The 144,179-nt window shown below is 45.9% G+C and overlaps 1 protein-coding gene across 1 annotated transcript; it reads left to right on the top strand.

Moving 5' to 3' along the window:
• The first annotated feature begins 48,070 nt into the window (after positions 1–48,070).
• PDX1 (pancreatic and duodenal homeobox 1) lies at positions 48,071–109,579 on the top strand. Its single transcript, XM_073613383.1, has 2 exons — positions 48,071–48,561; positions 107,545–109,579. The coding sequence occupies exons 1-2, from the start codon at positions 48,168–48,170 to the stop codon at positions 107,955–107,957; spliced, it is 807 nt and encodes a 268-aa protein (XP_073469484.1). The 5' UTR covers positions 48,071–48,167; the 3' UTR covers positions 107,958–109,579.
• Positions 109,580–144,179: the final 34,600 nt, after the last annotated feature.

The raw sequence follows: 144,179 nt of genomic DNA, 5'->3' as shown, positions 1-144,179 counted from the left end.
AGAAAGAACAGGTTTTAAGAGCAGGAGTTGAGGAAGGAGGGTCACTGAGCATAATCAGTAATTCTCACTAATAAAATACTTTTTTTCTGTATCCAGCCAGTAATTAGTTTACAGCCCCTTTCTGTTTATTTATCCCTAAGAGCTGCTGTTAAATGGCTTGGGAGGGCAATTGCTTAATGGAACAACACTAGATATCCATTTCCCAGTGGAAACAAGTTTTACAGCTAATGGAGTTAGAGATTTTATGACATCCCTTGTATACACATACTGCACATATTAGACGGGATGTCAATCTGAACAGTTTATAGGATGGTTTAAAAAGTAGCTTCATTCTCCAGTCTATATTTTATTTGTTTATTACAGGAATATATATAGTGCCAACAATTTACAGTGTTTTACATATATTGTACATGTATAAAAAATGTATGCTTGCTCCTAGCAACCAACTAAAGACAGTTCAGCTTTTTCCAGTGCATGTTTTAAAGTAAAATGTAAAATCTTGTTGGTTGTTATATGCAACACAGAAGCACAGATAGTTCTTATTTCACATACGTTGATTATAGAGATTGTGCATCATTACAGGTAATTTCCCACTTTGATCTAGTACTTTGACTTTTAACATTTAAAGGATAGCAGTACATTAGTATGGTTATCCTTTAATATATGCACACACATACAGGGGTAGATTTACTAAAACTGGTGCACTCAGAATCTGGTGCAGCTGTGCATGGCAGCCAATCAGCTACTAACTTCAGCTTGTTCAATTAAGCTTTGGCAATAAAACCTGGAAGCTGATTGGTTTCTCTGCAGAGCTGCACCAGATTTTGCATTATCCAGTTTCAGAAAATAAACTCCACAGTCTTGCTCATGTGTCCACGTTCCTAACAGATCCCAAGACCAGTGGAGCCTATTGGCCACCACTGTAACCCTTCTGGTTGTTCGTGTGTGTGTGAAAATCTCACGTTTTCTTTTGGAGAGGTCATCTATCATTGGGCCTCTCCTGAAGAATGAATGGAAATTTTCTGTGCATGCAAATATTCTGTGTATGTGAGGGACTGGCCAGGAGAGTTTGCAACTGCTACTTTATGGCTCCCCAGGGGCAACACAGTGTGGGCAGGTGAGGATATGAATTTGCGGATTTATGGTGGAGGGATTGAGATAAAGGAGAACTGTTAAAAGTATAGTCTTTCTTTTATTGATTTGATAAAAATGAGCCACTTAGTTTCTCACTACCCCAATTTAGCCTACAAGGCTTTAAAACAATCAGGCTACGAATGTGCCATACAAAAACAGGCCAGAGCCATTAACCCCTGAAATCGTACAGCTATCTGGTAAAAAAAAAAAATGAAAATTTAAATTGAAAGCTGAACTCCAGGCAAGCAACTACATACACAAAATGTACGCAGGAACTATAAAAGGTTTGTAAATTCTGTTCAGTTGTGTGATATAAGCAACCCTGGTAGATAAATATCTTAAGGCCAGAATCCGCGAACCTGGAAGGAAGTCCGGGTGAAGATGGACGCCGTCTCCAGTGATGACACATGGGTGTCCGTTTATGAAGCAGTGAACAGTGGTGATCCCGAAAACCGACACTGATCACAGTCCATAAACAGTTTATGAAACAGAGATAATTGGGGGAGAACGTGTTTGAACAGGTTCTCCCGCCGATGATCTCCGCATACAGAGACTCCTCATTGACTGACACAGAAACGGACAGGTTATGAAGCTGCGATCTCAGCGCTTCACTGGTGATCTGTCAGAATTCACCTCCCCAATTCACCAGCTCAGAGGTGTAGAATCGGGGAGTGAAGAGGAAATCCCGGGGGATCTGAGGGGGAAAGAGGAAGATTATTAACTTCCTTCTACCTCGTTCAAACCGCCAAAGACAGTAACCATGTCCCCCTGTCATATTTATGTGTATACAAATATATACACACAACATATATATATACATATATATATATATATATATATATATATATATATATATATATATACAAATAATGTGTGTGTATATATATGTTTATATAACATTTGTATGTGTGTGTGTATATATATATATATATATATATATATTATGTAGGGAGACTCTTTATTTTATTAGCATTAACCACGCTGTCTGTCCATGTATTGAGCGGTGATAATTTATCACTGCTTAATAAAATGACATCTCTGTGTTTCTGTGAATTTCTGGTACTGTAATCTCGTAAAGTCTCATGAGATTCCAGTATCAGGGGTCATTCTCCACTGTTTGAAGCGTTCTCAGAAGGAGAAGCGATCTACAAAGTTTCATAAACTGGCACACAGAGGAGAACGATCTCCTCTGTGAGGTGTCCGTTTATGAAGCAGTGATCAGCAGTGATCCCAAGGATCGCCGCTGATCACAGTCCATAAACAGTTTATGAAACAGAGATAATCAGGGGGAGAAGTGTTTGAACTTGTTCTCCCGCCGATGATCTCTGCACATGGAGAATTCTCATTGAATTACACAGAAACGGCCAGTTTATGAAGCTGCGATCTCAGCACTTCACTGGCGATCTGAGTCAGAATTCACCCTTCCCAATTCACCAGCTCAGAGGTGGTGAATCGGGGAGTGAAGAGGAAATCCCGGGGGATCTGAGGGGGAAAGAAGAATATTTTTAACTTCCTACCTCGTTCAGACCCCCCAACACTGTAACCGTGTCCCTCTGTCATATTTATGTGTATACATATATATAAATATATATATATAATGTGTATATGTATATATATATAATGTGTGTGCATATACATGTATATATAATGTGTGTGTGTGTGTACATATATATATATATATATATATATATATATATATATATATATATATATATATAAAATGTAGGGGGACTCCTTATTTTTTTAACATTAACCACACCGTCTGTCCGTGTATTGAGTGGTGATAATTTATCACTGCTTAATAAACTGACATCTCTGTGTTTCTGTGAATTTCTGGTACTGTAATCTCATAAAGTCTCACAAGATTCCAGCATCAGGGGCCGTTCTCCACTGTTTGAAGCGTTTGTAGATCTCTTCACTCCTCCAAAGGTGAGGCGATCTACACCGCTTCATAAACAGGCACACAGAGGAGAACGATCTTTACTGTGAATGCCGGAGAACGAAGCAGTGAATAGATTTCACTGCTTCATAAAAGGACACCTGAATGCCAGATAATGAAGCAGTGAATTTTTTTCACTGCTTCATAAATGGACACCATAATGTACTAATATGCGATGCAGTTTGCAATGCCCTGGAAATCACCGCTACTTCAGTGACCTTCACTTGCTTCCACATGCCTGCACTGAGCAGCTGACCTCTTGTGTTATTTTCATTTAGAAATTCAAAATTTTAACATTTTGGTACCAAAGCAAAATGTTACAATCTAAGATGGTAAACAAAGATGTAGGTTGGTATATACTTGTAATGATGAATAGGTTGAATAGCCAACAACACATTACATACAACAACTAAGAATAGACCAAAAACATAATTAAGGCATTGAGGCACATAAGAGGGAGGGAGAGGGGGAAAGGAGAAAAACTGTCAAAAAGGGTATGAAAGTGAACAATCCGAGAAATGTTTGAAGAACTACCAAGAGCTAAAAACCAGAACAATTTATTGGGAGATTAGGGCTTAGAAGGTGGCTGAATCGCTGCATGTTGGCATATTTGTGGTATATTTGAGGCCAGTCTTTCCAAGAGAGAAATGTTACAGTGTGAGGGGTTGTCAAAAATAGATGTCATAGGGCCTGGTCACAGGGATAACGTATTGGATCATTTAGATCTAAAGGGTAAGAAATTGTTGAACTGAAAAATGGAGGGAGGATAGTGGTGGACGCAGGAAAGGAGCTATACAGGGCAAAGCCCACAGGTCTTCAGGGGAGAGGGCTTCCCACCACTCTCTTGTCCGATAAAACCAATATGATAGTCTAGTCAGTATGGCTGCTCTCTGATAGAGGTCAAAGTCAGGTAAGCCCAGGCCTCCAGCTGACTTGGGTTTAGTGAGAAATGCAAATTTCTATTGAGGGCGATTAGGTCCCCAAATAAATTTGATAAGTTGTGACCTTAAGTGAAAAAATAAACTTTTCAGGCAGATGAGAAAGTGGGGAGAATGTCTATTTTTAATATGCTAAGGTGACCAAACCATGAAATACAAGCGGATCCCCACCGCATCAAATCTTTGGAGACCTCCGATAGTTTAATCTCTGATAGTTTAGATTGTGGTTTAGAGGGATTGTTTGTAATGTGTGTTCTCAGGTAGGTAATAAAATCATTCTGGACCTTGAAGGAGAACTCTAAGGAAGAGGTGAGGGTGATATTTTGTACTTCGGATTTGGATGCATTGATTTTAAAATTGCTTAAGGTACCAAAGCGTTGAAATTCAGATAGGACATTAGGGAGGTTAATGGTTGTTTGGGTTATCAGTATCCACCTGAACCTCAGTTGCAATGACAGCACAGCTTCTAACCTACTGGTTGGAAAAATGGATATAAAACAGCAGTACCAACTGATGAGTCAACACCCTACTAGCATGTGCAATGCAGCCTCAGCTAGGTCAGACTGGATTCTAATGCTGGTGCTCTCCCAGTCCGAGTGCTGCTGTACAGCTGATTACAGAAGACTGATACCAAGACAATGCCAAGAGTAATTACCAAGAGTTGCATTTAAAATACATTTCATGAATTATTTTATGAATACATAACTGCATTATTTTCATGATTTTCTGTATTAGGACATTTTATTAAAGTAATACTAATGGCTATATTTTGTTTTTTGTTTAAAATAAAAAAGAAGTAATACGTACCTGCTCTGTGCAACTATATTGCACAGAAAGGTCACCTACCTCTTCTTCTTAATTCCTCCACTGGTGTTGTCAGCTTCTCCCTTCTCCAGGTGCCTCCTTAGCAAGCTGGGTTCTAAGAAGGCACCCGTGCATGCATGATCCCGAGCCGGGCTGTGTGCATCTATAGACACATGCAATGCTGGCAAGCCACACCCCCACTCCCTCCTCAGAGCAGTTTGACCAGCAGCAGATGCCTATGGCCCTGATGCCCTCAGTGTGTGAAAGCTGGAAGTGAGAGGAGCGGTGCTGGAGCAGAGGGAGTGCTGAAGCGGTGAAAGGAGCCGCATGTGTTAAGGGGGGGGGGGGATAAGACAGGTAGTGGGACTTTTTTTACCTTAATGGAGAATATGCATTAAGGTAAAAAACTGTTAGGCTTTAGTACCACTTTAATATTTATATAGCTTTACAAAATACAGTAGAACAGAAATCAACATAACACAAATAGAGAAGGGAGATACAATGTAAACAGGTTAGGTATTTACATATAATTGCTGATTTTCATATGTACATGGAATTAAGTTTTAATGCAGACCTAGACTTGGGAATATTTATGCTAATTGCTTACGTAATTAAAAAGTAATGTGTAAAAGGTAAAGTTGTGCTCATGTCAATCACCCAATCAAGTGCAGGCAAAATTCTTTTTTTTTCTTTTCCTTTGCACATAATTGGGTATTCGCCGTATTTATCAAGCTAAGTAAACATTTACTTTGCAAAGTGAATTTCATAAATTCATATTCAAATTAATTTTATCAACCCTTCTAAGTCAATCTCACTGAGTGAGCCAGCTCACTTAAAACAAAGCACTCCCTCTGCGCTGGCTGATATTTCTTCGCAGTTCTTAAAAGAGAGTAATGGCAATGAGCCGCTGAGGGCTCCCTCTAATGGCTAATCTACAATTATCTATGCATAAACAAAAATATGAGTATGTGCATGTAAAAGGTACTGAATATAATAAAATAAAATTACTTTAGGGTGAACATTGCAATATTAATATTTGCTCACTGAAAATACACTATATTCTCCTTTAAAAGAACTGTTAAAGACATCCATTAGACTTCTTATAAGAAAATGAGGGAACCAGTGAGGATTAGACTTGGGTAGCACATGATGTTCTAATGTAGACAAGTTCCTTATTGACTTAGTTAGCACTTCTACCTTGCAACAACAGGGTCCTCTATTCAAGTCCCAGTCAGGACAACAACTGTGAGCAGTTTGCATGTTCCCCCTGTGCTTGTGTGGGTTTCCGCTGGATACTGCGGGTTCCTTCCACACTCCAAAGACATGCTGGTAGGTTAAGTGGTTCCTGTCTATAAAAATGGGCCTAGTGCGATATTCTAATGAGTGTGCCCAAGATGGCTGCCTTATCATATGCCCCAACAGCAGATAAAGTGCTTTGAGCCCCCAGAGAGAGAAGCACTATAGATGTGTAAATTACTAAGAAATACATGACATCACACATTACTGGTTGGTCTATTAAACAGGATATTCTCCTATAGCAGGATTTCTCAACCAGGGTTCCATGGAACAGTATGCATCATCCAGAGGTTGCTAGGGGTTCCTTGAGCAACAAGTAATTTTTGCCTCTCTGATAAGTTCCCACTGACAACATTGATCTTTTTAGCTGTAAAGGGGTCATTCTTCCCAATGACCACAAGTGTAAGCAGCATTCTTCCCACTGACCATCAGGCACACAGAGCCCTCTCTGTGGGCATGCAAGCTATAACCCCTCAAAATCCTATGCAAGGTGTATCTCTTCCACACCGCACTGCAGATGGCGAAGCGAGGCAGCAGTAGGAAGAGGGTGATCACAGTCACCAACAAAAAAAAGAATCTGCTGCCAGGCACACCGACACTGGACGCCATAGCTGAGTGAATGCTGAACTGACTGCAATCCCTCCTGGGGTGGGCGATCATCACCTGGGTTGCTGAGTGTCTGCATCAGGAACAGTAATGCCCTGTACACACGGGCGGACTTTTCGGCATCAAAGGTCCGACGGTCTTTCCGACTGACTTTTGACGGACTTCTGACAGACTTTCGAACGAACGGACTTGCTTACACACGATCACACCAAAGTCAGACGGATTTGTACGTGATGACATACGACCGGACTAAAATAAGGAAGTTGATAGCCAGTAGCCAATAGCTGCCCTAGCGTCGGTTTTCGTCCATCGGACTAGCATACAGACGAGCAGGTTTTTCGACTGGACTCGAGTCCATCGGAAAGATTTGAAACATGTTCCAAATCTAAAGTCCGTCTGATTTTCACCCGAAAAAGTCAGCTGCAGGTCCGATAAAGCCCACATACGGTCGGATTGTGCGACGGACTGATCCCACTGGATCAGTCCGGTCGAAAATTCCGCCCGTGTGTATACAGAACTTGATGAGAGTGTGCTGTGATGTCTGGGGGTGAACATGGGACACATCAGAAATCATTGGGCTATGTCATGATGAGGAGCAGCGATCTGATTACAGCTATGTATGTGTATAGCCACTATGCTGTGCGTGTTTGACAGTGGAACACATGTGCATACCTCCCAACATTGAGTTGAGAATAAGGGACACCTACTAACAAACGTATGTAGGCATAGGACACACCCCCTGCCACACCCCCTTAAAGGAAAATTAACCAAAAAAAGGTAATTAAATCTACAAGGATTTTTTTTTACCACTACAATTCCTTTATATTGGCTCTTAAAATGTACAAATGCAGCAGTTTAAAAATGGGGTGAAAGGTTTAGTACTGGGAAACACTTTTTGAAAGATAAAAAGTACATTTTATATACAACTATGAGGATCAGACCAAAATGAGGGACAAATGAGGAGGAATGAGGGACATTACTCCAAATCAGGGACAGTCCCTCAAAATCAGGGACAGTTGGGAGCTATGCATGTGTGTGGTGCCTGGGCCCGTAAGTGTGTTTTTTAGGGTGACAATGTTTTCTATCCTTTTTATTTGGTGTTTGGAGGATTGTCATAAGCCTTATGTCATGAGGCTTATGATAAGCCATTTCACTATCTAACATGTACAGCATAGCCAAAGATGGTTACAAAACAACATGAAATAAGCATACCTCCCAACTTTTTCTGATGGGAACGAGGGACACCTATAAGCAAATGTATAGGCGTAGGACACACACCCTGCCACGCCCCCTTTAAAGGAGAATTATACAAAAAAAAAATTAGCTAAACCCACAAGTGCTTTTTTTTTACCACTACTATTCCTTATATTGGCTTTTGATATTTACAAATGCAGCAATTTAGAAACTGGATGAAAAGTTTAGCACTGGGAAACACTATATAGATCAGACCAAAATGAGGGACAAATGAAGAGAAAAAGGGATAGAGGGACTTTGTTCCAAATCAGTCAACAGTCCCTCGAAATCAGGGACAGTTGGGAACTATGCATGCCTAAGCTTGACATAAGTGTTGGCACTTTGAAAAAAAAAAAAGTTGGTTTTGTGTTGCAGTTTGGACACTCGCGCTCAAAAGGTTCGCCATTACTGCATTAGACTGACATTCATAAGAATTGAAGTAGGCTCAGAGAAGCCATTCTATTTGTATTATCTGTACTGGTATGGTCCCACCAGACACCAACTGCTTGAAAGTACATCCTCGATTGTGAAGTGACAGCCAGGTGCACAGCTTTGACCAACTGGACTATCTCCCTGGTTTATATTCACAGTTTTTCCTGCTGATATGTGCTTCTCAAGTGACATTTGTTAGCAATGCAAATATTACCTTTGCTACAACACATTAGATATGTTTTTGACATCAGGAAACTTCAAGATACCAGCTCTGCACTTGTTGTGCTAAATAGGGCTAAATGAAGCATTAAAATGGATCCCGATTTAGAGAAATGTGCAATTAGTGGAGAAGTGCAGAGTAAATATGGAGCTTGTGTACTACTGTGAGAATGACAGACTCAAGCAGGCGCGCGGTGATCTTTGTCCTCTTTTGGAGCACTCCGCCTCCTCATATCCTTGTCACCAAGTCAACCAGCAGCACTTTATCTGCAAGGGTCAACACATTTCAGCCAAACCTGCAGAAGATACCCCTTCAATAATCAATAGGCTTGCTATCATGCCCTGTATTGATAGCATTGTCATCTCCTGCCAGCTAATATCAAACAATGCTCCAACTCAATGGTAAACAACTCACAGAAGGTCAGTTTGCTGCCTCTGGCTGGTGATTGCCAGAGAATCGCATGACAGCTGCTATTTTTCCCAAAAGCCAAAAGACAAAGTAAATCCGAACTATTTTGGAAGTCAAGAGAAAGTTAGAAATGATTGGGGGAGGAAGACGTGATCTAACCATGTTTCTGGGGTTCTGCAAGCACAAAGTTAATGAGAAACTATTTTTTTTAACATTATTACTGATCAAACACCCTGTTGGTGTATGTGTAATATTTTCTCCGTGATGTATGATATCATCACTACCTCTTGTGGAGGAGGGGGAGTGATAAGTTATATACCCAGTGGGCCAATCTTGTGTTGTCACGTAAGGGCCAGCACTAAAAAGGTGGAAATGCAGAATACATTAACCACTTCAGCCCCGGAAGGATTTACCCACTTCCTGACCAGGCCATTTTTTGCGATACGGCACTGCGTCGCTTTAACTGACAATTGCGCGGTCGTGCGATGTTGTACCCAAACAAAATTGACGTCCTTTTTTTTCGCACAAATAGAGCTTTCTTTAGGTGGTATTTGATCACCTCTGCGTTTTTTATAAACAGAGACAAAAGAGCGACAATTTTGAAAAAAAAACTATAATTTTTACTTTTTGCTATAATAAATACCAAAAAAAAAAGAATGTAAAAAAAAAAAAACGAATTTCTTCCTCAGTTTAGGCCAATATGTATTCTGCTACATATTTTTGGTAAAAAAAATCCCAATTAGCGTATATTGATTGGTTTGAGCAAAAGTTATCGCGTCTACAAAATAGGGGATAGAATTATAGGGTTTTTTTTGTTTGTTTTTTTACTAGTAATGAGTAGTGATGATCTGCAATTTTCTAGTGGAACTGCAACATTGACAGATCGGACACATTTAACACTTTTTTGGGACCAGTGACATTTATACAGCGATCAGTGCTATAAAAATGCACAGATTACTGTATAAATGACACTGGCAGGGAAGGGTTTAACACTAGTGGCGATCAAGGGGTTAAATGTGTTCCCTGGGAGGTGTTTCCAACTTTATGGGGGCTGGGCTGACTAGAGGAGGAGAGAGATCGCTGTTCCTAATCACTAGGAACAGACGATCTCACTCTACTCCCCTGACAGAATGGAGATCTGTTTGTTTATACTGACAGATCCTCGTTCTGCCTCTCTCTCTGGAGCGATTGTGGGTGGCCGGCGGACATTAAGTCTGCCAGACCCGCTGTATGACTCCTCCCCCCTAGCCAATGGGCACGCGTGGACGTACAATGATGGCGATTCACGCAGCCGAGCCAACCTGCCACAGCACAACTGCGGCGGCTGGTCGGCAAGCAGGTAAACATACTCGTTCATCAGTATCTATCAACAAAAAGAGCTTGTTTGAAGACTATCCAATTATTATTTGCTCACATCTTATTTGAAAAGATGGAAACTTACATAGATAACTTATTTTGTTCATGGAGTTCAGCAGAGGTAGCAAATAACCATCTTCCAGATTTAGATATACACATCTAAGAAATAAAGTAGAATTATAGGATAGAGCAAGGGAGGGTTATAACCCCTGTAAGATTTTTTTTTCACCATCTGTGTCCCATTGGGGAGATTTACCTTCACTTCCTGTCCCATAGCCAAACAGGAAGTGAGAAGAAATACTTGCAAATTAAGGGAATTCTTTGGGGACTAGTATCCTCATTAGAAAAGTTCCCTTCTATTACTTTTCTTACTTTGGGGTTTTCTTTTACTTCCACTTTCAATGATAATGGTAAACAGGGCAAGTAGAGAGCTTCCAGCTTCCAGGTTTCTTTGCCAATTGAACAAGCTGATGTTAGAAGGTTATTGGCTACCATTCATAGCTGCACCAGATTCTGAGTGCTCTGGTTTTAGTAAATCTACCCCTGTATGTGTGTGCATAATTTAAAGGATAACCATACTAAAGTACAGTTAGCCTTTAACCTCCCTGGCGGTATGATTATGTCAGTTTTTGATGTACATTGTTTCGCATGAAAATTTGGCGTTTTATAATGTAGGCCTGTAATTGGCTGAGAATGCTTAGGAGTCGGTGGGCTGCTGGTTTTCCAGCATGCTCGTCCGACAGAAGCCGGCCAAATGGCTGGCTTCTGTCAGACCGGCTGCCATACACACGGGCCGGATGTCGGCTAGTTTTTATTGAACCGGCCAACGTCGCCGGGCATTCGGCCAATGGGACTTTACACTGATCTTTTCTTTATGCATGTTTAGTAAAGCAAAATGTCACTGAATTACAAAACTACTTACAGTAAGGAAAGAGAATCTGAAAAAATCTGTAATCCCTGGCTTCTTGCTGACTAGATACTTTGAATAATTTAATTAGGCCACATTATCATATTATCTTTTTTTATATCTTTGTTTTTGCAAACCCATAAAGGAAATTCAACAAATATATATCCTTTACAAAAGGCCACATATCATAGCCACTTTATAATTTACGAAATGCAATAACTCTTTCTGTTAAATCATCTAATTTTTTATGTCATCTTGACTCCTCCAAAGCATGTAGTTCTGCGAGTGCACTTAGGTCTGCAAGTGCACATAGTTCTGCGAGTGCACGTAGGTCTGCGAGTGCACATAGGTCTGCGAGTGCACGTAGGTCTGCGAGTGCCTGTGTATTGTCTTGTTGAGTACCTGTGTATTGTCTTGTTGAGTACCTGTATATTGTCTTGTTGAGTATTAGTGTCAGGAAGCTAGTTGTTAGGTCATTTGGACAGGGTATAACCCTCAATCCTCATTAAATTTAATAGGTACGATGCCCGGCGGGTGTGGAGAGGCGACTCGTTCATCTTGCGGCATGTATGCGTTCCTTGATCATCCGATCAAGGGTGAATACTGCTGTGCAAAATGTAAGCGCATTGTTTCCCTGGAAACCCAGGTTCTGAATCTGGAGAAGCAACTGTCAGCACTGAGAAGTCCCTCCATATTAAAGGAGAGCCAGGAACGTACACAGCAGGTGCCGGCAGGGGCCAGCACATAGGAGGGTGGAGACAAAGGGGTGCAGTCACTAGGAAAGAGTAGATGGGTGACAGTCAAGAAGGGTAGAGGGGGAAGTGCCAGGGAGGCCAATCCAGGGCTGGAGCATCCCAATAAGTACGCTCCATTGAGTGACATTAGTGAAACCAGTCAGGAACCAGCACTGCTGGAGTTGAGGGACTCTCCTAGTTGCCGGGGGAAGAACTTCTCCTGTGAGAGTGGGGGGGGGAGCGAAGGGAAAGGAAAGACAGATTCTGGTGGTAGGGGACTCAATTCTTAGAAGGACAGAGAGGCCAATCTGTAACAAAGATCTGAAGCACCGAACTGTATGTTGTCAACCGGGCGCTCGGGTTCAGCACATCACGGATCTTTTGGACAGATTACAGGGAGGGGCTGGGGAAGACCCAGCTGTCATGGTGCACGTTGGCACCAATGACAAAGTCAGAGGCAGATGGAGTGTCCTAAAGAACGATTTTAGGGACTTGGGAGCTAAATTAAAGAAAAGAACCTCCAAGGTAGTATTCTCAGGAATACTACCGGTATATCAAGCCATACCAGAAAGGCAGAGGGAGATTAGGGAAGTAAACAAGTGGCTGAAGAGCTGGTGTAGTAAGGAGGGGTTTGGGTTCCTGGAGGACTGGGCTGACTTCTCAGTCGATAACCAGTACTATAGAAAGGATGGACTATACCTAAATGAGGAGGGTGCAGATCAGCTGGGAATGAAGATGGCCAAAAGTTAGAGGGGTTTTTTAACTATGCGATGGGGGGTCCAGAGGTGGAGATAATCAGCGCGGAACATATTCCAGAGTGTAGTATTGGGGGCATTAGTGGTAGGTTGACCAAAGCACATAAACCCAAGGTAAGTATAGTAGCAATTCCTAGCTGCAATTTCGGAACACCCAATAAGAGGATAATATGCGACCAGTCTAAACTACATGTCATGTTCACCAATGCCAGGAGCCTGGCAGACAAGATGGGTAGAGATACTGTTGTACGACGAGGATTTGGACTTTTTGGGAATTTCAGAGACCTGGTTCAACAGCTCTCATGATTGGCTGGCAAACATTCAAAGGTATACCCTTTATCGCAAGGATAGAGAGGGTAAAAAAGGGGGAGGGGTATGCCTATATATCAAGAATAATGTACAAGTGAATGTGAGAGATGACATCACTAAGGGAGCTAGGGAGGAGGTGGAATCCTTATGGGTAGAGCTCCAAAGGGATGAAGCTAAGGGGTAAATAATACTGGGAGTATGCTATAGGCCCCCTAACCTGATGGAGGAAGGGGAGACAGATCTCCTATCACAATTTGGATTAGCAGCAAGGATGGAAAGTGTTATCATAATGGGGGATTTTAATTATCCAGACATAGACTGGGCGGAGGGAACCGCGCATTCACTCAAGGATCGCCAGTTCCTAAATCTCTTGCAGGACAATTATATCGGTTAGATGGTAGATGCACCATCTAGAAATAAAGCGTTACTGGATCTACTGATTACCAACAATACAGACCTGATCACAGATGTGGAAATACGGGGCAATTTAGGTAACAGCGATAACAGGTCAATTGGCTTCAGTATAAATCACACAAATAGGGAACAAACGATCAAGCTATCTTCACCCTATGGATCCAGGACACAAGGTTCTCCTACACCTCACTGACCCAATCCACCACCCCATTCTGTGCCTCATTGTGTCCACTAGGATATTCTGTATCTCACTACGCCCAGGACAGATGTGGAAATACGGGGCAATTTAGGTAACAGCGATAACAGGTCAATTGGCTTCAGTATAAATCACACAAATAGGGAACAAACGATCAAGCTATCTTCACCCTATGGATCCAGGACACAAGGTTCTCCTACACCTCACTGACCCAATCCACCACCCCATTCTGTGCCTCATTGTGTCCACTAGGATATTCTGTATCTCACTACGCCCAGGACAACAGGTCCTTCGGTACCTTCATGACCCCAGACACCAGGCTCTTTAGAGCCTCACTAACCCAGGACACGGGGCTCATCTCCTCACTTACCCCAGATAGCAGGCTTTTCTGCCCCCTGCTGATTCAGGACACCCGAATTTCCTGTGCCTTACTGACCCTGAACATCAGGCTTCTGCCCTTCATTGTTCCAGGATACCAGACTCTTCTGCACTTTATTGGCCAAGAATACCAGACTCTTCTGCCCCTCATTGTCCCCAGAATACCAGGCTCTTCTGCCCCTCATTGTCTCCAGAATACCAGGCTCTTTTGCCCCTCATTGTCTCCAGAATACCAGGCTCTTCTGCCCCTCATTGTCCCCGGGATACCAGGCTCTTCTACCCCTTATTGTCCCCAGGGATACCAGGCTGCATGTCATTGTCCCCAGGGATACCAGGATCTTCTGCATGTCATTGTCCCCAGGGATACTAGGCTCTTCTGTGAGTCATTGGCCCCAGGATACCAGACTCTTCTACCCCTCATTGTCCCCAGGATACCAGACTCCTCTGTCCCTTCTTGTTCCCAGGGATACCAGGCTCTTCTGCATGTCATTGTCCCCAGGGATACCAGACTCTTCTACCCCTCATTGTCCCCAGGGATACCAGGCTCTTCTGCAGGCCATTGTTCCAGGATACCAGAATCTTATGCCCCTTATTGTCCCCAGGATACCAGACTCTTCTGCCCCTCATTGTCCCCAGGGATACCAGGTTCTTCTGCACATCATTGTCTCCAGGGATACAAGACTCTTCTGCCCATCAGTGTCCCCAGGTATACCAGGCTCTTCTGCAAGTCATTGTCCCCAGGATACCAGACTCTTCTACCCCTCATTGCCCCAGGATACCAGACTCTTCTGCCCCTCATTGTCCCCAGAATACCAGACTCTTCTGTCCCTCATTGTCCCCAGAATACCAGACTCTTCTGCCCCTCATTCTCCCCAGGATACCAAACTCTTCTACCCCTCATTGCCCCAGGATACCAGAATCTTCTGCCCCTTATTGTCCCCAGGATACCAGACTCTTCTGCCACTCATTGTCCCCAGGGATACCAGGTTCTTCTGCACATCATTGTCTCCAGGGATACCAGACTCTACTGCCCATCAGTGTCCCCAGGTATACCAGGCTCTTCTGCAAGTCATTGTCCCCAGGATACCAGACTCTTCTACCCCTCATTGCCCCAGGATACCAGACTCTTCTGCCTCTCATTGTCACCAGAATACCAGACTCTTCTGCCCCTCATTGACCCAGGAAACCAGGCTCTGCAATTCACTGTAAAGGAATGTTTAGCCCTGTTTTCGTTGTAAATAAATGTTTTGAATAAGTTGAATAAATCCCTTTATTCATTTATTGTGTCAAATTATTATTTCCAAGTGATCTATCACTGATTGGTCAGTTGTTATTATTATATGTATGGTCAGATTTGGAAGGGCAAAGTTAACAACATATGTTTTTATGTGGCTTACAGATGCAGAATGAATTCATTTTATAGAGATGCAATGTTGTTCTGGAGAGTGGGGTTTGGGGAGTTTTTCATGCCCTAGCTTCCATGGTTTGTGAGAGTGAAAAGAGGAAGAGATTTTCATTTTGTAAAAATATAACCTTTCAACTTTTGGCCACATGATAGCCTGGAAATCCAGTATTTTGTATCCAATAATAAATAAAAAACACTTTTAAAAGGTTCACACAGTTTAATAATGTTACAAAACACTATCCTATAATAATTGTGCATGTGGTATGAAGAGCCCCATACAGGCTGGCTGTTATCACTCGACTGAGGTGAATAATCTATTTTATTAGACTAAATTGTATGCATTATTTACCACCTTTTGCCTATAGTATAGTTGGTCAGATGGAATTTGCTGTAGAAGTGTCAGGGTTCTTACCTTGGCAGGCGGGGCGCCCGCGGTGGTGTGCGTCAGGGTGCGTCGGCGCGCGTTGGCGCGCGCGTTTCTGCGGACCTCGCCATGCGGGCTCCTCGCGGCGCCGGTGTGTGTGTCCGGGATCGTTCCACTGTGCACGCCGGTGTGCTGGGGCGCGCGCGCGGGCGTTGGCGGGCGCGCGTGCCTGTGTGTGCCGGGGCGCGCGCGTGCACGTCGTTTGGCCCTATTTAAGCCAGTGAGTTCTGGTGACCAGTGCTGCCTAATCAACAGCTAGTAGTTCCAGAGCCTGACCGTGTACCTTGTTTGTTCCTGTTATACCTACTGACCCGGCCTTGTCCCCCGACCACTCTCTGAACTCTGCCTGCACCGACCTTTGCTTGTTTGACCATCCGCTTGCCTGTTCCACTGTACCTCTGCCGTCTGCCTGTTGCCAAACCCGGCCTGTCTCCTGACCATCCATCTGCCTGCTCCCTGGGATCCTGTCAGCCTGTCTGCAGTCTTCCTGCCTGTTGTCCACACCAGCCTGCTCTGCTCAGTGAAGGTGCTCCAGTCTACTCAGTCTTTGCTACAGTTAACCCTGTGACACCCGGACAGCAATACCTGAACAGCCATACAGGCCTTCATACCACTCCGTACTGTTGTACCCCCTGTTTACTCTATCAGGGGGCCGATAGTCGGAGGGTAAGGGAGCCTACCCTCTGCCCGACAGGACTCGCCGGTCTGGTAAGTAGGAGCCTGATAGTATTAGGCAGCCATGACCGAGTCCGGGCAGGGGGCCTCCCCCATGGATGAACTTTGCCGACATTTGGCGGGTCTAACCCAGGCAGTGAAAAGCCTACAAGAGGGATATTCCAGCTTGGAAGAACGTGTGCAGGCTCTGTCCGCACCTTCCGGTCCACCAGGGTCCGCAGCAGCCACCTCAACACCTTCTGTGGTCATGTTACCTCCTGAGCCCAAAGTACCAGTACCCGAAAGATTTCTCGGAGACCGGAGTAAGTATCGTGCCTTCCGGAATGCTTGCAACCTGTACTTCGCCCTTCAGCCACGCACGTTCTCCCTGGAAGCCACTAAGGTGGGCTTTGTTATTTCCTTACTGTCTGGTGAACCACAAACATGGGCCCACCAACTCTTGGAGCAAAAATCTGTCGTCTTGGATAGTCTGGAGGCCTTCTTTGGAGCCATGTCCCAACTATACGAAGACCCCCAGCTCACTGCCACCGCAGAAGCTTCCTTACAGGCCCTTCGTCAAGGCCGCCGAGCAGCTGAAGACTATGCCGTCGAGTTCAGACGCTGGAGTTCTGACACGGCTTGGAATGACGCTGCACTGCGCCATCAGTTCAGGATGGGGTTGTCAGAACCTCTCAAAGATGAGTTGGCACGAGTAGGGGTACCACAGACCCTGGAAGACCTTATCAATCTGTCTATCCAAATAGACCGTAGACTGCGAGAACGACGTACCGAAAGAACCACCAGTACCTTTCGTCCCACCTGGATGATTCCACAAGTACCCTGTCCTCCCAGTAGATCTCCTGTTCCACCACCTGCCTCAACCTATGATGCACCTGAACCAATGCAGCTTGGTCTGTTCCGTCCTTCTTTGACCCCAGAGGAGAAGACACGTAGGCGGGCACACAACCTCTGCCTCTACTGCGGGGAATCGGGGCACTACGCCAGCGGTTGCCCCAACAAGATGCGTAAGTGTCGTTCTGATGTTCGTACCTGTGCTACTATTGTACCCTCTTTGGGCACGCACCTAACCATTTCTGTCACTTTACAGCTTCCCGGAAAGGCCATCCAAGTCCCAGCTATCATTGATTCTGGAGCCTGCAGCTGTTTTATTGACCGGACCTTTGCCTCTCAACATGCCATTCCTCTCCAAACCAAAACTCAAAGCCTTGCTGTTCATCTCGCTGACGGTTCTGCTCTCCGCTCCGGCCCAGTCACTCAGGAGACTGTCCCCTTAGAAGCCATCATGGGCCAGCAACACCATGAATATCTCTGTCTGGACGCCATCTCGTCCCCCCTCTTTCCAGTTATTCTTGGAATACCTTGGCTACAAGCGCACAACCCCCAAATCAACTGGGCTTCAGGTAATGTCGAGTTCCTCTCTGGTTACTGTCTTCAACACTGCTTGCAAGGGACAGGCCGTGAGGTTGCCCAACTCCTCTGTCTACATCCAGATGTTGATCTGCTTCAAGCTATTCCTGAGCCTTACCAAGACTTTGCGGATGTGTTTAGCAAGAAGGGGGCAGAATTACTACCGCCACACAGGCCCTACGACTGCCCAATTGAATTGCTTCCTGGAACCGAGGTACCTTTTGGCCGGATCTTCCCCTTGACTGAGCAGGAGCTGGGCACCCTGAAGCAGTACTTGGATGAAAATCTGAAAAAGAAATTTATCCGCCCGTCCACCTCTCCGGCCGGTGCGGGTTTATTTTTTGTGGAAAAGAAGGATCATTCCCTGCGGCCATGTATTGATTACCGCGAACTGAACAAGATCACGATTAAAAATCGCTACCCGCTCCCTCTGGTACCTGAGTTATTCCAAAGGCTGGGCACTGCCAGAATCTTTACTAAACTGGATCTCCGGGGTGCTTATAACTTAATCCGCATCCGAGAGGGTGACGAGTGGAAGACTGCGTTTCGCACTCGTTTCGGGCATTTTGAGTACCAGGTCATGCCCTTCGGTCTTTGTAATGCCCCGGCTACGTTCCAGCACTTTGTGAACGACATCTTTAGAGATATCCTGGACCTTTATGTCATTGTTTATCTGGACGATATACTCATCTTCTCCTCTTCTTTGGCGGATCATCGCAGGCACGTCAGGAATGTTCTCGTCCGGCTCAGGCAACATGGCTTATACGCTAAACTAGATAAATGTGAGTTCGAATGCCAGAGTATTCAGTTCTTGGGACTCATTATTTCTGTTGAAGGAATCAAGATGGACCCACAAAAAGTATCGGCCATCCTGGACTGGCCGGCTCCTACAGACAAGAAAGGAGTCCAACGTTTCGTAGGATTTTCCAACTTCTACAGGAAATTCATTAAAGACTTTTCTAAGATCATTGCACCAATAACGGAACTTACTAAACAGGGGGCACGGTTCTGTTGGTCATCCCAAGCACAGGCAGCGTTCGAGAAATTAAAGGGACTGTTTACTTCTGCCTCTATTCTCAAGCACCCGGACCCTGCGTTACCGTTTGTACTGGAAGTGGATGCTTCGGAGATCGCAGTGGGGGCAGTACTTTCTCAACGTCAGGGCCCCAAGGCCCTCTTGTTTCCTGTAGCATTCTTTTCCCGTAAACTCTCATCATCTGAGAAAAATTATGATGTCGGAGACCGGGAACTGTTGGCCATCAAAGCGGCTTTGGAAGAATGGCGCTATCTACTAGAGGGTGCGGTACATCCGGTTCTCATCTTTACCGACCACAAGAACTTGGAATACTTAAGAGCAGCCAAGCGACTCAGACCACGACAGGCTAGATGGGCACTTTTTTTTCCCGCTTCTCCTTTCATATCACGTACAGGCCCGGATCCAAGAATGGAAAACCTGATGCTCTATCACGGATGTTCCACGACTCCAAGGAAAGTACTCCTCCTGATACTATTCTGCCTGCAGGTAGTTTCTTACTTCTCCAGGGAGATTTAATTTCCAGGATTAAACAGGCCTCCTCTGAAATTCCTCTACCTACTGGAACCAGTTTAAATGATGGGTTGCTCTGGCATGAAGGCAAGATTTTCGTACCTGAAAGATGTAGGGTACTGGTACTGGAACTATGTCATGACCACAAGCTGGCGGGTCACTTCGGAGCCCGGAAAACCTCAGAATTGGTGCTACGCACCTTTTGGTGGCCATGTCTTCTGGAGGGCTGTAAGAGGTATGTGGGTTCTTGCCGCACTTGTGCCCGGAATAAATGCAACCGCTCAAAGGCCTGGGGTTTATTGAGACCCTTACCGATTCCTGACAGGCCGTGGATAATGCTGTCAATGGATTTCATTGTGGAGTTGCCCCCCTCTGAAGGTTTCTCAACCATCTTTGTGGTGATTGATAGGCTATCCAAGATGGCACACTTCATCCCTTTGAAGGGTACTCCCACAGCCGTAGAAACGGCGAAGATATTCGTCAAGGAAGTAGTAAGGTTACATGGGGTGCCCGCGAATATCGTATCCGACCGAGGTGTTCAATTTACCTCCCGGTTTTGGAGAGCACTGTGTGCCGCTTTGGAAATTGAATTGGCGTTCTCCTCGGCCTACCACCCTCAGACGAACGGCCAGACAGAAAGAACTAACCAGACGCTGGAGCAATACCTCCGTTGTTTTTCTGTATTTACTCAAGACGACTGGGTGTCCTTGTTACCAGTCGCCGAATTCTCATATAACAACTCCCTACACTCTGCCATCAACCAGACTCCTTTCTTTGCGAATTATGGATTCAATCCTTCTTTCCTTCCCAGTTCTATCCCGGAATGTTCTCTACCCGCAGTAACGGAAACAATGGAGTTCTTTTCTAGTAACTGTAAGATCTTGCAGGAAACCATGGCCCAATCCCAGGCTTCCTTCAAGAGGATGTTCGATAAGAAAAGGCGAGGAGAACTCGTCCTTGAACCTGGCAACCAAGTATGGCTCTCTACAACTAATCTAAAGTTGGCTTGTCCCTCCAAGAAGTTGGGACCTAAGTTTCTGGGCCCGTTTCGGGTGAAGAGAAAGGTGAATGATGTTGCCTTTGAACTTAGTCTGCCAGAGTCCCTTAGAATCCACCCGGTCTTCCACGTTTCATTACTGAAACCAGTTATCCACGATCCTTTTCCTGACCGTAAGGCCAAGCCACCGGAGGCTGTTTTGGTCAACAATGAGGAGGAGTTCGAAGTCGAGGCAATCTTGGACTGTAGGAAAAGGCAGAATCAGCTCCAGTACCTCATTAAATGGAAGGGGTATGGACCCGAGGATAATTCTTGGGAACCCGAAGGTAACCTGCATGCCAACGAATTGCTACAAACCTTCAAGAACTCCCATGCTCTCAGGCTGGCCCAGCTGGGCATCCGGAGGCTGCCCTTGAGGAGGGGGCACTGTCAGGGTTCTTACCTTGGCAGGCGGGGCGCCCGCGGTGGTGTGCGTCAGGGTGCGTCGGCGCGCGTTGGCGCGCGCGTTTCTGCGGAACTTGCCGTGCGGGCTCCTCGCGGCGCCAGTGTGTGTGTCCGGGATCGTTCCACTGTGCACGCCGGTGTGCGGGGGCGCGCGCGCGGGCGTTGGCGCGCGCGCGTGCCTGTGTGTGCCAGGGCGCGCGCGTGCACGTCGTTTGGCGCCAAAAGCCCTATTTAAGCCAGTGAGTTCTGGTGACCAGTGCTGCCTAATCAACAGCTAGTAGTTCCAGAGCCTGACCGTGTACCTTGTTTGTTCCTGTTATACCTACTGACCCGGCCTTGTCCCCCGACCACTCTCTGAACTCTGCCTGCACCGACCTTTGCTTGTTTGACCATCCGCTTGCCTGTTCCACTGTACCTCTGCCGTCTGCCTGTTGCCAAACCCGGCCTGTCTCCTGACCATCCATCTGCCTGCTCCCTGGGATCCTGTCAGCCTGTCTGCAGTCTTCCTGCCTGTTGTCCACACCAGCCTGCTCTGCTCAGTAAGGTGCTCCAGTCTACTCAGTCTTTGCTACAGTTAACCCTGTGACACCCGGACAGCAATACCTGAACAGCCATACAGGCCTTCATACCACTCCGTACTGTTGTACCCCCTGTTTACTCTATCAGGGGGCCGATAGTCGGAGGGTAAGGGAGCCTACCCTCTGCCCGACAGGACTCGCCGGTCTGGTAAGTAGGAGCCTGATAAGAAGCTTGTATCATTTTAGGTTCCCACCAATTCTCAGACTGCTGGCATTTCTTCTTTTTTTTTTGAAAAATTGACAATTTTTATTGAGTTTTTCCAAATAAAACAAAAATTGACAACATAAAATACAAGGTAGTACAGTTTAAGACTTAATTGGTACTTCCAAAACAAAATCCAAACAAACTACTCTTGTTAAAGGAAGCAAGGCTTTGTGTGACATTTAGTCAAGTAACCGCGAAGAAGCTGCCATAGCGTACCAGTATTCAAATAATACTGCTTGTATACCTCGTAGAACTAAACATAGTTAAGTAGGTTAAAAGAGAGTAAGAAAATAAGAGATAGAGAAGAAATGAGAATAGAGGAAAATGGAAGAGTAAGCTGAGGTGAGTAAGGATGGAAGATAAGTAGTGGAGCATGGTGGGAATGATGGTACAGCGCCCCGCCCCCAGAGTCCATGACCCCCCAGAAGCAAAAGAAACCCAAAAACACATGCCTGTATAAGGGTAATTAAGTTATGGGATTTTCGAAGAGGACCCAAAGCTCCCATATTCGATTGTGCTTCTCAAGATTGTCATTTAAGGAGGCTGTCAGGTACTCCATTCTCTTAACATCTCTGACCCTGGAGTGTAACTCCGATAGAGAGGGTGGTTCTCTCTGCTTCCATTTCAAGGCCACTAAGCATCGGGCAGCAGTTAATATATGTGACATGAGTTTCTTAGACATTTTTGAGAGAGAAATTGGTGAGAGACCCAACACAAAAATCTTCGGATCAAAAGGCACCTCAGTGTCAAAGATGGATCGAAGCAGGGAATGTACCAATTGCCAATATGAAGTGATCAGGGGGCATGTCCAATAAATATGAAATATTTATCCTTGCCGACAGCGAACATCAGCCGATGGATATATGGAGTGGAGCAGGTCAGGGGTTTGATACCAATGGAACAAAATCTTATATTGATTCTCTTTGTAGAGCGTGCATACAGAGCTCTTAGAGGCCTGGGACCATATGAGCTGCCAAGTATGTAGGGGGATATCCGTTCCCAAGGCTCGCTCCCACTTTCCCATATAGGCATGACAGGGTCCGGCTGGCGAAGAGTCAAAGGTCAAAAGCTGATAGGCTTGTGAGATCATAACAAAAATAATAATATTGCGCCAATCCCAAAAAAAATGTATGAAAAGCTGCCTACACAACAATTAGACAAATTGTAAATCAAAAATAAAAAAATACAGTGTGGCGCTAAAGTGAACTTGTTCCTCATTTGGGTTGGACCCACTAAAATATCAATCAGAGGGCCAAACTTACCCAGTGAGGTATTTAATCAAAATAGGATTTTTCCAAATCCTGTATAATTACAAAAGGAAAAAACAATAAAAAATCAACCGAGTGTTCCCTATAGTCTGCCTTATCAGGTGTGTGTTAAATTGTATCCAATAATATCCAGCCAAACAAAAGAGCTAATTGTGTTAACCTAAAGGAGATGACTGTGTGGGGGTAAGTATATATGCTATTTAATCGTGAAGAAAAAATATATTAAATAAAATAATAAACGTGGTAAAAATTCCGTGAAACAACAACCAATGTGCTAAAATGTTGCTCAGCAGACATGTGTATCTGTTGTTACATACATACACCCCAGTTGAAGTCCTAGCGGATGAAACGCGTCGGATTGGATATGCCTGCTATGCCACGACCGAATAAGCGCTTTTTTAATTGATTTCATATGTTTTGGCACTTTGGCCTCTGTTGTTGTCTATGGGCCAATATACCTTCTTTATACCTGGTCTCTGGTGTGGTCCATGAGCCAGTGTAATCTTTTTTACTGCAAAATTTTTATTAAAGTTCTTTTAAAGCAGTTTTACGCTATGTGGAGTTTCTCCTTTGATTTTTCCACCGGAGGAGCTGTACGGTGAATAGAGCGTCCCAGTGTGGGGGATAGTCCTGTGGAGACCCTCACCTTCCTGTATTTCTACTGACGGACGAAGCATCATTCCACTCATTGCCGTTTGTGTTACCACAAGCTTACTCTGACTCCGAAGCCGCTGGCCGGGGAGTCCACCACTCTTGGTAAGAGTATTTTTTACATACCTATATCTACAATTTCATGCCTACCATCTGAATATACGGGAACCATCCTGGCTGTCCAAAGGAAGCCCAAGCGGCCAAGTATTTGGGTGTACCTCCATAGGTCCAGCATTGGGACTCACATTTGATTCCATTGAGTGTGTTTATGAACATTATATTTTTACTTGTTTCACATATTATTCTAATATACTTACCTTGTATGACACCTGTTACCAACAGATGCACATGTCTGCTGAGCAACATTTTAGCACATTGGTTGTTGTTTCACGGAATTTTTACCACATTTATTATTTTATTTAATATATTTTTTCTTCACGATTAAATAGCATATATACTTACCCCCACACAGTCATCTCCTTTAGGTTAACACAATTAGCTCTTTTGTTTGGCTGGATATTATTGGATACAATTTAACACACACCTGATAAGGCAGACTATAGGGAACACTCGGTTGATTTTTTATTGTTTTTTCCTTTTGTAATTATACAGGATTTGGAAAAATCCTATTTTGATTAAATACCTCACTGGGTAAGTTTGGCCCTCTGATTGATATTTTAGTGGGTCCAACCCAAATGAGGAACAAGTTCACTTTAGCGCCACACTGTATTTTTTTATTTTTTTATTTGTGAGATCATACCCTTAGGGGACGAACTTTCTAAGCATAGTTTTTCAAAGTCAGTTAGGGGGGAGAATTGAAGATTAGGGACTAGGGATTGTGCATAATGTCTTATTTGTAGGTAGCTAAAGAAAGCTTGTTTAGGAATATCGAATTCTTTTTGCAGGTCCTGAAAGGATCTCAGTGTTCGGGTCCTAGGGTCTATCAACTGGCCATGGCGAAATAGGTTCTTTTCCCACCAGAAGTGTGACATCTGTGAAGTCAGGCTATCCGGAATGTTGGGGGTAAATAGGAAGGACGTTACCGGTGAGGAGGGGGTGGTAAGCAGGTATATCGTTTTAGCACGGCGCCACAGCTGGCGCAGGAGGGACATTGGGCCTAATAACTGTAAGCTTTCCGCCGGCACATCAGAGCTCCACAGCATGGAGTTCGGATGCATAGGGGCCAACCATAGCTTCTCAATTTGTGTCCATCGATTGAAAGCATGAAGGGTACAACAAGAGGCCACAGGGCGTAATTGGGCTGCCAGGTAATATTTGGCTATGTTAGAAAAAGCTAGACCACCTTAATTACGGGAGGAGTAGAGAACCGATTTTGCAATCCGGTGTCTTTTATAATTCCAAAAAAAATGTATCAGGTTGCCCTGTAATCTCTTAAGGTGTGGGGTCGGTATGGGTATCGGGAGCGTCTCGAATAGGTATAGGAGCTGAGGCAAAATCATCATCTTCAGGGGGGTCGCAAGACGACCAAAGAGTGACAACTTCAGGGGTTTCCATTTGGTCAATGAAGCTCTGATGGAGGCGAATAATTGGGGAAAATTAGCTTTGTAAAGGGAGTCATATGTGGCTGTAAGATAGACCCCAAGGTATTTTAAAGGGGAGGTCTTCCTGGAGTAGTGAAATGTTTGTGATAGAGCAGCTAGCATCTGAGGTGGCATATTGAGGGGAAGGGCTTCTGTTTTAGAGTTATTAATTTTATACCCCGATAAGGCACTATATCGATCCAACTCTGTATGTAGGTTTGGTAGGAAGATAAGGGGTTGCGTCAAAATAAGAAGAACATCGTCAGTGTACAAAGATATCTTAAAGTCTCTGGTGCGAACTGGGATATCATGTATATTTGGATTCTCCCTGATATGTGCCACCAAAGGTTCAATGCAGAGGGCATAAAGGAGCGGTGAAAGCGGGCAGCCTTGTCATGTTCCATTAGATATCGGAAAGGTGGTAGATGTAGCGTGTTGGGTGTGCACCATGGCGAATGGAGACAAATACAGGTGGAGAATGGCTCGCAAAAAGGGACCTTTAATACCTGCACGTTGCAGAGTCGCAAATAGAAAAGGCCAACTTAGCCTATCAAAAGCTTTCTCGGCATCAAGACTGAGCAAAAGTGCTTCTAATTTGGTTCTGTTTGCAATCTCCACGAGGTCAATGACCCTGCGGGTGTTGTCTCCTGCTTGGCGCATAGGTATGAAACCTACCTGATCCTTATGAATCAGTGACGGCATAAAATTGTTTAATCTATTAGCTAATAATTTCATTAAAATGTTTAGATCTGCATTAAGTAGCGCAATGGGTCTGTAGTTTGATGGTAGGCTGTGGTCCTTTCCAGGCTTGGGAATCAACGTAAGGAGGAAGGAGTTTTGCATGTCGCGAGGGACAGTCGTTTCAGACAAAAACGAATTAAACAGGGTTGTCATATATGGAAGTAGACATGGTGAAAAAGTTTTGTAGTACTGATACGGAAGTCCATCGGGGCCTGGAACTTTGTTATTCAGGAGATTTTTAATCGTATCAGTAATTTCTTCTTCTGTGATAGAGGAGTTTAAGGTGGTCAGGGCAGAGTGGGAAAGTCGCGGTAAGTCACAGTCTGCTAAATATCAGTGCATCATTTGGGACAAATCATGTGAGGGAGGATTATGTAGGACAGTCGAGTTGTTATATAGTGACGAGTAGTAGTCATGGAAGATCTGAGCAATCTTAGTGAGGTGGGATTTGGGAATGCTACTCTCGTCTTTAAGGTGAGATATTGAGGCAGCCGCGGCTCGTTCCTGTAGCTGTCTGGCTAAAAGTGTATGCGGTTTGTTAGCCTTATAATAGTAGGTTTGTCTTAAGCGTAGCAACGCCTTTTCAATTTTACCTAGGTCTATATCTCTTAACCCTGCCCGAACACTGGTAATTTCTTTAAGAATGCGCAAAGATGGAGAAGAAAGTAGGCTTGCTTCCAGCTGTTTAAGTTTATCTAACAAGGCCCTGCGGGCGTTATCAGCGTTTCTTTTAAATGCCGTGGAGAGTGAAATACATTGGCCTCTGAAGACCGCTTTATGACCCCCCCAGAGAGCAGAAGCCGAAACCTCAGGGGAGCTGTTTTCTGCAAAATATAGCTTCAGAGTTTTTTCCAGTTCATCCCTGGAGGGGCCATGTTTGAGCAGAAATTCATTCAAGCGCCAGTGGCATTTGCGGAAGGTCCCTGGGGACAGTTCAAGAGATAATGTAATCGGGGTGTGGTCAGACCAAAAAATTGCCTGGATATCTGAACCAGTACAAGCCCTCAGGGTCGGAGCATTCACAAAAAAATAATCTATGCGTGAATGAGATTTATGAGGATGAGAGTAGAAAGTAAATTGCTTGGCTGTCGGGTAGATAGTCCGCCAGGAGTCAAATAGAGCATATTTCCTAGTCAATTGACAGAAGAGAATTGATCTTCTCTCAAGAGCTTTGGGGGTTTGCCCTTGTCCTAGGGAGTGTCTGTCTAAACATGAAGAGAAAGTCAGGTTGAAATCCCCTCCGATAACCAAGTACTGGTGAGGTGATTCGAATAGTCATTTATACACTTTAGATAAAAAAGAAGTTTGGTTAGTATTCGGGGCATAAATGTTGCAGAGGGTGAGATTGGTGCCTTTCCATGTACCTCTCAGAATGATATAGTGCCCTAGGGGGTCTGAAATTGTGGATTGTAGCTGGAAGGGGGAATCTTTTTTAAAAAGATTTGCTACTCCAGCTCGCTTACGTGGGTTGGAGGCTAGGTATATTTGGGAATAGTGCTTGGAAGCAAATGCCATATTGTCGGTTTTAGTAAGGTGAGTTTCCTGGATGAAAACTATGTCAGCTTTAGATCTTTTGAATTCCAGTAGAGCTAGGCTTCTTTTATGCCGCGTACACACGGTCGGACTTTTCGTCTACAAAAGTCCGACAGCCTGTCCGACAGACTTCCGGCGGACTTTCGGCGGACTTGCAGCAGACTTTCTAACGAACGGACTTGCCTACACACGACCACACAAAAGTCCGACGGATTCGTACGTGATGACGTACACCGGACTAAAATAAGGAAGTTCATAGCCAGTAGCCAATAGCTGCCCTAGCATGGGTTTTTGTCCGTCGGACTAGCACACAGACGAGCGGATTTCGGGGTCCGTCGTAGTTACGACGTAAAGATTTGAAGCATGTTTCAAATCTAAAGTCCGTCGGATTTGAGGCTGAAAAAGTCTGCTGAAAGTCCGGAGAAGCTCACACACGATCGGATTACCAGCCAGCTTTAGTCCGTCGGCGTCCGTTGGACTTTTGTAGACGAAAAGTCCGACCGTGTGTACGCGGCATTAGTGTTGGAGTTGAGGCCTTTCACATTTAGTGATATTATGTCAGTCATGGTGGGTGGGTAAAAGATGGAAACATTAGCTTACCGAGTCGGCTGAAGTGGCTCTGGATGCGTAGGAGGATGAACAATTGATTCCCCATGAAGATTACGTACCAATTGAGGGGGGCGGTTCCACAGGCAGAGACCGGACTCCGGAGGCAGGGGGCGCCCACAATGTAAAAGGTTAGAGGGAAGAGAAAGAAGGAGATACCAGTAGAAGAGAGGAAGCAAGAAGAGTGGATGAAAAAGAAAACAAAGATTAATACAAAATCAAATAATAACCAGTCACAGTTTAACCCACCTAGAAAAGGTGGTAGGTCGGAAATCCTCGGAGGGCCCCCCCCCGTAGTGGAGGTAAAAAAAAATACCTTCCCAGGGGATTGAAAGGGGAGACATCGGAAATTCTCCCGAGGGAGGATAGGATAGGTCCGGGATGGATGCCACCCTAATAAAGCAAAATGATAAATAAAACCTGTATATAGCAACCTGTAACTAGAATGCCATTTGGTCTAGGCTATAACCTCAAACTGATGTATTCAGTCACTCACCAGTGAACCAAAAGTAAGTAATACAGAAAGCCCATATCGGAATAGGAGCCTAACGCCCATCCTAGTGTTCCCTAACAAACACCAGGAAGGGCGGGAGTAATTGCTAATGCGTAATAGTGTTATAATATGGGGTGAAGGGATGGGGAGGATAGGAGAGTAGGGGGGTTGGTGGAGGTGAAAGGTGGAGGAAGGTAAGGGGGGGAGGGAAAGTAGGGAAAGGGGGGTGGGGGGGTAGGGGGGGAGAGGAGGGGGGTGGGGGAGGGGGAAGGGAAAGGGGGTAGGAGGGGAAGGAGGTGAGGGAGGTGGGTGGGTAGGAAAAAAGGGGGGGGGACCCTTTCTGTAGCTTAGGAAAGCCAAAACATAACATTGAAGTGGGAACCAGAATATGCAAACTTAACCTGCAGCAAAACAAGACAAAAATGCCACAAAACTGAATGTTTGGCATTTATAATCTAACCCTTGGTAAGTAAAGGGAGAAAACGGGTTAGTTCCATAAGCTCCCATCAGGATAGACAAGGACAGAAAATCCTATAGTTGAGCTTCAGTGTAGCCAAATGACTCAAAACAACGGAGAGTTATCTCTGGTGAACAGATGCGTGAGGGCCAGTCGAATGCGGCCTTTGGCGCTTTCTCCCATTCACTGGGACCCATGGTTCCGGACGAGGTCGAGGGGATGGAAGGGGGTCCCATCCAGGAGTGGGCGGGACCGGAATGTCTAGTTCCTTGCAGAATGAGTGGAGGTCCTCCGGATATCGTAGGGTGGTGGATCTCCCATCCTTCTTTGCCGTGAGGCTGAAAGGAAAACCCCAGTGGTAGCGAAAGTCATGTTCCTTCAATGATGTGAGGAGTGGTTGTAGAGAGTGTCTTTGCTGAAGGGTGATCCAGGACAAATCAGGATAAAGCTGTATAGGGGCGCCATCAAAGTCGATGGTGTGCATATTGCGCGCTTTTCTCATTATGTCCTCTTTCAGGGCGTAGTTGTGGACCCTGCAGATTACATCTCGTGGTCTGGGACCCAGCCCCCGGGGGCGAAGTGCGCGGTGGGCCCAGTCCAGTTTTGCTTTTTGGTTTTCCGGATGACCCAATACATTATTGAAAATAGCTTGCAGTGTCACTTGTAGGTCTTCATCCTGAGTCGCTTCTGGGAGTCCACGAACTCTGATATTGTTGCACCTGCCTCTGTTATCGAGGTCTTCAAGGTGGCGTTGAAACTCTCTGAGGGCAGAAGCTTGCGTGGACAGGCGATCGTGTATGTGGGAGATTTCCATTTTAGTATCATATGTTTCTTCCTCTATGGAGGCAACTTTAGCAGAGAGATGGTGGAGGTCAGTACGGAGCATATTAATTTCAGATCTGCATGTGTATAAGCATACGAAAGTCCTGCTTTGTAGACATGCATTGGACATAGTCTCTCCAAGATGTGCACGCTTCTGGTGCAGGGTCTTGCTCCATTATAGCACGGGGGTACGGATCCTGCATGGTAGTGGAGGGATCAATCAAAGGGGGGTGTCCTCCCTTAGGTGTATGAGGGGGTGCACTGGGATTGAGCTTCATTACCCGATTAGAAGCTTGTAGGCAGTCAGATTGTGAATAAGCCCCCTGTAGCTCTACAGTCTGTGATTGTGGGGAACATGTCTCCGTTCCCAGTGGAAGCCTGTTTAGGGGAAACATGTCGGGTGGAGCTAGAGGCTGTGATGCCATCACGTTTTTTTAGTTTTTTTCCCCATGCAGTCAGTCGGTTTGCTCCCTCGCTGCATGTCTGCTAAAATTTGCAGTTGAACTTTTTAGCTGTTTTTAGCTGTTTTTTATCTGGTTCCCGTTTGCTGTGCACTTTTGAAGTTGTTGATTTGCGGTTCCTAGAGTGCTGTGTGTCATTGCTGTGATTAACTGCAGAGGAATTTGTTGAAGTGACTGTGAAAAAGTTTTTTAAAATAAATTTTTTTGAAATACACATCTGCACTATGGAGTTTCTCCCGCTTTGTTCCCACTGAGGTGTTTGGCTATACTATGGATAATTCAAAGACTTAGGCCTCTTTCACACGGACGATCCGTATGTCCATTTTTCATCCTTCCGTTTCCAGATGAAAAACGGACATACATTCATCCCTATGGAGCGTCAGATGTCAGCGGTGACATGTCCGCTGACATCCGACCCGCTCCGATCCGAAAAGTGTAACGGAGGAAAAACCTACTTTTCCATCCATTTTCGGATCGGATCGGGTGACGACGGACACTACGGTCCGTCATCATCCGATCCCGCATAGGGGAGAGCGGCGCTCTGACAGGTCCGCCGCTGCACAGCGTGCAGCGATGGACCTGTCATCTTCCTGCTCAGCGGGGATCGGTGGAGCGATCCCCGCTGAGCAAGTGGGTGTTCACGGGGCAGATCATGACTGATCTGCCCCGCGTGAAAGAGCCCTTAAAATCATTCTGGAGTTGTGAAATCCTGTATACCAAAAACAGAGGTTACCTGTTCTGTGAATTGGGTAAAGTGGATGAAGATCCTACAACTGACATCCAGGTGATAATCAGGGAAGTCGGCAGGCTAATGCAACAAGCTTGTTTGATCTCCCTAACCAGAGATCCATCTGATCCGGTAAGCGGCCTCTTCTACTATATTTTCTGAATAGGAAGATCATCGTTGTATTCCAGTAGAAGATTTATTTCATCATCAGCATAATATATATTTCTATGAGGACTGAGTTTGAATACATATTTTTTATTGTTTAAATCCTTACACAGGATATTCAGGGGGAAGAAGTTCTCACTGACAGACTATTTTTTTCTAGCACTATTTTTGAGGTGTGGAGTGAATACTACATTGTTGCTGACCAAAGAGACTTTTTGCAACATTGTGGCTGGTGTCACTATTTCACCATATGATGTTCACAATATTATTTTGAGTAATGAGTGGATGCTACATTGTTGCTGACCAAAAGTTTTTTTAGCAACATTGTGGCTAAAAAAGTGTCACTATACCAACATTTTTTACTATGTTGTTTTCACAATATTGTTTGGAGCATGGTAATTCAATATTTAGTGGAACTATAACAAACTCTTCAATAAGTTTTTTTCACATAAATTATTTTGGATATTTATTATTCAATATCACACCTATAGGGTTCAAAACACTAAGACCCCTTTCACACTGGGGCGGTTTGCAGGCGGTATTGCGCTAAAAATACCGCCTGCAAACCGCCCCTAAACAGTCTCCGCTGTTTGTTCAGTGTGAAAGCCCGAGGGCTTTCACAGTGAAGCAGTGCGCAGGCAGGACGGTGAAAAAAGTCCTGCAAACCGCTTTTTTGGAGCGGTGAAGGAGCGGTGTATTCACCGCTCCTTCACCACTCCTGCCCATTGAAATTGATGGGACAGCGCGGCTATACCGCGGCAATACCGCGGCTATAGCCGCGCTGTACGAGGGATTTTAACCCTTTTTCGGCCGCCAGCAGGGGGTTAAAACCGCACCGCTAGCGGCCGAATACCGCTGCAAGAACGACGGTACAGCAGCGCTAAAAATAGCGCTGTTGTACCGCCGACGTCCCCACCGCCCCAGTGTGAAAGGGGCCTTAGGATTACACACACTGTATAATACACACTGTGTCAGGATGCGCGCTTGTCACTATATATGTGATGGCGGGGAAGACCCTGGGGCTTTACTGGAATCCCTGTACTGTGGGGATAAGGAGGATGTCCTATCCTTGGAGGCCTGGGGCCTCTGTGGTAAGGAGCGCGGGTCCCAGTCCTGAGCCAAGCTCTCCCACAAAGGTGAGACCTGGCCGGTGCACGCTGAAGGCGGGAGCTCCACAAGGCAGGGGGGGAACGGCTGGGACAGGCTGCCCAGTGTGTTAGCCTTAGTGGAGGCCGCGGAGCCGGCCTGTGTGTAAGTTGAGGGGATCGGTGAGTGATCCGGCAGCAAGTCTCCCTCAGAGGCATACCTGTCGGCACGTAGTCCCAGGGAGAGCCGCGGAGGAGAGGAGGAGAGGGCCGCTGCGTATGTTGGAGGAGCCGGCGCCATCTTGGCCTCGTGCTGTCCCGCCGGAGCTCTGTGGCCAAAGTACTCCGTGATGAGAGGTGGAGGAGCCGAGGATGATCTAGTGGTGTGTCCTTTAGGCTCTGTGTCCTTAGCTTTTCGAGGTTTGCCCATGATTTTGGTGTTTTTGGCTGCTTTTAGCTGTGTTCAGGCGGACCAGGTCAGGAGCTACAGGGAAACACGTCCGATCCGGAAGCCATCCAAGCCACGCCCCCTGGCATTTCTTCTTTAAGAAGCAATGTTTTTGTTAATGTTCAGTTTCAGGACACTACAGAAAAACCACAGTCTAAAAAAAAAAAAAAAATTGTTTCTAATGATAGATGTGTTTTAACTCCCCAATGACGGCTACAGCATGGACCTGCTTCCCCGGGAGTACGTCTATTGACATCCTCCCCTTGGCAGCCTCGCCACGCCCCCCTGAAGGGGGCACGCGGCACGCGCTGTGATCATCCGAGTCCCCTACCACATGATCAGCTGTCAGCCAATGACAGCTGATCACGTGATGTAAACAGAGGATCGGTAATCCTTTATTTTTTCTTCTCACGCTGTCAGTGTGAGAAGAAAAAAAGCCGATCACCGGCTTCAGTTTGCAGGGACATCGGTCCCGAAGAGGAGCAGCATGTTATGTGCCCACCAGTACCGCCTGCAAGTGCCACAAAATGGTGCCAAAAATCAGTGCCCACCAATCAGTGCCCACGTTACTTAAGTGCCAGCAATCAGTGCCCACAAGTGCCACCTATCAATGCCCACCAGTGGTGCCAATCAGTGCCTCATCAGTGCCACCTAGTAGTGCTGCCTATCAGTGTCACCTACCAGTGCCGATCAGTGCCCATCACTGCCACCCATCAGTGCCCATCACTGCCACCCATCAGTGCCCATCAGTGCCACCTATCAGTGCCACCTATTAGTGCTCTTCAGCGCCACCTATCAATGCCCTTCAGTGCCACCCATTAGTGCCACCCATAAGTGCCACCCATCAGTGCCACCTCTCAGTGCCCACCAATGCCACCTATCAGTGCCCACCAGTGCCACCTATTAGTGCCCATCAGTGCCGCCTTATCAGTGCCCAACAGTGTCGCCTTATCAGTGCCCATCAGTGCAGCCTATCGGTGCCCATCAGTGCAGCCTATCAGAGCCCATCAGTGTAGCCTCATCAGTGTACATCAATGAAGGAGAAAAATACCTGTTTGCAGAATTTATTAACAAAATATAAAACGGTATTGTATTTTTTATTTTTAATCGTTCTTTTTTAATCTTTTTAACAAAAAATAAAAACCCCAGAGGTGATCACATACCACCAAAAGAAAGCTCTATTTGTGGGGAAAAAAAATTATAAAAACGTAATTTGGGTACAGTGTTGTATGACCGCGCAATTGTCATTCAAAGTGCGACAGCGCTGAAAGCTGAAAATTGGTCTGGGAAGGAGGGGGGTTTAGGTGCCCAGTAAGCAAGTGGTTAATAAATAGTTAAAATGTGTTTATTACCCCAACATTTCATATTCCTGATATGTGTCTGTTGTACCATGTAAAAATGATTCTGTTCTCTTTGCATTGCTTGCTTTGTGTGAAATTCCTGGTGATCCTGCTAGTCCCCCTGCTTTATATTTCAAACTGACCATTATAGGCATAGAACCACCTTTTTCCTAATGTGGTCAGTTTTCTGTCTGTAGTGGGAGCACAGCCTGTTCTCCAATGCTCAGACTGGTGCTGACATGTCCCCCTTCACAGCTCTTCACTGGGAAGATCAGTGTCCTGCTCATTCTTTGCCTTTTGCTGACATGCCCCCTGTAGTTTCCACCCACACTTCTTCAAGCCCCTTATGCAACTGAGAACAGAGATTATGTGATCACTTATATAAAAAGAAAAAGATATATATATATTATATATGCCGTATATACAAAAACATATTGCCTTTCATTTTTATCTTACATTGAATGGGTTTTACAAAGTAAGGGTTCACATATACTTTAAAGTGGTTGTAAACCTTTACATATTTCCAGTAAAGTGACCAGCCTCAGGTAATATATGGAGATGATAAAAATCTTCCTACACAAGTTGAACCTGTTTATGTGCAACCCATTCTCCTCTACAGCCATTCAAAGTGGAGAATTCATACATCTTGTCTGAAATTTCAGAAAGCAGGGGGTGGGGATCTGAAATTACACACTGCAGAGCTCAGTGAGGAGAGCTCTGAGAGCTGATTGGAGGTAAGGCATCCACCCCTTCACACAGCACACAGGAATAAAGCTGAGGCTGTCAATCACTGACTGTGTGCTTGAGCTCCCTCCCTTGTCACCTTTTTATTTCTTGGTGTCAGGTAAACTCATCAGATGTGACTCATGCAGATCGCAGAGGAACCAGGCAGCAGAAAGCAATGATGTGCTCTGGATTGAGACACGTATACACTATAAAGGGATATGCTTTGTTCATATTTAACTTCTGAGGTTTACAACCACTTTTATTTTTCCTGCCAAAGGTTTATTTTTTAATTCTGTTTAGTCAGTCTTGTAATCCAGACACCCCTGTTAGGTGTCCAGTGCAGCTGAGGCTGCAGAGAAAGGGACTGGAGAATTTCTGTTCTCACTACCTTTTCTCTGTCTCAAAAGTGAGACATTGGGAGACTGTTTAGACTCTTGATATTTCACCAAATCCCCCCCACACCCCTAACAGGGCTGCTAAAAAAAAATGTAAAAAAATTATAAAAAATAATATTGTAAAAGACAATAAAAATAAAAAATCTACTGACACCCTCCACTGCCCTACTGACAACAATCTCTGCTCTACTGACACCATCCACTGCTCTGCTCATATACACGCTTGTGTGTTTGTGTCCTGTGGTACACATCCTAATGCAACAGGCTGCTCACACCAATGGCGTAAACCCAATTATTAAAGCCTAAATGCCGAGTACACGCGACTGCACATTCTGACAACAAAATCCATGTTTTTTTTAGGACGGATGTTGGCTCAAACTTGTCTTGCATACACACGGTCACACAAATCTTGTTGGAAATTCCGATCGCCAAGAACGTGGTGACGTACAACACGTACGACGAGCCAAGAAAAATGAAGTTCAATAGCCAATGCGGCTCTTCTGCTTGATTTCGATCCCGATCTCAAATTTTGTTTGTCGGAAATTCCAATGGAAAATGTCCGATGGAGCCTACACATGGTCGGAATTTCCGACAACAAGCTCCCATCGAACATTTCCCGTCGAAAAATCTGACCGTGTGTACGGGGGATAGATGTAGCTAGAATTGAAAACTGAAAAATCAGCACAAGGGACATAATTTACAGCCAGGAGAATGTGTCCCTTGTGCTGATTCCTCTGCTGTTAGTAGAAATTGTCCTCTGTTCATAAGCCCCACCATTGCTGTAATCTTCTGGTGTGTTGGGGGTTATTAGAACTAAAGTAGTATTAAACCCAAACGCAAAAAGTTATTATATTGCAGCTTACAGATTCTTAGATGTGATGATTGCATTTGTTTCCTTTTTAGACTTTCTTTCTCCTATTTTCATCTGGTGGTCCAGCCAATTGTTTTTCAACAGAACAAGCTCTCTTGCAATTACAGGGATGAGACAAACCACTAAATACTGACAGGGGTGCTTAAATGATCATCTTTTATGTATTTACCTTTACCTCAAAAGTAAACAAACTGTTGCTATAACTGATTATAAAGTGTTAGCTGGAGTTCAGCTTCAATTTGTTACTCTATTTACTGTATTTACTGTATCTGCTAATACTTCTAACACCCCCCCCCCCCGACTGCTGCTGTCCAAATCTCCCCCTGTGCTCCTTCATCCAGAGTGGTGTCTATAAAATACAGGAGGTGTGTTACTGGCCAGATTACCAGGGGAAAACAGAGAGAAAAAGCCTAAAAAAAGAAAACGAATGCAGCTACTATATCTAATGATTAGTAATCTGCAATATATTACAATTCTATTTTGTGTTTAATACTGCCTAAGAGGCTGTCGTAGGCTCTCACCAAGAGAGAAATGAGCCTGACTATGCCTGACAGAGGTGGATTTCATCTAAAAGAAAATAAATCAGCACAAGGGATAATACTGAGTGTAAGTTATGTCCCCTGTGCTGATAGTTCAAGTTTTTTGTATGATTTCTTTTTTTGTTTTTTTGCAGAGTAAGAACACAGCAACTATGGGATGAAATCTGTAAGCTTGTGACACCAAATTGGTCCACCATGACTCCCAAACAGCGTGATCAGCATGGTAAGTGTTGCCCAACTGCAGCATGCTGTCTTGTCACTGTTTTTATGGTATCATGAGATTATGGAAATGTGTGAGTTACGTACTGTTCAGTCTTCGCTGCAGCTGAGTCAAACCATGTGGCACTCTGCTTTGTATGTATTGTTATTTATTGTTTGTAGTAATGCATGTGAGTTTGAGGTCAGTGCACATCCCTTCTGGCCTCTCTGAAGTGTGCGCACCTTGTCCCAGAAGGACATCATTTTTGTGTCTATTGCTGTCCTTGTCGCACGCTCAATTTGTAGTGACCTAAGCATAAAAATATTGCTATCCATCTGAATAATAGGATTTTTATAACAGCTTACCTGTAAAATCCTTTTCTTGGAGTACATCACAGGACACACAGCACTATAATAATATCTATGTGGGTTACAGGCCACCTTTAGGTGAATGGACACTGGTATAACCAGAAAGGAAAAAGGAAGTGCCCCTCCCTATATAACCCCTCCCAAACTGGGAGTATCTCAGTATTTGTAGCAAAGCAATATATACACATATCCCATTAAGAGGGGAGGGACCTCTGTGTCCTATGATGTACTCCAAGAATAGGATTTTACAGGTAAGCTGTTATAAAAAATCCTATTTTCTTTATCGTACATCACAGGACACAGAGCACCATAGTAATAACTATGTCGGATGTCCCAAAGCAATGCCACCTGAGGGAAGGGAGACACAAAGCAAATAGCCGCTGCCAGGCGTGAGGACCTATACTGTTGCCTGCAGCACACTGCGCCCGAAGGTGGTGTCCTACATCCATTTGATAAAATCTTGTGAATGTATGTACTGACGACCAAGTAGCGGCCCTGCAAATCTGAGCCACAGAGGCTTGGTGATGCACTGCCCATGAATCACTGACTGCCCGGGTAGAGTGTGCATTAATCTTAAAGGGAAGAACCCTTCTTTTCAAGCCATAAGCCTGACTAATCACCTGACGAATACACTTAGCAACAGTAGATTTCGATGCTGCCTGACCCTTTCTAGAGCCTTCCGGCAACACAAACAAAACATCAGTTTTCCGTATCTTAGCAGTAGCTTTCAGATAGGCTTTAACTGCTCTCACTACATCAAGAGAGTGTAATAATTTTTCTTCTGCAGAACAAGGTTCTGGGAAAAAAGAAGCTAAGGAAACATCTTGATTCAGATGAAACCCAGATACTACCTTTGGTAAAAAGTTTGGGTGCGGACGCAGCACCACCCTATCCTTGTGAATGATTAAGTATGGCTCTTTACAGGAGAAAGAAGCCAATTCTGATACTCTTCTTGCAGAGGTTATCGCAACCAGGAATACCAATTTCCTTATCAAAAGGATCAAAGGAATATTCCGTATAGGTTAAAGGGTTGTCTTTGCAACACCGACAAAACCAAATTCAAATCCCATGGGCACAAGGGTATTCTAATTGGCGGAGTTATCTGAGTTACCCCTTGTATGAATGCCCGGACTAAAGAGTGCAAAGCAAGCAGCCTTTGGAAAAATACTGCCAAGGATGAAACCTGACCCTTGATTGTACTCAAGGCCAGCTTCATTTCTATTCCTAATTGTAGAAAGGCCAGAATTCTTCCTATGACATACTTATGAGGATGCCAACCCTTAGTTTCACACTAAGTGACATAGGCCTTCCAGACCCTGTAATAAATGGCCCTGGATTCTGGCTTTCTGGCATTAATCAGGGTGGTTAATACTGAACCTGAAAGCCCCCGATTTTTTAGAATGTGGGCTTCAATAGCCACACCGTTAAGTTTAGCGTTTGTAAGGCAGGATGGAACACCGGTCCCTGACAGCAGGTCTGGACGAGTTGGAAGAGTCAAAGACTCCCCTACTGCCATTCTCACAATCCCTGCATACCAGGGTCTTCTGGGTCATGTCGGGGCCACTAGGATTACGGGCTTCCCTTCTTCCCTGATCAGTGAAAACTGATTCCATGGGGTCACTAACGCATCTACTTCAAGTGCAAGTGGATCCCTTGTTCTCACCACAAAGTTGTCCAACTTCTTGTTGAACCTGGACGCCAATAGATCTACGTCCGGTGTCCCCCATATTTGGCATATGGCCAAAAAGACCTCGGGCTGTAGAGACCATGCTCCCAGCAACAACTGTTGACGGCTCAGAAAATCTGCCTGCCAGTTTTCCACTCCTGGAATGTAAACTGCAGATAGGCAAGGAACATGTTTCTCTGCCCAAGAAAGAATATGGTCCACCTCCCTTTGGGCTGCGTGGCTTCTGGTGCTCCCTTGGTGATTGATATAGGCCACTGCTGTGGCATTGTCGGATCGTATCCTGACAGGAGAATTCCGCAACCTGGACGTCCATGCTTTTAGAGCCAGACGTACTGCCCGAATCTCTAGGATATTGATGGGCAAGGTCTTCTTGGACTTCCCTTGAGCAGTGGTCTCTTCTAGAACTGCTCCCCAGCCCCATAGGCTGGCATCCGTTGTTACTACTTTTCAGGAAACTGGAATGAAGGATTTCCCCTTCTGTAAATTCCTGGTTATCAACCACCAGTTGAGACTCTGGCGTACCTTTGGAGCCAGATTTATTGAATAATCCAAGGCTTGGATCCATTTGTTCCAAGCAGACAGAATACTGTGTTGCAACAGTCTTGAATGAAACTGGGCATAGGGAACCGCTTCGAAGGAAGCTACCATCTTCCCTAGTAATCTCATAAAAGGCGAATGGAAGGACCCTTCTTTGCCTTAACCGCCTGGACCAGCTCTCTTAGAGCGTTGACCTTTGCCTGAGGCAAGAACACCCTTTCTTGGGTTGTGTCTATGGCCAGGCCCAAATACTGCAGCCTTCTTACTGGCTGTAAGAATGATTTCTCTAGATTGAGAATCCAACCCAGGTGTCTCAGATAACTGACTGTTCTGGACACCCCCTAATTTAACTCTGCTTTTGACTGATCTACCAGTAGCAGGTTGTTTAGGTATGCTATTATTGCTATACCCTGGCCCCTTAGTCTTGCTAGTACTGGGACTAACACTTTTCTAAACAGTCGGGGAGCAGTGGCTAACCGGCAAGGCCACAAACTGAAAGTGGTGCTGCTCTACCGCAAACCGCAGAAACCTCTGGTGAGCGGGAAATATTGGCACATGTAAATACGCATCCTTGATATTTATGGATGCTAGAACCTCTCCTCCCTGTAGGGTGAAAACAACTGACCGAATTGACTCCATTCGAAAGGAGCGAATGTTTAGGAAGTGATTCAGATTCCTGAGATCTAGAATGGGTCTGACATCTCTATTTGGTTTTGGTACCATAAAGAGATTTTAATAAAACCCCATGTCCCTCTCTGCTGAGGGAACCTCTATTATTACTCCCTGATACAGTAATTGGTCCAGTGCCAGAAATAAGGACTTTTTCTTTACTGGGTCCTTGGGAACATTTGATCTTAGAAAACGCGATGGTGGAAACTCTTAGAACACTAGTTTGTAGCCTAGGGCTACTACAGAGAGGACCCACTTGTCTTGGATTTCCTTTTGCCAAGTTTCTTAAAATTACTGCAGTCTTCCCCCCACTCGATTGAGCAGGGGCGCCCCTTCACAAGGAAGCCTTGAGATTCTGTTTTGTGGACTTCTGGGCTTTTTGTAGCCCTGTGCCTGGTTATGAGGCTTACCCTTTGCCCCTGACGGTGGAGGCTGTCTGGACTGCCTGGAGGCTGTAGCCCCAGACAAACTGAGGAGAAGGTTTAAAAGAAGGCCGTCTATTCTTTTTCTTAACCAGCAGAAGGGTTCTTTTACCCCCAAAATCTTTTGAATAAACTTATCCAAATCTTCCCCGAACAACCTTTCTCCATGAAATGGAAACCCAGCCAAGAGCTTCTTGCATGGTAACACGGCTAGCCAAAAATAGCAAACATAACACAAGTAATTTTCATATGGCATCTTAGGATATATGTGTACAATCATTGAAATTTGCACTGAATTATTTACATATATTGATACATCTCCTGGTGGAGATAGAAAGTCGTCGGCAAATTGTTCCCGCATGACAATGTAGGATCTCCTTGCACGAACTCTGCTGTACTGTACGGAGGGCAGGAGGAACTCTTCCTCTTCCTCAACGTGGATGCCCTCCCAGACAATATTATGCAGAATGCAGCAGACCTGAATTACTAAGTCAGCATTCTCAAGACTGAGTTGCAAGGGTGTTTGAAAAACATGCCATTTACTGGACAATATGCCAAATGTACATTGCGCGGCTTGCGCGGCTCAGCCGATAGTTAAAGATCTTCTTCTTGTCGTCCAGATTACTTCTGGCATAAAGCCTAAGCAAATATTGAGAAAGTGCGAAGGCCTCATCTGCAAAAAGCACGAAAGGCAGGTCTGGTCCTTCAGCCCTTCTCGCAGCTTTCCACCCATTACAGACTCACGGAACACTCTGCAATCAGTACTGCTGCCATATGCCCCAAGGTCCATAGCGATAAATTTATAATTGCTATCACACATAGCCATGAGGACCAATGAAAAATATTTCTTCTAATTTTGAAATCTGGACCCGGAACGTGGAGACATTTGGATACAGATATGCTTTCCATCAATGGCTTTGCTACAATTTGGAAAGTTTGCTCGATTCCAAGAAAGTATTGTGCAATATTTCTGAAATAGTTGAAATGCCCAGTAAAAAATAATGGTTTAAAGAGGTATAGGACTGGCCAGTTGCAAGTGCAGAGCCACAAAAGCTTCAGAAGGCCGCTTCAGTAGCATGGGGTGGGTCCAAAATCGATGTCTGCTAGCCACAATCTTCTTTTTCTTGCTCTCCATTCTCCTCATATAGGCAAATATGACAAACAATGTCACGCTGTCCCAAAAATTGTTGGAATCCATCGCATAGCGCAGATAGCACACACAAGGACAAGGACAAAGGAAGGACACAGCCAGGAAAAGTCACGCACTGAAAACTGCAATTCAGCATGGGAGGAGCAATGCTTTCTGGGTAATGTCATGAAAGCCACAGAAACTGCTGTAAATGTATCGAAATGGATGCAAAAACGGATGCAAAAACAGATGTAAACAGGTAAATTAATGGATGTAAACGGATGTTAACAGAATGGAAGAAGGATGAAAACAGAGATTAACGGAACGGAAGATGGATGAAGCAACGGATAAGAACTGATACATTTTTAATGTGGCTAAACTGATGGCGCCTGTGTGAATGAGGCCTAATTTTAATGGTTCAAAGAATGTCAGGCAAAATGGTCAGCCCTCACGCATGTTCACTTCATCAAATCTGGCCCTTTGAAAAAAGTTTGGACACCCCTGTTTTACAGTATCTCACAAAAGTGAGTACAACCTTCACATTTTTGTAAATATTTTATTATATCTTTTCATGTGACAACACTTTGCTACAATGTAAAGTAGTGAGTGTACAGCTTGAATAAGAGTGTAAACTTGCTGTCCCCTCAAAATAGCTCAACGCACAGCTATTAACCTACCTGGCAGTATGATTATGTCAGATTTTTGCGTCTCAAAGCGGTACATTGTTTCGCATGGAAATTTGGTGTTTTATATTGTAGGCCTGTAATTCTTAGTAATAACACACTTAAATCTGTCCAAACAAGAGTCTAGTAGACATCCCAGGTATGATAATGTTGGAAACACAAAATCATGAATTATAATAAAATAAATAACTATAAATAATTATAACAAATAATAATAATAAAATGTATTCATTAATGTAATCAAATCAAAAACACTGAAATTTGCTCGATTGCAGAATTGTCGCTGTCGTTACTTTTAGACCCCTTTCAAGCTGGAGGCATTTTTCTAAAAAAAATAGCGCCTGTAAAGCACCTGAAAAATGCCTCATCTGCAATCCCAGTGTGAAAGCCCCATTGCTTTCACACTGGGGTGCTGCGCTGGCAGGACCTCAAGAAAAGTCCTGCAAGCAGCTTCTTTGAGGCGCTTTAGGAACGGTGTGTACTGCATGCAGGACAAAGCACTAGGGACAAAAGGGATGTGAAATGATTTGATACAGTAATGTAATCTGTAGGATTATAGTGTACTGTATGTGCTATGTGTTTTTCACTTTTTGAATTTGCTGCCGGGCTCCGTCCCTGTGCGTCGCAATGCTCGCAGGGAACGGAGCCCGGCACAGTGATAGATCAAGCCGAGGACACAGCCCTCACACACAGTGGGAGGATATCGCAAGATCCTGGGGACAAGGTAAGTAACTTTGCCTGCATCCTGCGATGCAATCCCGAGTGCCACACTCGGGATTACCACTAGGGAGGTTAATGTCTAAACCGCTGGCAACAAAAGTGAGTACACCCCTAAGTGAAAATGTCCAAATTGGGCCCAATTAGCCATTTTCCCTCCCCGGTGTCATGTGGCTCATTAGTGTTACAAGGTTTCAGGTGTGAATGGGGAGCAGGTGTGTTACATTTGGTGTTATCGCTCTCACTCTCTCATACTGGTCACTGGAAGTTCAACAGGGCACCTCATGGCAAAGAAATCTATGAGGATCTGAAAAAAAAATTGTTCCTCTACATAAAGATGGCGTAGGCTATAAGAAGATTGCCAAGATCCTGAAACTGAGCTGGAGCACGGTGGCCAAGAAAATACAGCGGTTTAACAGGACAGGTTCTACTCAGAACAGGCCTTGCCATGGTCGACCAAAGAAGTTAAGTGCACGTGCTCAGCTTCATATCCAAAGGTTGTCTTTGGGAAATAGAGGTATCAGTGCTGCCAGCATTGCTGCAGAGGTTAAAGGGGCGGGGGGGTCAGCCTGTCAGTGCTCAGACCATACACCGCACACTGCATCAAATTGTTCTGCATGGCTGTCTTTTCAGAAGGAAGCCTCTTCTAAAGATGATGCACAATAAAGCCCGCAAACAGTTTGCTAACGACAAGCAGACTAAGGACATGGATTACTGGAACCATGTCCTGTGGTCTGATGAGATGAAGATAAACATATTTGGTTCAGATGGTGTCAAGCGTGTGTGGTGGCAACAAGGTGAGGAGTACAAAGACAAGTGTGTCTTGCCTACAGTCAAGCATGGTGGTGGGAGTGTCATGGACTGGGGCTGCATGAGTGCTGCCAACACTGGGGAGCTACAGTTCATTGAGGGAACCATGAATGCCAACATGTACTGTGACATACTGAAGCAGAGCATGATCCCCTCCCTTCGGAGACTGGGCCGCAGGGCAGAATTCCAACATGATAACGACCCCAGACACACCTCCAAGACGATCACTGCCTTGCTAAAGAAGCTGAGGGTAAAGGTGATGGACTGGCCAAGCATGTCTCCAGACCTAAACCCTATTGAGCATCTGTGGGGCATTCTCAAACGGAAGGTAGAGGAGCGCAAGATTTCTAACTTCCACCAGCTCTGTGATGTCATCATGGAGGTGTGGAAGAGGACTCCAGTGGCAACCTGTGAAGCTCTGGTGAACTCCATGCCAAAGAGGGTTAAGGCAGTGTTGGAAAATAATGGTGGCCATACAAGATATTGGCACTTTGGGCCCAATTTGGACATTTCTTCAGTGTTGTCACATGAAAAGATATAATAAAATATTTACAAAAATGTGAGGGGTGTACTCCTTTTTGTGAGATACTGTATGTATATGTGATTTGTTTTTCATTTTTTATTTTTAATTAGATTTCAATTAAAATGTGGAAAAAGTGAAGCGCTGTGAATACTTTCCGGATGCCCTGTATATATACTGGTGTGAAAAAATGCTGTAAGTATAAAAGTGTTATTAGTTAAATTGTATCAATTAACACAATGGAGAGTAAATAAACAGAAGAGAAATCGAAATCAAAATATTTTTTGGTTTGACCACTCTATCTTCAAAACAGTACCAATTCTTCTAGGTACACTTGCATACAGTTTTTGAAGGCACTCATCAGGTAGTTTGTTCCAAACATCTAGAACTAACCACAGAACTTCTGTGGATGTAGTCTACCTCAAATCCTTCTGTCTCTTCATGTAATCCCAGACAGACTTGATGATGTTGAGATCATGGGTCTATGGGACTCCATGCCCAAGAGGCTTAAGGCAGTGCTGGAAAATTATGGTGGCCACACAAAATATTGACACTTTGGGCCCAATTTGGACATTTTCACTCACTTTTGTTGCCAGCGGTTTAGACAATAAAAGCTGTGTGTTGAGTTATTTTGAGGGGACAGAAATTCTACACTGTTATACAAGCTGTACACTCACTACTTTACATTGTAGCAAAGTGTCATTTCTTCAGTGTTGTCACATAAAAAGAATAAAGAGAATAAAATAATTACAAAAATGTGAGGGGTGTTGTCACTTTTGTGAAATACTGTATATTCTTTTATATGTTATGTGTGGCTGTGGAGTGGGGCATTCCATGGCTGTAGCGGATTGTCAGGGCAAACCCAGTGGGTTTTGGTCAAACACTTTGGTCAAACTCAGTTCATCCCATGCCTTAACTCATCCTTACTTCGGCACTGTCATCCTGTCACACTGGCTTCTGATTGAGACTACAAGTGGCTATTTAAACACACATTAAGAAGATATGGTACATTTGTGTTACCACCAGCAATCCCACTCAAAGAAACTTCATGTAGCCATCTCTAAAGTATATGTAGCCATGAAGTGGCTGCAAAGAGGTGGGAAGAGATAATCAGCAGCATTCAGATGCAACAACCACTTAACAAAAACTGAACACAAGCCTTGTTTACAAAATGGCTTATGACGGACATTGTTTTTGCAAACTACATGTCATTTAGTTTACATCTACTTCAGCAATAAAATTGTCATGGGCAAACCGTGAGACCTGTCATTCCAGACCTCCTTCTGAAAATGCTAGTTGATTGGTTGTTATGCTGACCTGCTGGTTTTAATTTATGTTACCTACCCAGGATAAGTATGCAGATCAGGAAAGTTGGAGAAAAGTCTTTATTTTAAAACAGTTTTGGAGCCAGTGGTGCAAAAAAAAACAAAAAAACGAATGATTAGAAATGATCGATATGACAGCCAAGAAACTAGTATTTCCAGGAGGGGTCAGCAGAGGTCTCTAATGGCAGGATTACTTTAATTGTAACTTGAGGAACATCATTCATCCAGCTTGTTCACTAAACAATGATTTAATTCAGAAATTCCTCCAAATACATAGAAGGACACAATCAGTGGAGTGCAGTGAGAAGGCTTTCTATGTAATCATCTATCATGATAATCTTCCATCCTAACAATCTTCCATTATGACAATTTTCCAGCCTGACAAATTTTGATCCTGAAAATCTTCCTCCCTGATAATCTACCTTCCTAATAATATTACATCCTGACAATCTTCCATCCTGGCAAACTTCCATCTTGATAATCTTCCATATGCACAGTCTTCTACCCAGATTATCTTCCAATCTGATAATCTACCAAGCTCATAACCTTCCATCCTGACAATCTCCCATCTTGATAATTTTCCATCCTGATAATCTTCCTTCCTGACAATTTTTAATTCTGATAATCTTTCAGTTCCATCCTGACGTTCTTCCATGCTGACATCCTTCCTGACAAACTTCCATATTGGTAATCTTCTATTTTGACAATCTTTCGTCTTGATAATCTTCCATCTGAACAGACTTCTAGCCAGACAATCCTCCATCCTAATAATCTTCCAACCTGATAATCTTCCATCCTAACAATCTTCCAACATGATAATCGTCCATCTTGACAAACTTCCATCTTGACAGTCTTCCATCCTCCTGATAATCTTCCATCCTTATAATCTTCCAATCAGAAAAAATTCCATCCTCATAATCTTCCATCCTGACATTCTTCCATTCTGACAACCTTCCTTCCAGACAAACATCATTAGTTCTGATAATCTTCCAGGTCCATCCTGACATTCCTTCATGTTGACATCTAATCCTTTCTTCTTGACAATCTTCCACCCTAAGAATCTTCTATTCTAATAATCTTCCAACCTTATAATCTTCCATCCTGACAATTTTCCTTCCTGATACTCTTCCATTCTCACATTCTTCCATCCTGACAACTGTCCTTCCTAACAATCTTTAGTTCTGATAATCTTCCAGTTCCATCCTGATATTCCTTCATGCTGACATCCTTCCTTCCTGACAATCTTCAATCCTGATAATCTTCCATCCTGACAATTTTCCTTCCTGATAATCTTCCTTCTTGGCATTCTTACATCCTGACAACCTTCCTTCCTATCTTTAATTCTGACAATCTTCCATTTCCATCCTGGCAACCTTCCTTCCTGGCAATAATCTTCCAGTTCAATCCTGACATTCCTTCATGCTGACATTCTTCCTTCCTGACAAACTTCCATCCTGATAATCTTCTATCCCAATCATTTTCCAACCTGATAACCTTCCACCCTGACAATTTTCCATCCTGTTAATCTTCCATCCTAATCATTTTCCAACCTGATAACCTTCCACACTGACAATTTTCCATCCTGATAATCTTCCATCCTGACATTCTTCTATCCTGACAACCTTCCTTCCTGACAAACATAATTAGTTGTGATAATCTTCCAGGTCCATCCTGACACTCCTTTATGTTGACATCCTTCCTTTCTGACAACCTTCCTTCCTGACAATCTTTATTCTGATAATCTCCCAGTTCAATCCTGTCATTCCTTCATGCTGACATCCTTCCTTCCTGACAATCTTTCATTCTAATAATCTTTCATCTTGACAACCTTCCATCCTTATACTCTTCCATCCTGATGATCTTTCATCCTGATAATTTCCCATCCTGATAATCTTTCATTCTGATAATTTTCCAGTCTGATAATTTTCCATCCTGATAATCTTCCATCCTGACAACTTTCCTTCCTGACAAACATCATTAGTTGTGATAATCTTCCAGGTCCATCCTGACATTCATTCATGCTGACATCCTTCTTCCTGATAATCTTCCATCCTAATAATCCTCCATCCTAATAATCTTCCATCCTGACAATATTTATTCTGGTAATCTTCCAGTTCAATCCTGACATTCCCTCATGCTGACATCCTTCTTCCTTATAATCTTCCATCCTAATAATCCTCCATCCTAATAATCTTCCCTCCTGACAATCTTCCATCCTGATAGCCCTCCACAGACTGCTGGGTGTCTGGAGGAGGTCCCCTCTCCCAGGTCTCCCCCCGGTGATCGGAGCACAGTCCTGTTCCCTGCTCTCAGCAGAGAATCCTGTAGCGTGGAGGGAGGTGATGAGTGTGACTTCTCTCCACCTAGACACGCCTCCCTGATGCTCATCGCCAAATCACATGAGGCTGAGGGTGACCAATGTGACATGAGGGCCATTCCTTGCAGGTGAGTTTACCTGTCACCTAAGCAGTGCCGAGCTCATTATCGGAGCCATGAACGCCGAGGATCAGTACTACCCTCCAGCCCAGCTGTACAAGGACTCCTGTGCCTTCCAGAGGGCTCAGGACTACAGCCCCAGCCCCCCCGCCTGCCTTTACATGGGACGACAGCAAGCTGCCACCTACACCAACCCTATGATTGCCCTGGATCCAGGGAGCCCCCCAGACATCTCCCCCTATGAGGTGCCCTCCATACCAGAGGAGCCGGGGGTGCCCCATCTTCATCACCACCATCATCACCACCCAGGAATGCATCACCCCCACCAACAAGCCATACCCTACCCTGAGGACACAGACCCTGGACTCCTAGATGAGCGGAGCCGGACCATCCTACCCTTTCCTTGGATGAAATCCACCAAATCACATGCATGGAAGGGCCAGTGGGCAGGTAAGTGCCAGCTTCGGCCTTGTCTGTGTGCCCTGGGCATGGGGTATGGCGTGTGGGTCATGGAGAGGGCAGTTAGTGCATAGAACAGCATTTGGGGGGGGGGGGCACTCTGGCAAAGATCATAGTCCAGAATATATCCCAGAAAACTGAGACCTCTCTCAGTGCTCCTCTCTGAAGAGCACTGAGATTGGCAACTAAACAGGACAGTGGCGATGGCACCCCTTATATACAGGGCAAAGAGAATGATAGGTCTTATATAGAAAGTAGTGAGAATGGCACCCCTTATATACAGAACAGTGAGAATAATAGGTCTTTTATAGGGAGCAGTGAGATTGGCACCCCCTATATACAGAACAGTGAGAATAATAGGTCTTATATAGAGAGCAGTGAGATTGGCACCCCTTATATACATAACAGTGAGAATAATAGCTCTTATATAGAGAGCAGTGAGCTTGGCACCCATTATATGGCGAGCAGTTAGAATGGCACCTCCTATATACAGAGCAGTGGGACTGGCACCTCTTATATACAAAACAAGGAGAGTGGCACCTCTTGTATACAGTGAGAACGGTAGCTCTTTTATACAGAGCAGTGAGACTGGCACGTCTTATATACAGGACAGTTAGAATGGCGCCTCTTATATACAGAGAAGTGAGATTGGCTTCTCCTATATATACAAAACAGTGATTGTAGCACCCCTTATACAGAATAGTGAGAATGAAACCCGTTATATAAAGAGCAGTGAGACTGGCAAATCGTATGTGCAGATTTTCACCTCTTATATGCAGAACAGAGAAATTAGCACCTCCTATATACCGAGCAATGAGACTGGCACTTCTTAAACACAAAACGAGGAGAATGGCACCCCTTGTATACAGAGCAGTGAGACTGGCACGTCTTATATACAGGACAGGAATGGCACCTCTTATATGAAGTGAGATTGGCTTCTATTATATACACAACAGTGAGAGTAGCACCCCTTATACAGAGCAGTGAGAACTGTAGCTCATATATACAGAGCAGTGAGGTTGGTACGTCTTATATACAGGACAGTGAGAATGGCACCTCTTATATAAAGAGCAGTGAGTCTTGCAAATTGTATGTGCGGATTGGTACCTATTATATGCAGAACAGGGGAAGTGGCTACTCTTATATAGAGAATGGCATCATTATACAGAGCAGTGAGATGGCCAAAGGTGTTGAAAGTCGTGCTTCTCAAATAAATAGCAATGGACTGGTACCTCTTATCTGCAGAGCAATCAGACTGGTATCTCCTATATACAGAGCCGTGAGAATGGTACCTCTTTTATACAGAGCAATGGAAGTCAATGAGCCTAGTTATCCAAACTTACAAAATGGAAATATAATGATAGTGTTGTTGTTGTTGTTGTTATTGTTATTAATATAATTGTATTATTAGTAGTAGCAGTAGTATAGTATCTTTGTGTGAAATAATAATAATATTAGTGTGATGTAATGATTCCGTTTTTCCAACATGTAAATGGGGATTTAGAATATTTTCATCTCTGTTAGTAAATCAGCAGCACATAGATCTCTCAGCCCCATAAGTACAGAATAATTCATACATGTCCCCAGATGTCACCAATGGTGTGAGATTCAGACAAACCCATTCTACAAACCATATATGAAAATATATAGAGGGGTGTGATGTCATCTGGTTGTATAAATCAATTGTGATACATACAATACAACAATCAGCTATACACCCCTAGTCTGCTGAACACTGTATAATACATTGAGATAGGAGATAGGAACACACACTGATGAACTGGATCTCTGATCATTGTTCATGGCAGCCTGGAGCTTTCAGGAAATGCCTGTGTGACTGGCACCCCAGGGCCACATTCTGCCCATAGAGAGGGCTCAGCTCCACAACAATATTTCTCTATCTGCTCGCACAATGTTATCGCTCAGCCCATTATGCACTTTTTGTCACACCTGTAAAGTAAATATTTTTTTAATCACATTGTTCAAACAGGACTGTTGAAATTGTATATTCTAGTAATATTCCTGGTAGATATATGAAATGTCCCCTGCCCTGCAGTATGGCCTGCTTTGTTCAGGGTGCAGGTCTACACTTCCTGATGGACTTTTGCAGCCAGTGTTATGGAGGATATATATATATATATATATATATATATATATATATATATATATATATATATATATATATATATATATATATATATATATATATATATACTGTAGATATAGGGGTATATAATTATAGAGGAGATATATAATTATAGGGGATGTATATAGATCTAAAGATATAGGAAAGTATATATATATATATATATATATATATATATATATATATATATATATATGAACTGCCTGCAACTACATCTCCTCTATCACACACACATCAGCACACGTGGATGAAAAGAAATGAGCACAAAATTGCCAAAAGCAGCCATTCAGGTTTTTATGTAAAATTCTGATTGCACAGAATAGGCAACATGTCCATTTTTGTGCTCATTTATTTTTGTGAATTAGCCTAAAACACCCTATTCACTCTATCTATCTATCTATCTATCTATCTATCTATCTATCTATCTATCTATCTATCTATCTATCTATCTATCTATCTATCTATCTATCTATCTATCTATCGTTTGGATGCTTTACTTGTTTGAACCGAAGTAAATCAAGCAAAGTGAAATTAGTTATGACCAACCTGGTTGGTCATTTTTTAGCAAACTTTAACAGGTCACTTAATTAATGTGATTACAAAATTAAAATGTTTATTTTAGCTTTGCTTGCCAACCCCCCCCCCCCCCCAAAAAAAAAAAACAAACAAAAAACAAAAACGCTCACACATATATGTAACATATATATGTATATGTCAGCATTTGACGTCTAAGCCCATCCATACTTACAAAACTGAAACATTATAGGTTTTATGTTATTATTATTATCAGTAGTATTCATTATGATTATTATTATCGTTGTGAAACAACAACGATGATAATAATAATTGATATTATTAGTATTAATATAATTATTATAATAATTAAATAATAATAATACTAACAATAATAATGTGATGCAATGGTTCGATTTTCCCAGCATAGATTTCAGGATAATGTTGGTGACTAGTTAGAAATCTTGTCCCTGGAAATTGGGACATGCTTATTACCTATGACAAAATGTATCACTGCAGTGTGTACAAACACAACCCCTCTTGCATTTCACATCTATATATATATATATATATATATATATATATATATATATATATATATATATATATATTAAAAAAATAAAAAAAACTTAAATTATTGTAATCGTTTTTTTTTTTTCTTCATCCATCATGACTTAAAAAGTCCGGATAACATACAGGGTTTCTGTGGAATTCCAGAGAAATGCAGGAATTTCTTCTGTTATTTCCATTTTTTGTATGTATGTAGCAGATAGTTCATTTTCTGTGGCTGTATTTTATTCCTGGTTGAATGCACACATTGGGACTGATTACTGATGCAGAGCTGAGAGCTGCACCAGATTTTGCATTCTCCAGTTTTAGTAAATCAGCCCCATTGCCTACTTGTTTTGACCCATATTTCTTATGTTGGGAGTGTAAATAACTTCTGAACTAGCCCAGTCATTGCAGTCACTCATCATCTGAACACATCTCGGTTTCCGCAATTAAAGCACACTGTATACATTGCTTGTATGAAGGAAGAATAATGATATATGACAGAAAAGTAATATTAGAGCTATACATTCACTTCCTAATGAAAAAAGTATTTTTTTTTATCCCTGAGGCACCTGGAATACAGAATGTGCTGGGTGTTTTCAGGAGCAAAGTAAACATTTGTAGGAAGAAGAAATATATATATATACATTAACAAAAAAAAATAAAACTACAAACTGCATTAAGCAATGAACACAGGGCAGACAGAGCACACAGGGCACACAGGGTACACAGGACAGGCACTGGCAAGGGAACACAAGGCAGGGCAGCCAGAACAATCTGTTGCCTGAGATTTGCATCTAAAACATGAATCTTTCAAGTCGGTAATAATGAATACTGGATACCTTACCATACACCACATCAAAGAAAAACAATGATACCTTGAGGTTGTTATTGTTTTTATTGGTTACAATAAATTTGTATCATTGTATGACACACTAGTTAGTTACATTATTGCAGCTATAGTTAAACAAATTCCAGAATAGGTTCTTCCAGAGTCTAATGTATACAAAATAATCCTGGAGATGTATTTCTCGTTTCTTTGTTTTAGTCGAGATAATTGAATTAAAAAACTTGAATGGGCACCGACAGACAAATACACACGTATTATGATGATGATTATTAATAATCATAATTATTATTACTAAAAATAATAATTGTAATATAATAAATGCAACGCAGTTTCAATATAATAAATGCAATATATTTTTTAATGATAATAATAATAATAATAATAATAATAATAATAATAATAATAAATAACATGTATGTGTTCGTCAGTGCACGCTCAAAAATGTTCAATTCAATTAAACAGAGCAGGAATGAAGCTCCAGGATAATTCCAGGATTATGTTTTATAGTCAGACAGACACGTTTAGCTCCATATGTGAGAAGGCCAATCGGTCCCATAGGAAGCAATGTCACAGTACTATTGTATACACTGAAACTATCAGGATCTCAATGTCACAGTACTATTATATACACTGAAACTATCAGGACCTTGCTCTCACTTGCAATCACTAGTAAAAATTATAACGTTTAAAATCTCATATTTATATATCTGTCTGGTTCATATTTATCATTATTTGGGGAACTATTCTCTGTTTCATGTATACCTTCCTCTGTATTTATGAAGTAGTGGACAGTTCCCAGTATTCTGTTATTATCACAAACCGAAAATAACACATTCTCTGCAAATTTCGTTGGTCTAATTGCTATTGCTCCATTGGGTCCATTCATTAATTGCATTTTTAAAATGTTTATTCAGAGCTACGTTATTATTTATCGTATTTATGAATAAATTGTTCCCCTCCAAATCAATGTATTAAAATTTGATGCACTTCAATAGTCCACTTGTTTAGGAGGTTTTTTAGCCTTTTTGCGTTTGTAATCATAATTTGTATTTTTTTTTTCTATATTAAAAAAAGCCCTTAAAGCAAAACCAATAGTTATTTAGCTAAGAAAGTTTAAAGTCGCATAATTGAGCATTTGGGTTAAAATATTCACTAAAATAAAAAACAAACCAATGGGGTTGATTTACTAAAATTGGAGAGTGCAAGATCCGGTGCAGCTGTGGATGGTAGCCAATCCGTTTCTAACTTCAGCTTGTTAAAAAAAAAACTGGAAGCTGATTGGTTTCTATACAGAGCTGCACCAGATTTTGCACTCTCCAGTTTTAGTAAATTAGCACAAATGTCTCTTTAGGACTCCATATATTTTAGGCGGTTTACTAATAATGTAGGTAATACTGAATGAATAATAGCCGTTATTAACATTGATTACCTAATAATTATCACTCTCTTTATCACCTGTAGCAAGAAAGTTTTAACTTGTTTGACACTAGTAAAGTGCAGAGTGATTTTTTTTTTTAATAAATAGTTTTTTCCATAAAATTACAGATTTTGCTTATAGCAAAATATCACCAGTGGAAACATATTACTCATGAGAACTAATTTGTTAAAAAAAAAAAACACAAGCAATTCTAATTTTTTAAAAAAATTTTTTATTCGGAAAGTGTTTTTTTTCCCACTGATTTAGGGTCATTTATTTATTTGGGGCTTTTTGGAGGGGTTTTTTGTATGTCTACTATCAATCTTGTTTTTTTCTGTGAAAAAAGTGTATAATAATGTAACTGAGGGGCCAGGATAGTTGAAAGGTGGGTCCATAACTCTCAGAAGCTATTTAAAGCCCATTGCATGCTAATGGCCCGTTCACACGATCCGAAAATCGGACGAAAAATACCGCTTGAAGCGATCGTAGATAATCGGATTGTTAGGACATAGCTTTCCAGAGCTGATCACAACAGTTCATTTGATATTATTCAATCAGACAAACACAAAAAAAAATTTGTACGATACCCGATCGTGTGATTTTCGTTTAATCAGTACAGTTGTTGTCCGAACATACAATAGAAATACACTACAACACATGACATCACTTCCGATTTTTTATTCTGTAGTACAAGAATTTTCGTCACTTTAGTAACCTCTCCATTTTCGAAATGCGACTAGCATGCAAAAAAAAAAAAACCAGACGATCTGTCATCCAATTTTCGGATCGTGTATTACGTCATTTTTTTCAGAATCCTGCTGATTTTCACTGAAAGTTTGGGGAAAATTTGAATCTTGCTTATCCCTTCTTGACACCATATGCATAAAATATACTTAGCTTTACATACTTCACTCATAGAGGCTAATGTCAAAATATTCAGGAGATGGTACTTGGTTCCCACAAAATGGCAGCAATGTTCCCTTCCACTTCACCTTTATGCTTTAGAGGCTGTCAGGGAAAGGGTTCTATGATTCACATATGGTGGGAATGTCCCAGAATCAGAGGATTTTGGAATAGGGTCTTCCACATAATAGGAAAGGTTACAATTTGTGCTATCTCTCAAACACCAGCGATTGCCTTGCTGAATGGATTCTTACCACATGTGCCTAAAATCACCCCTAAATTGATTCTGTTTATATTGACAGGAGCCAAACTGACTATTGCAAAAGCATGGAAGAAGTCTTCGGTATTTCTATTGTCCATGAAAAGAAAGATTTCATGGATAATGGAACAAGAAAAAATGGTCAGTTCCTTGTTGGACAAGACCACAAAATTTGAAGCCACATGGGAACCCTGGGCTCGGTTTATGGGAATTTCTCTGACACCGGGCATTGTTAGCAACATGAATTGTTGATTTTTGAACTTCACATCAGACAGACAGGGATTCTATTCTCTTTTCTTTACTATTCTTTTATCTTTTCTTCTTCTCCCCTAGTCTTTTTCCTTTAAAATATCTTCTTTTTCTGTTAGGAACAGTATAATTTTTCCTTAAGTTACATAGGAATTCGCAAGTTTATATACTAATTTTTCATAATAAGGTCAGGATGTTAGACTTTGCTCTATTATAATGGGAACATTATATTGTGCCCCTGTTAAATTTGTAATAATCTTTGAGCTGGATATCACAGGCTGTTAATAATATCTCCTTTCTCTCAAATAGAAGTTTATAGGGCAAAAGGGGATGGTGAGAGGGAGAATCCTCACCCCACCTTGGAGTGTGATCCCCTTTGGGGTGTCGAAAGGGCCTTCAACATATCTTAAAATAGGCAGGTGTACAATTTGAAATTGAATGGATATAGTCAAAGTCAAGAGTTTATATTATATTATTTTATATTTTCTTTCTCTATATTGTTAGTTCTGAATACCACAGTGGTAAGATAACCAATAGACTGTAATCACATATTTTGAATTTACTGTGAATTATTCTGTAATGATTTTTTTATGATGATTATACTGTAATAATTTTTAAATGAAGATAATAAAAAACTTGAATGAAAAAAAATATATACTTAGCTTTACAGCCTGTAATGGTTTGTACAGCATTGAATTACAATTGTTTTACTTGTCCATTACTCTGCACTTTGAGGTTGATTTACTAAAGGCAAATAGACAGTTGCCCTTTGCAAGTGCAGTTGTTCCAGAGCTTAGTAAATGAGGTAAGACTTCACTTTGCAAAGAGTACCCAATCACGTGCAAGGAAAATTTTAAAAATCATAATTTTTGCTTGCACATGATTGGATGATGGACGTCAGCAGAGCTTCCCCTCATTTACTAAATTCTAGAGAAACTGCACTTGCAAAGTGCACTGACTTTTTGCCTTTAGTAAATCAACCCCATTGACATTGCTGAGAACTGACCACAATATGATAAATAAAGGGGAATATGCACCCTGAATTATGGCGGACTCTTATGCACTCAGGTGAATCTGACATATCTGAGTTCATCAAACACTGATAAATCTGTTCCTGTGTCCACATGTAAATTACGATTTGGTAACAGAACAATAACCATTTTAAATAAATTGACAGAAATGCAAAAGAATAAATAGACATAATGCAAACGCAACGCACACCCGCACAGATGTCAAATTGGGAGCAGTGGCTGTATTCCAATTGACATGAATAGGACTGCCTGCATAGTAAGGCACAGAACAACTGGACATTTCTTTGTGGGTAAACACGGTGCAGTGGAGGTGCAATGAAGACTGCGGATGAAGCTGAGAAGCATAAAAAGTTTAGCACAGGGGATCAGTGTAACAGGCCCCTATGTCAATCTAAGATCCCTCTAGAGTCAAATAAATTGTATTTTTGCAAAAATATTGATGTGCAGAGAGTATATGTTTTTACATGCCGTATATCTTGATTTTTATCTTTTTTTGCTTTTACAATATTCCCTTTTTTGGAAAATGGACCACAGATCTGATAAAGTTGGTCAAATAGCCTACCACTGTGTTCTTATCTATTATTCCTTTTCACCTATATGGAGCTAATAAAGGATCTGGAGGATCTTAGTTATGAGGAAAGGTTGCGAGCGTTGAACTTATTCTCTCTGGAGAAGAGACACTTGAGAGGGGATATGATTTCAATTTACAAATACTGTACTGGTGACCCCACAATAGGGATTTAACTTTTTCGCAGAAGAGAGTTTAATAAGACTCGGGGCCACATTACAATTAGAAGAAAAGAGGTTTAACCTTAAACTACGTAGAGGGTTCTTTACTGTAAGAGCGGCAAGGATGTGGAATTCCCTTCCACAGGCGGTGGTCTCAGCGGGGAGCATTGATAGCTTCAAGAAACTATTAGATAATCACCTGAATGACCGCAATATACAGGGATATGTAATGAAATACTGACACATAATCACACACATAGGTTGGACTTGATGGACTTGTGTCTTTTTTCAACCTCACCTACTATGTAACTATGAGTGTAAGGCTACATCTTAATGGTTCCACTTCCTACCATTATGTCTTTAAGGACTGGCTCTTTAACTCAAATATAAAGCTCTATACCTCTCTAATTGAAGGCATGTTTCTATCCTTGCTTAAAGTGGTTCTTCATTCTGTTTGGAAAAATTAAAAGTCAGCAGCTACAAATGCTGTAGCTACTGGCTTTTAAATCCACTTTTAAATCCAAGGATTAAATCCAAGGACTTTTATATCCAAGGATCCAGCACCATACCTTACCTTACCTGGGCTGGTTCTTCGACAGTCGTCGGGTCCCCAGCGCTGGCATGTTTAGTGTGGGAAGCCGGCTGTGACTCCTTGCGGCTTCACAGTCACCTTGCTACTGCACATATGCAAGACACGCTGCTCTGAGTGAAGGTGTGTAAGGCTATGGACAGGGAGGAGGGTGCCGAACTTCTGGTGGAATCGCCTAGGTGATCCCACTGGAAGTGGGAGCGGGTACCTACCAAAACGAAGTACCTGCTGCCCCCTAAAAAATTTCCAAAATAAGAAGTTGGGGGGGGGGGGGACATAAAGAGGAACTTCTCCTTAAGGGTGAAGTTCTGCTTTAAATACTCCAAAAGAGACTACTAATCACAATTTCTAAAAATAGCTAATAATCCACATTCCAAAAAAATAGAGCCAAAAAAACTAAAAAATACCCTAACCCTCCAACACGTTTCACCATATCTTTCATGGCTTCATCAGGAAAGTTCCAAATAACAGTGCCCAAAACTGCTTAGTGCCCAATAAAGAAATTAAAATAGCCCTACTCGAACAAAATTATAATTTGTGGACCACTGCCTGTGGAGCATTTGAGGAGCAACAGGCGCAGTGGAGGTGCCGAGAAGATTGTGGATGAAGCTGAGTAGCTGCAGAGGGTGTGGGTGCAAGTGAGACTACGCTGGGGTGCAGTGGTGACACAGGCTGCAGGTGCAGTAAGTACAAGGGTAGGGTGCAACAGTGACTGGGCTGAGGAGGCAATGAGGACCATGCTGGGGGAAAGTGGAGCTAGTTCACACCAGCATCTGCATTAAAATGCAATGGCTAGTGTGTGGTGAAGTGCAGTGGGATCACTGCAGTGCAGATGTGCTTGAACGTGTGTTGTACTGTTCGCTTTTTTTTTAAACCAACGTTATTGACATGTCACACTGTGACATTGCATTAAGTTGTATCGGCCATTGCAGTGTGCGAGGTGGACGTACTTTTTTTCACTGCACAATACCCACATATGACCACAACGCCATGGTGTGACCTGGGCATATAAAGACAAGGCATTTTGTCCCGTCTTATGGTAGGCTGGAATTGACACCTAGTGCAGTCCCACCACATCCGTTTCAGATGCATTTCTGCATGCATGTCTGTAACGTGTTTTTGGCGCATTGCGGTGCACATTTGATACCTTTTGGATGCATTCCAGATGCTTTTTTTCCCACTGTACTAGGGTCCGGTGCGTTTTTGATGCCTTTCAGTGCATTCCGGTGCATTTTTGATGCGATTTACTGTGTTCCAGTACAGTCCAGTGCAGGAAAATGCAGCATCTTCTACTTTTTTTTTCTAGAACTGGAAAGCCTTGGAACCGACTGTACTAATGTGAACTATGCCATTGGAAACCGTATAACCTACTTTCCATGCATTTTTGATGCAGAAAAAAAAACGCACTGGACTACATGTGGTGTGAACTGCCCCTAAAACGCATCAAAAATCCACCGGAATGTGCTGGAACACATCAAAAACACATCAAAAACATGCCGGACCCCAATACAGTGAAAAAAATGGATGCGTTTCTAAATACGCATTTTTTAACGTGTTTTTTGGCGCATTCCAGTGCGTTTTGGATGCATTTCCAGATGCATTCCAGATTTTTTTTTTCTTCTTTGTTCCTTGTTTTTTTTTCACACCAGGCTCAGGGTTCAGGCTTTATTATTTTTTTTTCACAATCAAGAAATTTTATTGAAAGAAAATATAGCATACCAGGCTTTAAACAAACATTTCAATAGCCCAGGGGCTGTTTGACGCTCTGCTCAATTGGTGACAGCAGTTCCCACTGGAGTTTAAATAGATGAAGCAGTCAGGTGATGCGTCACATGATGCAGATACGTCAGTAAGGGTAAAACTTGAAACTGCCCATGGATAGAGGGGATCAAGGAGGCACCAGTGCTGGAATGCAGCAGGTAAGTGTGTGTAGCAAGGGGTTTCTGAGTGATAACTGGTCTGGTCCCCACTATGGCAGAATGCTTTCCCCTCTGTGCTGGTTGGACACTATGGGGATTAATTTATTAAAGAACAAGAGACTGTTCACTTAGCAAAGTTAATGTTCACTGAGCTTAGTCAGTAAGATAAGATGTGTACTGTTCACCAATCAGCCAATCAAGCTAGAAAAAAAATTGATTTTTTTTTGCACACGATTGGGTATTCAAAAGGCACACCTGTTAATGTATGCTGCATTTAAGCTGTATTAAACTCAAAAGCAAACATTTATTATATATCAGCTTACCAATTCTTAAATGTGATGGCTGCATTCGTTTTCCTTTTTAGGCTTTCTTTCTTTTATTTCTACTTCATTTATTTTTTATTTAGTGATCTGGCCATAAGTCTGTTGTTTTTCAAAAGAACAAGCTGACTTGATGTAGCAGTTATAGGAATGAGACAAACCATTTAACACTGACAGGGGTGCTTACAAGGATTACCTTTTATTCATTTGTGTAAAGTCTTTATCCCAAAAGGGAAAAAAAAAATGTTTGCTGTAACTGCTTATAAAGTGTAAGCCAGGGGTAAGCAACCTGGGGCCCTCCAGCTGTTGCAGAACTACAAGTCCCATCATGCCTCTGGGAGTAATTGTAACTGCCAGCCTTGCAATGCCTCATGGGAAATGTAGTTCCACAACAGCTGGAGGGCCCCAGGTTGTCTACCCCTGGTGTAAGGTGGCGTTTGGCTTCAATTTGTTAGCGTATCTAAATTTGCTAGCACATCTAATGCTACATCTAATTCCCCCAGATTGACAATGCTGCTGTCCAAATGTGCCCGCTGTGTTCCTTCATCCAGAGTGACCAGTAACACACAGGAGATGTGTTACTTGCAGGCTCACCAGGTGAAAATAGAAAGAAAAAAAAGTCTAAAAATAGAAAACGAATGCAGCCACCACATCTAATAATTGGTAAGCTGCACCATATTACATTTTTGGCTTTGGGTTTAATACCACCTTAAGACAATCAATTCAATTGGCATGGGCTGCCAATTCAGAAGAATAGACCAAAAGCAATCATGTAGTATTTTCTCAGATGCCGAGCACTGCAACACATGGCAGTACATTGCTGTACATTGTGGTGTGCTGTAATGCATATGTGTTGGAACTGCTCTGTCTTAGTACTAGGGTGCAATTAAAAATTCTCCTGTGGCCCCATTTGTGACTTCTGGACGCCAGACCCATATGCCCTTAAATGGTTGACTACACTAGATGCTACTGGGCACACACTGGACACACCACATAACTACCCATTCTGCTTTCCATACAGGGCCTGTCTCCCGACTTATGGAGGCAACTGGTCTCCTGGGCAAGTTTTAACCTTGCTCAAGGCAAGGCTACCATCACTGGAGTAGGCAGATTACTTATCTGCACAGAGGGAACCGCTGACGCTGCCGACACTAGCTGGTGGCACCAAATGGACTGATGCTTTGTATCTCTCTGTGTTTTTATTCTAGATTTGCGCTATATTTAGCTTTTTGCTGTATGTCACAAGGTGGTCTTTTTCCACCCTTGATATGGCATGACTCTCCATAGCTTTATTAAGGATGTAAAAAGAAAGACCACAGCCATACAAGGCATGCCTGGAAAACACAATGCAGCCAGTGCACCTTCCACTTCCGAGGGTAATGGATTGCTAGGTATTGTCTGTCCAAAGGGTTCACCCACGTTCTTACATTAGCATGCAAAGCATGAGACCCCTCCATTTGGTTAGCACATGTTTGCTTTTCTTTTTTTGTTTTATTAATATGTTACATACAGTTGCTTCAAGTTCACTGCCATAGTCCAAACCAGTCAGGCCTTTTATATCTGACCAATGACCAGGTGGAGGTAAAGTGAGCCAAGGCCTGTCCTGTCTGGCCACATCTCTCCATAGGTCTTCGCTTGTGGAGCAACTTGGCCCTGGGCTCAGATGGTATAAGGAGATTCTTCTTTGGTAGGTTGCACATACCCCCAAAGTAACCCCTGTCTCTTTCTCCACCTGAAATCATACCCTTTTAGATTTACAGGCCCAGTCATACAGGCCCTTCTCCAGATTGTAAGCTCTAATGAGCAGGGCCCTCTGATTCCTCCTGTGTATTGAATTGTATCGTTACTGTCTGCCCTCATGTTGTAAAGCACTGCGCAAACTGTTGGCGCAATATAAATCCTGTAAAATAATAATAAAATTGTCCCTAAGGTCCCCTCCACCCCTCACCCCATTGCAGGCCCTTCTCCCACCTGTACCACACCAGCCCACCCTTCCGCCTACGTCTATTCATCCAAGTACCTATGTACCCTATCCACCTTTTCCACATCCCACCTTCTTAATCTGTCCCTGATTCCCCCTCTCTCTTTCATTCATGATTTCATTCATGTGACAGTATTGCAAACTAGTTTCTCTGACAGTTAAGAGGCTTATTACCCCTGAAAAAAGGTTGATTATTATTGAGGAACTGAAGCAATTGGGAGCATAGGTCTGCTTATATAGGGAACACATTTTCAGAACTGCTAAACTGCCTTGGTGCTATAACCGTGAGGGCAGGGCATTGCTCATAAAAGAAAAAAAAAGGAAAAAAGACACTCACATGTCCTGCACAGAACTGAAGCGCATTAAAAAAGGCCTGTAACACGTCCAACCATTAGATATCCAGCGTTTTCACAATCTATACTTTTTATTCTCATCCTTACCAATGCTAAATGCATTGATATGTTTTTAATTAAGCATTGTGACCTTACCTATGTACATAAGACTACAATAGGCTCTATATCAATATCAGACCCATCATTTTGGAGATGGACCTTGCTTCCATCCCTGCCAAACCTTAGCACTGGTGACCGAATGACACACTCTTGCAGGACTACCTGGTGCTGACAGATGTCAGGAAGGAACTCACTGAATACTTCTCTCATAACAACACATCTAACTGCAAACCCATGGACCCCTGAGAGGCCCGTAAGGTGTACAACTACTGGGATTTTCATTAAACACAAGGGCTAGGACTAAAAAAGCAAGGACAGCACAAATAAAGGCTTTGCTTATAGACATGCACAAATTGGAATCTGTACATAGAAGAAAACACAAGCTCAATCTATATTGGCAAAACTTTCCATACTTTGAGAACATCCTGAATCACTATATCTGTACAAAGCTAAATGCAAGCACATTTGCTAAAAACATTTCAACAAATGCAATAGGATTGTAGTTAGAGCACAAGAGTGGACTTACATCTTCAGCTTCCCACGTGCAACTGGCCTCCTTGATAGACAAGATTACCGCAAACTTATCAGAAGACGAGCCCTGCCTTTCTAAAACAACATTGGCCATCCTAGAAACATCATCTTCCCAAAAGAGTTTCTAGTGGCTATCTCCCTGACCCAATCCCAGAAAGGTCAGGAATCAGGATCTGACAGATTCACACTTTACAATGCAGTGAGTTCTGGTAACTCTTTCCCTGCAGATTCCCTGGGAACCCATATTATCCTCATAGCCAAAGAGGGCAAAGACCCCCTCCACTATGCCAACTACAGACTAATATCATTATTAAACACAAACCTCAAACTATTCATCAAAATCCTGGTGATCGAACTGATGACACTACACACACAGCTCTGGGATAATGTCTTCAGAGTCCTAGATGTTATCCGTATTACCCAGTCTAAATCTATCCCCCTACTTCTATTCAGAGATGCTTATGTTTATGGAACTGACACTCCAACATTTAGGGTAAGGTGAGAAGATGCTGACCTGGATCAAAGCTATCTATTCAAGCCCTGCTTCCCAAGTCAAAGTAAATGGCCATCTCTCATCTTCTTTCAATAGTTTTAACAACACGTGTCAAAGATGCCCACTTGTTTTCACAATCATGTTGAGACCAAACCCTGATGAAAAATCATAGGCTCTGAATGTCTCACTTGCAACCTGAACCCAATACTTATGAGCTATCTTCCCTTTCAAATGGTCTGAATCCCACATCAGATATCTCAGCACCATAATCCCTCAAGGCTTATCCATCACTTTTGCCTTAAAGTGTTTGTTGCCCTAAAAATAAAATTAAAAAAATGGATCCTGTTCCTTTAAAGCATGCTACACAGCACAGTGCCTGTGCTGTGTAATTTGGCCCTCTCTATCACCTGAAATACCTTGCTGATCCTGCCTGGTTCTGCCCTGTAAACTGACCACAGTTTATCATGGCTGCTGAGCCCTGATAGCGTGGTCCATCTTCTGCAGCTCTCCTCTCTGCTCTCCTGTGTCCCCCCCCCCTTTCTCCCTGCCTATGTGTGTGTGAGATGCCCCTCCACTCTCCTCCTGCTGCTATAAGTAGGCATTTAAACTTTAAAAAACATACTGCCAGACCCTCTCTTGTATCCAGATATAACAGGCAGTGTATTTGTATTGGAAAACAAAGCTTCTATATAGCTTTTTTTTGCAGATCTCTTCAGGCCAGTCACATGACTCCCAGCTGCTCTCCCCCCCTATCTAAGAGCTACAGGGGAAGGAGCCGAATGGCCAGCACAGCGGTCACGTGACCTCCTGGCTGACATCAGCGGGAGACTTCGGCTCCTCCCGTTGTAGCCCTGGATCGGAGTAGAAGAGCGGCCGGGAGTCACATGACCGTCCTGAAGATATCTGCACAAAAGGTATATGGAAGCTTCGTTTTCCACATACACTTACACTGCCTGTTATATCTGGATACAAGAGAGGGGTTGGCAGAGTAATAAACATTAAGGTTACAAACACTTTAAACCTCCAACCCATTTTATACAACATTTAAAAAGGCCTTAATCAATGGCACTCAGGACTCTTCTCATGGTTCAGGAGATGCAGTGTCCTGAAAATAAAAATATTTCCCCAACTTCCCTATCTATTACAGGCTCTCCCTGCCCTCATCCCAACCTCCTTTCTGAAAACAGTCAATAGCACATTTCCACAATTAATATGGGCCCATAAACACCCAAGACTTAAACACTTTGTTCTTTGAGCCAGCCATCCGACCAAAGTGATAGAGTGGTGTTGACTTGGTCTTGTGAAACAGTGGGTTGCTATAAAGCAGGAGACAACCAGCAATCTCACTGTCAACGCTACCCCAATGCTCTCACAATATTCCACCTGAGCCCCAAGCACACCTTACTACTGGTATAGGGTTGGGCTGTATGTAAATTACTGTACTCTTTCAAAGAAAAGATATATCCCCTTCTTAATCCTCCTGTCTCCCATCTTTAGAAGCCCATCATTTGCTAGATGTTAGAAGACCCAAGATTTCAGGAACTAATGCCCTCCTGGATGTATGCAGCCATTCAGTTTATTTTTAATCAATAATAGCCTTCCCTGGAACAAATATCAACTGAATCCAAAGTGGAATGCCTTGGTTTCTGGCAGATGGTCCAACTTTCTCACGTTCTCAGAATGCTTTCTAAAGCATCAGAATTTACATGCCCCTCAAGGGTACTAAAAATGGATGCCTGCAACAAGAGTGGCTTAGGCAAATAGTGCACTCATTGGTGAACTCCCCACCACCTGATAATACACCTACATACTTTACCATGTGGGAAAGTGGCTTATACACACAAACCCTCCATGTGTACTAGGTACCAGGAGTCTGGCTTTATTATCCTTACCCAGTAGTACAGAACACCATAACTCATTCACCGTATGTTCCCAACCTCCCCTGAGACTTGCTGGAGATGTGGTCAAACATAAAGTTACATACTCCACATCTTCTGGTCATGCAGAATTCTTAAACCATTGTGGACTGAAGTTCAGTGAATAACACAAACATTCACTGACTTCACGGTCCCTTCAACTCTGTCTTTTTTTTATAAACTACAGCTCTGCACTATGGAAAACATACTGTATAAAAACTCTGTCCTCCCTCACATGGTCAGTGCTGCCAAGAGCTGCATACGAAATCATGGAAACAATTGGGTGTTCCCCCGATCTCAATGTGGTTGGCCAAAATTAATGAAATACAGCACATGGACAATCTCATTTCCTCACCAAGAGAATACTTGTAAAATTCTGGATGGCTTGATTCTACTTGATCGACTTTACATCCACCACTGAGAATGAAGATCTCATTTGAAATGACTCTCATAGTGCTCTGTTGCTGGCCCAACAGCAGTGGCACACAATGGACCAAGGTTGGAGGAAACCCTGAATACTCAACTCCTCTTACCCCCTACCCCTAAGATCACCACTCACCCCCCCCCCCCCCCCCGCCACTAGCATCATATCTTCTTTTAAGCCCCTTCCTACTGCCTTCACCCCCTCCCTCCTTAACTTCTCGTCCACTTTGGACCCCTATATTCTGAGTACATGTCCTTACCCCTCTTTTACCTAGCTAACTCTTTTAGATCCATGCAATGGATTGTGTACTCTTTCTATTCACCTCATTAGCATTCACAACCACTTGTCTTTGTGTTATATATCAGAAGTATTTGATTACCTATATCCAGTTTTATACCAGTCTCTGTACTCATCCTGGTGACTTATTTGACTGCTGTGTTGCTTGGACATATTGGAGTTGATTTACTAAAGGCAAATAGACTGTGCACTTTGCAAGTGCAGTTGCACTTTTGCATGGGCATTTGCTCCAAAGCATAGCAAATTAAGTAAAGCTTCACTTTGCAAAGAATACCCAATCACATGCTAGGAATTTTTTTTTTTTAAACGGCTTTTTTTGCACACGATTGGATGATGAAAGTCAGTAGAGCTTTCCCTCATTTACTAAGCTCTGGAACAGATGCCCTTGTTGAGTGCAACTGAACTTGGGAAGTGCACATTCTATTTACCTTTAGTAAATCAACCATAGGTGTGCGCAGCCTATTGCATTAGGGTGTGCACCCTTAAGCTCAAACACACATGCATGTGTATGTGCCTACAGATATATGCCCCCGGACATTGATCTCCCTGCTGGCACAGTGAAAGAGAAGATCATAGACACATCTCTTATGGCAGAGCCAGTAAGAGGGATCTTTCCCATGTTCCTGCTGCTACACAGAGTGATAACACTAATGCACATGGGGTGATTAGGGTGTGCCTGGGCACACCTGGCACACCCTGTGCGCACGCCTATGAAATCAACCCATTGTCTGTGTTCTTTCACATTCCCTGTGTATGCATTTCTATGGCAGTATAAAGAATATATTAAAAAAAACTGAATGGCTCCATAATGCCCCAAATGCCTATAATGTGTGTTGTGGTAACATGTTCTTTGATGTGCATGTTAACATAGAATACCAGATTATTTTGAAGCTGTGTTCACTGTGAATACAAAATTATGTGCAAGGAAAAGTAAAAAAAAAAAAAATCAAGATCTTGATTGGATGATTGAGATAAGCACAGCTTTACATTTATATTATATTTATTAAGCTAAAGGTGCCCATACACTAGTAGAGTTTTATTAAGTGTTCTTGCATAGCAAGACCACTTACTGTTATCTCACATATATATTATTCTTATTATTATAGCCAAATTTACCACCCTAACTCCTCCCACAGTTTTTACACTACATAGACAAGTAATATACCGAAACGTGCGGATTGTTCCCGAATGGTGTGCTATTACTTTGTGGAACGTTTCGTCGAATGGTTCACGAAATATCGTCATTTTTGCGGCGAAATTGGTCCCATAGGAATGAATGGGGAAACTAGAGTGGGAGATGACAAAAGCTGGAAAATCAGAACATGATTTCTAAACTGCCACCACTCCCTCATTTTCAAGCCCACCTACACAAATCTTATATCAAAACGTTCAGCTATCCCTGCTGCCACTAAACATGTCCACGGCTAAGCCATAGTCCTGATAGTTTTCACAATATGACCATTTGTTTGCAACTCACGCCGTCCATTGACATTCATTGAAACTACACTCTAGCCCCTTCAAATTTGAAGGGCAATTTCTAAACTGCAACCGTGCCTTCAATTTTAATATTTCAGAGACATACTATACATTAAAATCTAGGTCTGGGTCTTGTGATTCTCACAATATAAAGATCTTCGCTGTAGGATGTATAGTTTTTAAAATACGGCCATTTGTTTAGAGGTCATTTCAGGAAATTTTAGCCATTAATCAGAGTGTACTGTTAGTGTTTGTTTTGTTGCCATGGTTACCAAAGCTTCTGTTATACACAGGGGGGAGGTGGCTGGAGCATCTCAGCTCTGATTACAGAGCCCGGGGGAGGGGACAGACACACCATGTACTGATTTATAATAGAGGAATATGATGGGGCAGTTTTGATGGGGTAATTCTGATGGAGCAGTTTTGATGAAGCAGTATTTGGGAAGCATAAAAACAGGGCATGAGCGTTGCTAGGAAACAGTGGTTGTAAACACAAGATGCTGAGACACTCCAAATGCATGTGACTTCATCTGCTAGACTTGATAATGCTTGTAGACTCCTCCCACAGTTTTCACACTACAGAGACAAATAATATACCGAAACGAGCGGATTGTTCCCGATTTCTGTGTTATTACTTTGTGGAATGTTTTGCCGAATGGTCCACGAAATGACGTTTTTGCGGCGAAATTGGTCCCATAGGAATGAATGGCGAAATGTTCAAAACTAGAGTGGGAAGTGACAAAAGCTGACAACCCCATGATCAGCCAAAACATTATGACCACCCCATGATCAGCCAAAACATTATGACCGCCCCATGTAAAAAAAAAAATATTTTTGAAAAAAAAAAAATAATTTTTGAAAAAAGTAAAAAAATAATTTTTGAAAAAAAAAAATAATAATTTTTGAAAAAAAAAAAAAAAAAAATTTGAAAAAAAAAAAAAAAAAATTTTGAAAAAAATAAAAATAAAATCATTTTTGAAAAAAAAATTATTTTTGAAAAAAAAAAAATCATTTTTGAAAAAAAAAATCATAATTTTTGAAAAAAATGTTCAGCTCTTTCAGCTAATGATGAGACTTCAACTTTTTTACTACTATTTATACTTTTTAAAATATTAAGCTTTTTAACACTTTTCACAGTTACTCCAGCCACTCCAACCACACAACAGTTACTCCGCCCACTCCAGTTGTAGAGGCAAGAACACTTTTCACAATTTCCCCAGAAATTGTACCTTTTCTAGTTTACATTTCTTGTTTTTGGTACGTGCCTTCTATTTTCTAATAGTTAGCGGGGTCAAATCGATGGTTGTTTTTTTACCGTAGTGAAGAGAAAATTCAAAGGAGCAGGATAGAACATTTTAGTCGAGGAGACAAATTTTAAACAGTGTATGTGGTTTTCATTCAGGAAGAAACATTCATTACAATATTGAACGTTAAAAGCAAATGACCTTAACTACTTTTGAACGAGATTCATAAAGCTTTGTAGGCCTTAACCACATGCCGACCGCCGCACACCAATTTACGTTGGCAGAATGGCACAGTCAGGCAAAAGGGTGTACCCGTACATCCCTTTGAATTTCCTGTCTAGCGTGCGCGCCCGCCGCGGGAGTGTGCCATGGGTTCCGAGAACTCGATGTTCACCGGCGGCTGCGATTGCGGTGAGGAGAGGCAGAACGGGGAGATGCCTATGTAAACAGACATTTCCCTGTTCTGCCTAGCAATATGACAGGGATCTACTGCTCCCTGTCATTGGCAGCAGTGATCTCTGTCATGTTGTAGTGAGCCCATCCCCCCCACAGTTAGAACACACTGAGGGAACACACTTAACCCCTTGATCGCCCCTAGTGTTTAACCCCTTCCCTTACAGTAATCAGTGGATATTTTTAGCTCTGATCACTGTATAAATGTCACTGGTCCCAAAAAAGTCAAATGTGTCTGATCTGTCCGCCGCAATGTCGCAGTCACGATAAAAATCGCAGATCGCCGCCATTACTAGTAAAGAAAATGAATAATAAAAATGCCATAAGTCTATCCCCTATTTTGTAGACACTATAACTTTTGCTCAAACCAATCCATATACACTTATTGCGATTTTTTTTTTACCAAAGATAAGTAGAAGAATACATATCGGCCTAAACTGTGGAAGAAATTTGTTTTTTATATATATTTTTGGGGGATATTTATTATAGCAAAAAGTAAAAAATATTGCTTTTTTTTCAAAATTGACGCTCTTTGTTTGTTTATAGTGCAAAAAATAAAAACCGCAGAGGTGATCAAATACCACCAAAATAAAGCTCTGTTTGTGGGGAAAAAAGGACGCCAATTTTGTTTTGGTGCAATGTCGCACGACTGGGCAATTGTCAGTTAAAGCGACGCAGTGCCGCAAAAAATGCTTTGGTCAGGCAGGGGGTAAATCCTTCCGGGGCTGAAATAGTTAAAGCGGAGTTCCACCGAAAAATAGAAGTTCCGCTTTAAGGGAAGGTGACCCCCTGACATTCTACATGGCATGTCATTTTTTTGGGGGGGGGAACAGAAACCCTCTTTTTAGAGGGTTCCAGCTCGCATTTCCTCCTGGGGCACTGCGGCACCAGAAGTAAGCTCACCTCTCCCACCTCCTTCTCGGCAATCATCTGGGACACGTCACAGGTCACATCACGCAGTGCGGCTCGCGCATGCACAGTGCGTGCCAGGCTGTGAACCACAGCCGGGCGCCTTCAATGGCAATGCCAGCGCCACAGAGAGGAGGGGGAGACGAGCGGAGTGTCCGATTATTAAAAGTCAGCAGCTGCAGTATTTGTAGCTACTGACTTTTAATTTTTTTTTTTTAGTCGGAACTCCGCTTTAAGGAATGTACTGATGAGATTTTTTGTATGGACATTTGTATGAAAATCTACCAGCTTAATTGTAAATTAAATCAGCCAAATTTGCCCACCCCAGGTATAACCTATTATTAGTAAGAGCTATGTAAACTTTGGTCATGTGTGTGGCTGCTGTAATATTAGGGGACCTCTGCAGTTTTCATTTGTAGTTATGAGTTTTGAGTTTGAACTTGATTAATATTTTTTTAAACTTATCTGTGTGGCAATGTAACTAATGGTGTGACCTTCACTTTTCCTGCTTAATTCATGTCAAATCCATCTCTGTGACAAACAACACTGCTGATAAATGTTTCCCATCGTCGGAGTATACAAAGCGCTATTTATTTTCTAAGCTTATTTAAGAGATGTGGAGGTAATATGGCCACATATATAGGCCATATTCACATAGAGATGTTTTTGTGCAGCAGTGCATCACCTAAAAAACATACATTTGAGGAATGAGACATTTATTCACATATATGCAGAACATATAAAAATTGTAGCTGTACCCCCATAGGGGCTGCTGAGTGTTGTGCTCTGTCTCTCACCATGCACAACCAGGCACACAGTTCTCATATACCCTCAGGCAGAAAACCAGTCCTCAAACTTTTTTTTGTATTTTTATTGGGGGAAATAAACATGGATGGGGATGGGGGGAGATATGGGATGCCCACTTGATTGAAGATTTAAAGAATTGGGACTTCAAACTATATACAGTCTCTGTGTATACACCTCTTTACTTCCAGCTCCAGCACATCATTTGGTTATACTTCCTCACTTCCAGGACAGCTAGCACTGAAATGCAGGCCTGACACTGGCTCAGCCAGGCCCAGAGCAAATGGCCTTTGCAGGCAGGGACAGCGGGCCCCTTTGGTGTAGCAAAAAATCTAGTGCTAGCTGTCCACATGGCTACTGATCCCAGTTCCACATCTCCAGGCCCTGCCAGCCCTCCTGGCTGAAGCTGCCACTCTCCACTGACCATGACACCACAGTCCACTCCACTGGCTCTGCACCCATCCCAGACTGCACTCTTCCAGTCCTCTCAGGCGTGTCTCCCCAGTCCCCCTGACTTTGTGTCACTCACCAGCCCTCCTGGCTGCGACTTGTTATTCCTCCCTGGAGACTTGCCTGGCAGTGGTCTCCTGCTGTCCTCTCCTTGCTCCCGTGCCACTTATCCAGGACACCTCTGTGTGATGTAGAAGGTCCTGTCCACACCCAAGCCCTGGCCCGATGTCACCCCCCAGACTGGGGAGTTCCCTCCTGGCCCTGACAGTCTACTAGCACTCCATCCCCAGATTCCACCCGAACAACTCCTCCCCAGCTGGGCTCACCCTGAGTATTTGAGGAGGCTTTCCCCCCTGCCAGTGGCGTTTCCAGCTTTCATATTTAGGGGGGGCACATGGGGGGACAGGGACAAAAGTAGGGGGGCAACTATAAAATGCATATATATATATATATATATATATATATATATATATATATATATATATATAAAAATATATACTGGGGCCCTTTACTACGACCCCACAACGGCCCTTTCACATGTTCTGCAGTGAGCTCCCTTCCTACTGTATTGGGGTCCCCCAGGGTGGCAGAAAACAAGATATATATGTCACCAGCATACCAAGAAAATATAAGGATCCAAAGCAGTGGGAGAACTATCAGGGTTGCAAAGGTTGTCTTGCCTCTGGACCCTGGTGTTCTGCCACTGTGGGGTTCCCCAGCCTCCTCTTGCTGTCCTGCTCCTGCTATTGTCAGCGCTGGTCTGGCATCTCTTGGAATTTACAGGCTGGTTCTCCATGTCCTGCCCCACCACATGGTGGGGCATGGGCCCCCTCTGCCCCCCCCTAGGGACGCCATTGCCCCCTGCCAATCCAGGTTGGGGATTGGTTGGGGCTCCTCAGAATACTCCAGGCAGCTTCACCTCTCCTCTCCTCCTTCCTTTCCAGAAGATTCCAGCATGTTCTGGAAAGAAGTGGGAGGTCTCAGTGATGCTGCCTGTGAGTCACCCAGCTCTGCCTGAGTAACTCCCAACCCAGGTCAAAACACACACAGGCTTGACTGCCTGCCAAGCCTGCTTAATTTTTCCTAACCTAACTAAAAAAACTATCTGTACACATCTAGCAACCTCGAGGGTGCTACAAAATCATATAAGCAAAAGAGTTTAAACGCGGAGGCAAAAAGTCTGCAGAAATTAATACCACTGCAGGTTAAAAAGTATTTAAAAAAAAGCTTAACCACTTGACGACCGCCGCACGACGATGTACGTCGGCAGAGCGGCACGGGAAGGCAAAAGGACTTACAGGTACGTCCTTGCCTGCCCGCGGGTGGGGGGTCTGCCTGCCTGCAGCGGCCGTCAAATCCTCCCCGGCGATCGGTGGTGAGGGGGAGGCCATCCATTCGTGGCCCCCCCTTCGCGATCGCTCCCAGCCAATGGGATCATTTCCCTGCCTCTATTGTACACAGAGGCAGAGGAAATGATGTCATCTCTCCTCGGCTCGGCATTTTCCGTTCCGGCGCCGAGGAGAGAAGACTGGAATGTGAGTGCACAACACACACACATACAGTAGAACAAGCCAGGCATACAATACACCCCCGATCCCCCCCCCCCGATCACCCCCCAATTACCCCTCCCCCCCGTCACACTGACACCAAGCAGGTTTTTTTTTTTTTTCTGATTACTGCATGGTGTCAGTTTGTGACAGTTACTGTGGTGGGACAGTTACTGTTAGCCCCCTTTAGGTCTAGGGTACCCCCCTAACCCCCCCAATAAAGTTTTAACCCCTTGATCACCCCCCGTCACCAGTGTCGCTAAGCGATCATTTTTCTGATCGCTGTATTAGTGTCACTGGTGACGCTAGTTAGGGACGTAAATATTTAGGTTCGCTGTCAGTGTTTTATAGCGACAGGGACCCCCATATACTATCTAATAAATGTTTTAACCCCTTGATTGCCCCCTAGTTAACCCTTTCACCACTGATCACCGTATAACTGTTACGGGTGACGCTGGTTAGTTCGTTTATTTTTTATAGTGTCAGGGCACCCGCCATTTATTACCGAATAAAGGTTTAGCCCCCTGATCGCCCGGCGGTGATATGCGTCGCCCCAGGCAGCGTCAGATTAGCGCCAGTACCGCTAACACCTATGCACGCAGCATACACCTCCCTTAGTGGTATAGTATCTGAACGGATCAATATCTGATCCGATCAGATCTGTACTAGCGTCCCCAGCAGTTTAGGGTTCCCAAAAACGCAGTGTTAGCGGGATCAGCCCAGATACCTGCTAGCACCTGCGTTTTGCCCCTCCGCCCAGCCCAGCCCAGCCCAGCCCACCCCAGCCCACCCAAGTGCAGTATCGATCGATCACTGTCACTTACAAAACACTAAACGCATAACTGCAGCGTTCGCAGAGTCAGGCCTGATCCCTGCGATCGCTAACAGTTTTTTTGGTAGCGTTTTGGTGAACTGGCAAGCACCAGCGGACTCCTGTATGCACTATGGTTCCATCCTTCGACCCCTACATCACTGCTGTGTCCTGTAGTCATGCAGGGATCGGAAAATAGAACCAAAGTGTGCAACGGGGACACTCAGGCACCAGACACTCCATGGAGTTTCAAATGCTAAAGAGTGTGATGGAGGCTCCAGCACTTCTAAAGAGTGCAGATAGAGGACATGGGCCTCCTAAAATGGGTGTTAAAACCTCTACTGTTATAGGTCGTAGTCAAACCAGCACTGCAGTAACACTTGGTGACGTGGCAAGTCCCATAAGTGCAGTTCAAGCTGGTGAGGTGGCAAGCACAAGTAGTGTCCCGCTGCCACCAAGAAAAAGACAAACACAGGCCCATTGTGCCCATAATGCCCTTCCTGCTGCATTCGCCAATCCTAATTGGGAACCCACCACTTCTGCAGCGCCCGTACTTCCCCCATTCACATCCCAAACCAAATGCAGTCGGCTGCATGAGAGGCATTTTCTTTATGTCCTCCCGAGTACCCCTACCCAACGAACCCCCCCAAAAAAGATGTTGTGTCTGCAGCAAGCGCGGATATAGGCGTGACACCCGCTATTATTGTCCCTCCTGTCCTGACAATCCTGGTCTTTGCATTGGTGAATGTTTTGAACGCTACCATGCACTAGTTGAGTATTAGCGTAGGGTACAGCATTGCACAGACTAGGCACACTTTCACAGGGTCTCCCAAGATGCCATCGCATTTTGAGAGACCCGAACCTGGAACCGGTTACAGTTATAAAAGTTAGTTACAAAAAAAAGTGTAAAAAAAAAATATATATATATAATAAAAAAAAAAAATAGCTGTCGTTTTATTGTTCTCTCTCTCTCTATTCTCTCTCTATTGTTCTGCTCTTTTTTACTGTATTCTATTCTGCAATGTTTTATTGTTATTATGTTTTATCATGTTTGCTTTTCAGGTATGCAATTTTTTATACTTTACCGTTTACTGTGTTTTATTGTTAACCATTTTTATGTCTTCAGGTACGCCATTCACGACTTTGAATGGTTATACCAGAATGATGCCTGCAGGTTTAGGTATCATCTTGGGATCATTCTTTTCAGCCAGCGGTCGGCTTTCATGTAAAACCAATCCTAGCGGCTAATTAGCCTCTAGACTGCTTTTACAAGCAGTGGGAGGGAATGCCCCCCCCCCCACCATCTTCCGTGTTTTTCTCTGGCTCTCCTGTCTCAACAGGGAACCTGAGAATGCAGCCGGTGATTCAGCCAGCTGACCATAGAGCTGATCAGAGATCAGAGTGGCTCCAAACATCTCTATGGCCTAAGAAACCGGAAGCTACGAGCATTTCATGACTTAGATTTCGCCGGATGTAAACAGCGCCATTGGGAAATTGGGAAAGCATTTTATCACACCGATCTTGGTGTGGTCAGATGCTTTGAGGGCAGAGGAGAGATCTAGGGTCTAATAGACCCCAATTTTTTCAAAAAAGAGTACCTGTCACTACCTATTGCTATCATAGGGGATATTTATATTCCCTGAGATAACAATAAAAATGATAAAAAAAAAAGAAAGGAACAGTTTAAAAATAAGATAAAAAAGCAAAAAAATAATAAAGAAAAAAAAAAAAAAAAAAAAGCACCCCTGTCGCCCCCTGCTCTCGCGCTAAGGCGAATGCAAGCGGCGGTCTGTTGTCAAACGTAAACAGCAATTGCACCATGCATGTGAGGTATCACCGCGAAGGTCAGATCGAGTGCAGTAATTTTAGCAGTAGACCTCCTCTGTAAATCTAAAGTGGTAACCTGTAAAGGCTTTTAAAGGCTTTTAAAAATGTATTTATTTTGTTGCCACTGCACGTTTGTGTGCAATTGTAAAGCATGTCATGTTTGGTATCCATGTACTTGGCCTAAGATCATCTTTTTTATTTCATCAAACATTTGGGCAATATAGTGTGTTTTAGTGCATTAAAATTTAAAAAAGTGTGTTTTTTCCCCAAAAAATGCGTTTGAAAAATCGCTGCGCAAATACTGTGTGAAAAAAAAAAATGAAACACCCACCATTTTAATCTGTAGGGCATTTGCTTTAAAAAAATATATAATGTTTGGGGGTTCAAAGTAATTTTCTTGCAAAAAAAAAAATTTTTTTTATGTAAACAAAAAGTGTCAGAAAGGGCTTTATCTTCAAGTGGTTAGAAGAGTGGGTGATGTGTGACATAAGCTTCTAAATGTTGTGCATAAAATGCCAGGACAGTTCAAACCCCCCCCCCAAATGACCCCATTTAGGAAAGTAGACACCCCAAGCTATTTGCTGAGAGTCATGTCGAGTCCATGGAATATTTTATATTGTGACACAAGTTCCGGGAAAGAGACAAATTTTTTTTTTTTTTTTTGTCACTAAATGATATATTGCTCAAACATGCCATGGGAATATGTGAAATTACACCCCAAAATACATTCTGCTGCTTCTTCTGAGTACAGGGATACCACATGTGTGAGACTTTTTGGGAGCCTAGCCGCGTACAGGACCCCGAAAACCAAGCACCGCCTTCAGGCTTTCTAAGGGCGTACATTTTTGATTTCACTCTTCACTGCCTATCACAGTTTCGGAGGCCATGGAATGCCCAGGTGGCACAAACCCCCCAAATGACTCCATTTTGGAAAGTAGACACCCCAAGCTATTTGCTGAGAGGTATAGTGAGTATTTTGCAGACCTCACTTTTTGTCACAAAGTTTTGAAAATTGAAAAAAGAAAAAAAAAAGTTTTTTCTTGTCTTTCTTCATTTTCAAAAACAAATGAGAGCTGCAAAATACTCACCATGCCTTTCAGCAAATAGCTTGGGGTGTCTACTTTCCAAAATGGGGTCATTTGGGGGGGTTTTGTGCCACCTGGGCATTCCATGGCCTCCGAAACTGTGATAGGCAGTGAAGAGTGAAATCAAAAATTTACACCCTTAGAAATCCTGAAGGCGGTTATTGGTTTTCGGGGCCCCGTACGCGGCTAGGCTCCCAAAAAGTCTCACACATGTGGTATCCCCATACTCAGGAGAAGCAGCTAAATGTATTTTGGGGTGCAATTCCACATATGCCCATGGCCTGTGTGAGCAATATATCATTTAGTGACAACTTTGTGCAAAAAAAAAAAAAAAAAAGTGTCACTTTCCCGCAACTTGTGTCAAAATATTTAATATTCCATGGACTCAACATGCCTCTCAGCAAATAGCTTGGGGTGTCTACTTTCCAAAATGGAGTCATTTGGGGGGGGGGTTGTGCCATCTGGGCATTTTATGGCCTTCAAAACTGTGATAGGTAGTGAGGAGTGAAATCAAAAATTTACGCCCTTAGAAAGCCTGAAGGCGGTGATTGGTTTTCGGGGTCCCGTACGTGGCTAGGCTCCCAAAAAGTCCCACACATGTGGTATCCCCGTACTCAGGAGAAGCAGCTGAATGTATTTTGGGGTGCAATTCCACATAGGCCCATGGCCTGTGTGAGCAATATATCATTTAGTGACAACTTTTTGTAAATTTTTTTTTTTTTTTGTCATTATTCAATCACTTGGGACAAAAAAAATAAATATTCAATTGGTTCAACATGCCTCTCAGCAATTTCCTTGGGGTGTCTACTTTCCAAAATGGGGTCATTTGGGGGGGGTTTGTACTGCCCTGCCATTTTAGCACCTCAAGAAATGACATAGGCAGTCATAAACTAAAAGCTGTGTAAATTCCAGAAAATGTACCCTAGTTTGTAGACGCTATAACTTTAACTTTAACTTATAAAACCAATAAATATATGCTTATTGACATTTTTTTTACCAAAGACATGTGGCCGAATACATTTTGGCCTAAATGTATGACTAAAATTGAGTTTATTGGATTTTTTTTATAACAAAAAGTAGAAAATATCATTTTTTTTCAAAATTTTCGGTCTTTTTCCGTTTATAGCGCAAAAAATAAAAACCGCAGAGGTGATCAAATACCATCAAAAGAAAGCTCTATTTGTGGGAAGAAAAGGACGCAAATTTCGTTTGGGTACAGCATTGCATGACCGCGCAATTAGCAGTTAAAGCGACGCAGTGCCAAATTGGAAAAAGTCCTCTGGTCTTTAGGCAGCATAATGGTCCGGGGCTCAAGTGGTTAAAAGTATAAATTTAACAGTTGTTTTTCAATAAAAAATCTGAACAATATCTTAAAAAGAGGATAGTTTTATCACAACCACTGATAACTGGTAAAGTGAATAACATTGATTATCTCATTATAATTACATCTGATAGTAGGTGGGATATATTAGGCAGCAAGTAAACATATTGTCCTTGAAGTTGATGTGTTGAAAGCATAAAAAATGGGCAAGCATAAGGATTTTAGTGACATTTTCAAGGGCCAAACTGTAATGGATAGATGGGCTCAGAGCAACTTCAAAACTGGAGTTCTGGGATGTTCCTGGTCTGCAGTGGTCTGACAGAAAGGTGTCAGGTAACACAGAGCATCGTAGTTTGTTGAGTATGGAGCTGCATAGCCGCAAAACAGTCAGGGTACCCAAGCTGACCAGTATCCACAGCCAAAAGGGCCTGCAATGGGCATGTGAACAACTGGACCACAGAGCAATTGAAAAAGGTTGCCTGGTCCCATGAATTTTAAAAATGGTTTGAGCAACACAACTGTGAGTTTGAGTTGTTGACTGACCCTCCAAATTCTCCAGATCTCAATCCATCGAACATCTGTGGGATGTGCTGGAAAAACAAGTGTGATCAGAACTTAAAGGATCTACTGGAGTCCATGCCTCAATGGGTTATGATGGGTGGGCATTATGATATGGCTTTGTCAGTGTAGCGAGAAGCAAAAAAGTTGAAAATGGTGAAAACAGAATTTAATGAAAAAAAAATTGACATTTTTTTGATAGCTTTAATTAAACCTTTTGGGGTTTAGACCTAGTTTAACCCACCTATGTACACTCTGAATAGTATTATTATAATACAGGATTTATATAACACTAATGCCCTGTACACATGGTTGGACTTTCCAACGGAATATGTGCGATCGGAGCTTGTTGTCGGAAATTCCGACCGTGTGTGGGCTCCATCGGAATTTCCGACGCACAAAGTTTGAGAGCAGGCTATAAAATTTTCCGACAACAAAATCTGTTTGCGTAAATTTTGACCGTGTGTGGACAATTCTGACGCACAAAGTGCCACGCATGCTCAGAATAAATTAAGAGACAAAAGTATTGGCTACTGCCCCGTTTATAGTCCCGTGTATGTACGTGTTTTACGTCACCGCGTTCAGAACGATCGGATTTTCAGACAACTTTGTGCCACCGTGTGTATGCAAAACAAGTTTGAGCCAACACCCGTTGGAAAAAATCCATGGATTTTGTTGTCGGAATGTCCGATCAATGTCCGATGATGTGTACAGGGCATTACAGTTTGTGCTACACTTTACAAAATAAAGTTAGACAGTACAATTCAAAACAAGATGATAAGGAGGGTCTTGTCATGAGAGCTTACACTCATGAAGGTATCAAGTGATACAAAAGGTAGAAACTGTGTGGGAATAAGTTGCTAAAATTGCAGTTGTTAGGTAGAATACCCATACATGTGCAAGAGAAATAAGAAAAAATGCATTTTTGGCTCCAAATCCAGTATTAGTGACCAAGCTTCATACTGAGCATTCTTTAGTCCCCGATATACATAAAAGTAGGTGTGTGTGTAGTGGAACCATAACCAAACATTTTTTAGTTGGTAAGGCTGAGAACCTCTATTAGGTTTATAATAAAGCAGATCTATACTCGCCTTCTATCCAGCTCTGCGGTGTCCTGGAGATCCTTACCGGCCGCTGTCATCTTTGGCCGGTTGGCTTCAGGGTACCAATCTTCAGCCATTATCATTGGCCCAGCTGAGATGACGTCACTCATTCATCTCGGTATTGCCAATATTGTACACTGAGCTGCACCTATGCACCTCAGTGTACAGTGTAGTGTTGACCAGCAGCTTAGTAACTTTAAGAGACATCGGGGTGATTTACTAGAACTGGCACACACAGAATCTGGTACAGCTGTGCATAGTAACCAATCAGCTTCTAGGTTTTATTGTAAAAGCTTCTTTAAACAAACTGAAGTTAGAAGCTGATTAGAAGCTTGGTTACTATGCACAAGTCCACCAGATTCTGTGTGCATCAGTTTTAGTAAATCCCCCCCACCCCCCATAGTATGGCACTTTTTATTTATTTTTGTTAATTTTTGTTAATATGGTTGGGAAGATTGTAGTACTTCACTGTCACTGAGAGAGAGGAGGGTTTCAGAGGTGTAACAAAGATTCATGGGGCTCCATAGCAAAATTTTGATGGAGCCCTCAGTGACCTTCTCTCTGACATACGGCAATGTTAGCTGGGGCAATCGTGTAATTGATGCTAACATAAAGTTTGTTAATGTTAGGACAGGCAGCTGCTAACAAGTCAATATACTACTAGAGAGCAGCACTGTGGATAGAAGTTATTAGAGAAGAGCAACAGTGCCAGCCAGCTACTCAGTAACTCACAAGCATATTTCAGCATCAACTGATTTCTGCGAGAGTATAAAATCTTTGGTGTCAATTTTAAGCAATCTCACTCCTTTTATCATACCAGTCACTCCTTTTATCAATCCACACAGATCACAGATTGGACTGGATTTAATTGAAGGATGTCAGGCTGAGGGTGGTGACAGGACCAGCTACAAAAAAAAAAAAAACAGCAGCTTCTGAACAGGTCTTTATTGGCTGTAGCCATAGTGGCCAGATCTGCACATTCACACTGTGATAGGGGTGTGTTTATAAAAAAAACTGCATAGCAATTTGCCCAGTGAAAGTGCATGTAAATTCTTTCTGCCAGGGCCAGATTTACATCTCAGGAGCCCATAGGCTGAGAATTCTGTTCTGAATGCCCCCCCCCCCCCCCCCCAAAAAAAAAAGTCAGTAAGACCGACTATTTTTTTCTTGATAAATTACTGTAAAGGTAAAATTTCAGTAAAAAAAACACACTAATATGAATTTTAGGACAAACAAATGTGATACACTACCCAAATGTGTGGTTTAATATAAAAGATGAGGTTACACTGAGTAAATAGATGCCCAACATGTCAAACCTTAAATTTGTGTGTGCCCGGGAAACAGCGACATACTTCAGTACCTTAAATTTTCTATAGACGATGCTTCAAAAGCCCCCTATAGGTCATCAGTTTAGTGTTACGGAGGAGGTCTGGTGCTAGAATTATTGCTGTCACTCTGGTGTGCACTGATATGTAATATGTGTATTGCAATCAACGCTTTTGCGTGTAGGTGCTCCTCCCGGCACGTGCATTTACATTTATATGTTCGGGAGTCTGCCTGTCAGTTTTACACACAATCCCAGTGACTGCATGAATGAATGAATGACTTGTATAGCGCTGCAAATGCAAACTGAATCCCCTCAAGGCGCTTGGTCCATCTTGTGGGTCCAGCTTGTTAGAAGAGGTAGGTCTTGAGTTTTTTCCTGAAGGCCTGATAGTTTTCTTCCATACGGATGTTGGTCGGTTGAGTGTTCCATAGCCGTGGTTCTTGGACTGCGAATCTTCGTTCTCCCTTCGATTTGTTGCGGGATTTGGGAACGTGGAGGAGGTTTTGGTAGGTTGATTGAAGCCTGCGATTAGGTACGTAGCGTTTTATTTTCTTGCATAGGTATTGAGGAGCGTTTCCATGTAGGCATTTGTGGGTGAGGCAGAGGGTCTTGAATGTGATCCAATCTTTTATGGTTAGCCAATGTAGGCTCCTCAAGGATGGGGAAATGGATTCCCAGAGTTTTTTTCCTGTTATCAGTCTCGCTGCGGTGTTTTGGATGAGTTGTAGGCGTGCAATCTGGTATTTAAGTAGTCCGGTGTACTGGAATGAAGGGAATGAGTCTGCATAGCAGGCGAAGAAGATGGTGAGATCCGCTGACTACTGATCCAATTTGTGCATCCATTGACATTTCTGAGTCAAAAATGACTCCAAGATTTTTGGCTTTGGTGCTTGGGGCGATGGTCTGTCCAAAGACGGTGGGCGGTGTCCAAGGGTTGTACAATGTACAAATCTGGCAGTGAAAGGGTTAAAAAAAAGAAAGAAAAAAAACTCATATTAACAGGCACCCCTCTAGGAAGGAAAATCATCACCAGATGCACATTTAGGAGATATTCATGTTACCTACAGGTAAGCCTTATTATAAGCTTATCTGTAGGTAAAAGTGACAGAGCGGATTTTCCAACAGCCTTATGATGGTCCGCACTGTATGACAATGGAAAGGATTTGATCCTATGAATTTCAGAACACTCTTCACCCTGGCAGCATTTGAAAAGTGAAGATCTCACAGAAGGGAGTTAGAGTAAACTAAAAGCAAAACTTTTTTTTTAGCTTTGGATAGAGTAGAGAGGGATTAGAATGCCAGTCAAGTTTTATTGCTGTCTGTGCCCCCATTAGGGAGATTCACCCTCTTTATTTGTATTGTTTACCATTATCATCAATGGTGAAAGTGAAAACCAATTCAAAATTTTGGGTTGTCCCCAGTACAGGATGAGAGAGGAAATCTTCCAATGGAGACACTAGTACTGGTGACACCCATCGCTGTGGCTGTGAGGAAGAGGGCTTGCCCTCATAATGCGTAAACCGTTTGTGATGCCATCTGGTTCCTCCAAATATCTGGTCCAGGTTGTAGGTGTCTAGAGATGCTGCTTGCAACTGCTGGAGTATTGATAAGCCTTGTTTTAAAGCTCGTTTGTGAGTATATTTCTTGTTATACTTTATGAATAAATTTTATCTTTGGTAATGCACAAGGTTGGTGCGCCCTCCTGTTCTCTTTGTATGTTTCAGTTCTAAGGATACCCATTATTCTGAGGAGGGCAGCAAGACCTATGACATTCTATTGACTTTGCTAAGGGGGCTCAGTTGACCGGGCGCCCGAGCGTAGGAGATCGCTTTGTGTTGTTTTGACACCCAGGGATTCCCTCACTTGGAATTTGCCCTCTCTTCCTGTTTTGGCTATGGGGTAAGAAGTGAAGGAAAATCTCCCCAGTGGGACAAATGTAAAAAAAAAAAAAAAAAACCTGTAGGGATTATAACCCTCCCTAAAATGAAAAAAAATGCCTTTACTTGTACTGTAACTTGCATCAAAGGAAGAAGATAGCACAGGCTGCAGGCACCGCTGTGATGTACAAGCAATCTGATCTTCATTTTTACTGCCATATTTGACAAGTGCGGTGAAGTCTTTCTGCAGCATGCACACACCAAAAACCACAATGTACACACGGTATAAAAGAGTAATTTTTTATACTGTCAGTTACAATCATCAAGTCACTTCAGGGTAAATAAAATCTTGACACGATTAACAAGTGGGTACCTGCTGTGCCATTTATCTAAAATCCTTTCCATCTAATACATAGACGCCAACTGTCCCAGATATGCAAATCCAGCAGGCAATCTACCCTTCCCTTCTCCACTAAAGAAAAGTATTTTTTTGTAAATTCTTTCATTATAAAGTGTTTGGACACTTGCATACAGGTTATGTATAACTACATGTTATAAATTGAGTTGCAGTTTAGTGAGTAAAATAAGTATTTGATCCCCTACCAACCAACAATAATTCTGTCTCCCACAGACTAGCTACAGTATGTGCTCATGTGGTACACAGATTAGTCCTGACAATTAAAGAAGGTGCTCCTATTGACAACTCGTTATGTGTATAAAAGGCATCTGTTCACAGAATCTCACTTTCTTCAATTCAAACCTCATCATCATGGGCAAGACCAAAGAACTGTCAAAGGGCTTCAGGCACAATATTGTAGACCTGCACAAGGCTGAAATGGGCTACAAGACCATCAGCAAGAAGCTTGGTGAGGAGAAACTGTCGGAGTGATTTTTCGCAACTGGAAGAAATACAAAATAACCATCAATCGCCCTCGGCCTGGAGCTGCATGCAAGTTTTCACCTCATGGGGTAAGGATGATCATGAAAAAAGTGAGGGATCAGCCCAGAACTACACGGGAAGAGCTTGTGAATATTCTCAAGGCAGTTGGGACCACCGTCACCAAACAAACCATTGGTAACACAATACGCCGCCATGGATTGAAATCCTGCAGCACCCACAAGGCCCCCCTCCTTAAGAAGGCACATGTATAGGCCTGTCTGAAGTTTTCCAATGAATATCTAAATGATTCAGAGAAGGATTGGGAGTAAGTGCTGTGGTAAGATGAGACCAAAATTGAGTTTGTTTGGAGGAAGATAAATGCTGAATATGACCCTTATGCCCTGTACACACGGTCGGACATTGATCGGACATTCCAACAACAAAATCCATGGATTTTTTCAGACTGATGTTGGCTCAAACTTGTCTTGCATACACACGGTCACACAAAGTGTTTGGAATTTCCAAACATCAAGAACGCGGTGACGTACACCACGTACGACGAGACTATAAAAGGGCAGTTCAATACCAAACGCGGCACCCTTTGGGCTCCTTTTGCTAATCTCGTGTTAGTAAAAGTTTGGTGAGAGACGATTCGCGCTTTTTCAGACTCGTGGTTTTCAGATCGTATTTCTGGTGTTCAGTTTGTGCTTGTGGGTTTGTATCTGGTCTTCAGTGCTTGCAGCAAGTTCCCATTGATTTGTCATTGTGTTCTTGTCCGTTCGTTACTGATTTTCAGGTCGCTCTTCACAGGCCTTGCTGTTTTTCAATGCGTTCTGTTACTTCGTTCTGGCCAGCCGACCCTTTTCTAGCCATGTTGCGTGTACGTACTCATCGTAGAGTTTGTGCTGTGCGGGGCCTTGGTGTTGGAGTTCTTACTTTGACACAAGCCCAGTCCATGAACAGGGCGAGGAGGAATTCATGGACCAAGAATTGGTTGTACCAGCGTGACCAATTCTGTCACATGCCTTTGCTCCGTGAGATCCGTGAGAATAATCCTGACAATTTCAGGAAATTTCTCAGGATGACGGACCCATATTTCACCATTTGTTGGCTTTGCTGACCCCTTATATCAGCAGGCAGGATACCTGCATGAGGCAAGCCATCACTCCAGAGCAGAGGCTAGTCGCCACCCTGCAGTACTTGGCGATGGGGAGAAGCCTGCAGGACCTCAAGTTCTCAACAGGCATCTCCCCCTAGGCTCTGGGAAACATTATACCAGAGACCTGTTCTGCCATCATCCAGGTCCTGCAGAAGGACTATATTAAGGTAAGATTTATCCTTTAACATCACATTTTATTGTATTTAATGTTTGCTAATGTAATGTATTTCTTTCCTTATTCCCTAATTACCATGATTGTAATATGCTGTGAATGTCCCCTTTGTCCTCATGCATGCTGGTTTTATTTAAAAAAAATGTTTGTCCTTCATGCATATTTGCCTTCACTTACCTCCCCAGCATGCTCTCCTGGGCCTATATCCACCTTGTCTAGTCACTTAACAATGTATTTAGTCAGTTCCATAGTAGTGCTTTACCCTAAACACCCCCCTAAAATGTGTACAAATGTTTTTTGTGCTTTAAATTCTGGCAGAGTGCCAGAGGCTTTTTTTGGGTCCCAAAATCATTTGGAACCCTCCCTCCCCTCAACTGCTAAGTCAGCTGATACCAATCCTCTATCTGCTGACTTTGCCAAACCCATACACACTATACCTACCTCTTTTGTGGTCAGATTTATGAATTAATTCACCAAAGCATGTAGTGCAAGGGCCTGCCTGAATACTTTCAAATGGAACTGTTTCAAGTTTTTGCATCCTATTATTATCTTGATAGGTAATAGCAGAAATGTGCTAAAATTTGTACAGTGTGTATTTATATTTTTGTATTATGAAACTTCTTACCTGTCCAGTGGGCTGACAATAATATAAGTAAGGAGGGGCTGGCCAAATTAATACACATTATTTAGGCATTCATCTCTCAATGAAGTGGAGAGGGTTATCTGTCCAAAACATCCCCCCCCAAAATGTTTTAAATCGCCCATGAGAGGGGGGGGGGGAATCTGATAGGTGGACCTTATACCTTTGTCTTTAGATACTCCCTAAAATAAATGTTATACTGATGTTGTCCAAGAATGTTTGTGCCTAATCTGCTTTCAATGTTTATGTGCAAAATGATTAATTTTTGGTTCTTGTTTGACTCCACAGTTTCCTTCCAACCCACAGGAATGGCAGACTGTGGCCTCCCACTTTGCACAGCGGTGGAACTTTCCTAACTGCGTTGGGGCAATTGATGGGAAACACGTCCACATAGTCCCACCACCCAACTCGGGGTCTTACTATTATAATTACAAGGGGTACAAAAGTATTGCGATGTTGGCGGTGGTGTCGGCTACTTGCGAGTATGTGGACGTGGGGAAGAATGGCCGGATGTCAGATGGTGGAGTCATCGCCCACACAGAGTTCTACAGACGTCTCCAGAATGGCAGCTTGGGCTTGCCACCTCCAGAAGACAATGCGGAAGGACTCCCATTCGTCTTCGTTGCGGATGAAGCATTTGCGCTGGGGGACCATTTTATGCGGCCAATCCCTATGAGGACCCTCACCCCGGACCAGAGGGCTTTTAATTATTGGCTGGCCAGAGCCAGAAAAGTGGTGGAGAACACGTTTGGAATAATGGCCAGCCGACTCCGCCTATTTCTTACACCCATACACATGGTGGAATATAAACTGACACACATCATCATGTGTTGCTGTGTTCTCCACAACTTTTTAAGGAGAAATTCTTGGAACTATGCTGTTGGGCCCAAGGCCGAAATTAATATTAATGAACCAACCCTGACGGCGTTTGAAGCTGGCCGTCCTGGCTTGCCCCCCCAGAGTGCCCTTGAGGTCTGTATAAGATACATGGAATACTTTGCAGGTAGAGGGGCCATCGATATGCCAGACAATGTCTGAGACATTTTTAAAATAAAAATATATTTTAAACTGAACAAATATTTGCTTTGATTTCCTGCTTGGCTTTCTTTTAGCTGTCTGCTCGGTTATCTTTTAATAATGGTCTAATTTTTTTGGCCTTTTTCTTCAACAGTGCAAACGAAATTGCGTTGACACATGAGGTTGACAATCTCTTCTTCGGCTAACTATTAATTATTATGTTGTGGGTCTGCTACACACACACCTTGTTTCTTTTGTGAATGTATGTAATGCATTACTGACAAAAATAATAATAATTTTCAACACCATGCCCTAAATTTGTGGAGTCCTGAAAATGGCGTGATTGTGTAAAATTAGAAAGCACTGTTGGGTGTTATTTACTCAAGGAAAATAAACTTTGCACTACAAGTGCACTTGAGACTGCACTGAAACTGCACTCATAGTGCAAAGTGGATTTGCCTTTAGTAAATAACCCCCCACTGTCACTGAAAACACCAACTTTACTGCAGAAAATGCTTTTGAGCATTGAAAGAAGAAGCCACACATTGTTGATTATCAATCATTTTAATCAAAGCACAATCATATGTGCATTTCTAAAAGGTTTTTTGAACAAACCAACATGTTTGTTCTATAACAATTTTTTGGGTCACATTAAAATAAGTAGAAATTGCCTTTTAAGGTAAAACTGGCATGTTTAAAACCATAAAAAATACACAACTCTGGAACTTACAAAGTTCAACTTTGTGAAGGCAATATCAGACATGAGTATGTACAAAATGTGTTTGATATTGCGTTCAGCAGATGGAGTGAAGTCACCCATGGAAAAGCCAAATTTTGAAGATGCACACAAATTGCCTAATGTCAACATGTGCTAGCTGCCATCATGGGGGATCAAGGGACGTGTTTTGTGGGTGCAACCCCTTCCTCTCAGCTACTTTATTATTGAGGAAGGGGTTGCACCCCCAAAACGCATACATTGATCTCCCGTGATGGCAGATAGCACATGTTGACACACTATGTATCTTCAAAATTTGACTTTTCTATAATATGTCAAAAATTAGTCATAAAAATAACAATAATAAAGCTGCAATAAGTTAGGGATTTCTGGGTGTTTTAAATTCTCCCTAAAACATCAATGATGTTCTTCATTTTGTTTTGAACATCATTGATGTTTTGCTGGATGTTTTCTAAATCCTTATTACACCCCATTATCTCCCCGATGAGGATGTGGGCACTTTCACTGGTGAAATGACATTCCTCTTCCGCAACATCATGATCACCTAAAAGATAAAAAAAAAATAACACACCATGTATTATAAATATGCAGGGATCCATCTCTTACCTGAGCCTGTGGTCGCAGACACTCACCTGTTGTGGTGACAATTTCCACAACGTCTCCCTCCTCCTCCTCTGGTTGGGTTTGGGGGATTTTCCCTTCTTCCTGAGGTGGGGGGTCCGTGGTCTCCTCTGATGACTGGTGTCCTCGGAGCCTTTTCTCTCCTATGTGAAAAAAATAGTTATACTTAGCACAGATATTTGAGGCCAGAAATAGGAATATGAAACATTGCTTGGAAGTGGGGTACAATTGTCTGTTTTGGCAGAGTAACAAGATGAAGAAATATTTTTGTCCTTTGTCAAGCTTGAATACTTACCTGTTTTGTACAAGCTTCACAGATGGAGACACCCCTGTAGTATCCACTGGAGCACCTGTGTGGGCCCCCTAATAAAAAGGGTGTTCTTTTGTCCCACACTAGTGCTCCAGCCTCCAGATGTGCAAACAGCTGCTGAGTGTCCTCTCCTTACACAGAATCTAGTTTGCATTTCATTCTAGTTACAAACCCATCTAGACAGCAAACTTATTTTAAGAGAAGTAGGCCAAAAAAAATGTATTGAACTGCATCTGGACAAAACATGGTGTTTAATTGGCTGAACGAACAATGTTTCCTATGAATGAATAATGTGCCCATGAACATGAAAGTTGCCATTTCAAACTGTACAACAGTAAAGAAAAGCACATGGAGCAGCACGAACGTAATAAAAATAAAGAATAGGAACACAGGACAACTACTTACTTTTTTGCAGCACTCTCCTGATCCTTCTATACTGATCGTGCTCCCTGATTTTGAGGTCCGACCACCGTTTCCTGAGTTGATCCTTGGATCGCCGTACCCCAAAATTCCTGTGCAGACTCTTCACAACTTTCGCCATGATCTTGGCCTTTCTGACATTGGGGTTGGGTTAAGGTCCATGCTTTCCGTCATAGTCGGCCCTCTTCAAGATGTCCACCATCTCCACCATCTCAACAAAGGACATTTGATGCCTTAAATCTCCTCCGGGATCGTGACGTTTCTGGCTCCGGCCTTTTCTTCTTCTGCTCGTTGCTGCTATTAGCACGCACCTGTTGTATCTCCGCCATGTGCTCTTCCCCACTGCGCCGAACGAGAAGGGGCGGGGAATAGAATAGAAAGAACATCAGGGGCGGGCGGAGTTTCACGCATGCGCAGTGTATATAAAGCGTAACACGCGTGCGTCGTACATACGATCTGTGAGCGGAGGAAGGAGTATCGGAAGCGCCGATCGTGATAACGAAGGTAACATTTAAACTTGGGCCTATACTGCTTAGAGATTGAGGCCTATATTGGGACAAGATTAGGAGACTTTAGCCTGACATTAGGGTTTGTCTTGTGTATTGCAGTTAAAATGGATGGCTTCAATGACCACAACTTCCTCCCCCTGTTCATAGATAAATACAGGGGGCTGCCCTGTCTATGGCAGGTCAAACACCCACAGTCATGAGATGAAAATTGTGTGTGATTGATGAAGAAAAAACTAAAACTATGTCCCTTTTTTATACACAGGAAGACCTCAGCCAGGAGGAGGCTGTGGAATGTGGCACAAAGGAGGAGGCGGGGGTTAGTGGCAGCCAGAAAGTGTCCGGGGTAAGTGGCAGCCAGGAGGAGGTAGGGGTAAGTGTCAGCCAGGAGGTGGCCGGGCCCAGTAGGAGCCTTACAGAATCCCAGGTCCCTCCTCTCCGCCTTCCAAACAAAAGACCCAGAAAGGGGTGTAACGTGGAGGATTCAGCACTCAGGCTGATTCAGGAGGCTTCTGCGTCCCTCAGAACCACCCCCACTCGTGAAGAGGCCTTTGCCTGCATGGCTGCCACAAAACTGCAGGACATGCAGGAGGGCCAACGCCTCATGTGTGAGAACATCCTTTATAAAACATTAACTAAAGGGGTGAGGGGTGAAATCACACCCAATATCCACCTGTGTGAGTTGCATCATCCTCCTCCTCCTCCTCCTGCCACAACTCCAACACCACAGACACAGCCTGGAAGGAAGCGTGTAAGACAAGAAAGTGATGACCTGGGTTCAGTCTGGTCTGACAAAAGATGCAGGCTCTTGTATGACCACAGCCTGGGGACATGTATGTCATCTGCTGCTGTTCCTGATCTCTTGGACTTCTGGACCAGATTGTACTCCCTTATATATGGACTCCTCAGGCCACCAATTTTGCAGTAAAATAATTGATGTGTGCCCTGGGGCCAAAGGCTTCGCCAATTTCTGCTGTTTCTCCAGCGTTGCCTCCCTCTTTCTTTGGTTATGACCTCTTAATACATTTTTTGTTTGTTTTACTTTACTCGCCTATGTGTGTTTTCCTTCAAAAAGGACAGTTTGTTTGTGAGGAGGCAGGTACATTTCAAAAATACAATGTGAAATTAACAAGAGACACCAACACCAAGCAATCTCCTTGAGATTAAATAATACAAGATAATAATCGTGTTGTGGTAACTTGACACACAAAACACACCCAAAACTATTCTGGAGGTAAAAAAAAAAAATACAAAAAATAACAGATCAGGATTTCAAAAAACAAAACAAAAAAAACAAAATCTAAAAACATCAAAAAATGTAATTCTTTTCGGGAGATGTGACAAATAAAAATATTATATTCATGAAATCACGATAAAGAATAAAGAAAGAAGTTTGTGAGAACTCTGTGTGAATATGAGCAGCAAAACAACTTCATTCTTCTAGCATTATAAAGAAGAAGAGAGTGCGATGCATTAAATAATTTAAAACATTGTAGCGTGACGAAAGTGCTATATCCTTACGAACGCTAATTTTACCAGACCGAGCAGTTCCGTCCTGGAATTTATTCTGAGCATGCGTGGCACTTTGTGCGTCGGAATTGTCCACACACGGTCGGAATTTACACGAACGGATTTTGTTGTCGGAAAATTTTATAGCCTGCTCTCAAACTTTGTGTGTTGGAAATTCCGAAGGAAAAAGTCAGATGGAGCCCACACACTGTCGGAATTTCCGACAACAAGCTCCGATCGCACATTTTCTGTCGGAAAATCCGACCGTGTGTGCAGGGCATTAGAACACCATCCTTACAGTTAAGCACTGAGGTGGAAACATCATACTTTGGGGCTGTTTCCCTCAGCCAGAACACTGAAGATGGGTTGTGAATGGGTCGTGAATGGGTCTTCCAGCATGACAATCATTTTTTTGTATGTGGGCAAACTTACAAAATCTGCAGGGGATCAAATAATTATTTTCCTCACTGTATAGAGATAGCAGTAAAAACCTGCCAGGAGTTCCAATCCTTCCCCACTTTGTCCACAAATAAGAAAGAAGATTGTGGCTGACAAAACATGCCACCAGGGCAACAAAGGATTGGCTCAACCAGAAGCACATTAATGTCACGGAGTGGTCTCCAGACCTTAATCCTATAGAAAATTTATGGAGGGAGCTGAAACTTCAAGTTGCCATGTGACAGCCAAGAAACCTTAAAGCGGAGTTCGGCTTAGAAAAAAAAATTAAAAGTCAGCAGCTACAAATACTGCAGCTGCTGACTTTTAATAATCGGACAATCACCTATCCCAGGGTCCAGCGATGCAGGGGAAGGAAGCCCTGCTTGTCTTCCCCTCCTCTCTGCGGCGCCAGCATTGTAACTGTGGGCGTCCAGCTTTGGCTTCACAGCTGGGCACCCACTGCACATACGCGAGCCGCGCCACGCTCCGTGACTGGCCGGGCAATCATCTGGGACCTGTGACGTGTCCCAGATGATTTCTGAGAGGGAGGGGGGAGAGGTGATCTCCCTTCTGGTGCCGAGGTGCACTGTGAGGAAGTGGGAGCTGGGACCCTATAAAAAGAGGATATCCGCTCCCCCCCAAAAAAATGACATGCCAAATGTGGCATGTCAGGGGGTCACCTCCCTTAAAGCGGAAGTTCCATTTTTGGGTGGAACTCCGCTTTAAGGATTTAGAAAAGATCTGTAAAGAAGAGTGGACAAACATCCCTCCTGAGATGTGTGCAAACCTGGTCACCAGCTACAAGAAACTTCTTACCTCTGTGATTGCCAACAAGGGTTTCTCCACCAAGTACTAAGTCATGTGTTGCTTGGGGATCAAATACTTATTTTACTCACTGAACTGCATCTCAGTTTATAACTTTTGTATCATGTGGTTTTTTCTGGATTTTTGGTTGATATTCTGTGTCTATCATTTAAAATACACCTATGATAAAAAAAAAATGATAGACCCTTCATTTTTTTGTATGTGGGCAAACTTACAAAATCTGCAGGGGATCAAATAATTATTTTCCTCACTGTATAGAGATAGCAGTAAAAACCTGCCAGGAGTTCCAATCCTTCCCCACTTTGTCCACAAATAAGAAAGAAGATTATGGCTCACAAACACTTGAAAGCTATGTGTTACAAAGTGGCAATTTTCATGTGTTCATATTGCCTCCCATATTGGATCTAGAATGAGTTAGTGCAGAGACTGAAAGAATAAAGAATTCAGCGCTAAATATTTTTCATGCCTAAGGTAATTATCTAATTTTAGGGGGTTTTAGAGATTGAGGTTATGGTAGGACTGAATAAAGGGAACAAGTAGGTTAAGTGATAGGCCAGTGGCCTAAAGTATTTAAGCTGGGGGGGTGATTTAACAGCCAGCCAAGTTTGAGAAGTAGACCTTAGCAATGTCATTCTCTATGGGTTACTTGTGACAGTTTTGCGGTCTTATATGGTGAGCCCAGTTCACATAACATGAGTGAACTTCCCACTAGACACAGAACAAGTGTATATACTGTAAACATATTAATGTATAGGGCAAACCCAATGACCATGTCACAAGGCTGTACAAAAATGTACTGGTCATTAAGGCAAGGAACAAAAGTTCCTCTGTAATGATCAGTAAACAGATCAGTTTTTGTAATGCATAAAGATTGTCCAGCTCTTTTTTTTCAATGGTATACGTGTATGAGCATGTCCTCAGATTTGCAAAAAATGCATTCTGTTAATGAAAAAAAAAAAAAAAAACAGGAGGGAAATTTTTCTTACATCTTGCCATATGATCAGTAAAATGTTTATGACCATGTGAATGTAGCCTAAGAAACAATTTCATGAAAAATAGATTATAAACCCATTAAGTAGGGTGTAGGGTTATTTTTGAAAAATAAGGATTTCATTTAGTGCCGCTAAAGGCCTAAAGGCATTTAAAACAGATTTTTTATTTACAGATCTGAATGCAGCTGCGTTGTTTTCAATGGAGACATTCACACAGGTGCTTAAAAATGCATTGTGTTCAGATCCATAACACAACATCCAAAAATACGTATCTGAGGACATAAATGTACAGTACATGTATACAATTGGAAAAAAAGAACAGTGCAATTGTTACACATTAAAAAAAAAAAGATCTATTTACTGATCATTTCTGCAGGAACTTCTTCCTTCCCTAATGATCAGTAACATTTTTTGGCCGTGTTACAGCCTTGGGAATGAGGACTCAATGGTTAGAAAAATTGAAATGAACAAAAAAAAGTCAACAGGAAAAATAGTTAAAGTAGAATTTCTTTCCTACCTTCAGTCTGGCACAGTTGTCCAGGCTCCACTCCTGTACTGAAATTTCTTCCTCTGATCTCAGTGCACACTGTGAGCTTTTCACAGTGTGCATTAGAAGCTGCGGCAGGTCAGGCAGAGCCTGCCTTATTTTCTAGCTGGAGGACCCCCAGCATCATGTGACTGTCCCTCACCTGCCCCTTTCATTTACTGGATTTTAGTTCTTTCAATAGATGGATGCTCAGTAGTATCTCATGTGGAAATTCTTACAGCTTCCTGTACTCAGGAAGTTATGTACAGCACACTCCTTGGCCCAGTTGTGAATTGGCCTGCATTGTATAGAGAAGTTCAGATACCCAGTAATGATGTCACTGGGTCTAAAATAAGGTATGCAACAAAAACAGAAAAGTTTTGACTGAAAATTTAATTAGTATTTTAAAGCAGAATTAAACCAAAAAGCTAACATTTATCATATTGCAGCTTATTCGTTTTTAGATGTGATGGCTGCATCTGTTTTCTTTTTTTCTTTCATTTTTAGCTGGTGATCCAGCCAGTTATATTGTTGTTTTTCACAGAACAAGTTTTCTTGAAGTTACAGAGACAAGACAAACCATTTACCACGGACAGGGCTAAAAATAATCTGCTTTTATTTATTTATGTAAAACCTTCATCCCAAAAGAAAATTAAAACTGTTTGTTATAACTGAATATAAACTATTAGCTAGAGTTCAGCTTCAATTTGTTAGTGCATTTAAATCTGCTAGTCCATCTAAGGCCTTGTGTACACTACAGCTGCTAAACTGAAATTTGAAGGCAGTTGGGTGTTTCTTTGAGCAGCCCCTGAACTCTCCCCTGTGTTATCTTATGTGTACACGGAGTCATTTATAGTAGTTTAGAGGCAGTTGAGGTTACAGATATTTTTTTGAAAGCAGAAAAATCGCAATCAAGTCCAGTAGCAACGAACTCTGGTCCTCTCACACAATTTTCTGTCTTCGGAGCCTCAGCAACATCAGGAGCATTTCCTCACACATGCTCATGATGGGATCCATAGTGAAAACAGAAAAAATAAGACAGCCAATGGTGGCCTGTCCATAGAGGGCGCACGGGCACCGCCTCCCCTATCCATGTGTCCGGCCCCCTGATCTACATATCACTATGGATTCCAATGCGGAGGGGGTGTTTTTTTGAAGCACCAGAAGCTATAATAGGCTAAAAAAAGGGTGGCCTCGGAGTGCAGAGCGTTGCGCTCCGAGCCCACCCAGTTGTGTGACCATAGCGAATGAATTTTCATTGTTATCACACTAAAGTTCCTCCCCGCCAATCAGGAGGCAGATCGTGAAACCTGTTTCCCGATTGGCCAAAGCGTCAGGCGATCCTATTTGATGTCTAGCGCTTTGGTGGAAGAGGAGACGCACGGCAGAGGAAGCTGGAGGAGCGTACACCGGAGCCGCGGCTGCCCACACCCCAGGAGAAGACACCATAGACCCGCTACACGAAATTGTAAGTGCCGGACCACCTGCGGGTGGGGGGAGGGGTGCGGTCAGAGCTGCGCTGCAAGGGGGGTGCTGTCAGAGCTGAGTCGCTCTGTGGGGGGGAGGGGGCTGTCAGAGCCGAGCCACGCTGCAGGGGGGGTGCTGTCAGAGACGAGCCGCTCCATAGGGGGAGGGGGCTGTCAGAGCCGAGCCACGCTGCAGGGGGGGTGCTGTCAGAGACGAGCTGCTCCGTACGGGGGGTGCTGTCAGAGCCGAGCAGCTTTGTGCGGGGGGAGGGGGCTGTCAAAGCCGAGCTGCGCTGCAGGGGGGGTGCTGTCAGAGCCGAGCTGCTCCGTGCGGGGGGTGCTGTCAGAGCCGAGCAGCTTTGTGCGGGGGGAGGGGGCTGTCAAAGCTGAGCTGCGCTGCAGGGGGGGTGTGGTCAGAGACGAGCCGCTCCGTAGGGGGAGGGGGCTGTCAGAGCCGAGCCACGCTGCAGGGGGGGTGCTGTCAGAGATGAGCCGCTCCGTAGGGGGAGGGGGCTGTCAGAGCCAAGCTGCGCTGCAGGGGGGGTCCTGTCAGAGCCGAGCTGCTCCGTGCGGGGGGTGCTGTCAGAGCCGAGCAGCTTTGTGCGGGGGGAGGGGGCTGTCAGAGCCGAGCCACGCTGCAGGGGGGGTGCTGTCAGAGCCGAGCCGCTCCATGGGGGGAGGGGCTGTCAGAGCCGAGCCGCGCTGCAGGGGGGGTGCTTGCTGTCAGAGCCGAGCCGCGCTGCAGGGGGGGTGCTTGCTGTCAGAGCTGAGCTGCGCTGCAGGGGGGTGCCGTCAGAGCCGAGCCACTCCACTGGGGGGGTGTTGTTTGTGTGCTGTCCCCCCAAAAGAAGAATCCATCAGCCGCCCCTGAAGACAGCTATCTACAAGCTCTCTCTTCTCTCACAGAATGGCTGAAATAGTTAATAACTTACTTGTTTTTCAAGTATTGTGGGCATTTGGGAGGGTCTCCTGAGGTTATCCTGAGGTTATCTTTAACCACTTGAGGTCTGGGCTATGGCGGCCATGGCGGCCACAGCGCGGACCTCGATTTCCGAGAGGCCGTCATGGGACGTCCTCCCCTGTGCACGCGCACCGTGTGCACCCTGCTGGGCGCGCGGTACGTGCGCTGTGATCACCGAGTCACAGAGACTCGGATGATCACAGAGCCGAGTAAGGTGCCAATCCCGGCCCCTTACCATGTGATCAGCTGTCAGCCAATGACAGCTGATCACATGATGTAAACAAAAGCTCGGTAATCGTTTTTTATTTCTCCTCACGCTGACAGCGTGAGGAGAAAAAAAAGCCGATCACCGGCTTATGTTAAAGGGACATCACTGCCCATCACTGCCAAAAATCGGTGCCCATCAGTGCCGCCTCATCGGCGTACATCAATGAAGGAGAAAAATTACCTGTTTGCAAAATTTTATAACAAAATATAAAAAATATATAATTTTTTTTTTTTTTAATTTGGTCTTTTTCAATTTTTTTAACAAAAAATAAAAACCGCAGAGGTGATCAAATACCACCAAAAGAAAGCTCTATTTGTGGGGAAAAAATGATAAAAATTTCATTTGGGTACAGTGTTGTATGACCGCGCAATTGTCATTCAAAGTGCGACAGCGCTAAAAGCTGAAAATTGGTCTGGACAGTAGGGGGGTTTAAGTGCCCAGTAAGCAAGTGGTTAAAAAAACCTAACCTAAAATGCTCAGAACTGCCGCTAAACTCACATAAACTCGATATGTAAAAGCTGTAAAACTGACATTTTCCAGCTGTCAGTTTCCAGCATTCAGAAAAGGTTTTCAACTGCCCTGTGTATATGAGGCCTAACACTCCCTTAATGCTGCTCTCCAAAAGTGCCCCCTGTGCTCCTTCATCCAGAGTGGGGACACTCTAATACAGGATGTGTGTTACTGGCCAGATCACCAGGTGAAAACAGAGGGAAAAAAAGCCAAAAAAAACTAATACCACTGTGGGGTAAGGAGGGACCAGAAAAGACAATGATGAATAGACATGGGTGTTAGCAGCCTATTGCATTAGGGTGTACAACCCAAAGCTCCAACACATATGCGTTTGACATATTTACCGGCCTCTTCCCCGCTCTCCATCCTGAAACAATGGGAGGAAGGGGGAGGAAGGGGGGAGCACATGGGAGACCGGGGGAACAGAAGGAAGAGGGACAGGGAAATGAGGGGTGGCAGGGGTGGCATATATTAGTACCAATCCCCTATATTTTCCTCCTGTGGCAGCTGAATGTTGACAAAAGGGAGAGGAGAAGCCTACTTTCGGCTGCTGCAGGAGGAAAATACAGATCGGTTCCACTAAATTCCACCCACGCCACCTCTCCTGTCCAGGTTCTGAGGGTCAGCAAGGAAGGATTGTGGTTTACCTGTCACCTGCCCACCATTGACAGGTTGCCAACCCCAGGATTAGGGTGTGCCCAGGCACACCTGGCACACTCCTTGCGCACGCCTATGTGAACGGATCAAACTTCAGCTTCAAGGGGAGAAGGGTGAGAAGGTGCTAAATAGAGTAAACTAGAGGTTAGTTAAGGGTTAAATAGAAACAAATTTTATTTAGAAATGTTTTACTTGACCTGATGCTTTAATTGACATCATATACAGATCGAAGCGCATAACTTTGATCTGCAGATGAAAGAAACAGTGTAAATAGAAAACTTACATTGTATCTATCTCTCTCTTGTCTGAGCAGTGTTTACAAACACTCTGGGGGAGATTTACTAAAACTGGGGAGTGAAAAATCTGGTGCAGCTCTGCATAAGAACCAATCATCTTCCAGGTTTTATTGTCAAAGCTTAATTGAACTAGCTGAAGTTAGAAGCTGATTGGCTACCATGCACGGCTACACCAGATTTTGCACTCTCCGGTTTTAGTAAATCTCAGTTTCAAAACGGTCAGGATCTTTGACAGCAGCAGCTATTACAGCCTTTGTATATACATAGCAACTCCTGTCATTTTGACAGTTGGGAACTGCCAGAAAGTACAAGAGAGGGGGAGCAGCAGTGGGGCAGAAGGACAGGATGTACTACATGTGCTTTGAGTGTTTCGATGAATGTTTTGGGGATATGTGTAGCACTCCAAGTCTCTACAACAGTTAAACATCTACTGTAAAGCTCAAGCCCAGCTTGGTCATATACAGAAAGAATATAGCCTAAAAAACAGAAATGCAGCTCTGGTTGCTGTATTCACCCTTTTTCCAGTACTAGTCTCCTGCCGCCTCATCCATTCACCAATCCAGCGATGCTTGCCTTTTGGATTGATTGACACTTAGGGGTTGATTTACTAAAACTGGAGAGTGCAAAATCTGGTGCCGCTGTGCATAGAAACCAATCAACTTGTCAAAGCTTAATTGAAAAAGCTGAAGTTAGAAGCTGATTGGCTACCATGCACAGCTGCACCAGATTTTGCACTCTCCATTTTTAGTAAATCAACCACTTAGCATCACTTAACCCACTACCTGTGAGTTCCCCAGCCCTAGACTCACAGTCCAAGGCTGCAGAGATGTCACAACATTATCCAGTGCTGCTCTCTGCATATTTTAGGATATGTCCACCACCAAAGGAAGAAGAGAATGAAGTGGACCTGTGATGTCACCAGACAGGATTAAAGACACTTGGAAAAAAGTACGATAAGTTTGTGGATTCTGTGCTCCAAGTTGGTGTAGGGCAAAAGGGTAGCATGGCCAGCCTGGATTTGGAATTGAGGTTCATTGTTTAGTTATGGGTTAAGTTTAAAAGTGAATGGTTAGATTTTGGAGTTAAGGGTTAGGGATTCAAAGTCTATGTCCAGACTATTTTTTTTTTCTATTTTCAGCAATCAATAGAATGGGGAAGAGTTGGGAGCCCTTCTGGTTCTAGGACCCCATTAGGGGATTTCTCCACACTGTGTTCTGCTGACAATGGTTTCTCCAGAAAGGAAGTGAAGGAAACTCTTAAATGGCAGTACAGACATTAATAAAATTGAGGGGTCAGGCGCAGTTCACACTGCTGCGAAATGGGATCCCATGACATGTCAAATTCAATGTTTCTCTATGAGATCCTTCTTAACTGATGCTACACAAGTCGCTCCGACTTTAAATAAGGTCCCTGCCAGAGGCGGTGCCCCACTCTCCTCAGCCACACCTCTAGCACCAATAGATAGATTCATGCATTGCATGAATCTATCTATGGCCGCCGCTGCCACCCCCTATTCAGGCGCCCGGCCCCTTTTCAGGTGCCAGGTGCCTGAATTACAGCGGTGGGGGGTGTTTTTGAAGCACCTGATTAGAGCCACGGGCTCTAATAGGTGTCAAAAAAGATGACCTGCGAGCGCCATGCTGGATGCTCACAGGACACTCAGCTGTGTTAGAAAAGCAAATGAATATTTGCTTTCCTAACACTAAACCACCTCTTCGCCAATCAGGTGCTCGGATCTGTTACCCGTCACCTGATTGCCTGAAACGACAGAGCAGAGGAGGGGAAGAGAGGACGAGGGAAGACATCGAGGAGCTGTCCCACCGCCACCGAGACAGACTAAGTACAGGCGGCGGGCGGGGGGCACACTGGCAGCATTTGATATGGCACAGTGGTTGCATTTGATGGGGCACAGTGAAGCTTTATTTGATGGGCACAGTGAGGCTGCATTTGATGGGCACAGTGAGGCTGCATTTGATGAGGCACAGTGAGGCTGCATTTGATGGGCACAGTGAAGCTGCATTTGATGGGCACAGTGAGGCTGCATTTGATGGGGCACAGTGAGGCTGCATTTGATGGGCACAGTGGCTGCATATGATGGTACAGTGAGGCTGCATTTGATGGGCACAGTGAGGCTGCATTTGATGGGCACAGTGGCTGCATATGATGGGCACAGTGGCTGCAATCGATGCTGCCCAGTAGCTGCATTTGATGGGACACAGTGGCTGCATAAGATGGGCACAGTAGCTGTATTTGATGGGGCACAGTGGCAGCATTTGATGGCACAGTGGTAGCATTTGATGGCACAGTGGCAGCATTTGATATGGCACAGTGGCTGCATTTGATGGGCACAGTGGCTGCATATGATGGGCATATTGGCTGCGTTTGATGGCACAGTGGTGGCAATTGATGGGCACAGTGGTGGTAATTGATGGGCAAAGTGGTTGTGATTGATGGTACAGTGAGGCTGTAATGGATGGGGGTTTTTTTTCAGAATTTTTTCTGTTTGTTTGCGCCCCCCAAAAAATTTTGAGCACCAGCCGCCACTGGTTCCTGTACTACTTTGGTCCAACTTAGGTGTGATTTCAGCCTTTGTACAGGCTCCTAAATAGCAAGCAAGTCGGCAGGAAGTCACAGGGCAACATCACAGGCAAAGTCGTATGACTTTGCCGTTGCAGCAGTGTGAACCGAGCCTAAAGCAGGGCAAACTCCTGTTTCTTGCAGAATCAGCATAAATCCGTTCCTTGGGTGACCCTATTGACACCATCAGGTGGGGAAGAGAGAAATACAATGCTCTTCTGCAGTAAAGTATACTTACCTGCCTGTATCCAATCCTCTGAGGAATGTACACAGGGCTTCGCATGCGCAGCTTAGTTTACATTCTGGCACACTGCCAGGAGTGATGTCATCCCGCGCTGCCCAGTCAAAATTTTCAGCCCTCAGACAAACCTGGGAAAAAGATGCTGGCAAAGGAACTCACAGGCATCAGATTTTTCTAATCAAGGTACCTTTAGTTTCCATTTATGGCCAGCTTTAGGTTAAATTAAACCTGACACTTTACTGAATCCTGGCTTTCTTGGTAAGACGTCTCCTTTGTCAACTGATAATGGACATACCCAGTACTGTCACATGGATGTGGCAGGGAGGTCATTAGGCCTGTGTAAGCTCCAACACAGGCCAACACTGAGCTTACACAGGACTTCCTATTCCTATGGCTCCAATGGGCAAGTAGGGGAGGAGGAAGTGTGTGGTGGAGGAGAATTAATGGGAAGGGGGAATAAAGAGTTAGCAAGAGAACCTATCATTTTAGGCTGAATGGACAAAAAGACAGATTTAAGATTTAGGTCACTATATGGTTCAGGTTCAGGGTTTTTAGTTTTTTTTCCCTTCACTTCCTGTCTCAAGACACAAAACAATGTAAAGGATCATCTCCAAAGTGAGGAAAATTCTCTCTTAGGCAGCTGTCATTAGAACAAGTACCTCCATTAAACCTTACCTCTCTATTCCTTTTCCAGTGACAGGGCATAATTTGGGATTGTAGCGCACTTCCAGTCCTGGTGACAGAGGGGGTTAATCTCTCCAGCGGGTGACAGAGTTAGTATTTGTCAGACAGAGGTTCTAACCCTTCTATACCTTATCTAAAACAAAACAATAAGGTCATGTGAAATTCCAAAAGCAATTCATACAGTATAATAAAAACTATGAAATGGTGGACACACCCTACGCAGTTTTCAGCATTCAATAGCGGTCCTTTAACAACTTTACATATATAATCCAATACTGTTTTCACATTATTTGTAAAAGTCATAGTGCAGGTGCTTTTTCTGTAGAAATACAGGATAATGTTTAAACACTTCCTTCTGTTATTGTTAATCTTATCCCTCAGCTTGTACTTTCACCTGAATCATGGACTTCCCACCAGATCAGATGGTCTAGATTGATCAGTGCAGGCTTGGCAAGTTTGTGATTGCTTAACATCTGATGCCAGTGTGTTTAATAAGAATAAGTTCACCTACAGGGGTTACAGTCTTCTAGGTGCCAATGCCAACCAGAGCCCAGAAACATCTCAGTATAACACCTGATAGCAGTGGTACAACAACAAGGTAGAAGAAGAAGCAAACACTACCACCCAAGGGGAGCCCAGCTATGACCCTGAAATAAGAATGATTGTCTCTTTCCACTCCTTGTCCTTATGTTCAACACCAAAGCAGTTTTAAGCACCAAAAGAAAAGAAGAAAAGAGGACTGTGATGTGGCAGCTTCTTTTTCTTCTCAGCATATCGCAGATTGGAAAATCTAAATCAGGAAAAAAAAGCCACAAACCAGTATAATTCCTCGTGTGGAAGTCACTGTAATTTAATTTTGGGGCCACAGGCACAGCATGGCATCAACGGGCTTATTCTGAGTATCTGGTTTATCTGATTCACACTTCTGTGTTCTTTACAGTAATAATAGGACAACTGAGCTAGAGCTAATTGTTAGAAATCAATGGCATAATCATCAGGCTCTTCACAACTACTTGTGTTGCAATAATGTATGTGCAGCAAAATACTCCATAATGTGTTGTTGCATGCTGCTATAAGGTAGGGACATGGGGATGCCTGGTGTAGTTCCCCAGTATAGCCATGAGGTGCCACCATAGTTAGCCTTGAGAATAGAGTTAGAGACCCCTTGTAGTGAGCAGATTGTATAGCATTCCAAGAACCCTCTAGGGACCATCAGAGTAGAAGTGGGTTGTAACCATAGATAGTGAGGTAGAGCCAATCCTCCCCATGCCACTGTGGGAGGTAGGGCTCTGTTATAAATAGTCTGTTGGAATTCCACCATCATAAATAGTGTCTGGAGGACCAAGCTACAGCAAGGATGTAAGCTATGAGGCTCTATGTCTTGGAGCTTTCCCCTAGGGGGGAAGCAGATGAAGAAGAGGCAGGACCAATTGGGATAATTTGATCCCCTTTGCATAGGATACTAGATATGGGCACTTTGACCTCTTGTTATTGCTTTTTTTTATTGTTTGCAATCACATGTGCCAACACCACTGGAATGCCTGAAGTGTGTCAATATGTAAGTATATCAACTGAATTCAGTAAACAGTTAAAAGGCTTTCTTTGTTTGGGCTTTTTCTTCTCTCGACTTTAAGATGGGGATGTCCTTTGGAAACAGATGGTACTGGGTGAAGCTGCTACTGGGGTCCTTTCCCTGGAAGGTCTGAGCAAGGTATGGGAGAGACTGCTTATGAGTGCTAGTTGGGCCAGACAAGGAACCTCTCAAAATGTGTTCATGTATTAATTCCTAGGGGTTCCGTAAAGAGCATCCCATGTCCAAAGTGTCCCAGTAGATCTAGGGACTAGGGCCGGGACAAGGGGTGGGCTCTATGGTATCATGTGAGGTGGGGGGGACCTCAAGGAGATTGGGGGGGATTTGTGTTGAGAAGGGGAATTTGGGGAGTGGCAGAGGGTAAGAATTGTTCTAGGGGGGCAAATTTGGGGAGGTATGCTAGGAGTGGTGATTTGGGGGGGATTTATTTATTATGGGAGGGGGGATGGGGAAAAGGATTTGTGTGCTAGGAGGGGTGATTTGAGGGGTTTGTGCTATAAAAGTAATATGGTAGAGGGGATTTTTTTTGGGGGGGGGGGGTATTTGTGCTAGTAGGGATGACTGGGGGGTATTTTGCTGGTAGGGGAAATTTGTGAGGGAGGATATGTGCTAGGATGGAGGAGGCAAAATTTGTGCTGGAAGGGGGGGAATTGGAGTGGGGGGGGGTAGAAGATTTGTGCTTGAAGGGGAAATTGATACTGGGGACATTTAGGGAGAGAGAGGATTTGAGGTGGGGGGGGGGGGCAAAGATTTGTGCTGAGAGGAGAGATTTCAACAGGTTGCAGATTTGTAATGGGAGGCGGGGGGAATTGATACTGGGGACATTTAGGGAGAGAGAGGATTTGAGATGGGAGGTGGGGGGCAAAGATTTGTGCTGGGAGGAGGGATGGGAGGCGGGGGGGAATTTATACTGGGGACATTTGGGGAGAGAGAGGATTTGAGATGGGAGGTGGGGGGCAAAGATTTGTGCTGGGAGGAGGGATGGGAGGTGGGGGGGAATTGATACTGGGGACATTTGGGGAGAGAGAGGATTTGAGATGGGAGGTGGGGGGCAAAGATTTGTGCTGGGAGGAGGGATGGGAGGTGGGGGGGAATTGATACTGGGGACATTTGGGGAGAGAGAGGATTTGAGATGGGAGGTGGGGGGCAAAGATTTGTGCTGGGAGGAGGGATGGGAGGCGGGGGGGAATTTATACTGGGGACATTTGGGGAGAGAGAGGATGGAGATGGGGGGGGCAAAGATTTGTGCTGGGAGGAGGGATTTCAGCAGGTTGCAGATTTGTAATGGGAGGAAGAGGAGTGCTCGATTATTTGGGGGGGGGGGGATTTTTGCTGACACACAATGCTCATACATCTTGGGGGAGTGCAATTTGGCATGGGCTCTAGATGACCTTGTCTCGGTGTTCTGTTGATTAGTGCCCTCCGTCAAAAACTGACGGATTGACGGATTGTGCCCCGCAACAGCAAGGCCCAATCTGACAACTACGGTCTCCCTCCGCTGTTTGCATAGCTTTCAATTGTGCCCGTGAAATGGTATCTCATGTGGAAAGTTGCCTTCTACAATGTGCGCATGTGCCATAGTGACATCACGCCAGCTGGTCGGGAAATCAGGTGGAGTGCCCTTCCATACTGCGCATGCGTGGGCACTTTTCGTCAGCGAGCACTATTGGATAAAACACCGGCACTGCTAGGGACTATCTTAAGTCTGGGCAGGAATGCGTTAAAGAGTGCACATGCACTTGGTTAGTTGTACACGTGGAGGACATGCAGCTCAGTACACATCTCCTGTTACACAACACTATGTTATTTCAACCTATTCATTTTGAATAAGTCACCAGCACAGCTAAAAATCATTCTTACACTTTTGCAAGAGCATTTTCTCCAGAGCTTAGCAAATGAGGTAAGGCTTCGCTTTGCAAAGAGTACCCAATCACCTGCAAGGAAAATAAAAATAAAAACAGCATTTTTGCTTGCACGTGATTGGATGACGGAAGTCAGCAGAGTTTCTGCTCATTTACTAAGCTCTGGAGCAACTGCACTTGCAGAGTACAACTGCACTTTGCAACGTGCACAGCCTTTTTCGCTTTAGTAAATCACCCCCTATGCGTTAGAGGTTTTTTTCTTGACATCCACAGTAGCCAGTGACAGTTAAGGGACCAAGAAGCAATGTAAGAATGCCCCATCCTGCCTCATGGATGGAGCAACTTTGAACACTTGTATCCTTGTTATTTTGTACATACACTATTGTGTACTTTAAAGTGGGGTATGCCTGTATTAGGTCTTACATCTTAGGGAGCCATTTGTTCCAGCTCTTTGCTGATCAATTGCTACTCCTACTGATTAATCTCTAGCAAAGTAACAGCACAATTGAGCTATCAAAACTCTACTATGTAGCAATTAGCCCAATAAGGGGACTGCCAGCAAATGGTTAATTCTTAGAAGCAAGACATTATAATTGCTCCCGTAGATTAGCCCTATATGTAGTAGAATGGCACAGATGTGGGAATTACCATAGAGGATGGAGATGGAGTTAAGATGGAGTCAAGCGGTTGTGTAGTGATGGTGTAGCTTCTAATTAAAAGTCCTATAAAGGCATACCCCACTTTTAAGTACACAATGGGGTTTATTTACTAAAGCTGGAAAGTGCAAAATCAGGCTCAATTCTGCATAGAAACCAATGAGCTTGCATGCAGACAATGCAGCCAAGAATACTTTGTTTTATCAAAGAATACCTTTCTTCACTTATCAAATTGGAGTGAAACTAAAAACATGACAGACGGGGGCCTAAGAACCTCCAATTCTGCCCTTTATAACAGTTCTTAGAGTACTGGAGATCACTAGATTTACAGTCTGTATCTGTATAACAACAGTGGGCATGGAAAGGTCATCGTTCTGTAAATTTTCATTTATGGGAGCTATGGGGACAGATACGGCAGCTAAACATTGCTTTTATTTCCTGGCCTGGTTTCACAGGGGTGTCACTAAACATGGTGATTTCAAATGTAACCAAAAGAGCCACAGACAGGAACAAGCATTTCCCCACTCTATTGAAAACTAAAAAGAAACTTGAAATTTTGTTAAAAGAAAAAAAATCTTGTTTGAATTTTAAAATCTAATTATTACTGATTAGTATGATTTTAGTATTTAACATACAGTATTTACTTGGCCTACTGCACCATCTACAGTTAATTGTTGGTACTACAGGGAGCCCTTCTGCCAAGCTCCAGCTAATTCACTAATCTATTACAGGTATTTACAGAGCATCAACAATGTACACAGTGCTTTAAATGCTGTAAACTTACATCAGTCCCTGGCCTCAAGGAGTTTACAATCTAAGTTCCCTATCTCACATACATATATACTGTATATGCACACAAATATAAGGGACAATTTAGACAGGATACAATTTACCTACAAGCATATCTTTGGAGTGTGGAAGGAAACCAGAACACCCGGAGAAAACCCATGCAAGCACAAATAGAACATGCAAACTCTATGCAGAAAGTGTCCTGAGTAGGATACTATCCGCATAGAGTAATATTCTAGGTTCATCAGTTAAATGTCAAAATTGCCAGTCCTGGCATAATTATCAAGTGAGTACTTAAAATGCATACGCCTTTTTAAGGATAGCCAGTGACTCCACAATGAAGCTGAACTCCAGGCTCCAGTAAAATGCACAGTTAAATAATATGTAAATATTTTAGATGCCAGCAGACCTAGTATTCTGATCAGCCAGTCAGTATTGTAATCTAGGCACCCTGATAGATGACACAGTCAGGTCCCAGACATTTATATAGGCTGCACTACAGCTAAGCAAAAAATGTGGTCTGTGACCCAACCAGCCTGTCAGTGGACAATGAAGATCTAAAAAATGATACACATTGGGGTTGATTTACTAAAGGCAAATAGATTGTGCACTTTGTAAAGTGCAGTTGCACTCTGCAAGTGCCGTTGCTCCAGAGCTTAGTAAATGAGGTAAAGCTTCATTTTGCAAAGAATATCCAATCACATGCAAGGAAAATAAAAAAACAGCATTATTGCTTGCACATGATTGGATGATGGAAGTTAGCAGAGCTTTCCCTCATTTACTAAGCTCTAGGGCAAGTGCACTTGCAGAGTGCAACTGCACTTTGCAAAGTGCATAGTCTATTTGCCTTTAGTAAATCAACCCCATAGGATACCATGCTGGGGAGTTTACTGGCTCTAGAAAAAGACGCCAGAAGCCAAAAACTGCAGCTGTAAAACTGTCCAGTTTGCATGAGGCTTAACTCTGGTCATGTAATTAAACATGATTTGAGGTTTTGCAGTATACAAAACAGGGTTGCCAACTGTCAGTAAATTTACAAACAGTTTGTAAAATTGGTAATTTTTGCATCTGTCTGTGAATGTTCGCTACGAACATGCAAACTGCATGTCTGTAATGGACATTCATGGACAGATGCAAAAATTACAGATTTTACAAACTGTTAGTACATTTGCTGACAGTTGGCCACTTTGATACAAAACGTTATGGCAACCATTAGGATGTCATGTCTCAATTATTCAGGTTATAAAACTTTCAGATTGCTGAGCTCTCTTGATTTATATAATGTTGCTGTTGTTATTGCAGGAGGCTCTTATATGATGGAACAAGAGGAGAATAAGAGGACAAGGACAGCATACACAAGGGCTCAGCTCCTAGAGCTGGAAAAGGAGTTCCTTTTTAACAAGTACATCTCTAGACCTCGAAGAGTTGAGTTGGCCGTCATGCTAAACCTGACCGAAAGACACATAAAGATCTGGTTCCAGAATCGCAGAATGAAGTGGAAGAAGGAGGAAGACAAGAAGAAAGGACGAGGAAGTGACCCAGAACAAGACTCTGTGGTGTCTTCTGGAGATATTATAAAAGATGATTCTCAGTGCAGGGGCAACACACAGCCCTCCCGGGACTTGGTGCTTTCACCTCCTTTGCCAACCTCATCGTCCCCGCGCGTTCATTCTTTGTCTTCTACTGGATCCCTCAGACAAGCTGAAAAACGATAGATGTAATGCATTTCAATGAAATGTAACTGAAGTATTATTGTTGGGTATGAAATGAACCCACTGGACTTGTCCACAAGATCTACATGTGAACTAAGCTTTAAGTAGTTATTGAAAGGACATTGTATTTGATGTGTGTTTTGCAAATGCAATACGTGTGTCAGTATGCTTATGTAAGAAAAACTAGGTTATGTGTCACATGATCCATTATGAAAGTGTTCTACAGCAGGATGCATAGCATAGATAGAAAAGATCTCTTGAATTTAGGAAAAGTGTACCTATAAACTTACCATGATTTTCACCCCTCCTAGAAATCTTTGCAAGAACTGGTCGATAAAATAGATTGATATATTTACACATAGGGGCACCAGCAGACTTCCCCTCCTTTTCAGTTGTACTGTACTGGTGGCTTATTTTATTGGTTGAATTTTTTTTTCCTGGGATAAAGCCAGCACTGACAACATTTGCACATTTATATCCAATGCATAAACATGCACTGGCCAGTAATACAAGTGCACAAATAAATGCAATGATCATTTGCGGAAACATTTGTTTGGTAGTTGGATTATACTTCCACATCTGACTGCCAGCAAATGTCAGCTAAAGAACATTCTGAGGTTTAGTAATCAATCAGCATTAATCTTTTAAGGCTCTGATAAAATCTGATTGGTTGTTAAGGCTTTGTGTATGCTGCACATCATCATTGCTCTTTGATCTGCCTTGTATATTAGACATTTCACGTCAGGAAGCTTTGGCCAATCTATCTTGTTTGCAAGGTTTCTGATTTACTTGGGCCCTCACAGTAGGGCACCTGAGCCATAACAACCCCATTGCACCATAGAAGAGTCCTTTGAGTATTCTGAAATGGGTTTCTATCCTCACAGTGTCATCTGAAGGCCCTATATACACAGCTATGATGTCATCACATTTTACCAACAAGGATGGTAGTGGTGCGTTAGAGAAGGTAAAAGTAGTAGTACAGTACTTTCTTGTATGTCCGTATGTGGGAACAAATTTTTTTGCTGTATTTGTGTATTTATCTAATTATCCTGAATTTCACTACATGAAATGGTTGGTCCATCCAAAAGTGATGTTTTAGTCATAGGTGGGCTACCATAGCCCTGGTTTCTATACTCAAACAGCAAGATCTTTCAGCCATAACTCTTTGTTCTTGCCCATCTGGAAAATCTCAGTGTCTCTGCCTACCATTATACAATATGTTCCAGGGAGAGCACAGAAACTCCTCATAATGGCCACAGCAGCTGTGCTCCTGGACTAATACACAGAGACCTCACCAATATGTTTCATGTGATATATAAGAAACTGTCAGGAGGTTTAAAGCTAAATTGTGGGCAAACAATACATGTAAAATACATATATTAGAGATTTCTTATGGGCCAAATAGATTTGTATTTCTGTTCATCTGAGAAATACAAAGCTGTGGCAGACAGCACAGCTAGGCCAGTGACCTGACTTTCTTCTGCTGGGGTTAGACAATACTGCCTGGTCACCTTCCAGCCTGTGATTGGACGGTGGACGGTGTAATTGGAAGTTAAATTCAGTTATTTATACCAGTTGCATTTAAAATAAATGTAATTTGTTTTAAATAAATACATACCTGCGTTTATTGGTGTTTGAATATTCACCTGTAGTTCAGCCTTAAAGTGTTACTAAATCCACAACAGTAAAATCAGTCTGTATACACAGTAACGCATGCTTGTTATACTCACTGTGGAACCTAATGGGTTAATCCTCCGCATTGTGTAAAACAGCTGTTTGATCATGTCTTCTCTGGTCCTCCTTTCTTCCACAGTCCCCAATCCATCTTCTGATAGTACAGAGCCTTGGAGGCACTATGCACATGCTCAGTTTAGTGTGTATTGCTAGAGAGTTATTTGTTGTTTTTTTTTTTGGGGGGGGGGGGGTGGATGTGATCAGCACAGGACCAATCAGCACTGTCCAGACAAAGGGTCAGGGGTTCTGAAGCTTCCTACACATTTTAACCAGATACTGACAGAATTCACAAGACTGCTATAGACTGCTTATGGGAAAAGGTATTTAGCAGTTTATTTTTACTAAAACTATTGCATTTCCATGTTCTGTGTACTGTGGGAGACCAGATATAGTGAATGCAGGGCCCTTGGTTTAGTAACACTTTAAGTCTCCAACATGTACCAGAGCCTGAAATATCAGTTTTGGGTGGACTGATTCTTTAAAGAAGCAATATATGGTTCATAACTTCTCAGCCTTTTTTCACCCAACACAGCCTGCCATTAAAAACTCTTTACTATATAGAAAAAAATCTGCGCTAGTGTGTTATCAAAAGTAAATACAGCAGCTGTGCACTAAAACCTAAATACCAGGTCAATCAAAAATGTATGTCCTAAAAGTGCAGTGCTAAATAAAATTACCATGTGCAAAACATCATCTATGACATAGTGCAAACTCTTTGAAGTGAACAGAAAATCCAATCAAAATATTATTCAATCCACAAAATGTCCTTATGCAAAAGTGCAAAATATATAATATTCATAAAGTGCAAAGTTCATAAATTGATCAGAAAAGTGCTCTTGTGACAAGATCCATGGTGACAAGATGATCCAGCTCACCGTCTCAGATGGGATGGATGGATTTTAAAATAAAACGGTTGAGACCATATTACATTATGAGGAGTCTCCCTGTTTTTTACCCATTTTAACTCTGAGGATTCATCCATCCATCCCATTTGAGACGGTGAGCTGGATCATCTTGTCACCATAAGGGGACACAGTGAGGCTGGCGGGGGAACATTTCCGGATTTCCATCTGAGGATCAGAGATCCCAATAAGGGCTGAATGATCTTCCTGAGTAAGGAAGATTGCTGGTGATCTGCTAAGCCCCCATCTGATTTATAGTGAAGGTGTCACAACGGTGAATGTCTGAGCACTGTGCTGTCAGGATCGATCTATCCAGAGTGGGACACTGGCATGCATGAATTGTTTGCATAGGAGCACATTAGTGATCAATTTATGAACTTTGCACTTTATGAATGTAATGTATTTTGCACTTTTGGTTAAGGACATTTTTGGATTGAATAATATTTTGATTGGATTTTCTGTTCACTTCAAAGGTTTTGCATAGCTGGTCTACATGTTACTGAAGAATACCAAGCAGTTCTCTGAACCCTCCACTAGAAAATGTTGCCTTTACTTCCCTGAGAATCAAATACAATGCACAATGACAAAAGCTTATAAACTAAACTACATTTGATGAATAACTGGGCGGCTCTGATGAATGCTGAGCCATATCTGTGCTTGGTCTGGGTTGTCCACATTTAAACTTCAAAGTACACATTCAAGAAGGTGAAAGCAGAACAGACAATACTGTGACTTTCAAATAGTACCAAAACCATCACAATGTAAAATATACTGTATGTTGCTAAGAAAAAATGAAGTTGTGCCATGGTGTCAGATGAATTACATCTTTATTTGTTAGTGTTATCTGCAGATTGGGATTCTCTGGTTAGCTCCTTCCCACATCACAACCTGACTTTATTGGGACATGAGATGGTATAAAACTGGTTCTGGAGACGTCATATGGAAGTGTAATAAAAGTGATATGTCTTGCAACCTTCTGAAGCAGAGGAGGCAGAGCTCCAGATAGTCAAAATCAGTGATATTCTTACACTACACTCCTAGCAGTAAGGCCCCACTTACATGTGCTATGTTTGTTCTGTGGGTTTTATGTGCGTTTTTATGCACAACTTGTAGTACAAGACCAGAATCACACGTTTTTGGCCCTATAGACTTTGAAATGAGAGCGCCCAAATGCACACACAAACACATGTTTTTTAGGTGCTTCAAATAAAGTTTATGGGGTCCAAAATGCGTGATTCCACCTCAGAAGAAGCTCACAAATTCTGAACTTCATGTGTCAGGCAACAAGCGGCTCTCAGGTACGAATAAGCCCATTCAGGATAATGGACAACTTAGGCAGCCCATAGATGATTCAATTTGATGATTCAATTTTCTTTCCTTTCACCAAGGGTAAAAGGAAAATAAATTGCTCAATTCCCCCATCAACACAGTCAGTGTTGCCATCTGCAGTGCTATTGTGTTCTGCAAGGAGGGGGGTGTGGGCAGTGGTGTATTTAGGTTTTGTGCTGCCCTAGGCCTGACTTAATTCACGCCCCCTCATTTAAATATGAACCACCCCTTCCTGTCAAGGCCACACCCCTTCCTATTTAGGACACGCCCTGTAAACCACACCCTTCCTCTTTCAATTAATGGGCACAGTGGCGGCAATTGATGGGCACAGTGGCAGCAATTAATGGGCACAGTGGCTGCGTTTGATGACACAGTGGTGGCAATTGATGGGAACAGTGGCTCTGTTTTATGGGCACAGTGGCTGCGTTTGATGGCCACAGTGGCTGCGTTTTATGGGCACAGTGGCTGCGTTTTATGGCACAGTGGTGGCAATTGATGGTCACAGTGGCCGCGTTTGATGGCACAGTGGTGACAATTGATGGGCACAGTGGCTGCGTTTGATGGGCACAATGGCTACGTTTGATGGGCACAGTGGCTGCGTTTGATGGGCACAGTGGTGCGTTTGACGGCACAGTGGTGGCAATTGATGGGCACAGTGGCTGCGTTTGATGGCACAGTGGTGACAATTGATGGGCATAGTGGTGCGTTTGATGGGCACAGTGGCTGCGTTTGGCGGCACAGTGGATGCGTTTGGCGGCACAGTGGATGCGTTTGGCGGCACAGTGGCTGCGTTTGGGGGCAAGGTGGCTGCGTTTGGGGGCACAGTGGCTGCGTTTGGGGGCACAGTGGATGCGTTTGGCGGCACAGTGGCTGCGTTTGGCGGCACAGTAGCTGCGTTTGGGGGCACAGTGGCTGCGTTTGGGGGCACAGTGGCTGCGTTTGGCGGCACAGTGGCTGCATTTGGGGCCACAGTGGCTGCGTTTGATGGCCACAGTGGCTGCGTTTTATGGGCACAGTGGCTGCGTTTTATGGGCACAGTGGCTGCGTTTTATGGCACAGTGGTGGCAATTGATGGTCACAGTGGCCGCGTTTGATGGCACAGTGGTGACAATTGATGGGCACAGTGGCTGCGTTTGATGGGCACAATGGCTACGTTTGATGGGCACAGTGGTGCGTTTGATGGGCACAGTGGTGCGTTTGATGGGCACAGTGGTGCGTTTGATGGGCACAGTGGTGCGTTTGACGGCACAGTGGTGGCAATTGATGGGCACAGTGGCTGCGTTTGATGGCACAGTGGTGACAATTGATGGGCATAGTGGTGCGTTTGATGGGCACAGTGGCTGCGTTTGGCGGCACAGTGGCTGCATTTGGCGGCACAGTGGCTGCGTTTGGCGGCACAGTGGATGCGTTTGGCGGCACAGTGGATGCGTTTGGCGGCACAGTGGATGCCTTTGGGGGCACAGTGGATGCGTTTGGGGGCACAGTGGCTGCGTTTGGGGGCACAATGGATGCGTTTGGCGGCACAGTGGCTGCGTTTGGGGGCACAGTGGCTGCGTTTGGGGGCACAGTGGCTGCGTTTGGGGGCACAGTGGCTGCATTTGGGGGCACAGTGGATGCGTTTGGCGGCACAGTGGCTGCATTTGGGGGCACAGTGGCTGCGTTTGGGGGCACAGTGGCTTCGTTTGGGGGAACAGTGGCTGCGTTTGGGGGCACAGTGGCTGCATTTGGGGGCACAGTGGATGCGTTTGGGGGCACGGTAGCTGCATTTGGGGGCACAGTGGATGCGTTTGGGGGCACGGTAGCTGCATTTGGGGGCACAGTGGATGCGTTTGGGGGCACGGTAGCTGCATTTGGGGGCACAGTGGATGCGTTTGGGGGCACAGTAGCTGTATTTGGGGGCACAGTGGATGCGTTTGGGGGCACAGTGGCTGCGTTTGGGGGCACAGTGGATGCATTTGGGGGCACAGTGGCTGCGTTTGGGGGCACAGTGGATGCATTTGGGGGCACAGTGGATGCGTTTGGGGGCACAGTGGCTGCATTACTAAAGCTGCCAGGGTTACAGTTTACAAGTTTTTAAATGAATTACCTGGGGGTTCCCGCCGTCGTCGTCCTCCTCTCTCTCGCTCGCTCCTCCTTCTCCGGTGACCAGAGAGACACATCCCGACTCCCAGAGCTGGATTGCAGAGGTGGGTAGGCGGAGCATTAGGCTCCGGCTCCATCAGTCAAGCTGACAGAGTCAGTCACGGTCCATTTTATGGGGGCGGCAGTCGCTCCCTCCCTTGGCCACAGTACGTGGCCGCGGGAGGCTGTATCAGAGCGGGAGCTGGCCACGGGAGGCAGTATCTGTTCGGGACGTGGGGAGGACGGGTTGGGGGGGGTTTTGCACGGGGGGGTGGCAAAAAAGCCGCCGCCCCCCGCAAAGTGCCGCCCTAGGCCTAGGCCTTGTTGGCCTAGGCCAAGACACAGCACTGGGTGTGGGGAGCCTTCCGGCCAGCAGAACACAACAATTACAATCTGCTATACTGTAGCTGCCAGCAGTAATCATATGTAAAACATCTGACAGGCTGGTTGTACCCAAATCGATCGATGGATTGACTTGGGTACAATCAGCCTGCTCATACAAAGATTGAATCTCGGCTGGTCCCTGCTGAACTGGCTGAATTTTGATCCATGTATGGATGGCTTTACAGTGCTGTCACACACAGGAATCAGGGAACAAAAAACTAACATGAAATCTGAGCCGTGGATAGGACTTGTACAATGTCAGTGATATTATGAGAAGTCCTGCACATAATGGAAATTGTATCTACTAACTATAAAAATGTTCAAAAGAGAATCAGGTAAATGTATAAAGCAGCTCTTTACCACGTGATCAGCTGTGTCCAATGACAGCTACTCATGGATGTAAATAAAAGCCGGTGATCGTCACTCCTATCCTTATGCTGACAGCATGAGGATCAGAGAAGAGAGCCGATAACCGCCTTCTCTAAAAGAGACATGTACACTGATAATCAGATCACTGATTATCAGTGCAGTCCCAACAGTGCCCACCAGTGCTGCCAATCAGTGCCTCATCAGTGTCACTTATCAATGCCCATCAGTGCCGCCTATCAGCCTGGTAAATAGCATTTTCAGAACAAGATCAATTATGGGGGTTATTTACTAAAACTGGAGAGTGCAAAATCGGGTGTAGCTCTGCCCAGAAATCAGCTTCCAGGTTTTAGCCTGTGTTCACATTGAAGGCAGGTTTGAAATTGTGCGAGTTCAGCTGAACTCACACAATTTTAAACCTGCATTTTAGTCTGAATTCTGGAGCAAGTTCAGAGACATCTGTGCGGGTTACTTTTGGGAATAGGTGCGGTGCTGTTGCCGGCAATAGCCGACGATTTGATATGTCAATGTGAACGTGGGCTAATTGCCAAAGCATAATTGAACAAGTTGAAGTTAGAAGCTGATTGGCTACCATGCACCGCTGCATCAGCTTCTGAGTGATCCAGTTTTAGGAAATCTACCCCCTAGTGTCTTTCTCTGCACAGGTTTGCTTTAACAAACCAGGACTGTTAATAGTTATCCTGAAAGGATATAAGGCTTTATAACTAAACTTTCCTTCTAACAATTCTGGTTACCTGGTTGTTTTTATAATTCAAGGGCTTTAGCAGTTTCCGAGGCACTGACATAAAGTATTGAGATCACATATTCCAACTCCATTTATTAAAGAGGAACCCCGCTTACCTTTTTATGGATTATCCACAAAAAACCTACTCACATGCTCAGCAAATCCAGCAGTGTTCTGTAGAGGTCCACCTCTCTGCTGCTGGTCACACGGTACAGCACCACCATATTTTTCTCTGACATCATCAGGAGCCAACTGTCTCTTCAGCCACCCCCAATGATGCTATGTGCCACAGGATATCATCAAGAGGACAGCTGCAGGTACCGGGAAAAAAAATTAGCCCCCTGATGATGCAGCGTCGCAGGCCTCAAAGAATGCATGAGATAGGTATCCCAGGAGGGTGAGGGCAGCTGAATAAGTCCTTCTCCCCGAGACGGGTATCCAAGAAGCATGGGGATGTGTTCTCCGAAAAGGGTAAATAAAAAGAAATGATGAATGTGTGAGATTGTAGGATTGAAATGAGAGATAATAAGTGGATAAAGTGAATGTTTGTTCCAGGTCAATGAAAGCACTGAAGCCAGAGACAGAGAGGCATCTAGTATTTTCAGATGGCGGTCATAAATGGTACTTCCCAAATTTCTCTCAGTATAGGATTATCTTACCTTAAAGTGGATGTAAATCCGATTCATGAAATTTGAGCTGGGCACATATATCTGCAGTGTTTTCTTATCTCTCTTCAAAGCACTAAGTCCCGTGGCTTTCTCCTTCTCCATTCTTCTGTTATCAGCATATTAACTTCTGACAAGTTCTCAATCAACTAAGGTAAAACCAGGCTGAATTTTGTGTCGGGGGAGGTTGCTATAAATAGATTAGCAGAGAGCTTGCTGCGTCACAGGACAGCTATGCAAGTCTCTGCCTGTTTCCGCCTATGCGGAGGGGGGGGGATGTGCCTTTGCTCCAATCAGCTTTCTTGGCTGTGTGCCCAGACTACACACTCAGTGCTAAACAGGAAGAGAAAATCTCTAACACAATCTGAACTTTCTAAAGCATATATAAAGCTGAAGACAGCAGATATACAGGTAAAACTTATGTAGGGAGATTTGTTTCATCTCTGTGTATCATCTGAGGCTGTTCACTTCACTGGGTACAGGAGAGGGTTTACATCCACTTTAACAACTTTTTATAATAAAATAATGCGCTGCCACCCACAGGAACAAATCCTGGCTCACCTTTCTTCCTGGCTCAGATTCAACTGCAGGAAAAGGATAATAAATGTAACAAACAGTAATAATGTTGTGAATGAAAAGAAGCTATCCAGGGATAACTGACATTGCCCACCATGGCACATACTATGAACTAATGAAAGAATAAAGACCCAGAGACACTGTGCTGGTGCTATCTTTCAGACTGCTGGTTACTGAATATCACTTTACTATGACATGTTAGTACAATACAATAGATACCAAAGATACAACCAGGATACATCTAGACTACACAAATTTCCATGCAAATGGTCATCTCAATTCAATATGCAAACTTCAGATTATACAAAGAATTTAAAATTTTTTGATGACTGTACAGATTTGCTAGAACTAGAATGTTACCTTGCAATGCCTGTATATCAAACCTTTCTGATTGTTTCAAGTTTTAAAAAAATGCAAAAATATATGTTAGTTTTACTGTACATTAGAATATTAACATAACATGTCTGATGGGCAAAAGTGTACATTGTAACACAATTTATTTCATTATATTATGTTTTAATTCTGCTGAAATTAGACATCAAAGTGTACCTGTAGCAAATGTAAACTAAGTGTGAATGTGAACTATGCGCACCTAGATGTTCCTGTATATTTTCTGATCTGCTTTCCATATTGCCGCAAAGCTTTAGCTTTATAGTTACCCGATCTCACCTGCCTACCTTCTCATAATCCTAGTCGGTCACAAAGGGAGTTTGGGAGGCAGGGCAAGTGGTACAGAGCTCACTTCAACTCTGAGCAAATGCTAATCAAACAACTAAATGTATTATTATATATATTATAATGATATATATGATAATATATATATTATCTCACAAAAGTGAGTACACCCCTCACATTTCTGTAAATATTTTATTATATCTTTTCATGTGACAACACTGAGGAATTGATACTTTGCTACAATGTAAAGTAGTGAGTATGCAGATTGTATAACAGTGTAAATTTACTGTCCCCTCAAAGTAACTCAACACAGCCATTAATGTCTAAACTGCTGGCAACAAAAGTGAGTACACCCCTAAGTGAAAATGTCCAAATTGGGCCCAAAGTGTCAATATTTTGTGTGGCCACCATTATTTTCCAGCACTGCCTTAATCCTCTTGGGTATGGAGTTCACCAGAGCTTCACAGGTTGCTACTGGAGTCCTCTTCCATGCTTCCATGATGACATCACGGAGCTGGTGGATGTTAGAGACCTTGAGTTCCTCCACCTTCCATTTGAGGATGCCCCACAGATGCTCAATAGGGTTTAGGTCTGGAGACATGCTTGGCCAGTCCATAACCTTTACCCTCAGCTTCTTTAGCAAGGCAGTGGTCACCTTGGAGGTGTGTTTGGCGTTGTTATCATGTTGGAATACTGCCCTGCGGTCCAGTCTCCAGGGAAGGGATCATGGTCTGCTTCAGTATGTCACAGTACATGTTGGCATTTATGGTTCCCTCAATGAACTGTACCTCCCCAGTGACGGCAGCACTCATGCAGCCCCAGACCATGACACTCCCACCACCATGCTTGACTGTAGGCAAGACACACTTGTCTTTGTACTCCTCACCTGGTTGCCGCCACACACGCTTGACACCATCTGAACCAAATAAGTTTATCTTGGTCTCATCAGACCATAGGACATGGTTCCAGTAATCCATGTCCTTAGTCTGCTTGTCTTCGGCAAACTGTTTGCGGGCTTTCTTGTGCATCATCTTTTGCCAGCACTGTGAAAAGCAAAAAAACCTGATTGGTTCATGGTGTTCATGGTGTTGGCCCTCTCATCATCTGGTTTGCAGAGCATTATAGGAAGTTTACATAAAGAAATATTTTTGATACGTATCATGCAAAACCCCTATAATTATGCTTTGAATGTAAGGTGAACAGCTATCATTGCATTATGATGGGGAGCACCTCAGTCAGGACAAGAAGTCTAAAGCTGGGAATTTACATTAGAATTTACACTAAAAATCTTTTTGGTCAATGTTCATGCACAAACATTATATGCTTATGCTATAGATCAGGGAGAAATTAAGGTACATGTCAAGAGAACATAACCACTGAGCAGTCCACCATGGAGGTGAATGGTCAGAGCTGTCCAACTGTTCTTGTACTTTTAAGGCCTCCCACTGACACCTGCCTATTTTTCCTCCCCCTGACCACCAAGTCCTAAAGTTGGGAAGTATGCTAAAAGTGTTTGTAAATATCTCCTATCATGGTGCCACAGACAACAATAAAGTCCTGCAAAGGTTCTAACTTTCCCACTTTATCCAAAAAAATGGGTTCTGAGGTTGGGCTTTTACTAGGATTAGCATAAAACAACAAATGCTCAGCACCACCATCACACTTGCTTGAGCCACAAACCCAGTATATCTCTGGAGTGAAGCCACATGGACTCGTAACCAAAGAAACTCTTGTCTTCTGACCATCCATATGTGATTTAGAAGCCTACAGAAAAGACTAGAGCTGCCTCTCTAAAGAGAAGCAGTGATCCTTGCACTGTTACCTACTGCAAGGAGAAGGATGGATGATGTAAGTAGACAGTGGCACGGCCAGGGCTGGATTTCTACTCCTGCAGTCTGTAGGCAGTGTGCACACTTCTCTTTGACAAAGGCGTTAAAGGTAAGTGGGTAAACGATTACAATAGCAAGATATCACTTATATACTTTGCCCACTTTCACCCATTTCTATCTGCATATACTTCAGTCACTAAACTTTTGCACCTTTCATAACTTCTACCAACCCACGTATATTATTGTGCTCTTCCGGTCAGTTAATGTTCCTGATAATATTCCAAAACTCACAGAATAAGTTGCTGCAGCAAGTTTATTTGCATTTATGTTTATGTTTATTTTTGGATAGCTCAGTATACACTATGTACAAGTCATGTTCCTGATAATGGCTGAGGCTTGGGTTTGTGGCAATTCCTGCATTTTCAAAGTTCAAGGACTCCACACGCTAAAGGAAACATTTGCCAGACCCAATTCTTTGTAACTTTAATGCACTGCATGCCTTTTGAACTTACAGTGGGGCAAAAAAGTATTTAGTCAGCCACCAATTATGCAAGTTCTCCCACTTAAAAAGATGAGAGAGGCCTGTAATTGTCATCATAGGTATACCTCAACTATGAGAGACAAAATGTGGAAACAAATCCAGACAATCACATTGTCTGATTTTTGAAAGAATTTATTTGCAAATGATGGTGAAAAATAAGTATTTGGTCACCTACAAACAAGCAAGATTTCTGGCTCTCACAGACCTGTAGCTTCTTCTTTAAGAGGCTCCTCTGTCCTCCACTCATTACCTGTATTACTGGCACCTGTTTGAACTTGTTATCAGTATAAAAGACACCTGTCCACAACCTCAAACAGTCACACTCCAAACTCCACTATGGTGAAGACCAAAGAGCTGTCGAAGGACACCAGAAACAAAATTGTAGACCTGCACCAGGCTGGGAAGACTGAATCTGCAATAGGCAAGCAGCTTGGTGTGAAGAAATCAACTGTGGGAGCAATAATTAGAAAATGGAAGACATACAAGACCACTGATAATCTCCCTCGATCTGGGGCTCGACGCAAGATCTCACCCCGTGGGGTCAAAATGATCACAAGAACGGTGAGCAAAAATCCCAGAACCACACGGGGGGACCTAGTGAATGACCTGCAGAGAGCTGGGACCAAAGTAACAAAGGCTACTATCAGTAACACACTACGCCGCCAGGAACTCAGATCCTGCAGTACCGTACGTGTGCCCCTGCTTAAGCCAGTACATGTCCGGGCCCGTCTTAGGTTTGCTAGAGAGCATTTGGTTGATCCAGAAGAGGATTGGGAGAATGTCATATGGTCAGATGAAACTAAAGTAGAACTGTTTGGTAGAAACACAACTCGTCGTGTTTTGAGGAGAGAGAATGCTGAGTTGCAACCAAAGAACACCATACCTACTGTGAAGCATGGGGGTGGCAACATCATGCTTTGGGGCTGTTTTTCTGCAAAGGGAACAGGACGACTGATCCGTGTACATGAAAGAATGAATGGGACCATGTATAGTGAGATTTTGAGTGCAAACCTCCTCCCATCAGCAAGGGCATTGAAGATGAAACGTGGCTGGGTCTTTCAGCATGACAATGATCCCAAACACACCGCCCGGGCAACGAAGGAGTGGCTTCGTAAGAAGCATTTCAAGGTCCTGGAGTGGCCTAGCCAGTCTCCAGATCTCAACCCCATAGAAAACCTTTGGAGGGAGTTGAAAGTCCGTGTTGCCCAGCGACAGCCCCAAAACATCACTGCTCTAGAGGAGATCTGCATGGAGGTATGAGCCAACATACCAGCAACAGTGTGTGACAACCTTGTGAAGACTTACAGAAAACGTTTGACCTCTGTCATTGCCAACAAAGGATATATAACAAAGTATTGAGATGAACTTTTGATATTGACCAAATACTTATTTTCCACCATAATTTGCAAATAAATTCTTTAAAAAATCAGACAATGTGATTGCCTTGTACACATGAGCACATATTGACCAGTTCAACACAAACCATCTGACATTTGGCCTGTGTTTATGGCAGCTTGTCTGACAGTAGCTGGCCAAACGTCCGACTTTTGTAGAATGGGCATGGCAGAAAAACATCTGCCAATTGGTATCTGATCAGTGCTCCTAGCCATTGATTGGGAGTGCTGACTGGTGTGTTCTGGTGTGGGCAGTGGCCCTGTCAGAATAGCTCAGCAGGGAGATCACTGTACTAATATTGCATAGTTAGTACAGCAACCTCCTCGCAAGCTCCCCAGTTTTATAGTGTGTACCAGGCATTAGAAGTTCCAACAATGATTGCTGTGTTGTGTGCCAGGCCCCTCATTATAAAAGGGTGGGGTTCCCAGCAGCCATGTGTCAATGTGGGTTGCAGTAGTTTAAGGAGAGCTGACAGTCTGCCTAGGGAGAGTTAGTTGCCATACCATGCTATACTGTGCCAAATTACTGTGGATCACAGCATGGTGCGCTACATCTTCTACCCTTTGGTTTAGCTGGCTGCTGCCCCCCTTCTCCCTTGCAGTCTTTTTTTTGTCTTATTCAGTTTTTTATTTTCTTTTATATCATATGTGCGTGCATGTTGCTAGGTAAAAAAAAGTGTTAGTCTTCTGGAACTGATTTGGGGAGGTGTATGTTACTTATTTTGATGCGTTTTTTTGTGCTTTATTAATTTTGGGGCCTGCAGCATACACTTGTTCCTGATACAGACAAAACTGCCCTTTGTTTGCAGCATGTCACGACATACTTGTGTGGTAAAGTAGTGTGCAGCAAAGCACCCCATTTTTATATGCCTTAAAAATATCAGGTAGGACTAAAGGTAGAGGCAGAGGTTCTGCACGCAGAGCTAATAAGAAATGAGCAGGGTCTGAAGGACAAAGCGGAGTCTGGCAGCACCATCCAAAGGCATGACATGTCCTTTTCTATCTTGGAGGTGATGTGCTATTTAACCACAGAACATGCAGGAGGTAGTTGAGGGGCGAAGAAAAATGATCTTGGTCATGCGTGAGTATGAGTATCCTTTCAGATATTGAGGATCAGAAAAATAGTACCAGTACCAAAGAGGGAGGTGACATCAGGCTGGAAGCAGCAAGAGACAGTGATGTTTCAGCATCTGGAGTTTACTGCCAAGTGGACTTCAGCGATGATGAAGGGGTGGATGATGAGGTGGTAGACCATGCATGGGTGTCATCAATTGGAGAGAAGGAAATTTCTGAGGGAGAGTACTGAAGGGATCTGCAATCCTAATCCATCTGGCGGCACTGCCGCACAGTAGCAAACCAATGCTATCTTCAGGGCTGGTCCATAGAGCTCTGCAGTGTGGGCCTTTTTAAAAATATCTGCTGCTGACGACACCATTGTCATCTTCAGTCTCTGCCTGCAGCGCATAAGCCATTGTAAAAGTACCAGTCATTTGGGTACTGCATGCATAAGGAAACACATGACTCGGCACCCCTGAACTGGGCAGGTAAGTTGTTCCAAGCATCTAGGAGGACCAACCACAGGTCTTCTGTGGATGTAGGCTGCCTCAAATCTTTCTGTCTCTTCCTGTAATCCCAAATTTGGGGCTGCATTTCTGCAAATAAAGTTGGAGATGTGGTCAGGATCAATGGTGTCCTAAATGCTGAGAAATACAGGCAGATACTTATCCATCATGAGGAGGCGTGTGATTGGCCGCAAATGTATTCTTCAGGTGTATGATGGCTGCAAACATACAGTCAATGTCCTTAAGAACTATCCTCAGTGTAAAGAAGAACAAGGAGACCGAGAAGTGATAGTTTGGCCCCCACAGAGCCATGATCTCAACATCAAGTCTGTCATGGATTACATGAAGAGACAGAAGGATTTGAAGTAGCCTACATGCACAGAAGATCTGTGGTTAGTTCTAGATGTTTGGAACAACCTACCTGATGAGTTCCTTCAAAAACTGTGTGCAAGTGTACCTAGAAGAATTAGTGCTGTTTTGAAGGCAAAGAGTGGTCAAACCAAAAATATTTTAATTTGGATTTCTCTTCCGTTTATTTACTCTCCATTGTGTTAATTGATACAATTAAACTAATAACACTTCTATTTCTGAAAGTATTCTTAACTTATAGCATTTCACCAGTATATATACAGGGAATCCGGAAAGTATTCACAGCGCTTCACTTTTCACATTTTGTTATGTTACAGCCTTATTCCATAATGGATTAAATTCATTAGTCTCCTCAAAATAATATATATATATATATATATATATATATATATATATATATATATATATATATATACAGGATCTCACAAAAGTGAGTACACCCCTCACATTTCTGTAAATATTTTATTATATCTTTTCATGTGACAACACTGAAGAAATCACACTTTGCTACAATGTAAAGTAGTGAGTGTGTAGCTTCTATAACTGTCTCCACCAAATAACTCAACACACAGCCAATAACGTCTAACCCACTGGCAGACAAAGCAAGTATACACCTAAGTAAAAATGTCCAAATTGGGCCCGAAGTGTCAATATCTTGTATGGCCACTATTATTTTCGAGCACTGCCTTAACTCTCTTGGGCATGGAGTTCACCAGAGCTTCACAGGTTGCCACTGGAGTCCTCTTCCACTCCTCCATGACGACATTGCGCTCCTCCACCTTCCATTTGAGGATGCAGTCCCACAGATGCTCAATAGGGTTTAGGTCTGGAGACATGCTGGGCCAGTCCATCACCTTTACCCTCAGCTTCTTTAGCAAGGCAGTGATCGTCTTGGAGGTGTGTTTGGGGCATGGGCGGACTGACCCATCGGGCATGGACTGAGGGCCCGTGGCGCTAGGGGGCCCGTGAGAGCCTCTGCATCCATAATACATGCACGGAGAAGAGATTCAGGACGCGTCTGTGATACCTCTCACAGCGCGCTGCTCGTTACCGAGTCCTCCTTCCCTCCTGTCCACCCCAGGTGCCTGTACATGACATCACCTGGGACGGAAAAGAAGAGAGGAGGGGCCGGCGGTGAGCAGCGCGCTGTGAGAGGTATTCAGGCTGCAGGCATCGGGTGACCATGAGGCGCTGTTTTTTTGCTGGCGGTGCCATGGCCGCTGTTGTGGGGGTGGGAGCGGGCGGCGCGGCACCCACAGTGTCCCTCTGTGTCCTCCACTCACCCACAGTTTCCCCCTGTGTCCTCCACCCACACACTGTGTTCTCCACCCACAGTGTCCCCCTGTGTTCTCCACACACACCCCACAGTGTCCCCCTGTATTCTAAACCCACCCACTGTGTTCTCCACCCACCCACAGTGTCCCCCTGTATTCTAAACCCACCCACTGTGTTCTCCACCCACCCACAGTGTCCCCCTGTGTTCTACATCCACTCAAAGTGTCCCCTTGTGTTCTCCACCCACCCACTGTGTTCTCCACCCACCCACAGTGTCCCCCCTGTGTTCTCCACCCACCCACTGTGTCCCCCACCAACCCACAGTGTTCTCCTGTGTCCAGCCATGGTGTCCCTCTGTGTCCACCCACGGTGTCCCCTTGTGTCCTTCACCCATCCACGGTGTGCCCCTGTGTTCTCCACCCACCCGCGGTGTCCCCCTGTGTCCTCCACCCACACACTGTGTTCTCCACCCACAGTGTCCCCCTGTGTTCTCCACACACACCCCACAGTGTCCCCCTGTATTCTAAACCCACCCACTGTGTTCTCCACCCACCCACAGTGTCCCCCTGTTTTCTAAACCCACCCACTGTGTTCTCCACCCACCCACAGTGTCCCCCTGTGTTCTACATCCACTCAAAGTGTCCCCTTGTGTTCTCCACCCACCCACTGTGTTCTCCACCCACCCACAGTGTCCCCCCTGTGTTCTCCACCCACCCACTGTGTCCCCCACCAACCCACAGTGTTCTCCTGTGTCCACCCACGGTGTCCCTCTGTGTCCACCCACGGTGTCCCCTTGTGTCCTTCACCCATCCACCGTATGCCCCTGTGTTCTCCACCCACCCACGGTGTCTCCCTGTGTCCTCCACCCACCCACGGTGTCCCCTTGAGTCCTCCACCCACGGTGTCCCCCTGTGTCCTCCAACCACCCAGGTCTCCCCTTGTGTCCTCCATCCACCCACGGTGCCCCCCTGTGTCCTCTACCCACCCACAGTGTCCCCCTGTGTCCTCTACCCACCCACAGTGTCCTCCTGTGTCCTCCACTCACCCACAGTTTCCCCCTGTGTCCTCCACCCACCCACAGTGTCCCCCTGTGTTCTCCACACCCACCCCACAGTGTCCCCCTGTGTCCTCCACCCCCCCACAGTGTCCACCTGTGTCCTCCACCCCCCCACAGTGTCCCCCTGTGTCCTTCACCCACCCACAGTGGGCCCCTGTGTTGTCCACCCACCCACGGTGTCCCCCTGTGTCCTCCACCCACCCATGGTGTCCCCCTGTGTCCTCCACCCACCCACTGTGTCCCCTTGTGTCCTCCACTCATGGTGTCCCCCTGTGTCCTTCAACCACCCACTGTGTTCTCCACCCACCCACAGTGTCACCCTGTGTTCTCCACATGCCCCCCACAGTGTCAACCTGTGTCCTCCACCCACCCACAGTGTCCCACTGTGTTCTCCACCCAGCCACTGTGTTCTCCATCCACCCACAGTGTCCCCCTGTGTCCTCCACCCACAGTGTACCACTATGTTCTCCCCCTGTATCCCCCTGTGTCCTTCACTTACCCACGGTGTCCCATTGTGTCCTCCACCCACCCATGGTGTCCCTCTGTGTCCTCCACCCACCCACGGTGTCCCCCTGTGTCCTCCACTTACCCACGGTGTTCCTCTGTGTCCTCCACTTACCCACAGTGTCCCCCTGTGTCCTCCACTTAACCACGGTGTCCCCCTTTTACCTCCACTCACGGTGTCCCCCTGTGTCCTGCACCCACCCACGGTGTCCCCCTGTGTCCTCCACCCACCCACTGTGTTCACTTGTGTCCTCCACCCACGGTGTCTGCCTGTGTCCAACAACCATCCACGGTCTCCCCCTCTGTCCTCCACCCACCCATGGTGTCTCCCTGTGTCCTCCACTTACCCACAGTGTCCCCCTGTGTCCTCCACTTAACCACGGTGTCCCCCTGTGTCCTCCACTCACAGTCTCACCCTGTGTCCTCCACCCACCCACGGTGTCCCCCTGTGTCCTCCGCCCACCCACGGTGTCCCCCTCTGTCCACCCACCCATGGTGTCCCCCTGTGTCCTCCACCCAAGGAATCCCCTGTGTCCTCCACTTACCCACGGTGTCCCTCTGTGTCCTCCACCCACCCACGGGGTCCCCCTGTGTCCTCCACCCACCCACAGTGTCCCCCTGTGTCCACCCACTGTGTCCACCCACGGTTTCCCCTTGTGTCCTCCACCCACGGTGTGCCCCTGTGTTCTCCACCCACCCATGGTGTCCCCCTGTGTCCTCCACCTACACACGCTGTCCCCCTGTGTCCTCCACCCACGGTGTACCCTTGTGTCCTGCACCCACGGTGTACCTCTGTGTCCTCCAACCACCCACGGTCTCCCCCTGTGTCCTAAATCCACCCACGGTGTCCCCCTGTGACCTCTACCCCCCCCCACAGTCTCCCCCTGTGTTCTCCACCCACCCACAGTGTCCCCCTGTGTTCTCCACACCCCCCCCACAGTGTCCCCCTCTGTCCTCCACCCCCCACAGTGTCCATCTGTGTCCTCCACCCCCCCATAGTGTCCCCCTGTGTCCTCCACCCACCCACAGTGTCTCCTTGTGTCCTCCACCCATCCATGGTGTGCCCCTGTGTTCTCCACCCACCCACTGTGTCCCCCTGCATCCTCCACCCACCCACGGTGTCCCCCTTTGTCCTCCACACACCCACTGTGTCCCCCTGTGTCCTCCACCCACGGTGTACCCCTGTGTCCTCCAACCACCCACGGTCTCCCCCTGTGTCTCCCTGTGTCCTCCACCCACCCACGGTGTCCCCCTGTGTCCGCCACCCTCACCCCCACAGTGTCCCCCTGTGTCCTCCACTCACCCACAGTTTCCCCCTGTGTCCTCCACCCACCCACTGTTTTTTCCACCCCCCCCAGTGTCCCCCTGTGTCCTCCACCCCCCCACAGTGTCCCCCTGTGTCCTCTACCCTCCCACGGTGTCCCCCTGTGTCCTTCACCCCCCCCAGTGTCCCCTGTGTCCTCCACCCCCACAGTGTCCCACTGTGTCCTCCACCCCCACAGTGTCCCACTGTGTCCTCCACTAACCCACAGTTATCCCCTTTGTCCTCCACCTACCCACAGTGTCCCCCTGTGTCCTCCACTCACCCACAGTTTCCCTCTGTGTCCTCCACCCACCCATTGTCTTTTCCAACCCCCACAGTGTCCCCCTTTGTCCTCCACCCCCCCACAGTGTCCCCCTGTGTCCTCCACCCCCCACAGTGTTCCCCTGTGTCCTTCACCCACCCACTGTGTCCCCCTGTGTCCTCCGCCCCCCCCCCACAGTGTCCCCCTGTGTCCTCCACCCACCCACTGTGTTCACTTGTGTCCTCCACCCACGGTGTCCGCCTGTGTCCAACAACCATCCACGGTCTCCCCCTGTGTCCTCCATCCACCCACGGTGTCCCCCTGTGTCCTCTACTCACCACAGTGTCCCCCTGTGTTCTCCACTCACTTACAGTTTCCCCTATGTCCTCCACCCACCCCACCGTGTTCTCCACCCACCCACAATGTCCCCCCTGTGTTCTCCACACACCCCCACAGTGTCCCCCTGTGTCCTCCACCCACCCACAGTGTCCCTCTGTGTTCTCCACCCACCCACTGTGTTCTCCACCCACCCACAGTGTCCCCCCTGTGTTCTCCACCCACCCACAGTGTCCCCCCTGTGTTCTCCACCTACCCACTGTGTCCTCCCTCCCACCCACAGTGCCCCCCTGTGTTCTCCCCCCAGTGTCCCCCTGTGTCCTCCACTTACCCACGGTGTCCCTCTCTGTCCTCCACCCACCCAAGGTGTCCCCCTGTGTCCTCCAGTTACCCACGGAGTCTCCCTGTGTCCTCCACTTACCCACAGTGTCCCCCTGTGTCCTCCACTTAACAACGGTGTCCCCCTGTGTCCTCCACTCACAGTCTCCCCCTGTGCCCTCCACCCACCCACGGTGTCCCCCTGTGTCCTCCGCCCACCCACGGTGTCCCCCTCTGTCCACCCACCCATGGTGTCCCCCTGTGTCCTCCACCCAAGGTATCCCCTGTGTCCTCCACTCACCCACGGTGTCCCTCTGTGTCCTCCACCCACCCACGGTGTCCCCCTGTGTCCTCCACCCCACCCACAGTGTCCCCCTGTGTCCACCCACTGTGTCCCCCTGTGTCCACACACGGTTTCCCCTTGTGTCCTCCACCCACGGTGTGCCCCTGTGTTCTCCACCCACCCATGGTGTCCCCCTGTGTCCTCCACCCACACACGCTGTCCCCCTGTGTCCTCCACCCACGGTGTACCCTTGTGTCCTCCACCCACGGTGTACCTCTGTGTCCTCCAACCACCCACGGTCTCCCCCTGTGTCCTAAATCCACCCACGGTGTCACCCCCTGTGACCTCTACCCACCCACAGTCTCCCTCTGTGTTCTCCACCCACCCACAGTGTCCCCCTGTGTTCTCCACACCCCCCCACAGTGTCCCCCTGTGTCCTTCATCCCCCACAGTGTCCATCTGTGTCCTCCACCCCCCCCACAGTGTCCCCCTGTGTCCTCCACCCACCCACGGTGTCTCCTTGTGTCCTCCACCCATCCATGGTGTGCCCCTGTGTTCTCCACCCACCAACTGTGTCCCCCTGCATCCTCCACCCACCCACGGTGTCCCCCTTTGTCCTCCACACACCCACTGTGTCCCCTTGTGTCCTCCACCCCCCCCACACAGTGTCCCCCCTTTGTCCTCCACTCACCCACAGTTTCCCCCTGTGTCCTCCACCCACCCACTGTGTTTTCCACCCACCCACAGTGTCCCCCTGTGTACTCCACCCCCACAGTGTCCCCCGGTGTCCTCCACCCTCCCACACAGTGTTCCCCTGTGTCCACCCCCCACAGATACCCCCTGTGTTCTCCACCCCCCCCCCCCCACAGTGTCCCCCTGTGTCATCCACCCCCCCCACAGTGTCCCTCTGTGTCCTCCACCCACCCACAGTGTCCCCCTGTGTTCTCCACCCACCCACAGTGTTCTCCACCCACCCACTGTGTCCCCCTGTGTTCTCCACCCACAGTGTCCCCCTGTGTCCTCCCAACCACCCACAGTCTCCCCCTGTGTTCTCTACCCACCCACTGTGTCCTCCACCTACCCAGAGTGTCCCACTGTGTTCTCCACCCACCCACTGTGTCCTCCACCCACCCACAGTGCTCCCCTGTGTCCACCTACAGTGTCCCCCTGTGTCCACCCACAGTGTCTCCCTGTGTCCTCCACCTACCCACGGTGTCCCCCTGTGTCCGCCACCCTCACCCCCACAGTGTCCCCCTGTGTCCTCCACTCACCCACAGTTTCCCCCTGTGTCCTCCACCCACCCACTGTTTTTTCCACCCCCCCCAGTGTCCCCCTGTGTCCTCCACCCCCCCCCACAGTGTCCCCCTGTGTCCTCTACCCTCCCACGGTGTCCCCCTGTGTCCTTCACCCCCCCAGTGTCCCCTGTGTCCTCCACCCCCACAGTGTCCCACTGTGTCCTCCACCCCCACAGTGTCCCACTGTGTCCTCCACTAACCCACAGTTTTCCCCTTTGTCCTCCACCTACCCACAGTGTCCCCCTGTGTCCTCCACTCACCCACAGTTTCCCTCTGTGTCCTCCACCCACCCATTGTCTTTTCCAACCCCCACAGTGTCCCCCTTTGTCCTCCACCCCCCCACAGTGTCCCCCTGTGTCCTCCACCCCCCACAGTGTTCCCCTGTGTCCTTCACCCCCCCCCCACAGTGTCCCCCTGTGTCCTCCATCCCCCACAGTGTCCATCTGTGTCCTCCACCCCCCCCACAGTGTCCCCCTGTGTCCTCCACCCACCCACGGTGTCTCCTTGTGTCCTCCACCCATCCATGGTGTGCCCCTGTGTTCTCCACCCACCCACTGTGTCCCCCTGCATCCTCCACCCACCCACGGTGTCCCCCTTTGTCCTCCACACACCCACTGTGTCCCCTTGTGTCCTCCACCCCCCCACACAGTGTCCCCCTTTGTCCTCCACTCACCCACAGTTTCCCCCTGTGTCCTCCACCCACCCACTGTGTTTTCCACCCACCCACAATGTCCCCCTGTGTACTCCACCCCCACAGTGTCCCCCGGTGTCCTCCACCCCCCCCCCACAGTGTTCCCCTGTGTCCACCCCCCACAGATACCCCCTGTGTTCTCCACCCCCCCCACAGTGTCCCCCTGTGTCATCCACCCCCCCCACAGTGTCCCTCTGTGTCCTCCACCCACCCACAGTGTCCCCCTGTGTTCTCCACCCACCCACAGTGTTCTCCACCCACCCACTGTGTCCCCCTGTGTTCTCCACCCACAGTGTCCCCCTGTGTCCTCCAACCACCCACAGTCTCCCCCTGTGTTCTCCACCCACCCACTGTGTCCTCCACCTACCCAGAGTGTCCCACTGTGTTCTCCACCCACCCACTGTGTCCTCCACCCACCCACAGTGCTCCCCTGTGTCCACCTACAGTGTCCCCCTGTGTCCACCCACAGTGTCTCCCTGTGTCCTCCACCCACCCACGGTGTCCCCCTGTGTCCGCCACCCTCACTCCCACAGTGTCCCTCTGTGTCCTTCACCCACAGTGTCCCCCTGTGTTCTCCACCTACCCACAGTGTTCTCCACCCACCCACTGTGTCCCCCTGTGTTCTCCACCCACAGTGTCCCCCTGTGTCCTCCAACCACCCACAGTCTCCCCCTGTGTTCTCCACCCACCCACTGTGTCTTCCACCTACCCAGAGTGTCCCCCTGTGTTCTCCACCCACCCACTGTGTCCTCCACCCACCCACAGTGTTCCCCTGTGTCCACCCCTACAGTGTCCCCCTGTGTCCACCCAAAGTGTCTCCCTGTGTCCTCCACCCACCCACGGTGTCCCCCTGTGTCCGCCACCCTCACTCCCACAGTGTCCCCCTGTGTCCTCCACTCACCCACAGTTTCCCCCTGTGTCCTCCACCCACCCACTGTTTTTTTCACCCCCCCCACAGTGTCCCCCTGTGTCCTCCACCCCCCCCACAGTGTCCCCCTGTGTCCTCTACCCTCCCACGGTGTCCCCCTGTGTCCTTCACCCCCCCAGTGTCCCCTGTGTCCTCCACCCCACCCCCACAGTGTCCCACTGTGTCCTCCACTAACCCACAGTTTCCCCCTGTGTCCTCCACCTACCCACAGTGTCCCCCTGTGTCCTCCACTCACCCATAGTTTCCCTCTGTGTCCTCCACCAACCCATTGTGTTTTCCACCCCCCACAGTGTCCCCCTTTGTCCTCCACCCCCCCCACAGTGTCCCCCTGTGTCCTCCACCCCCCACAGTGTTCCCCTGTGTCCTTCACCCACCCACGGTGTCCCCCTGTGTCCTCCACACACCCCCACAGTGTCCCGTTGTGTCCTCCACCCCCCACAGTGTCCCCCTGTGTCCTCCACCCCACCCCACAGTGTCCCACTGTGTCCTCCACTAACCCACAGTTTCCCCATGTGTCCTCCACCCACTGTGTTCTCCACCCAACCAAAGTGTTCCCCTGTGCTCTCCACACCCCCTTCCCCACAGTGTCCCCCTGTGTCCCCCACTCACCCACAGTTTCCCCCTGTGTCCTCCACCCACCCACTGTGTTCTCCACCCACCCAAAGTGTCCCCCTGTGTTCTCCACACCCCCTCCCCACAGTGTCTCCCTGTGTCCTCCACCCACCCACAGTATTCCCCTGTGTTCTCCACCCAACAACTGTGTTCTCCACCCACCCACAGTGTCCCCCTGTGTTCTCCACCCACCCACAGTGTCCCCCTGTGTTCTCCACCCACCCACAGTGTACCCCTGTCTTCTGCACTCACCCACAGTGTCCCCCTGTGTCCACCCAGAGTGTCCACCCACAGTGTCCCCCTGTGTCCCCCCACGGTGTCCCCCTGTGTCCTCCTCCCACAGTGTCCCACTGTGTTTTCCACCCACCCACAGTGTCCCAGTGTGTTCTCCACCCCCACAGTTTCCCCCGGTGTCCTCCAACCCCCCCCCCCACAGTGTCTCCCTGTGTCTTCCACCCCCCACAGTGTCCCCCTGTGTTCTCCACCCACCCACAGTGTCCTCCACCCACCCACAGTGTCCCCCTGTATTCTCCACCCACCCAATGTGTCCCCCCGTGTTCTCCACCCACAGTGTCCCCCTGTGTCCTCAACCTACCCACGGTGTCCCCCTGTGTTCTCCACCCACCCACTGTGTCCTCCACCCACCCAGAGTGTCCCCCTGTGTTGTCCACCCACCCACTGTGTCCTCCACCCACCCACAGTGTCCCCCTGTGTCCACCCACGGTGTCCCCCTGTGTCCACCCACAGTGTCCCCCTGTGTCCTCCACCCACCCATGGTGTCCCCCTGTGTCCTCCACCCCACCGCCACTGTGTCCCCTTGTGTCCTCCACTCACCCACAGTTTCCCCCTGTGTCCTCCACCCACCGTGTTTTCCACCCAGCCACAGTGTCCCTCTGTGTTCTCCACCCCACCCACAGTGTCCCCCCCACAGTGTCCCCCTGTGTCCTTCACCCCCCCCACAGTTTCCCCCTGTGTCCACCACCCACCCTCCCACTGTGTTCTACACCCCCCCACAGTGTTCCTTTGTGTTCTCCACCCCCCTACAGTGTCCCCCTGTGTCCTCCACCCACCCACAGTGTCCCCCTGTGTCCGCCACCCACCCATGGTGTCCCCCTGTGTCCTCTACACACCCACCCCCTGTGTTCTACACCCGCCCACAGTGTCCCCCTGTGTTCTCCACCCCCCCACAGTGTCCCCCTGTGTCCGCCGCCCACCCACGGTGTCCCCCTGTGTCCTCTACCCACCCACAGTGTCCCACTGTGCCTTCCTCCCCCCCACAGTGTCCTACTGTGCCTTCCACCCCCCCCCCCCCACAGTGTCCCCCTTTGTCCTCCACCCCCCCACAGTGTCCCTCTGTGTCCTCCACTCACCCACACTTTCCCCCTGTGTCCTCCACCCACCTACCCACTGTGTTCTCCACCCCCCCCCCCCCCAGAGTGTCCCCCTGTGTCCTCCACCCACCCACAGTGTCCCACTGTGCCTTCTACCCCCCCCACAGTGTCCCCCTGTGTCCTCCACCCACCCACCATCAGTGTGCCCCTGTGTCCTCCACCCACCCACCATCAGTGTCCCCCTGTGTCCTCCACCCACCCACCATCAGTGTCCCCTTGTCTCCACCCACCCACAGTGTCCCCCTGTGTCCTCCACCCACCCACAGTGTCCCCCTGTTTCGTCCACCCCCCCACCCCACAGTGTCCCTCTGTTTCATCTACCCCCCCCGTGTCCACCTGTGCCCTCCACCCACCCACAGTGTCCCCCTGTGTTCTCCACCCCCCCACAGTGTCCCCCTGTGTCCTCCACCCACCCACAGTGTCCCCCTGTGTCCGCCGCCCACCCACGGTGTCCCCCTGTGTCCTCTACCCACCCACAGTGTCCCACTGTGCCTTCCTCCCCCCCACAGTGTCCTACTGTGCCTTCCACCCCCCCCCACAGTGTCCCCCTTTGTCCTCCACCCCCCCCCCACAGTGTCCCTCTGTGTCCTCCACTCACCCACACTTTCCCCCTGTGTCCTCCACCCACCCACCCACTGTGTTCTCCACCCCCCCCCCACAGTGTCCCCCTGTGTCCTCCACCCACCCACAGTGTCCCACTGTGCCTTCTACCCCCCCCCCCCCCACAGTGTCCCCCTGTGTCCTCCACAGTGTCCCCCTGTGTCCTCCACCCACCCACCATCAGTGTCCCCCTGTGTCCTCCACCCACCCACCATCAGTGTCCTCCTGTGTCCTCCACCCACCCACCATCAGTGTCCCCTTGTCTCCACCCACCCACAGTGTCCCCCTGTGTCCTCCACCCACCCACAGTGTCCCCGTTTCGTTCACCCCCCCCACCCCACAGTGTCCCTCTGTTTCATCTACCCCCCCCCCCACAGTGTCCACCTGTGCCCTCCACCCACCCACGGTGTCCCCCTATAGCTTCTTCCCCCATGGTGCCCCCCCCATGGCTGCCCTGAGAGACACTGTGCTGAGTCTGCTCTGCTGTGTGCCCTGTGTTTTAGTTTGTGTCCTGCTATTTGCCCTACTGCGTACCCCGTGGCCTGTGATGTGCCCCATGCCCTGTGATGTGTCCTTCTGTGTATCCCCCGGATGTGCTATACTGTGTGCCACCTGCCCTGTGATGTGTCCTTTGCCCTGCTGTGTACCGCCTGATGTGACCTACTGTGTACTCTCTGATGTGTGCTCTACTGTGTGCCCCATGCCCTGTGATTTACCCTGCTGTGTACTGCCTAATGTGCCCTGTGAACCATGATGTTCCCTACTGTGTGTCCTGTGATGTGACCTACTGTGTGCCCTATGCCCTGCGATGTGCTCTGTGCCCTGCTGTTTACTCCCTGATGTGTCCCATGCTTTGCTGTGTACCCCCTGATGTACCCTACTGTGTGCCCCATGCCCTGTGAGGTGCCCTGCTGTGTACCACCAAATGTGCCCTGTTTCCAATGATGTGCCCTTTGGTGTGCCCTACTGTGTGCCCTGTGCTCTTCTGTGTGCCCTACTATGTGCCACATGCCCTGTGATGTGCCGCATGCCCTGCTGTGTACCTCCTGATGTGCCCCGCTGTGTACCCCATGATGTGCCTACTGTGTGCCCCATGCCCTGCTGTGTCCCCCCTGATGTTCCCTGTGCCCCCTGTGATGCACCATGCTGTGCTCAATAATGTGCCCTGCTGTGTACAGCATAATAAACTCTGCTGTGTGCCCCGTGATGTGCCCTGCTGTGTGCCCCATGCCCTGTGCCCTGCTGTGTACCCCCTGATGTGCCCTGTGATGTGCCCTACTGTGTGTCCTGTGATGTGCCCCATGCCCTGTGATGTTCTCAGTGCCCTGCTGTGTACCCCCTGATGTGCCCTACTGTGTGTCCTGTGATGTGCCCCATGCCCTGTGATGTTCTCAGTGCCCTGCTGTGTACTCCCTGATGTGCCCTACTGTGTGTTCTGTGATGTCCCAAATGGCCTGTGATGTCCTCAGTGCCCTGCTGTGTACCCCCTTATGTGCCCTTTGCCCCATGATGTGCCTTCCTGTGTGCCCTGTGATGTGCCCTACTGTGCCCCCTATGCCCTGTGTTGTTCCCTGCTGTGTATCCCTTGATGTGCCGTGCGCCCCATGCCCTGTGATGTGCCTGTGCCCTGCTATGTGCCCCAATGATTTATGTAGGTGGGGCTTTGTGTAGGTGTGGCTTGCGTATGGGTGGGGACACAGGGCGCCCCATGATCTTCTATTGCCTGGGGGCCCCATGAGTTGTCAGTCCGCCCCTGGTTTGGGGTTGTCATTATGTTGGAATACTGCCCTTCGGCCCAGTCTCTGAAGGGAGGGGATCATGCTCTGCTTCAGTATGTCACAGTACATGTTGTCATTCATGGTTCCCTCAATGAACTGTAGCTCCCCAGTGCCGGCAGCACTCATGCAGCCCCAGACCATGACACTCCCACCACTATGCTTGACTGTAGGGAAGACACACTTGTCTTTGTACTCCTCACCTGGTTGCCGCCACACACGCTTGACACCATCTGAACCAAATAAGTTTATCTTGGTCTCATCAGACCACAGGACATGGTCCCAATAATCCATGTTCTTAGTCTGCTTGTCTTCAGCTTCCTTCTCGGACAACAGACATGCAGACCAATTTCATGCAGTGTGCGGCGTATGGTCTGAGCACTGACAGGCTGACCCCCCACCCCTTCAACCTCTGCAGCAATGCTCCACCCACCCACTGTGTTCCCCACCCACCCACAGTGTCCCCCTGGGTTCTCCATACCCCCCACAGTGTCCCCCTGAGGCCTCCACCCACCCACAGTGTCCCCCCGTGTTCTCCACCCACCCACTGTGTTCTCCACCCACCCACAGTGTCCCCCTGTGTTCTCCACCCACCCACTGTGTCCTCCACCCACCCACAGTGTCCCCCTGTGTTCTCCCCCTGTGTCCCCCTGTGTCCTCCGCTTACCCACGGTGTCCCGCTGTGTCCTCCACCCACCCACGGTGTCCCTCTGTGGCCTCCACCCACCTACGGTGTCCCCTTGTGTCCTCCACTCACGGTGTCCCCCTGTGTCCTCTACCCATGGTGTCCCCCTGTGTCCTCCACCCACCCACGTTGTCCCCCTGTGTCCACCCACCCATGGTGTCCCCCTGTATCCTTCACCCACGGTGTCCCCCTGTGTCCTCCAACCACCACGGTGTCAACCTGTGTCCTCCACCCACCCACAGTGTCCCCCTGTGTCCTCTACCCACCCAGAGTGTCCCCCTGTGTCCTCCACTCACCCACAGTTTCCCCCTGTGTTCTCCACCCACCCACTGTGTTCTCCACCCACTGACAGTGTCCCCCTGTGTTCTCCACCCACCCACTGTGTCCCCCACCCACCCACAATGTCCCCCTGTGTCCACCCACTGTGTCCCCCTGTGTCCACCCACGGTGTCCCCCTGTGTCCTCCACCCACTCACGGTGTCCCCCTGTGTCCTCCACCCACCCACGGTGTCCTCCTCTGTCCTCCACCCATGGTGTCCACCTGTGTCCTCCACCCCCCCCACAGTGTCCCCCTGTGTCCTCCACCCCCCACAGTGTACCCTGTGTCCTCACCCCCCCCACAGTGTCCTTCTGTGTCCTCCACCCACCCACGGTGTCCCCCTGTGTCCTCCACCCACCCACGGTGTCCCCCTGTGTCCTCCACCCACAGTGTGCCCTTGTGTCCTCCGCCCCCCCACAGTGTCCCCCTGTGTCCTCCACCCCCCCACTGTGTCCCGGTGTGTCCTTCAACCCCCACAGTGTCCCCTGTGTCCTCCACCCCACCCCCACAGTGTCCCACTGTGTCCTCCACTAACCCACAGTTTCCCCCTGTGTCCTCCACCTACCCACAGTGTCCCCCTGTGTCCTCCACCCATGGTGTCCCCCTGTGTCCTCCACACCCCCCACAGTGTCCTCCTGTGTCCTCCACCCCCAACAGTGTGCCCCTGTGTCCTCCACCACCCCCCACAGTGTCCCCTTGTGTCCTCCACCCCCCCACACAGTGTCCCCCTTTGTCCTCCACCCCACCCCCCCAGTGTCCCCCTCTGTCCTCCACTCACCCACAGTTTCCCCCTATGTCCTCCACCCACCCACTGTGTTTTCCACCCACCCACAGTGTCCCCCTGTGTACTCCACCCCCACAGTGTTCCCCGGTGTCCTCCACCCCCCCCACAGTGTTCCCCTGTGTCCACCCCCCACAGTTTCCCCCTGTGTCATCCACCCCCCCCCCCACAGTGTCCCTCTGTGTCCTTCACCCACCCACAGTGTCCCCCTGTGTTCTCCACCTACCCACAGTGTTCTCCACCCACCCACTGTGTCCCCCTGTGTTCTCCACCCACAGTGTCCCCCTGTGTCCTCCAACCACCCACAGTCTCCCCCTGTGTTCTCCACCCACCCACTGTGTCTTCCACCTACCCAGAGTGTCCCCCTGTGTTCTCCACCCACCCACTGTGTCCTCCACCCACCCACAGTGTTCCCCTGTGTCCACCCCTACAGTGTCCCCCTGTGTCCACCCACAGTGTCTCCCTGTGTCCTCCACCCACCCACGGTGTCCCCCTGTGTCCGCCACCCTCACTCCCACAGTGTCCCCCTGTGTCCTCCACTCACCCACAGTTTCCCCCTGTGTCCTTCACCCACCCACTGTTTTTTTCACCCCCCCCACAGTGTCCCCCTGTGTCCTCCACCCCCCCCCACAGTGTCCCCCTGTGTCCTCTACCCTCCCACGGTGTCCCCCTGTGTCCTTCACCCCCCCAGTGTCCCCTGTGTCCTCCACCCCACCCCCACAGTGTCCCACTGTGTCCTCCACTAACCCACAGTTTCCCCCTGTGTCCTCCACCTACCCACAGTGTCCCCCTGTGTCCTCCACTCACCCACAGTTTCCCTCTGTGTCCTCCACCAACCCATTGTGTTTTCCACCCCCCACAGTGTCCCCCGGTGTCCTCCAACCCCCCCCCCACAGTGTCTCCCTGTGTCTTCCACCCCCCACAGTGTCCCCCTGTGTTCTCCACCCACCCACAGTGTCCTCCACCCACCCACAGTGTCCCCCTGTATTCTCCACCCACCCAATGTGTCCCCCCGTGTTCTCCACCCACAGTGTCCCCCTGTGTCCTCAACCTACCCACGGTGTCCCCCTGTGTTCTCCACCCACCCACTGTGTCCTCCACCCACCCAGAGTGTCCCCCTGTGTTGTCCACCCACCCACAGTGTCCCAGTGTGTTCTCCACCCCCACAGTTTCCCCTGGTGTCCTCCAACCCCCCCCCCCCCCACAGTGTCTCCCTGTGTCTTCCACCCCCCACAGTGTCCCCCTGTGTTCTCCACCCACCCACAGTGTCCTCCACCCACCCACAGTGTCCCCCTGTGTTCTCCACTCACCCACTGTGTCCTCCACCCACCCAGAGTGTCCCCCTGTGTTGTCCACCCACCCACAGTGTCCCAGTGTGTTCTCCACCCCCACAGTTTCCCCCGGTGTCCTCCAACCCCCCCCCCCCCACAGTGTCTCCCTGTGTCTTCCACCCCCCACAGTGTCCCACTGTGTTTTCCACCCACCCACAGTGTCCCAGTGTGTTCTCCACCCCCACAGTTTCCCCCGGTGTCCTCCAACCCCCCCCCCCACAGTGTCTCCCTGTGTCTTCCACCCCCCACAGTGTCCCCCTGTGTTCTCCACCCACCCACAGTGTCCTCCACCCACCCACAGTGTCCCCCTGTATTCTCCACCCACCCAATGTGTCCCCCCGTGTTCTCCACCCACAGTGTCCCCCTGTGTCCTCAACCTACCCACGGTGTCCCCCTGTGTTCTCCACCCACCCACTGTGTCCTCCACCCACCCAGAGTGTCCCCCTGTGTTGTCCACCCACCCACTGTGTCCTCCACCCACCCACAGTGTCCCCCTGTGTCCACCCACGGTGTCCCCCTGTGTCCACCCACAGTGTCCCCCTGTGTCCTCCACCCACCCACGGTGTCCCCCTGTGTCCTCCACCCCACCGCCACTGTGTCCCCTTGTGTCCTCCACTCACCCACAGTTTCCCCCTGTGTCCTCCACCCACCGTGTTTTCCACCCAGCCACAGTGTCCCTCTGTGTTCTCCACCCCACCCACAGTGTCCCCCCCACAGTGTCCCCCTGTGTCCTTCACCCCCCCCCCCACAGTTTCCCCCTGTGTCCACCACCCACCCTCCCACTGTGTTCTACACCCCCCCACAGTGTTCCTTTGTGTTCTCCACCCCCCCACAGTGTCCCCCTGTGTCCTCCACCCACCCACAGTGTCCCCCTGTGTCCGCCACCCACCCATGGTGTCCCCCTGTGTCCTCTACACACCCACCCACTGTGTTCTACACCCGCCCACAGTGTCCCCCTGTGTTCTCCACCCCCCCACAGTGTCCCCCTGTGTCCGCCGCCCACCCACGGTGTCCCCCTGTGTCCTCTACCCACCCACAGTGTCCCACTGTGCCTTCCTCCCCCCCACAGTGTCCTACTGTGCCTTCCACCCCCCCCACAGTGTCCCCCTTTGTCCTCCACCCCCCCACAGTGTCCCTCTGTGTCCTCCACTCACCCACACTTTCCCCCTGTGTCCTCCACCCACCTACCCACTGTGTTCTCCACCCCCCCCCATAGTGTCCCCCTGTGTCCTCCACCCACCCACAGTGTCCCACTGTGCCTTCTACCCCCCCCCCACAGTGTCCCCCTGTGTCCTCCACCCACCCATCATCAGTGTGCCCCTGTGTCCTCCACCCACCCACCATCAGTGTCCCCCTGTGTCCTCCACCCACCCACCATCAGTGTCCCCTTGTCTCCACCCACCCACAGTGTCCCCCTGTGTCCTCCACCCACCCACAGTGTCCCCCTGTTTCGTCCACCCCCCCACCCCACAGTGTCCCTCTGTTTCATCTACCCCCCCCCCCCGTGTCCACCTGTGCCCTCCACCCACCCACAGTGTCCCCCTGTGTTCTCCACCCCCCCACAGTGTCCCCCTGTGTCCTCCACCCACCCACAGTGTCCCCCTGTGTCCGCCGCCCACCCACGGTGTCCCCCTGTGTCCTCTACCCACCCACAGTGTCCCACTGTGCCTTCCTCCCCCCCACAGTGTCCTACTGTGCCTTCCACCCCCCCCACAGTGTCCCCCTTTGTCCTCCACCCCCCCCACAGTGTCCCTCTGTGTCCTCCACTCACCCACACTTTCCCCCTGTGTCCTCCACCCACCCACCCACTGTGTTCTCCACCCCCCCCCCACAGTGTCCCCCTGTGTCCTCCACCCACCCACAGTGTCCCACTGTGCCTTCTACCCCCCCCCCCCCTACAGTGTCCCCCTGTGTCCTCCACAGTGTCCCCCTGTGTCCTCCACCCACCCACCATCAGTGTCCCCCTGTGTCCTCCACCCACCCACCATCAGTGTCCTCCTGTGTCCTCCACCCACCCACCATCAGTGTCCCCTTGTCTCCACCCACCCACAGTGTCCCCCTGTGTCCTCCACCCACCCACAGTGTCCCCGTTTCGTCCACCCCCCCACCCCACAGTGTCCCTCTGTTTCATCTACCCCCCCCCCCACAGTGTCCACCTGTGCCCTCCACCCACCCATGGTGTCCCCCTATAGCTTCTTCCCCCATGGTGCCCCCCCCATGGCTGCCCTGAGAGACACTGTGCTGAGTCTGCTCTGCTGTGTGCCCTGTGTTTTAGTTTGTGTCCTGCTATTTGCCCTACTGCGTACCCCGTGGCCTGTGATGTGCCCCATGCCCTGTGATGTGTCCTTCTGTGTATCCCCCGGATGTGCTATACTGTGTGCCACCTGCCCTGTGATGTGTCCTTTGCCCTGCTGTGAACCGCCTGATGTGACCTACTGTGTACTCTCTGATATGTGCTCTACTGTGTGCCCCATGCCCTGTGATTTACCCTGCTGTGTACTGCCTAATGTGCCCTGTGAACCATGATGTTCCCTACTGTGTGTCCTGTGATGTGACCTACTGTGTGCCCTATGCCCTGCGATGTGCTCTGTGCCCTGCTGTTTACTCCCTGATGTGTCCCATGCTTTGCTGTGTACCCCCTGATGTACCCTACTGTGTGCCCCATGCCCTGTGAGGTGCCCTGCTGTGTACCACCAAATGTGCCCTGTTTCCAATGATGTGCCCTTTGGTGTGCCCTACTGTGTGCCCTGTGCTCTTCTGTGTGCCCTACTATGTGCCACATGCCCTGTGATGTGCCGCATGCCCTGCTGTGTACCTCCTGATGTGCCCCGCTGTGTACCCCATGATGTGCCTACTGTGTGCCCCATGCCCTGCTGTGTCCCCCCTGATGTTCCCTGTGCCCCCTGTGATGCACCATGCTGTGCTCAATAATGTGCCCTGCTGTGTACAGCATAATAAACTCTGCTGTGTGCCCCGTGATGTGCCCTGCTGTGTGCCCCATGCCCTGTGCCCTGCTGTGTACCCCCTGATGTGCCCTGTGATGTGCCCTACTGTGTGTCCTGTGATGTGCCCCATGCCCTGTGATGTTCTCAGTGCCCTGCTGTGTACCCCCTGATGTGCCCTACTGTGTGTCCTGTGATGTGCCCCATGCCCTGTGATGTTCTCAGTGCCCTGCTGTGTACTCCCTGATGTGCCCTACTGTGTGTTCTGTGATGTCCCAAATGGCCTGTGATGTCCTCAGTGCCCTGCTGTGTACCCCCTTATGTGCCCTTTGCCCCATGATGTGCCTTCCTGTGTGCCCTGTGATGTGCCCTACTGTGCCCCCTATGCCCTGTGTTGTTCCCTGCTGTGTATCCCTTGATGTGCCGTGCGCCCCATGCCCTGTGATGTGCCTGTGCCCTGCTATGTGCCCCAATGATTTATGTAGGTGGGGCTTTGTGTAGGTGTGGCTTGCGTATGGGTGGGGACACAGGGCGCCCCATGATCTTCTATTGCCTGGGGGCCCCATGAGTTGTCAGTCCTCCCCTGGTTTGGGGTTGTCATTATGTTGGAATACTGCCCTGCGGTCCAGTCTCTGAAGGGAGGGGATCATGCTCTGCTTCAGTATGTCACAGTACATGTTGGCATTCATGGTTCCCTCAATGAACTGTAGCTCCCCAGTGCCAGCAGCACTCATGCAGCCCCAGACCATGACACTCCCACCACCATGCTTGACTGTAGGGAAGACACACTTGTCTTTGTACTCCTCACCTGGTTGCCGCCACACACGCTTGACACCATCTGAACCAAATAAGTTTATCTTGGTCTCATCAGACCACAGGACATGGTCCCAATAATCCATGTTCTTAGTCTGCTTGTCTTCAGCTTCCTTCTCGGACAACAGACATGCAGACCAATTTCATGCAGTGTGCGGCGTATGGTCTGAGCACTGACAGGCTGACCCCCCACCCCTTCAACCTCTGCAGCAATGCTGGCAGCACTCATAAGTCTATTTCCCAAAGACAACCTCTGGATATGACGCTGAACACGTGCACTCAACTTCATTGGTCGACCGTGGCGAGGCTTATTATGAGTGGAACCTGTACTGTTAACCGCTCTATGGTCTTGGCCACTGTGCTGCAGCTCAGTTTAAGGGTCTACATCTATATGTAGAGCAACAATTCTTTTTTTCAGATCCCCAGATTCTTTGCCATGAGGTGCCATGTTGAACTTCCAGTGACCAGTATGAGATAGTGAGAGCGATAACACCAAATTTAACACAACTGTTCCCCATTCACACCTGAGAACTTGTAACACTAACGAGTCACATGACACCGGGGGGGGGGGGGGATGGCTAATTGGGCAAATTTGGACATTTTCACTTAGGGGTGTACTCACTTTTGTTGCCAGCAGTTTAGACATTAATGGCTGTGTGTTGAGTTATTTTGAGGGGACAGCAAATTTACACTGTTATACAAGCTGTACACTCACTACTTTACATTGTAGCAAAGTGTCATTTCCTCAGTGTTGTCACATAAAAAAGATATAATAAAATATTTACAAAAATGTAAGGGGTGTACTCACTTTTGTGAGATGCTGTAAACATTCACAGCCTTTGCTCAATACTCTGTTGAAGCACCTTTGGCACCAATTACAGCCTCAAGTCTTTTTGAGTATGATGCTACAAGCTTGGCACACCTATTTTTGGGCAGTTTCTCCCATTCTTCTTTGCAGGACTTCTCAAGCTCCATCAGGTTGGATTTTCATATCTATACAGAGATGTTCAATCGGGTTCAAGTCTGGGCTCTGGCTGAGCCAATCAAGGACATTTACAGAGTTGTTCCGTAGCCACTCCTTTGTTATCTTGGCTGTGTGCTTAGGGTCGTTGTCCTGTTGAAAGATGAACCTTCGCCCCAGTCTGAGGTCCAGAGCGCTCTGGAGCAGATTTTTATCAAGGATGTCTCTGTACATTGCTGCATTCATCTTTCCCTCGATCCTGACTAGTCTCCCAGTTCCTGCTGCTGAAAAACATCCACACAGCATGATGATGCCGCCACCATGCTTCACTGTAGGGATGGTATTGGGCAGGCGACGAGCGGTGCCTGGTTTCCGCCAACCATAACGCTTGCCATTCAGGCCAAAGAGTTCAATCTTTGTTTCATCAGACCAGAGAATTTTGTTTCTCATGGTCTGAGAGTCCTTCAGGTGCCTTTTGGAAAACTCCAGGTGGGCTGATATGTACATTTTACTGAGGAGTGGCTTCTGTCTGGCCACTCTACCATATAGGTCTGATTGGTGGAGTGCTGCA

The sequence above is a fragment of the Aquarana catesbeiana genome, linkage group LG02 (genome assembly GCF_042186555.1).
Source record: "Aquarana catesbeiana isolate 2022-GZ linkage group LG02, ASM4218655v1, whole genome shotgun sequence".
Taxonomy (NCBI): domain Eukaryota; kingdom Metazoa; phylum Chordata; class Amphibia; order Anura; family Ranidae; genus Aquarana; species Aquarana catesbeiana.
The sequence above is the reverse complement of the archived record's forward strand: the minus strand, read 5'-3'. Positions and strand labels throughout refer to the sequence as shown.

Bases quoted from the DNA above. Each gene is read 5' to 3' on its own strand.
- PDX1 (XM_073613383.1), top strand. From the start codon at position 48,168: ATGAACGCCGAGGATCAGTACTACCCTCCAGCCCAGCTGTACAAGGAC. The intron at 48,562-107,544 runs GTAAGTGCCAGC...TTGTTATTGCAG, and splicing joins ATGGAAGGGCCAGTGGGCAG to GAGGCTCTTATATGATGGAA.